At 33.5% G+C, this 144,179-nt stretch overlaps 1 long non-coding RNA gene across 1 annotated transcript; it reads left to right on the forward strand.

Annotated features, from left to right (window-relative positions):
- The first annotated feature begins 4,000 nt into the window (after positions 1-4,000).
- On the forward strand, positions 4,001-105,132 carry LOC129226640 (uncharacterized). The gene is made up of 3 exons (XR_008580810.1): positions 4,001-4,090; positions 76,372-76,440; positions 104,988-105,132. It is a non-coding gene; the product is annotated as an uncharacterized LOC129226640 (long non-coding RNA).
- Positions 105,133-144,179: the final 39,047 nt, after the last annotated feature.

The raw sequence follows: 144,179 nt of genomic DNA on the forward strand, positions 1-144,179 counted from the left end.
TAATAGCAGTAACTTCTACAACAACGTTAATAATACCGATAATATTAATGTTAAAGATAGTTATAATAATAAAAAATAGTTATCTTCAAAATAAATACATGAAAAATTAGGTAAAATTGAAGTTAGATTAAACAAGGGAGACCTTTAAGATGTCTCTTAAAATATTTAATTCAAAAATATAATTTAAACAAACGAAATAAAAAAAGAAGAAATTAAAATGAATATTTTGAAAGAAGTTTGCTGAAATCAAGGAATCTATCTTTTCTTTCCTAGTTAATACTTTAAATACATTTATACAATTTGAAAATATTATTGTTATTCAAGTTAATATAAAAAATATGCTCAGAAGGTTTTTGAAAGATAAGTTTTAGTGCACTTTGGCACAATTCTGAAAAAAAAAAAAAGATAACTTATGTATTATGCCTACAGAAAATATATTTGTTTCTAACTAAGACTAAGATTTGCTGCAAACTCTTACCGACATTTTTATGTTTATTATTCGTACAAAATATTTTTCTTCCTATTCTAATATGAACATCTTTTTAATACGTAAAATGATATGTTGATGGAAGTATAGGTTTTTTTTCCTAGGAAAATCTGTATCATTTGAATATGTATCATTTGAGTGTTCACAACGAATAAAATAAAAATCTACAAAACATTTATAAAATGTAAATTGTTTAAATATTTAATGTGCGGTTATTTATGATACAGTAAAACCTGTAAAGTTGACCACCCTTGTAAGCTGACCACCTGTCTATGTTGACCACTTTTGTCGGGAACGGAACTAGTCCTATATTATATAATAACGGAAAGCCTCTGTAACTTGACCACCTCTAATGTACACCAAATTTGGTTTGGAGTATTGTAAAAAAAACCTTTGTAAGTTGACCACTTGGTTAATTTTTTTAAACTTAATTAAGCAAATTATTTAAATTTTTTTATAGCTTTCCAAGAATAATTTTGATGCCAGACCAGCATTTTACCAACTAAATAAAACAGCAGCATATGCTGCTCTATTCTCCAAACGTGGTTTTCTTTTGTTGTTCTATTTGATATAGCCTTTACTGTTCAACGAAAACTGGTATCTGTAAAAAAGTGTAAAGTCTTTTCTTCCAGTTGGAATGTTATGTGGCAGCACTGGAATTGTGCTAAAGAGGAAAGTTACTTATTTCTGGTGCAAGACATTAAGAGACAGGATATTTTCATTTTCACCTGCCTTAATGAACTAGGAGAGTCCAGCTTGTTGCTATTTGTATTATAAGTTTTGCATAAAATGGCTTCAAAAAGAAAGTTAGTTGAACTTGAGATTGATAAAAAGTATGAAATATTAAAATTAATTAAAAAGGGAGAAAGCCAGAGAAAATTAGCTGGCACATATGGAATTTCTAAAACTAGTGTCTAATATATTAAATACAAGGAGGAAAAACAAAAATATTTAAATAACATTATTTATTATTATTATTTTAAAGAATTGTTAAACAATAAGGGTAAGTTAAACAGAGAGAGTAAGTGTCAATTAGTCAAAAAATGAAAACATGACGCAAGAAATGACAAAAAATTAAAAAAAAAATCGCTTCCATCCTTTATAAGTTGACCACCACAGAACTGCACCACAAGTGGTCAACTTACACAGGTTTCACTGTACGTGTAATAAAAGAATTAAAAATAGTCAAGCAGCATGTTTCTAAAATAATAATGTGTGGATTGACCCAAAATATCACATGTAGTCATTTTTCAATTTTTAAAAATCGTGGTACAGTAAATTACGCTTTAAAAGTTTTGATATTTTTACTGATTTGTGTATTTATTTATTAATTATATTTTTGTATAAAAATATTTTGCAATACTCGATGCAACTTTTTGATGATTTTCTTCAGATAACATTTCGTACCACTTTATTCAACATAAGCTCAAAATTTTGTTTAAAAATATTTTAGAAGCTTTTATAACAATTACCTTTCAAATATTACCGTTTAAAAACTATTCTTGTGTGTGTGTGAAACAGATTTGTAGCTTATCATGCCATTAGCTTCATTGGCCGTGCTATAAATTAAGCACTCTTCGTCGCTATTAGAAAGAATATTCCAAGAAATACAGAAGAAAAAAGAAACTTGTTCTACCAAAGAAATACTCATTTTTCACCTTTACAAACTGTTTTATGATAGCTTAGCATAATGGTTTTTGCCCGTAAAGTGTTTCGGAACTATTTTATAGGCCTACCATTAATAAAAAAAAAGAAAAAAAAAACTAATATTAAACGCGAATTTAAATGAACGCTGGTCTCTTTCACGGTCTATGAAATATATATCTTTCATAAAGCAAACACTGATTTGATATTTTTATGCTGTTATTGTGGTAGCGTGAATGCCAGTATCTATCTCGATTATAAAGTTTGTTTAAGGGAAAAAATTGTTTATCGTGCGCCGTGATCATCTTTATAGCAAACAATCATCTTTCACTACTGTTAATGCACATTTTTTTTCTCTTGCTTTTGGCTGCCTATTTACTTCAGTACCTTTACCAAAATGGCTACGAGGCGAAACATTAAGCTCTTCAAAAGCAGCAGGCGGGAAGATAGCACTTTTAAACCTGGCAACGCTGCCGCGAGTTATGCGAGCGCTACCTTTTGAGCACAAAAGGAAGTGTACTCTACGCTTCGGGCGTTAGTGCGTCGACTTTTCTTTTGCTTTCTTCCGAAACGAAAAAAAGAAAAAGAAAAGAGTGGAATGCGTGAGACAGTATTTTATTTCGTCGCTCTCCGAACTTTTAAATAGTCTTCAATGTACAATTTTAAACTTCCAAGTAGGGCATTAAATCGCTCTTAACTGCTCATAATCTTTAGCGATATGGAAATTAAAATACTGTTGCTCTCTTTAACGAAAGAGCGGTAAAAGGGGCACTAAAATGAAATTTAATTTCTTTTCGTTTCAAACAAAATGGAAGTATTGTTTCCTATTCAACACAAGGCATGAAACTCTTTTGTAATTGCATCGTTTTTAAAGTCGGAATGGAGCCGTTTCATCTTGGGGGCAATGTTTTTAAATGATGCAAGTCAACGTCTCTTAAATTATATAGAATATTATTTCTTTTTCATTGCAATTGGAAAATACATATATTTCTATCAAATGTTTTTGAAAACGCATGCTACTGGATACCGTAACACTTCTAAATAAAAAATTGCTAATTTGTATTATTTTTAAAGAAACTGGCAATATTTTTTTCCAATTAATACTATTAATTCACACGCTCCCTATGTATATTTAAATATCTTGTTCAAACATCAATCAATAATAAAATACCTTTTATTCATCTACTCACGTTCAAATACTTTTTTTCAAACTTGTAGTGGATGACCACTTGACGTTTTCAGTTCTTTCAAACATTAATTCAGTGTTTAAACTTAATTAATCAATCTCGGAATTTTATTAGTTATAGTAGAAAATAAAATAGTTGTAAATTAAAGATAATTTAAGGTAGGAATTGACTTCAAAAAAAAAAAAAAATTGTTTATTACTTGTAAGAGACTTGAAGGATTCAATCTATTTTAATTTTGTGGGACTTTTACACACACGTTTTCTTTATATTACTTAGTCAAGTAAAAATTTTCCTCATGAAGATACTTACACAAATAATGAAACTATTTTTTCCCCGTATTTCATGTTATTTTATATGCACAAATGATCTATAGTGATGAGAAGACTTCAATCATTATCCGAACGTTGAGACTAAAAGTTATCTCTTTTGAGAAATCTCTCGCTAAATTACTGTGAAGTGTAAAATAAAGTCAAGAAAATCACTTAAATCAGAATTTAAGAAAATCACTTCAATGAGCAATTCTTTTCTTTGTTACCTTTTTTTCTTTTTCGTTTTAATTTTTTGTAAGCTTTTTAATTACCTCTTATATTTTACAAATAATAGCTACAAAGGGTAAATATCAATGCCCTTTTCTATTGGTGAAAACGAAAATAGTTCATTTATTAATTAATTTATTTATTACAGACGGCTCGGAAATTCCTGTTTGTGATGTGTGTATGTGTCTCTTAGACCTTTTGAAAGGAAGAAAAAATCATGAAAGCAAAGTTTTTCGGTAAGCTTATTAAGTTTTTTTTACATATTTTGATTTCAATGATAAATAAAGCAATTTGCTCACACAAGAAGTCTGAATTTTATTCTTTGTACCCGTGCAGTGGAGTTTTATTTAATAATCAGGTATTTAATTCGAATAAATTTTAGTTTATTATTCCTTAACTTATTTATTTATTGTATATCAAAAATAAGCTTTGCACTTTATAGTTTTAAACTTATGCAATTAAAATACCTCAATAAAATTTTAATCGATGCAAACTTCGAAAAAGCAAATGATAACTAGTTTTATTTTTTAATTATGGTCATTTTTCTGCAATATCTTTCAGAAATCTATCAAACGTATGAAGTACTTGTTTCTCACAATTTAACCGCAGCTATAAACGCACAGGTTGAAACTTGAATGCTCTTACTTATCTGTTTGAAAGAAACAGATGGAATACACACACATACACTTGATGCTATTAAGTGTAAAACGCTTCGTGTGTGCTCTGGTGAAAGAGATTTCAATAACAAGTCGAAAGGAAAAAAAAAAGTCAGAGCAAGAAGATAAACTCTTATTATCTTCTGCCCACTTGATTGTAATAGCGAAATCCGTTCAGTTCCCTCTTGTTACTAGTACTCCATGAAGTTAAAGCAATAATGGTTTGTAATATACAGGGTTAGAATTAAAGAACATACCAGTTTTAAAAATGTATATTTCACAAACTATTACACTTAACACTATAAACGTTACATAAGATAAACTGCCCAATTTTTCTTTTTTTTTTACTCACAAATGTTCAACGTGTGCGCCTTTCGTTACGCGACACACACCTAATATACATTTTGGAGAGTTTCTTTTTTTTTTTTTGTGATGCTGCCAGGGTTGGCTTTCTGCCGGCAGAAAATAGTTTTTGCCGTGCCAGTGGCAGGAACTGGTTATAACCGGTAACAACCGGCAGGAACTGGCAAATACTTAAAAGTGTCTTTAATAACTCAAGTAATTAGTAAATGATATTTGTTTTAGTATACTAAAAAAATTAAACATCATTTCATCATTTAAAAAAATAAAATCCAATGCTAGTGCCCTTGATTTAGTTCAGAAAAGGAACTTTTCAATTGCAGAGGCTCGTAGTATTTGAAATAATTTACCAAAGGATGAAAAATCATACGGGAGTGCTTAGGAAAGAAGAGTGACATACAGAATGAAACAGGCATTACTGATTGTAATGTGCTCACTTATATGTTTCCTCTAAATTGTTTTTGATTGAAATTATCATGTCATGTGCTTCAAGAAGAAAGTGCCAGAATTTTACTTGCCTAGAATTTCGTACCTAATGTCACAGCTTTGCAAAACAAATTGGTCCCATTTCTCAAAACTTATTTTTCTAGTCAAATTCTTTACCACAACCCCAGTTACTACATGGTGGACCAGTTATACAAAGATGAAAGTTTCACGAACATTGCTTACTTCTTGATGCATTGTCTGCTAGCTTTTCTGTTTCAAGAATATTCTAAAATTTATCATTTGTGCGTATTAAATTGAGAACCCGTTAAGACTTTTAAAACCACTTTTTCGAAGAGGCAATTGCAGGGTTCCAACAATTCTGAATTGTGATAATTTTGTAATAAAATTAGAGTATTTTGGTTAACACTTAATTATTTTTTCCATGCATTTTCTGTTGTATATCAAGAATTAATATTTCATTTTGCGAGTTTTTGCCAGTTTCTGCCGCAAATGTGGCAGAAAGTGGTTTTTGCCATGCCGGTTTTAACCGGTTTCTACCAGTGGTTTTAACCGCCTCGGCAGAAACTTGCCAACCCTGGATGCTACACGTATACGATCCTTCAGTTCTTGCAATGTTGCACGCAATGGTGGTGTATATAAACTGTCTTAGCCGATACACCATAAAAAAAGAAATCACGTGGAGTTAGGTTTGGGGGTCTGGCTGACCAACGTATAAAGGGTAAATCATCATCACCTGCATCGCCAATCCAGCGATGCAGAGCATCAGTGGCAAAGCGAAGTGAGAGGGGGGGAGGGGTAAAAGCACACCCCAGAGGTTTTGGATTTAACATTGTTGCCATTCCTAATACAGTAGTTTATACGCGTGTAAAGACTTAAGACAGACCCCCCCCCCCCAGGAAAAAAAGGAATTTCTTTCAGCACTAGCGTGGAACGTGCTACGTACGTTCAAAAACACTTGAACAGTTTATTTTTAGTGCTAAGTTTATGAAATATAAATTTTAAAATTCTTTTATGCTAACTCTGCATAACATATTTTGGAAAAAAAAAAAAGGTGACTGAAATTTGACAACAAAGGAAGCTTTTAAAAATCGGGAAAAAAACACCTATAGATTTCTTGTTACTAAGTTGTCAGAACTCTCAATTTTGGGCAACTTTCGCAATTTTTAATGTAACATTTTAAAAGTTCACAAATGCCGTTATCACGGCTCATTGAATCTAAAGAGGGACAATTCCAAGGTAGCAAACGTTTCACTGTTGCACAAAACACCCATCAATGATTCCAAGTATGTTAGACTCTTTTTTTTATTGCATTAACATTTTGAAGAACGAAGACCGAACTTATATGTAATACAATACAATTTTGAGTTTCAAAATAGCAGATGGATCATTGATGCACAAAACACCCTTTAACGAAATCCAGATATGTCAAATTTTTGTTTCAATATATGAACGCTATGAAGAACATAGACCAGACTTCTATGTATTACAATAAAATTTTGAATATTTAAATAAAAATTATTTGAATAATTTCTTTTGTTCGGTAAAGGACGTATCTCATAAAATAGGAGCACAAATCTAACATATTCGGAGTCTTTTCAAGATGTATTGTGCAAAAAATGATAAAATTATTAAAATTTAATTGCCCAGAAAATATTCTTTCCTTAAAGTACCGTAAACACGGGCTAATTTGGCTCACACTTTTGAACTTTACTCCTGTTCAGTAAGTTACCGCCCATTAGCCAGGGCTAAAGCAGAAAAACATGAAATACACCGCCAGCTCAGTCATTTCCAGCCGAGGACTGCAGTTTCGTGCTTATTAACACTCATCAGCCCGGCATAGGAAAGTGACTGAGCTGGAGATGGAAAACCTCTTAAGGAAGCCAAGAGTGCCAAACAAACTGGTAGCTAATATAGAATTAGCTCAGACCAGACGAGTGGCCGAAACAATGGTTCGGTTCGACTCGAACATCGAAGGCCATCATGGTAAATTCAGTAAGTTACCGCCCATTAGCCAGGACTAAGGCAGAAATACATGAAATACAACGCCAGCTCAGTCATTTCCAGCCGAGAACTGCAGTTTCGTGGCTTCCTTAAGAGGTTTTTCCATCTCCAGCTCAGTCACTTTCCTATGCCGGGCTGATGAGTGCTAATAAGCACAAAATTGCTGTCCTCGGCTGGAATTGCCTGAGCTGGCGGTGTATTTCATGTATTTCTGCCTTAGCTCTGGCTATAGGGCGGTAACTTACTGAATATACCTGTCTTGCCTTCAATATTCGAGTTGAACCGAACCATTGCTTCGGTCAATCGTCTGATCAGTGCTAATTCTGTGTTAGCTACCTGTTTGTTTGGCACTCTGGGCTTCCTAAAGAGATTTTCCACCTCCAGCTCAGTCACTTTCCTATGCCGGGCTGATGAGTGCTAATAAGCTCGAAACTGCAGTCCTCGGCTGGAAATGACTGAGCTAGCAGTGTATTTCATGTATTTACTCCTGTTGTCTCAATAATTTTGTAACTACAGTTGGCTCTCTGTTCAACGGCTTTCAAGGGACCACAAAAAGTCGTCCTTAAGTAGAAAGTGCCCTTTAATAGAATACTTTTAACGCTATCGTGGACCATCTGGGACCGTGAAAAGCCGTCGTTAAATAGAGAAAGTCGTTAAATAGAGCGTCGTTAAACAGAAAGCCTACAGTATTCATATTTTCAAGCTATGGAAATCTTTCTGACCCATCTATAGAGTTCTCTAAATTTAATTTTTAAATACTGATAACTTTGTTTGAAAGTACATTGTTAAAAAAAATCCTGAAATTTTACAGTTAAAGTTACTGGCATCCATGTTGGCAGTACCTTTTACCGTAAAATCCTATTTTACTATAAACTCTTAAGGTAGAATAAACGAGAGTTTAAAAATGCAAAATGCAAGCTGCAGGTTCGATCTCGGGACCTTCGGATTGGCAGGCGGCTTTGCTGCCCCCATACGAGTTGGGACACGTCAAGTGAGGGGAAATACTGTGTTATTTGCTTTACACTGTAAGTAACGTGGTATATCAATTGGCGCTGCAATCGTTTATTTTTCTCGGTAAAATTTACTGTACTTTTTGATGTACTGTAAATACTCCATTTTACAGTAATAGTTACCATAAAAGTTTCCGAAATTTTCAACAGTGTATTGTTACCCTTTTTAATTTTTTTTATTTTGGACACCCTTGCGTTTAGGTTACTTTGGCCCAAAGTGGTTTTTGGTCCAAGAGAAAGCAGTGCGTTCATGAGAAAAACTTTATTTAAAAGAAAAATACATTTTACAAAAAGTTTGAGTCACACTTATTCTTTTAAAGAAAATTATTTTTTAAAAATGTATGTGCATACTTAGTGATTGTCTCAGAAATTACCGGCGTGAACCATCTATCTTTTTATTGGTGTTGGAGGTTGAATATTTTATTTAACAGAATACCATTCATAAATTTTCTAACTTTTCGGCTACTTCCAAAACGTGCTGGTGCGTTCCATGCTCGCAACATTAGCTTGCGGTGTGGTTGAATCTTCTCCTTCTTTCACATCAACAGATATCACTGGAAACCTGAGCTCGTTCCATTCTACTACAACAAAATTCCATAAACTTTCCATCACATTTAACAAAATTTGTAAGTAGCAGATGCATCTTGATCAACTTTTTCTGAACCTCCTGCAGCTTTCAGTTCTTCTCCATCTATCATAATAAAAGACATGTAACCGAGCCCCAATGACTTGAGTCTGTAATCGCTCTCATAATTCGTAGCATGCAATTACAGGATTTACGAGTATGTTAAATGCGCTATGTTCAATAGTTACTTTATCTCATTTTAACATGTATAAATCCAGGTAAGTTCCCTTCTTTATACCTTTTATTAGAGACTATGCGTGCTTCTATAAAATTGCCTCTATCAACCTTCTGAGGTGTGTTTTCAATATATTTTAGTGATGCTTTAATGAGCCATTTAATTCAAGAAAATAAATTTGCAACAAAGAAATATCTTAATGCTTAATTTATTAAAAGGCAGCATTTCTTGCTTTTGTCGTGATTGTTTGTAGTTCTCTCTAAGCCCCCATTGTCTTTTTCCTCAGTAAAATGATTGGACCGGAAGTCATACATTAAAGGTATGTCATCATTTGCATACCTTTAATGTATGACTTCCTAAAGTAGCTAATACACTTTTTTCCATTAAAAAAATTCTTTAACAGCTTTCAAAACGAAAAAATAATAATTAAAATTAATAAGTTCATTAAAATAAATACATCGTATCAAAAAAAAATCGTTTCTTTTTCCCCTGTTGCCAAAAATAATTTTTAAATGAATTAATGCACTTACCAAAATAAATAAAAACAATAAAATGTCAACTTAAAGAAATACTTTTCATTGTCAAAAAAAAAAAAAATAAATAAATAAATAAATAAAATAAAATAATCGTCTGCGCATATCTTTATGTAGAAACATAAGATACGTCAAGAGCTATTTCCAACAAAATTTGTTTGAAAAAAATCCGCCTTCAAGTACGGAATCTACATTGACTTTAAGTTTCCCCGTAGGCGCTAATGTTAAGGGATTTGAACTGTTCAAAATTGAACGGAAAATTCTTCAAATCAAAAAGATATTTTATATACAAGTTTTTCATCAAAAGCTTTTTCCTAGTTTGTTCGAATCGGACTTTTAATTTAAAAGTCATTAGGGGGGGGGGACAGACAGACAGACCGACAGACATTTTCCCCCATCTCAATACCCTACTTTCCAATTTTTAATTTTTCGATATTTATTTAATTATTTTATTTATTTTTGACTTTTTTTTTGTTTTTCGCGATATTTTTAAGATGCATTAAGCCTTCTTTCATGCTTTTTTCTCCTTTTTCTGACTTTTACTGGGAAAGTAGGCTAAAAAGGGGGGAAGGGGATGAGACGAAGTATAACTTTGTAAAAATAAGTATAACTTTGACCTTGAGCACCATTGAAAGATGATTTGATTTAAATTCCAGATGCATTTAGCACATTAAGGATCTATTTAAAAAGTATTTTCGAATTTATGAATCATTTTCACAAAAATGGTACAGCTAATGTGACAAATTTTGAAAATCAAATTTAGCAATTACCACCAATTAATCATATTTTTATGATTTTTTTTTATTGTCATTGAGTTGCATGTAATCAAATATCAATTGTTTGGGGGAAAGTAGTTTATTGAAGGGTTCAAAAATATTCTTTTAACCAAGAAGGAGAATATTCAAATCATTAGGAGTTAAAATAAAATTTAATATAGGCTGAAGTGCAACTAAATAAATTACCTACTTTATTATACCTTTTACATAAAACTAATAGCTTCCGTGACTAGTCAGCTACTTTGAAAGCCAACAAACTTGGTGAGTTTTTTTTTCTGACAGTTGATTTGAACTTTTTAATGTCCATTCTGTTGTATCAATAAGTTGGCATCATTTTTACCGACTTATTTTTGCGTCAAATGTCTCACAAAGTTTGGCAAGAATATATCTTCGCCTCAGAGTAACACAGAAAGATATATTAGTGTTATTACTGGGACTAGGTGTCTTACTGTTGCTCTGAGGTGACGATAGACTACTTCGCTTGAAATTGCAGGTAGAAAAGCAGTTTTAAAATATTTTTTCCATTTCATGCTCATTCTGTAACTGTAAATTTTCTTTAAGATTAGAACGATTTTTTAAAGCCTTATATTTGTCCACTATGTTGCACGAAGTGGTCAAACTATTTTAAAATCGTTTATAAATGACTTAATATTAGAATGATTTTTTAAAGCCTTATATTTGTCCACTATGTTGCACGAAGTGGTCAAAATATTTAAAGATCGTTCATAAATGACTTAAGATTAGAATGATTTTTTAAAGCCTCATATTTGTCCACTATGTTGCACGAAGTGGTCAAAATATTTTAAAATCGTTCATAAATGACTTAATATTAGAATGATTTTTTAAAGCCTTATATTTGTCCACTATGTTGCACGAAGTGGTCAAAATATTTAAAGATCGTTCATAAATGACTTATGTACTACCCTTAATACTTTAGTATACACATATACGTGGAGAGTTAAATAACTAAATTAATTAAAAGCATCGCATTTGGAATACATATGGGTTATTCTCATAAAAACCGTCATTTTCATGTCTTTGTTATAATTTACGAATTTTTTATGACTTATGCAAATTTTTAAGGGCATAAATACTTTTCAGAATAGAGTTTAACAACATAATTCAGGAAAAATTACTATATATTTTACTTTAAATGCCTTTAATGAAAGTCTAAAAAATCCCCAAGTGCTATTCCCACACTTGACCCCACTATTATTTTAAAAAAAAAAGCAAAACTTTTTCTTAGCAAACAAACAATAAGTACACATTTTTCTGTTTTTATTTCAAAATATTAAATAATTTATTTTAAAAATCATTAAAAATAAATTTTTATTAAAATTAGTTTACGTAATTGTTTTTAAATTTGTCCCCAGGGGGGGGGGGGCAGGTACACTGTTAGAAATTCAGGAAGATTTTCTGGTAATTGTTACTATAAGATGGCGGATTTAACGCATCGCTGATTTTTACTGTAATTTATACCGGAAAAATAAGCGAGCCCAGCTCCAATTGGCTGCTGTGACCTACCGAGAAAACCGTAAAATTTTACGGTAACATTCGATTTTTACGGTAATAGTTACTGGCAACATGGATGCCAGTAACAATTACCGTGAATTTTCCGGACAATTTTTAACAGTGTAGTGTTATTCCTTCACAACAGTCAATTTCCTTCCCAGAATCGCAGCGAAATAATTTTTTTTAGACAAATAGACTTCAAGCTGGTAGCCCCCCCCCCCCCCCCAAATATTGTGCCAGATATTTGCGTCTTTAATTGTTGGAAAGTTTTTCCTGAAATCTTTATAAAAGCGTAAAACCAGACGAGGTTTTTTGCGTCGTCATTCACCCACATCAGTTTTTAGTTAAATAAAATAAAATGTTACATGAAAACTGAATAATAGTAAGTTACTTCCTCGTTTGAGAATATTTGTATGAAAGTTATATTAAATACTAGCCGCCTGCGGCGACCAGCTGGTCCGCCTTTTTACGCCATTCGCCTTTTTACGCCAGGGGTGCCGCCTTCGGCGGCTGCTTAAACAATTTAGCGACGACATTAATCAATGTTTTTCTCTATAAATCAGTATCATTCGTTTTTTTATGCCAATGTTGCCGCCTTCGGCGGCTGCTTAAATAAATTTCGTGGCGGTGTCAATCAATCTCTATCTATCTATATCATTAATAATTTGAATAAAATATTTTCTAGCTCTGTCTCCAGTTTCGTCGTTTGGAATATTTTTAAAAGAGGGGGAGGGGAGACACAAACGACGTACTTTTCATGCAAATTTTGTCTAAAAATAACAAAAAGCACTTCCACTTTATGTGAAAGCATTGTTTTTCAAAGTCATGGTGTATGTGGGGGAGGGAGGGGGGCATTGACACCCAATGTGCAAGCACCCACCTACGGCGGCTGATTGGCTAACTTGTCATTTACCTTTTTACTTCAAGTTTGCCGCCTTCGGCGGTTGTTTAAATAAATTTGGCAGCAGTATTAATCAATCCATCTCTATCTTTTTTTTTTGTGCCATTCACATTTTTACGCCAAGATTGCCGCCTTCGGCGGCTATCCACCTTTACAATCTATCTCTACATTTTCTTATCCATCTCTATTTATTTTGACCTCCTCGCCCATTTCCTAATAAAAACAAAGAACACTCAAAAAACCGCTTTTTTTTTATTGAAGTAGAACAAAAAAAAAAAAAAAAAGCTCAAATTCCCCGTAGTGTGCAAAAAGTAGCGTTTGACAAAGATAAAAAAATCTCGCTGTTTTTATTGAATTAAATGCGCACAACTATGAAATGTAACGTAATATAGATACAGCGAAAGGTCCAGCTTGGGGGGGATGGAAAAAGAAATAAATGCAATCCCTTAATAAAACAAAAAAAAAGGAAAGAAAAAAAGCAAGCGCTGCCGAAAAAACACGTGGTCATCACGTCAGAAAATGTAGAAGTAAGCTATATAGTAAAAGAAAAAAAAAGATTAACATTGCTTGCGATTAAGATTCCATCGTAAATATCGAATCGAAACCCAAGTAGTGACGTCACAGGCATAAAAGATTGAAGAACGCTTTTTTCGACTGATGCGTGAAAGGACATGATGTGTTCAGCATTAAAAAAATTGTAAAAAAAAAAACTATTGCGTATTTTTAAGAACTTTTTTCTTTTGAAGAGGGCGAAATGTTTTTACTATTACCAACTTAAATTTCAGAAATGAGGCTTTGATACTTCTCGCAGGATGATATTAAAAAAAAGTAAAACCCAGGAAAACATGAAAATTAAAGGTTTTTTCAAAAATTCATAAAAAATACAAAAATTGCTCTATCTTCAAAATTTTTTTGTTCATCATATTTAAAATTAAATTTCCGACACTATAGTACCAAAAGTATTTGTCTGGCGCGATTGGTTCGGGGTCTGTGAGGTTAAAAGTACTAAAAAGTGCTAAAAATCACATAAAACATTAAATAGCTTTTTTTCTAATTAAAATATCAAAAATCGAAGCCCGAGGTGCACAACTTCAGCAAAAACTACGCCTGTATACCAAATTTCATCTTTCTAGGCCTTACCGTTTTCCCGGGATGCGCGCCACACACACACACACAAACATCTTATTTTATTATATGTATAGATTAGATAGGTGTCACTACTAGTATCAAGCACTAGCTACCCGCTTAATCGAATATCGTCGGTTCCATGAAATATTATTCGATTAAGCGGGGTATTTGATTGCGTGGGGAATTTTTTTATTCACCTTTCTAAATTGACAACATTTGTCTCAAAACACAATAGTAATAAATCAATAGCTTTTTTATGGAAATAACGAGTGGTACCCGCACGGCTTTGCCCGTATTTGAAAATAAAAAGGTCATTTGATTCGCCTGTATATTTACAAATAATGGGTGATGAACTTCTCGCCAATTCGTTACGTTCATTTGATCGCCATTGTTACGGTTCCACGTTATGATAATTTCGTAATTTACTCTTCCACGCTGTGATAATTTGCTCGGTAAAATTTTCTTAAAATTTGAATGGAAAAAGAACAAAATTGAATTTTCGAAAAATCGCTTCGGGGTGCACGCTCCCATGCTACAAACTAACTTTGTGCCAAATTTCATAAAAATCAGCCGAACTGTCTAGGCGCTATGCGCGTCACAGACATCCAGACATACAGACAGACGGAGATCCAGACAGACTTTCAACTTTATTATTAGTAAAGATTAATGTTATTGCAAAAGAGTTTTTGAAATAAGCTACATATAAACAAAATAGTTTAATCTATATACATATAATAAAATAAGATGTTTGTGTGTGTGTGTGTGGCGCGCATCCCGGGAAAACGGTAACCCCCAGAAAGATGAAATTTGGTATACAGGTGCAGTTTTTGCTGAAGATGTGCACCTCGGGCTTCGATTTTTGATATTTTGATTAGAAAAAAAGTTATTTAATGTTTTATGTGATTTTTAGCACTTTTTAGTACTTTTTACCTCACAGACCCCAAACCAATCGCACCACACAAATATTTTTTGTACTGTAGGGTAGGAAATTTAATTTTAAATATGATTAATGAAAAAAATTTGAAGACAGAGCAATTTTTGTATTTTTTACGAATTTTTGAAAAAACCTTTAATTTGCAGTTTTTCCTGGGTTTTATTTTTTTCTAATATCATCCTGCGAGAAGTATCAAAGCCTCATTTCTAAAATTTAAGTTGGTAATAGTAAAAACATCTCGCCCTCTTCAGAAGAAAAAAGTTCTTAAAAATACGCAATAGTTTTTTTTTACGATTTTTTTAATGCTGAACACATTATGTCTCCTTACGCATCGGTCGAAAAAAAGCGTTCTTCAATCTCTTATGCTTGTGACGTCACTACTTGGATTTCGATTCGATATTTACGATGGAATCTTAATCGCAAGCAATGTTAATCTTTTTTTTTTTTTTTTTTTACTATATAGCTTACTTCTACATTTTATGACGTGTGACCACGTGTTTTTCCAGCAGCGCTTGCTTTTTTTTCTTTCCCTTTTTGTTTTATTTAGGGATTGCATTTATTTCTTTTTCCATCCCCACCCCCCCACAAGCTGGACCTTTTGCTGTATCGATATTACGTTACATTTCATAGTTGTGCCCATTTAATTCAATAAAAACAGCGAGATTTTTTCATCTTTGTCAAAAGCTACTTTTTGCACACTACGGGGATTTTTTTTTTTTTTTTTTTGTTCTACTTAAATTAAAAAAAAATCGGTTTTTTGAGTGATGTTTGTTTTTATTAGGAAACTAGCCGCCTGCGGCGACCAGCTGGTCCGCCTTTTTACGCCATTCGCCTTTTTACGCCAGGGGTGCCGCCTTCGGCGGCTGCTTAAATAAATTTCGTGGCGCTGTCAATCAATCTATATCTATCGATATCACTAATAATTTGAATAAAATATTTTCTAGATCTGTCTCCAGTTTCGTCGTTTGGAATATTTTTAAAGGAGGGGGAGGGGAGACGCAAACGACGTACTCTTCATGCAAATTTGGTCGAAAAATAACAAAATGCACTTACACTTTTATGTGAAAGCATTGTTTTTTCAAAGTCATGGTGTATGTGGGGGAGGGAGGGGGCATTGACATCCAATGTGCAAGCAGCCACCTACGGCGGCTGTTTGGCTAACTTGTCATTTATCTTTTTACTTTAAGTTTGCCGCCTTCGGCGGTTGTTTAAATAAATTTGGCAGCAGTATTAATCAATCCATCTCTATCTTTTTTTTTTGTGCCATTCACATTTTTACGCCAAGATTGCCGCCTTCGGCGGCTATCTACCTTCACAATCTATCTCTACATTTTCTTATCCATCTCTATTTATTTTGAACTCCTCACCCATTTCCTAATAAAAACAAAGAACACTCAAAAAACCGCTTTTTTTTATTTAAGTAGAGCAAAAAAAAAAAAAAAAAGCTCAAATTCCCCGTAGTGTGCAAAAAGTAGCGTTTGACAAAGATTAAAAAAATCTCGCTGTTTTTATTGAATTAATGCGCACAACTATGAAATGCAACGTAATATAGATACAGCGAAAGGTCCAGCTTGGGGGGGGGGTGGAAAAAAAATAAATGCAATCCCTAAATAAAACAAAAAAAAGAGGAAATAAAAAAAGGAAGCGCTGCCGAAAAAATGCGTGGACATCACGTCAGAAAATGTAGAACTAAGCTATATAGTAAAAAAAAAGATTAACATTGCTTGCGATTAAGATTCATCGTAAATATCGAATCGAAACCCAAGTAGTGACGTCACAGGCATAAAAGATTGAAGAACGCTTTTTTCGACTGATGCGTGAAAGGACATGATGTGTTCAGCATTAAAAAAATTGTAAAAAAAAAAAACTATTGCGTATTTTTAAGAACTTTTTTCTTCTGAAGGAGGGCGAAATGTTTTTACTATTACCAACTTAAATTTCAGAAATGAGGCTTTGATACTTCTCGCAGGATGATATTAGAAAAAAATAAAACCCAGAAAAACATGCAAATTAAAGGTTTCTTCAAAAATTCATAAAAAATACAAAAATTGCTCTATCTTCGAAATTTTTTTGTTCATCATATTTAAAATTAAATTTCCGACACTATAGTACCAAAAATATTTGTCTGGCGCGATTGGTTCGGGGTCTGTGAGGTTAAAAGTACTAAAAAGTGCTAAAAATCTCATAAAACATTAAATAACTTTTTTTCTAATTAAAATATCAAAAATCGAAGCCCGAGGTGCACATTTCAGCAAAAACTACACCTGTATACCAAATTTAATCTTTCTAGGCCTTACCGTTTTCCCGGGATGCGCGCCACACACACACACACACAAACATCTTATTTTTTTATATGTATAGATGGCCGGGAGGTTAAAATAAGTAGGGGTGGATAAGAAAATTTAGAGATAGATCGTAAAGGTAGATAGCCGCCGAAGGCGGCAATCTTGGCGCAAAAATGTGAATGGCACAAAAAAAAAGATAGAGATGGATTGATTAATACTGCTGCTTAATGTATTTAAACAGCCGCCGAAGGCGGCAAACTTGAAGTAAAAAGGTAAATGACAAGTTAGCCAAACAGCCGACGTAGGTGGCTGCTTGCACAGAAAGGCGAATGGCGTAAGAAGGTGAACCAGCTGGTCGCCGCAGGCGGCTAGTAATTTAATAATTTGACAAATACTACATCTGAAAATTGTAAAAAGTAACTTATAACTTGAGTTATGAAATCTTTGTTTAAGCACTTTTTTTTTCAGAACATTATTTTTTTTTAATTCCGTAATAGGGTACTGCTTGCTCAAGGTCTTTAGGGAATAGTTTTCTGACTCTTTTTTCCCCTCCTCGTCTTCTGTATCTTATATTAATATTAATCAATTTATCATCGTCTAAAATGTGTATATTTATTTTTGTTATTTAACTTAATTATCTACTGCACTATTTTTTATATATTTTTTTTAATAACAAAGATAAAATAAATTTGATAAAAGAGTGGAAACTTTTTGATAGAATGTAAATGTTGTTTTTCTCGCCTATTGTCAGCGATAAATATTACTTAATATTTGTATGTCAGTAACTGTTCGTACTTAATTTCTTTGTTATTCATTCAAGAATATTCTCAACAAAAATATTTGCGAAAGCTGATTAATATTATTCGATTATCCGAGGAAATTATTCGATAGAGCGGGGATCTTTAACATTGCGTCTATGGGGAAATATTCGGTGCCGGGAGGTTTTATTCGTATAAGCGGGGTATTTGTTCATCCGTTTCCCGATTAAGCGGGGCTGACAGTATGAAACATGTCGTCGTTCCTCACTAGTGAGGGAATAATGATTAAGTCAGAGCATAATACTAACTACAGTGCTGGCCAAATTATTAGACAAAGACTTTTAAAAGTAAATTCTTTATTGATTGCATAACTATAGACACACTAACGAACAGTGAAATAATTACCTAATACTTAGTATGCATTCCCTTGTTCTTGATGAGCATTTCAAGTCTTTTTGGCATACTTTTCACAAGGTTTACACCATTTCTTAACTTTTTAAAAAAGGAGGTAAAAAATTGTTTATACTCACTATTATATATATTCACATACACATACTCACTAATTATTTAAAACTAACTTTAAATATATTAGAACAATAATAAAAAGAACTAGTGAACTGTTTAAGCTGATTGAGGTTATGTTCCTGGTAGGTAGATAAGCAAAGAACATAAACAAAGCAGACAGTGCTGCCACCTGCAAACATTAAATTATGCTAAAATAACGTAATAATCAGTGTACAGTATGTACTGTACTTTAACAGTGAAATAAATATTATTTTAGTGCAAATAGTGTACAAAAAATCAAAAAAAAAAAAAAACTCTTTAGTCTAACTATTTGGCCAGCACTGTATTAAAAAAAACATTTTTTTTCCTCTGGACCAATATTTTTTTATAAAGCCCTTACATTATATCTATCTCTATAAAAGATTTCATCTGGTTCCACCCACTTTAATTTTTCTGAACTTAAAAAACTTATGTTTTTATGAGAATGACTCATCTGAATTCATACTGACATGCTGCTTCTTTTATTCAAAATTACTTTGAGATTTAAATGTATTTATTGTGATTAGTTATTCAAATATTTCAGAGTTGAACACTAAAATTAATCAACTTTTCGAAAATAGTTGTAGCTTATATCTTATGGACCACACTGTAAAACAATTCCGAAATATTACTGGTTATTTCCGTGGAACATTTCGGGATTCCAGAGGGTTTCACCTATTTCCCCGTAAAATCAAGTATCTTCGCAAAAAAGGTTCCTGAATTGCTAAATGATGCACGAATGCGGACTTCTCACTGGTGTGAAAGACATTTTTTGCTACCAGTTTAAAGATTGACTGAGTGTGTTTATTAAGTGTATCTGCTTTAGCTTGATAACGGCCCGTCCAGAGTGACTAAGTTCCCAATGGGAGCAAATATGGCAGTGGATAGCTGCAGCGTTGCGAGGCAAGAAGTATGCTTGGTTCTTGCTTGCAATTTTCGTGTAGCTTTGGCCATGGTTGTGTTAATGCTTCTGGAGCTTTCTTCGTAAATCAGGAAGGTTTTAATCAAATACACATTAAATCTATTTAATGTTTCTTGAAGGTTCACGGCTAGCTTTAACAGGGAAGATTTCCCAATATTTCAGAAAGGTTACTGACTTTTATCGGAAAACGTTCCTGTTTTTTGTAAGATATGTTACTGGCAGAAATTGGGCACATCAGCTGCCTATTATGTTCCAGGAACGTTTCTGAATCGTTTTTACAGTGCATATATACACATGTTATCCACACATTTTCACAAAACGTGACATACACATTTTTTACTTCGCCATTTAACAGTTTTATGTAGAGTGAACTGCAATAATTGATCATTTAGAGGAAGTGTTTACAAGTTTTACTTTGCTTTGAGAACTAAACCACAGTGAAAAAATTTCAAAAAAAAAAAAAAAAAAATGTTCCAACAATAAGATAAAGAATTTTTTTTTATTAATTTAATCTTGAGTTTTACATTTTTGTGCTCCAGTAGCCAATTACTTGTAGTCAATTACTTGCAGATCACCCTAAACAAAGAATTTCTACTCTAACGAAAAGGTTATGGCGCTGACGTTGGGATTCTTTTAAAAAACCCAAGATTGGGCTGATATTATTCTCATGTTCGAGGGAAAAAACCCCAAGATCATGTGAATAGGAATTTTTATTCAAATTTTTGTGATTGCGACAATTGCAGTTAGTCAATTATTAGTTTTAGAAATGATAAAAAATGGTGATAATAGATGTGTTAAAATTGATTTCTCAATAGATATGTCTTCGGAATTTCATAAAAAAACAGCGGGAAAAGGGTCTATTGCAAAAAGACAAAAAAAAAAGTTTTTTTAATGCTCTGACTTTAAACAATTAGAGAACAAGGTAGGCAGGAAATGTGTACAACAGAAAAAGATAGGTAGGAAATTTGTACAACATAAAGAGAAAAATAATATCTAGGGAGAGAGGTTCAGAGAAGCTTTCTTTTTTTTTCTTTCTTTCTTTCTATTTTTTTTTTCTTTGACAAAAGCAACCTTTTTTTTAAATGTTAAGCATGTGTATTCTGCTTGCCCAGCCAAGAAAACTATATTTTAGTTAAAATATTACATTTTACTGGTAAAATATTTAATAAATGTATCTTTTTCACGAATAAACCCAAACCCCCAAGAATTTCAAGCAAAATCCCAAGGTCTATTTGAAAATTCAATATCTTGGGGACCTTGAGTTCTCTATTGAAAGCACAAGACTTGATAACCCTGGTCCTTAAAGTGACTTTGAACCAATCAAACACAAAATGATGAGATAGTCCATGCATCATTTTACCGTAGGAGGCAATCAGCAACTTTCTTCCAGATGGATGCACTTTGCTCTTTCCGTCTCACCATTGATCAACAAGTTCAAGACACTATGTTATTTTTGGTCTGATTGCCAAAATAACATTCAAAGCATAGTAGTTTCATATGAAATGTTGAAACTTAAAATATATATATTAGGCTACTCACCTAACAAGATCATTAACAAAACTTCAAAAATAAACGTGATAAAATCACACAGGAGGAAACAAACCATAAAAACACATTTAAAATCACAAAATTAAAATTCAAGAATTAAAAAAGTTTTTAAAAGTGAGATTTGTATTTAAAGAAGGTCTTGTGATTAGGACATGAGTTCCCTGGCTGTCACATGCAAAGCACATCAATTACCATTTTGTTATAATTTAGAACCCAGTCCTTGATAGATAAGTAAGTGAGATTTAACTCATTTTTCCAGTCTTTGCAAATAGAGCGTTTACTGGAGTTCAAAACTATGGCAAAATGTTCTGCCGATAGGTCATGCCCACTTCTCATTCTAAAGTTGGCCACATCATGTTTACGTGCTTTTTGACAGGGAAATTCTAGTCATCCCTGATCGCTTCCCAGAGCAGTCCCTAAAACGGGTCATATTGTACTTGATTTCAAAAAAAAAATGAATTTCTAAAATTAAATGAGGAAATTGGATCTAAAAGTACTAGATGCTGGATGAAAAAGTCGATTTCTTTATTAATTTAGAGGTTTTTTTTTTTTTTTTTTTAATTTTTACTTTGAATAGATTGATATCTTTTATTGTAAAAACAGGAGTGTTTTTTCTTTCTTTTTCTTTTCTTTTCTTTCTTTCTTTTTTTTTTTGAAGATATATTGGAGAAGTTCGAATTCCTAACTCTTATTGAACTCGACTGTTAATATTTTTGTTTCATGGACATTACTTCGTTTTATAACAACTCATTTCATAATAAATATTTTCTCAAAGCATCATTTGATTAGCATAATATTTAAGTTTTTCATATGAATATACTAGAAAATTACTGGTTTTCCGCCCGTAAACGACGTTACAAAGAACAAATAGAGTCACACGGTACAAGTCCTATTTTGGCTCTCCTTTTTAGCATAAAAAAGTAATAATCGACGTCGGTCCACCCAAAGAGATAGACATCATGTATGGACAAATAGAAAAATAGGTATGTATTCGAATTAATACTCTCTTTTTGTTACTTTGATCTTTGAAAAAAAAAGTTCTCTTTTACTCTAAAAGCCAGTTGATATTTTTAGAACTTTGTTCAAAGCGAATTTTTCAATTTTGCAGTTTGTGTATTACATTTACTAATTTATAACCTTATTCCAAGATTATCGTGCATTCATGCACTACGATGTTTGTTAACAGTATTTTTTCTTTAGCATAAACAATTTCCAACTCAGAAAGACCATAATGTATGAGATGCTCACAAAACTGTAACTATTCTGTTACAGTTTTGTGAGCAATTCTGTTCACAAAACTGTAACTATTCTGTAACGATCAAGTTATCTAAATTATATGATTTCTAAGTGTTTAAAATTTGAAAACTGTCTTTTGTCGTTAACAGTTAACAATTATTTCGTTTTAAAGAAGTAAACTTGGGAGCAAAGAAATAAGCCAATTGATCAACGAACAAACAGTTGTACATTTTCCAAAACCTAAGTTTCATATTACTTGATATGAAATCAAATTATCATTATATAGACTAACGCCTTCTTTTTTTTTTTTTTTTTTTTTTGCTATTTTGATGAGTGTTTTTGAAAAACATTAGGTCTAATTTAAGTTGGAAAAATAACGTTCTTCAAGAGCAAATTCAAACTACTTAAGTACTCTTCGATATACCTTTATGTCACTTAAAATATGTTTCTGCTTCCTAAAATAATTTAATATTTGTTTTTAATTTTTCGATAAAACCTTTCAAAAATATTAATTTGGAGAAACGCAGAATAGAAGATCTAATCAATTTAAACACCTTTTAATAAAGTTTCGTTTCGCAGTAAGAATCACATTTAGGTCCTCTAGATTTTCTTGTTACTGAATTTATTCATTTGTTATTAATTAGTTAATAAAATAATTTAAAATATTAAATTGCAAAAAATATGATAATTTAGTTTTTATTCCAAAGTTTTGACTCCTTGAAGTTATTAATTTATTTTCAGGGACGGACGAAATTTGTGATCTTAAGGTACCACACAAATTATTACTCGGTTTTTAGGAAAATTCTCCGGAATATGGCTTTAAAGCGATACTTGTTCTGAAAGATTTTGTCAGCATTTTTTTTAGTCACCCGAGAGACACGCGACCCAGTATTTGTCGGACTCAGCTTGTTATATTCATCAAATGATAACAATGAATTATGGTTTAATTCAAATAAAATCATAGCCACAATGGGGTTGTTTCCTTCAGTTAAAAGTAGTACTTTTAGTCACTGAAATTGATAGAATAAGCAAAAAAATAACATGGACCCAGAAAATTCTTTCATTTTCCCAACAGTTATTTTTTAACTAATTTTTTTAAATGTCCGATTTTTCAAACAAGGCGTGTTCTAGATGACGTCACAAATGATGCTTTTTGGCGCATCTTTGTACCGCGTTTCCACGTTATGATAATCAAGAAGCGAATTAAAATTGTGCTCAACGCTTGCTATCAACCATATCGTTGTCTATACACGGGAGTAAAGATGCGAATTAAATATTTTTCACTGTGAATGGCAACGCAGAATGGCATTTCATCATTTGTGATGTAATCGGCAAGAAATGTAAACAATGAAAGATCACCGATTTAAGTATATTATTTTAAAAATATTAAACTGAAACAAATTATTTGAAAAATGGTATGATCCTATGTTTTTAAGCATGTTCTTTCAGAAAAAAACTTTAAAAATAGTGGAAACGACCCCATTTTTAAAATAAGCGTAGCAGCGTATATTTGTACATGAATGAATGCACCCTCGCAGTAACTTTTACTATAATTCAGTATGTCATTTCTTTCAAAAGAATTCGAGATCAACTTTTCCACGTTTTTTTTTTTTTTTTTTTTTTTTTGAATGTTACTTGAAAGCTGGATACTTCTTGAATTGAAAAGTATGACTTCCACATACCTCATCTGGCCCCATACCAGGAAGAACTCCCTCTCAATGAGCAAACTGTTCCATCCCGGGCAGGAGGAAGTTCGTTCACCCTTGCCCCTTGATCGTGGGGCCCACCCCTTCTATCCCTCTCAGTTACCTCTTTGGGGCCCCTTCCAGTTCACCCCATCCGAGCAACTCTTTCAGACCTACATCCGCTTTTCTTCAGCTGCCTGGTTAGGGATTTTCCCCTCTAAACTAACCAACCCTTTTTTTTCAACGAAATTGTAAATTTTACCCTCTAACTGGGTTTTCCGTATGTATTGTGCTGAAAATGGAACGGGTTATGCTTTTACCCTTTTATTCCGGTTAGTATCTTCAAGGGCGAACGGTTGGCGAGCGAACTCCATTTGGGTCAGGGTCGTTGCTTACACCCAGTGACTCATTCTAAAAATTGACTTGAATTTAATCATATAAAGTAAACATAATCTCAAAATAGATATTTTAACTTAAGTTAGTATTGACGCGTATAATTTTCTATACGTTGGAATGCACTGTTGTATTAAAGATTTACCCACAGATAATTTTCCATTCAGTAAGAATGCAAACAGTATGAATGTACCTAATGCTGACAGTAAAACAAAAACTAAAATAACGAAATCGTTGAAATTGGGCAAATCATTTGATTAACGAATTGCCCAGTCAAATTACGTTTGAAGTAATACTCATATTTAGATGACCTTATAAACAAAATACAGCAAATGAATAAAATTCAAAACCAACCATTTCCATTTCATTTCGTACTACGTTAAATGAAGTCTAAACTAGAGTGCAACAACACAAATGTTCATGTAGAGAAATGTTTGCGATGTTTTAATTCTGCAGAAGAAAAGTGCATCTGAAACTACATTACTGTTTGATATGAATACAAAGCATGCATTCTTATGAGCATGAACTACGGGCTATAATGATTATAATCACGTCAGCTCTCCCTATAGCACTCGACCAGGGCCGAAAACTACAGAAGTCGAGAGATTTTTAGAGAGCTACAATTTTGATGACTGACATTTTAAAGAAAATAGTAATAATAAACTTCCTGCTCTTGCATCTCCCGCACTTGGTGCTGCTATAAAATGCAGATGTTTGAACGACATCATCAGATTACATTTTGATTAGAAACTTTTTAAAGTACAAAATGCAATAAACCTTTTTAACACGTCTCAAATTTAATATTGTTCATTAACATGTATCGAAGGAATAACTAACTAATCATGCAGTTAAAGTAAGTTAGTGCTGGTTTTTAATGTTTTCTTACGCTAAGACTTTTTTATACAACAATGCTTATGGTTTTCTATTTAAACATTATTTTAAATACAGAGACTCCTAAATTTCAGAAATGATCCGCTATCTTCAGGTGTAAATTTTTTGTGAAAAAATTACATTAGTTTACAACTTTTACAACAACGTCAAAACGAATGGAAATGGTCTGTACAATCTGCCGTAGAGAAATTTTGACTTGTATGTGACAGCTCTACAAATCATTTCAGAGCTTGTAATAAAGAAAAAGACTTTGACTAAAAATCATATATATGTATTAGTGGTTTATTAGGCAGAAATTTTTTGGTTATGTCATGTTTCAAATATCGTTATTGAAATAAAAAAGCTAATATATAGAGCAGCTAAATATATAGAGCTGGTATATGTAGGACAAAATGTGTCTTTCTGCGGAATGGCCCACTATTTCCAGCCTTCTGAAACCAACACGAAAAAAATATCAGGGAAGCAAAGTATATTATTATCAAATATCATTATTGAAATAAAAGAGCTAGTATATAGAGCTGTAATATGTAGGGCAAAATGTGTCTTTCTCTGGAATGGCCCACTATTTGCAACCTTTTGAAACCAATACTAAAAAAATATGTGGGAAGAAAAGTATATCATTATCAAATATCATTATTGAAATAAAAGAGCTAATATATAGAGCTGCACTGTAAAAAAATTCTGAAACGTTACTGGATATTTCCGTGTTACGTTTCGTGATTTCAATGGTTTTTATCCACTTCCTGGAAAAAACAAGTATCATTGTCAAAAAGTTTCCTGAATTGCTACAAGTCGCACGAATGCAGACTTAGTGAAAATATTTTTAGTTCCCAGTTTAAAGAATAACTGAACGTATTTATAAAGTGCATTGGCTTCAGTTCAGGCACGGCCCGTCCATGCTAACTAAGCTCCCACAGGGAGCGAATAAGTATGGACTACGTTGCTTTGCAAGAATTGCAGGCGAGTAAAATTTTCGTTACTTGCCAGCAATTCTTGCTAAGCTTTGGCCAAGTTTGCAATGATGCTCTTGGAACTTCCTTGATGAATCAGGAAGATGTCGAGCTATTATATTATACCTTCTTAAGTTTACTCGAATTTTTCAGAGACACGACTGGTTTTTAACGGGAATATTTCTAAATTGTTTAGGAAGTTTCTGGGATAATTTCAGGATGGTTACTGAATTTCAACGAAAAACATTCCTGGATTTTGCAAGATATGTTACTGTCAGAAATTGGGCGCATCAGCTGCCCATTATTTCCTAGGAACGTTCCTGAATCGTGTTTACAGTGTGTAATATGTCGTGCAAAATGTGTCTTTCTCTGGAATGGCCCACTTGAATGGCAACCTTTTGAAACCAATACTAAAAATAAAAAAAAATTAAAAAAAACTAGGAAGAAATGTATATCATTATTAAATATTATTATTGAAATAAAAGAGCTAATATAAATATATAGATTAGCTAAACATATAGAGCTGTCATATGTAAGACAAAACGTGTCTTTCTCTGGAATGGCCCACTATTTGAACCCTTTTGAAACCAACACTATCAGGGAAGCAAAGAATAAACATCGCAGCGATAGATTCGGAAGATATTCTGCTAAAATTGAGAAATTTAAATCTGATGTCCAAAAGTGTTTCTTGTATGTTACAGGTAAACTTGCTTTAAGAAATAACAATTTAAAAAGGTATTGTTGTTTTGTAAGGTAATTTTGTTACAATTAGTAACAAAAGTTCGAACAAATTTCAAAATATGAGCGAAATAATTTCTCTTTGAAAGTTTTTTTGCTAAATACGCTATTATTAAACCTACTTTTCAAGGTGTCAGCGCTTGAACGTCATTAAAACTTCCTGCAATAGTTTAAATTGAACTGAACTACGTGATACGTGAGATAAACATCGATTGATTTCCGTTTTCTTATAAGTGAAGAATCGTAGTTAAAGACGACACCTCAATTTTAATAAGAAATTATTCCTACATTTTCAAAAGCTTTAAATTACACACACACACACACACAGGCTCAGTATTAAATAATTATATTCTAATAATGATAATTATTATATTAATTATCACAGAAGTATTTTACTCAATTAAAAATCTAAAAACCCTATAAATTTTGAGCCAAGCCGTTCAGTTATAAAATTATGTTAAGTATTAAAACTTTTACATTTAGTTTCATTCAGCATATCACAGCAGATGTCTTTAAAAAAATCCTACTATGTAAAGTTATAAACCCACTTTTAATGCTTTAGTTTCTTATGCCTGATAAACTACAGGCATAAATAACGAGAAAATGTGTCACAAAATAGAATCATGGAATCAATCAGAATAATTCCTGGTTAAATTTATTTTTCTGTTCAAACAGCTTTTCTTCTTTTAGGTTCAATCCTGTAGTTGAATGAAGACTTGAATATTCTGAAAAATAAAATGAGTGATTAGATTTTTTTATTTTTGCGAAAGATAAAAAATTGAACATTTTTGAAAAACAATTATAGGGGTCATTCTCAGAGACTATTTATCTACTTATAACAATGCTCCATTGTTTTCAGATACATACTAACTGCTGGGATTTAAGATACTTCTAAGAAAAAAGTTGAACAAGGCTGTAAAAGTAAAATTTCAATGTTTTATTTTATTTATTTGTTTTTGTTTTTTTTTTTAACTAATTTCATACACTTTTTAAGTGTAACATATATGAAAGCATTTTCTCACTCACAAATAAGCAAAAAAATAACTAAATAAATAAATAAACCAAACAAACGATAATTCTCTTAATTGTGTTTTTCATGCCAGAATATTGAAAAATATATTACAAAAAAAAAATCATTTTACAATAAATTTATCTTTAAAAAAATTTCACACAACTATTTGAAGTTTGTTCACAGTGTTTTGTGTCATTCTGCCACAGTAAATTAGTCCCTCAGAATCATAATAATATTTTTAAAAAATAAGAAAAAGGTTTATTGTCATTCCATAGTGACTAACGTAACATTCGCAGCTGATTTTCTAACTATATTTACTTAAAACCAGCGCTAAAATGAGATTTATTTTGGTTTAATATGCAGATTTAAAACGTAAAAGGTGACAATTTTCAATTTCTACCAAGAATTTGAAGCAAATTAACCGCTGGCAGTTATATTTTCACCAAAAAAGTATTTTGACTAAAGTAACATTTTTGCAACCCTGAGAAACAATGGTTATGTTATGAACGAGGTACATTTTTTTAAAAGTTACGCTGGCATTTAAAATTGGCTGATATAATAGTAAAAGGTAAACAGTCTATTTAAAAATATATATTGCATATTTATTGCAACTGAATCTTTTTCGGCCCTTAAAGGTACTTTTACTAAAGACTGTGTGTAACTAACGTAACCATCGAATAACCAACAATGCATACATAAAGAAAACTTTTTGTAATTAATCTCTTGCTCTTACATTACTTTTACACTTTTTAAAAACCTTTTTTATATTGCATTATGGTTATTTTTTTACCTTTTTTTTTCTACATTAGTGTAAGAAATTAAATGGAATCATTCAGTTCAATTAACTCAGTTTGAATGTGCCCAAAAAAAAAAAAAAAAAAACTGCTTTTACTAATTGAATAACATTATTTTGGGCAAATTAAGTTAAATAAATAAGTTAAATAAATAAGTTAAATAAGTTAAGTTAAATAAATTTAAAGCAAATTAAGGATTAATTATTAATTAATTAATCCTAACTACCTCTCTTTTAAAAAGCTAACTTTATACAAGTTGATAGTTTCAACAAATTCTAGTGTTCTGCCAACATACTAGTTATCGTCATAAGAAACTCCGTGGTACTTTTCTATGACATATTATTCCTCAAGGTTTACTTATTCATCGAACGAATAGGGTTGTACATCCTGAATTAAAATGTAATATTGAAAGTAAAACATTTTTTCAGGATGCATTTTAATTCCAGGTATCACCACAAATTTTTAAATTTCTAAACGATCATTCATGCATTTTCTGTAATATGCTGCAGCAGCGTTTTGTTTTCACTGTATCATGTAACATCTTCAAATGTTTTCCAAGAGCTGCCGTTACTTCATTTCATTAATAGCTGGAGTTATTTTCTAAAAAAAATAGAAGCTTTCTCGTTTGTTAAGATTATCTTCTATTTTCTTAATTCTTTAGCATGAATTATCATGCTGAATGCATATTCAGCAGAGTACTCATCTTGTTTTACTCATTCCACTTCTAAAAATAATAACTTTCTTTAAATTGGAAGTACTTCTTTTTGAATAAGACCTTTTAAAATGCCTTTTTAAAAGTAGACAGAAGGTCTACATTGTTACATTACAGGTATTTTTCAAATTAAATATTTTAATCAATGTATAATGTCTACTTATTCCAAATTGTTCATGAATTGTACATTAAATTAAATAAGTTTTAAATATTCGCAGTCATTTTTAAAATATTACGTCAGTCACTTCTAAACTGTTACGTTAGTCACAGCTCAAATGTTACGTACAGCTCAACTATATACGGTAAATATTTGACACAAAGTATTCTCTAAAAAAAAGAAAAAGAAAAAAAAAAACCACCGTGGGAAAGTATTTTTAAAAATTGCGTAAATGTACATAGTCAGAAGATTTAAAAGTGTGCCGAGGCTTGCGCCATAGTAAAAATATAATAAGTATTCAGCTTTATAACATGTTTTATAGACAATAGAAAGCAAAGTTGTGCTGACTTAAAACACTCACTTCTCATGTCTGTAGATATCCTGTAAATTGCATAGAGATGTCTTTAACCCCTTCAGACCTGGTGTCCGGTATACCGGACATACACTTTAAACAGCTGCTAATCATTTAATAATTGATTTAATTAGTTGATTCTTTTTGTAGTTGACTCTTTACATTCTACTTATTATAATCTGTGAAATAATTTTTCGTTTTGGGATTGACAAAACTGACATATAAGGATTGAGAGGTAGAGAGTGACTCATTTTTCCAACCATGGATTTTCATCTGAAAAGCGAGTTTTTTTCCTGATTTTTTTTTAAATATATAATCTTTAATTAATCATTTCAAGCTCTTATATTATGTTTTATAATTGTTTGTAGAACATTTTATAATGCAGTTTGTTTGGTATTTTATCGTTTTTGTATGTGAAATATTGATTTCAAAAATATAAGTCCGGAATATTGGACGTGCCATAACTCTTTTAATTTTTTACCTACAAACTCAAAATTTTGTCTATAAGATACCCTTTACCATAGTACACTGTGTACCAAATATCAACATTTTTGGTCCAATATTTCATAATTCCGACTGAAGGAGTTAAACAATATTTGAAAAGAAATCTATGAATAGTTTGATATTCTGTACACTCTTTCCCCCAAAGCTTCGACAAAGTTCACAGAATTTTTGAAAAAGTAACTATTCTTGAAAACGTACGATAAAAATTATCATACTAAAATAGAAACAATAAAATACGACGTATTGTAAACTATATCATTAATTGTATCACAATGATGTACCATGACTTAATGACGCCATTATTATCCTTGCAAGTTTACTTATGGTAACATATAAGACGGGAAAATGAACAAAAATGTTTCACATAAAAAAATGCTGTCTTTTTGTGCATCATATATTAGTGGAGACCGGGTACAGTTGATGTTACAGAGAGAAAGTCACCAGAGTTACAACTTTAGCTGAGCAAATCGCTTAGATTTGCATTTCTTTCTAAATTTGAAACAGCATGACGAACTTAAATCACATGTATATATGCTATTTCACATTAAATCTGCATCAGTTCTGCAGAAAATAGGTTTTTTTTTTTTTTTTTTTTTTTTCATATTTTTGACTACAAACATTCGTATCATTACTATTTCCATTGAGCGCAATATTTTTTCTTAAAGTAGTAGACACGCCGCAATGAGAAAGAAACAATCGCACGGCTCTTAGCATGAAAATTACTGACTTATGATATAATTTTCAATTAAAAATCTGTTAATTTAAGCTCATCACTTATCCTTATTTCTTTCATCTTAAGACACCATTGTCCGATCCTTATTACAAAGTAATCGGGTAGAATAGGGTGAATACCTTTCACACTTTGGAGAACCCTTTGAGTTAATACTTTCCCTGATAGAACCTCTTGATCGAAGAGCAGATAAATGCGATATCAAAGCATAACCCTCTCAAATTTACAAAATTATTATTGAATCTTTTTTTTAATCACAATACAAACATCTTGACAAAATTGAGAATGATATGGTGGATAGTGGGTTTTTCCTGGTTTTCTGAGACATATTCTATAAATTATAAACAAAAGCAACTGCACAACATGCAAATCTGGTAAACTCACTCAACAAAACAAAAATACAAAAAAAAAAAAAAAACCCTCTTTAATCGCAAGGGTAAATTCGTTACTTTAACAGTACATTTTTAACATTCATTAATATTCATATATTTGAAATGTTTTAGACGTAAGCAGTCGTATTAGGCTCAAAACATTTTTTTTTTAATTCAAATAAAAAAATGTATATTTTAAAATTTTTGTGTGTATTGTGTACGCACTGATTTAGCAATCAATATTTTTTTTCGAAGATTAATAACTGCTAGTCCTTTCTTTAAACTCAAAATACATAAATAAATACTTTTAAAAAGTTCTTTAATTTTTCATTTTGTGCATTCTTGCTAAATAACCGCAATAATCACCTTTACAAGTCTGTGCACGAGCAGTCATCTGATTTTGGAACCACGCATTTAACGAAACTATAATTATGAATATTCGCTTAGAAAATAAACTATAATTCGGAGGGGGGGAAAGCAACATTAACGTTGCGCCTCCCAAGTACTTACCTTGGAAATACAGCTGAAAAATTTGTACAGACACGTAAGAGTAAGTATCACAGATAAGGCAGCAGACTCATTTCCCCTAGCAGGTTGTTTTCTTCGAAAATCAACCCGCTATATTACAAAAACTGTTTTACAAGAAAGGAAAAAGTGACTAACTATATAACATAATATAGATTTTTTTTTCTTTTGACGATTATACAAATAAATTTTGAATGACACATAATTGAATTCTTGCGAATGCTTATAAAACTTAAATTTAAAAAAAAAAAGTTAAATTCGAAGTTGTGCAAAACTTACGCAGTGGAATGTCTTTAAAAAATTCAAAAGAAAAAAAATAGGAAAACGAGTAACATGCTGATAATAGGCGTATTAAATTTAAATATCGTTCTCACAAATGTAAATCAACAAGAAAATTTTAAAAAATAATTAAATTGGGAAATTAATACTCATTTTTTATTGCAACTATTAAACACTAATCCGATTTTCTCCCGCGCTTCACACCGAATTCGATGCAATTTTCACCTGAAACGTGTAACATGCTGATTGTAGACGTATTAAGCTTAAATAATCGCTTTCACAAATACAAACCAATAAGAAAATTTTAAAAATAATTAAATTGAGAAAAAAATACTCATTTTTGTTGGAACTATTAAAAATTAATCCGATTTTCTCCCGCGCTTCACACCGAATTCGATGCAATTTTCACCTGAAACGATACCAGGTATTTTATTGATTCTCATTCTCTGACATTCAACGGCCCAATTAGCTCGTAATTGTTGTGGCGTGACCTTCAAAATAAACAAGCGGCATCCTCCCTCCTCCATCCCTCACTGCGCAGTCTCGGAACTCCCTTTTCTTCGTTTTAAATTGATTCCGAATGCACACGACAAGGGAAAAAATCCGATAAAAAATGTTTCTGCATTTTCTTGGAATATGCATAAGTATGGAGCAAGGCATGCATAAGTGCGTTGCCCAACCAATCCCGAGTCGCAGCGGGTCACGTGAACTCCTTGTTTCCATGGCGATGCTGCTGAGATATGTAAGACGACCGGTGAGGAATGATTTGAGGTAGGGGTACCTAACCCCTTTGGGCTGTCAAAGGGTGGTTCTTCATTCCCACCCCCTTTGGCTTGAAGTAGAGGGTTGCCATTTATTCAATTTCATTCGTCTTCTGGGAGAGATTCATTTTATTATTTTTTTTCCTTGGTGCAAATTAAGTCCGGTTATTTCTTGAAACAAACGGAATGTCTCTGGGTTAAGTGGAATTCAATGAAACGGTTATGCAAATGCGTTTTTCCTTTTTTTTCTCTCTCCTCTGTGGTGATTGTTTAATGATTGTCATTCCGACAAAACATTTGTCATCGAGATTAGGGTTAAACAACAGGCGATCGGAATTCAACAAATTATGATGTATTTGATAAAGAGATTTTTTTTTCTTCTAAGAAATATTTTTCTTTTTTCATCCTTGCTCTTTTTTTTTTTTTCAAACACTCTCAAACATTCAAAATCGGTAAAATTTAATTAATTACTAATTTATTTGTCTATTTCCGAATTAAAATTTTAGAGATTTTCATTTAGATTGTAAATTTTTTTTCTCCCTTAAGTGGCGATTGTTTTAATGATAACTAATCCAACGAAACATTTGTCATGGAGATTAGAGTGAAACAACAGGTGACTGGAATTCAACAAATTATGATGTGTTTGATAAAGAATTTTTTTTCTTCTATTTATCTTTTTTCTTCCTCTTTCTCCTTTTTTTTTTTTTTCAAGCAATCGCAAACAGACAATATCCGTAAAATTTAATTAATTAATAATTTATTAGTTTGAATTCTAATTACAATTTTAGAAATTTTCATTTAGATTGTAATATTTTTCTCTTCTTAGCATTGAATATTGTTTAATGTGATTACTGTTCAGAAAAATATTTGTCATCGAGACTAAAGTGAAACAACAGACGATCGAAATTCAACAAACTATGATGTGTTTAAAAAAGATTTTTTTCCTCTTGAGAAATAAATATTTTTGTTCCTCCCTCCCCCCCCCCCCTCCTTTCTCACACTCCATTCTCCAAGTACTTACGTTTAAAAAAACAAGGAGTTATTTATTTAATAAATACAGTAAAATTTAAGCCTCTAGGGACCGGCCAAAACGTTCGAGTTATTGGTAGTTCGAGTTTCCACAACGGTCTCAAGAGTTTGGGATCCAATGAAATAAATTGAAATTTCACTTTTAAACCGCCCCAAAGTGAAAAATACTAACTCATATGTGATAAAATTTGTAAATAAATGTAATAAAATAGGAAGTCGCATGATTTTATTTTCATTAAAAAAATTTATTAGAATTTTTAAAGTTTGGAATGCCGTTATGTGCTATATTAAGGAAAAATTATCCGAAAGCATTGGTTTGCAATATTTTCAAGCACAACTAAATGGAAATTGTTTGAGGGCTTAAGGGAAGACACAATAGCTTCTAAGTAGCTTACAGTAGAAGAAATAAGAAAGATGTTGGCGCACACATACACACGTTGTCAACTAGTAGCGAGTCGGTGAATATTTCTTTTCTCGCGAAAAATTCTGAAATAAAACAATTCCGTGGTTTTTTTTTGTTAACAAGTGTGATAACATTTGAACCAGTACTTATCCTTCTGTGATCCTTTCAATGTAAAGTTTAAACTATAAAATCCTCTCTACCTAGCTACACTGTAAAAAAAATTCGGAAACGTTTCTGAGTATATCGTGCAGCTGCGGTTCATGAAATTTTCAAAAACGTTTCTGAGTATTTCGGAATTCTCTTTCTGTAATGTCCGGAAACGTGTCTGAGTATTTCGGAATCCTCTTTCTGTAATGTCCGGAAACGTGTCTGAGTATTTCGGAATCCTCTTTCTATAATTTCCAGAAATGTTTCTGAGTATTTTGGAATCCTCTTTCTGTAATTTTCAGAAACGTTTCTGAGTATTTCGGAATCCTCTTTCCGTAATTTCCAGAAATGTTTCTGAGTATTCTGTGCAGCTGTGGTTCATGAAAGTTTCGAAAACGTTTCCGAGTATTTCGGAACTTTCCAAACAATTTTCAAAAACGTTTCTGAGAATTTCGGAATCCTTTTTCTGTGATTTTTTCTAAAAAATAATTCTTTTTTAATAGTATTGCATGCCATATCAGTTTCAATTCTTTCATATCTAAGAGCAATGAAACAAGCAATTTTAGAATCATTCGTGGATTTTTTTTTCTGAATTTCTAATGACAAATAGCATGGTTAACAGCATAACATATGCACAGTTATAAATTTTTGAAAATTTATGAAATAATATAGTAGTTTCATTCATAATCACAAAATCGTCGGGGGAGGGAAGGAAAGTACTTTCTCAGAAGTGGGATTGTTTGTTAAACAATATTAAACTTCAGTTTTTCTCTCAATATTTTCAAGACAAAATTATCAACATATTGTATTTTTAATGCAGAACTTAAAAACATATCTTGTATCAAACTTGATAGCTTTTATTTTCGGATAAAATTTGACAGAACTTACCTACACTTTTCGTTCCGAAATTCGTTCACGTCAAGTCAATTTTTTTGACGAACAAAGTGTACCGAAAAGTACCAACAGAGAAATTGATGAATTTAAATATGACACCAAAGTCCCCCTGCTGGAACCATTCGGGTTTATTCCTCTGTTCTTGCCCTTTTCCAGTTTATCACAAATATAGATACTTAATCAAAATAGGTTACTGATTTAGAGTGTGCGCAAAATGCATTATATATTTTATTTATTAAAACATTGAACTCTATTACATGCTTATTCCATTTCATATATACGAGAGTTCCCTCCCCCCCCCACACCATAAGAGTGATGGTGCACCCATAAAATGATATAAAGCGCCCCCCACCTTAAAAAAAGCAACCTCTTGAAAATGTCAATGGCACAGTCTGCGTGGTGAACGCCCCTCGTCTTCTCACCATATGTGCATTGCATATTAATAACATAGTATTTAAAAACTGATCACTTTTAAAACGATGACATGAAATAATATTACTTTTTATTTCAGCATGTAAATGCAGCTGTTCCATTTTTGCCACTGACTCATTCCTCCTGACTGTCCTACATTAAACTAGTATATCCACGAAGGAAATGTTATTTTCGGAACTAATGTCAAGGAATTTTTTAATTGTTAACCACATTTAACGAAATGAATAAGCAGATGAATTAATTTCATAACTACGTTCTTACTAATAGATAACATGGTCGTTTTCTAATGGTATAAATATTTTTAAATGAATGAATAAATTATAATAAAAAAAGATAAATTATACCGGCACATTTTTTGTGAAGCATATTACAATACTAGAAAATATTTGCATTACCATATTTCTAATGAATTAAACAATTGATTTTTTTTTCTTTTTGAACCAAAATGTATGTACATCCAAGTATTTCGAAATAACTTTTCTGTGATTGCTTCTCAAATATAAATCTTACTTCTTTTGCGTAATTAATCAGTTTCAGTTGGTTACAACAAATAGTACACCGCGCACATAGGTATGTAGGATAACTTTAAATTAATTTGATAAACCCAAAAACAGTTACAATTGGAGCCTCATCAAATGCAAATCAACAAAAATATAAATGTATGTACCAACATGTTTTAAAATATTCATTAATACTTACAAGTGAACATGAGCGGAAGAAAATCTAAGTACCTCCATTACAACTGAATAAGTAATCCAAAGGGTTTCGTTTCATTAAGTATAAACACGGGTGTTAAAACTATTCACGCTTGAACACACAATATATATCTAATTATGGTCGCATTGGAAATTGTAAAGAAGCAAATGGTTATTAACTAACTTAATAGCTGCGTACATCGTCTAAAAAATCAAGGGCAGTCCAAAATGCAAAGGCGTAAAATTAGTTTCGACACATTTTACTACTCTCTAGACATGAAATACCAAGCAATCCAATGCTACACAGTTGCTGACTGCAGCAACCATAGATAAGAAAAAAAGAAGTTCTCGTTATTTCCGACTCATTGGCGCCTGTGTTGGAAGGATGAAATAGGTTTCGAAGCGTTGCGTCATCACTTCCGCTTCTAGATATCTTGAAATAACAAAAAGCTTTCTGAATATTGAGGAGTTCGCTATTGGATGAAGGATTCCTACTATTTCGGAAACGTTTCCGATATATCTAGAAACGTTTCCGAAATTTGTTACAGTGTATACACGTACTTTTCGCAAATCTTCCCATTCTTTATATAAGAATAAAGTTTCGAATGAGTCTAACCATAAAACATTAGCCGTTAGAAATGAAAAAAAAAACTATCTCATACTTAATCTTGCAGTGAAATTAAATATTTTGCATCAGTTATTTTTGTTCACATCATCAATTATTTTCATTAAATTTTTATTTTCCACAACTTTGCAATTTTTACACATGATTTATTTTTTCCCTCACCATTAGTTTTACAAAAAAAAAAACAATTACTACAAAATTTTATGACGGTAAATTTTTCCCGCTATGTAACAGTAATAAAAAGGGTAAAAAAAAATGTAACGAAAAGAAAGTTAATTACATTTTCAAAAAAAAAAGCGACTTTTAGTAGATGCTTTTTTACAGAAACTAAAAGCAACAGCTTAATTTTCCTTCTTTTTAACAGAACAAAGTTGCTATAGGACAATGACTTTTACTTTTTATTTAGTATATATTAAATTCAAGCCATTATTATTTGAACTGACAGTTGTATCGTTCGTCTCGAAACAGTCCTATATTAGGTTTTTACAGGATCTTCGGTAGTCCCCGATTTTAAAGGACACTCAGATCTTCTATATAGGTATTAGGGCCTCGAATTTTCGAGAGAGATACCTGGTTATTCATGATTGTCGATCAGGAGCATACGTATGAAAATCTTCCAAAAAGGAAATTTGAAAAGAAAAAAGAAACATCATTATACGTATACGGTGTATAAGGGGAACTAACTCGAATAGCCAGACGCACCCATGAAATGTAATACCGTTTCCTGGGAAAATTTTCAACTTTGAAGCAATTTTAAAAGGATGAATAAATTGTTATACCGTTTACAATAGTAAGCAGCCCTTTTCCAAACCTTCAAAACAAGCGAGGTCTCTGGCTTATCGCATTTATTATTGAATGTGTTTCATCAAATGAATTGCTAATTGAAAATTTAAGAAAGGTTTAGGATTTTAAGAAATACTTAGTTCCTAAATAAGACGATTAATTTTAAAATTATCTTTTCATAATTAAAGTAGTTTTATTACATTTTAGTGAAGGAACAAACAGTACGTCCTGGAGGCTCGTTTCCTACTTATCGACATCGGTTTTATAAGATAACTAGAAGCCCGTCCCGACCTAGTTCGGGTTCTTTTAAAAAAATGTCTATCTTAAACTAATATTATAAAGGTACTTTTTAATTTGAAAATTTAAAGTAAGCAATATTTTTTTCTTTCGCTTTTATGAGGTTTGAAACAAATTGATTTATCTCATGTCCATACCAAAAGAAACCAACATATATAATTTACACTGAACAATACAATCTTCCAGTATGTAACGTTGCAGTACGTATCGCATAGTTGTACGTTTGATGATGGTGATTGAATAATAAATGTTCATTGGATATTGTAATCACTTAAATTGGAAAAGGAAATATACAGGGACCATGGGGCTGCAAGGAATATGGGCCAAATGATCTGCTGCTGGTGCTGAAGAACAATACTCGAAATCATATTATTCCTAAATGAATTTAATTGGGGTCCCATTCCATTGAATATATTAGACAAATTAATGTTGCGCAATAAAATTATTTGGATACCGCCTTTAATTTTAGAAGCATGAAGAGGAGTCCAGAGAAGTATCCTATTGAAGAAATTCTCCCAATTGCCAGTTTTTTCTTGTTAAGCATACAGAGTCTTTTTAGAGGATATATTCAAAGCAGTTTAGATGTAAAATGGTCAGTTTTTATATATCTAAGTAAAGTCCCTGCAGTTCCTGGTTTTCATGCACCGATCATGCTTTCATAGATTCTTTTCGTTGATTCTCTTCGGTGATGGCAAACATAAGTCCCCTGTTAAGTGTCAGCTTCATTCACAATTTTTTACCAATTTTTATTTAAATTTTTATATTGCTAGACATTGAACGACAATCATAGTATTTCGGCTGACGCTCTCCTTGCAATATGTCGTCAAAGAGATATTTGTTTAATGTTTGCCGTAAAGCAATAGGGCTTAAAAGTAAACAAACAATAAAAACATGGTACACAAAAGTGCACAATAATGTGATTCATCTCGCCATCTAGTAATGATAATATCAATTTGCAGTATTTCCGCTACTTTTTATTTAATGATATTTTATAAGTTCGTGCTTTTGAAGCCAAACTTCTGTATTTTGGGGGAAAAAATGTACATTTAAAATACGAGTAGATATTTAATAAGATAAATTGAAAAATCTTCAATCGGAACTATTTATTTATTTCAGCTAATACCGAAAATACCGGTATTTTACCTCAGCAAAACCGGTATTACGAAATTGTAAAATTTCTCTAAATACCGGTATTCGGTATACCGGTATACCGGTATTGCAATCCTTAATTGCAACTGAAAGGATATTAGAAGAATATAGCTGATACCTGAAAAAACAAAAGAAAAATGCTTTTAAATTTATTTTCAAAGATGACTCGCAAAAAATAACACGAACATTCAGAAAAAAAGCAGCTATTATATAAATCTGTCTACCGACACATTAGTATTGCAGTGGAGCAACGTTTATATGTTTCTCTTTTACACGTTTTTATCATTTATACATTTTTTTTTTTTTTTTTTAATTTTTCTCTGCAGATTCTAATACGTGTTGACGCATATACCTATTATAAGTTTTTTCATTTATACGCTTTTTTCATGCAGTCCCTTCAAAAAAGTATAAACGGCGACTCACTGTATTTTCCTTTTAGTTATATTTTCATGTTATTAAATGCATTACTTTGAAATTGAAATTTTCGTCTTAAAATTTTCAACGATTTCACTATTTGCTTTAATTGACTAGCCAGAAAAAGAGTAAGTGTTTTCAAATTACTTTACTTCATCCGGAGAAGAAAAAAAAAAAAAACAAGACAATACTCAAATTTATTAAGGAAAGTTGATTCCTTCATATAATTTGCCTTTTAAAACAAAAAAGAAAAGTGCGCCTGACAAGCTTGTTGACGTATCATTAATTTAGTGAAGTAAAATTGGAAAATGCATAGTATCGGGAAAGAATTGCAATTCAAATAAAGAAGGCACACTACCAATAAAATTGAGAAAAGTGGGAGCAAAAAGCCAAAATATTATTATGGGTATTTATTCGTCTTAAGAAGCCTAGGGAAAATTTGCTTGGCAGACAAAATATTGGAAACAAATTTGGGAGTAGCTAAAATATATTGGTAAAGTGCTATCTTGACAACAAGTTTCATCATTGCAGTTTTGTTTGTGATTTTGGTAGTGTGATTTATGACTGAATGTAGTTTGACATTTTCTATCGAAAAAGTTGAATGGAATGAATATAAAAAATATTTCATCACATTTTTCTTTGAATGGAGCATCTTTGCACTGTTTTCAATGCGTTTGGTGGGTGGATTTTCATGACAATTGCTATTAAAGGGTGTTTTTTTTAGAGGTATAGAACTTTAAGTTGGCAACACTGTTTGATATGTCGGCCATTTTGATAGCTGTCACTTGTTTTGTGTTCAGTTCGGTTTGCCATTTCATCATGAATAGACAACAAGGCGGTGCAACATGCCACACAGGGCCACAGGGCGTGTCACAGTTGATTTATTGAAAGAAACGTTCGGTGAACGAATAATTTCGCGTAATGGACCCGTGAATTGGCCTGCAAGATCATGCGATTTAACACCGCTGGACTACTTTTTGTGGGACTATGTGGAGTCTCTGTTCTGCACCGATAAGCCACAGACGATTGATGCCTTGGAAGAGAACATTCGCCACCTTATTACTGACATACGGCCTCTATTGCTGCAAAAAGTGAGAAAATTGGACTTTCCAATTGGACTTTCTCCGAGCCAGCCGAGGTGGCCATATGCCAGAAATCATATTTAAATTAAAATGGCAAAGAATCATCTTTCGAATAAAACAACATTCATGGCAATTAACAACATTTAACTGTGTTTTATTTGAACCTAAAGTTCTCTACCTCTAAAAAAAAAACCCTTTATTTGCAAAAAAAAAAAAAAAAAGAAAAATGCTTCAATAAACTGTAACAGGGATTTAATTGCAGCTTAATGCAAGGTCTTAAGTAAAAAAAATAGATTTCAATAATCATATGAAATCAGACAAAAGTAGCCAACTTATGTGGTGACTGCCCATTATTCTTTAAACTGTAACCCTACATGAATGTTTTTAACTAGAGCTCGAAAAATATTCGGTACAAATTCCTGAAAATTGGCACTAAAGTATCTAAAATATGCGCTAAAAACTAAGCAATATCCTCTAAAAACTGGAAGAAAAAAAAAACGCACTAATTTTCAAAATTTTCCAAGAAAGTTACCACGTCTGAATAAAAAATGCTTCTCCTTTTCCTTCATTTTGTTACAAGACGATAATTACATTTTGAAGCAATTATTTTCTACATAGAACGTAATCTGTCCATTAATTCATTTTAGTGCAATAATTTGCAATACATTCAAGGTTTTCTTTTCTTCCAGAGGTATTTTATTCATTTCATTCCACTGGTAAGCATGAAAATATCATTTCACTTCCTATAGAATCCCCTTAATTTTTTTTAAAGAGGGAAATCTTAGAAAAAGTAAAATCTGCAGTAAAATGTATTAATTTAAAAAAAGAAAAGTTTTTATTCATTTAGATGTATTAACGTCAAAAGAGGATAAAATGAGCTTTAGCACATGCACAGATGCATTTTCATTTAGTACGGGTTCTATTTATAACATATTCCCATATTATTATATGCAAGGTTTGTTATGTGACTTAAAAATGGATAGTTTAAGTAGTGATGGCACAAAGCGGGGTTCGGCCGAAGCGCTGAATGACGAAGCCTCTGCTTCGGCCGGCCAACTAATGACTACAATAAATATTGAGTTTTAGCATTAAACACACTATAAAATCTATATAATATCATACTATACTCTAATGATTCAATAAAGTTATAAAAGTTTCAAACATCATCTTCGGTTTCTGCGCACTTTTTTTTTTATTAATCTATATTGTTTATTAATATGCAGGTACTGTCAGCTCCGCTTAAACGAAAACCGTTAGTTCCAAGAAATATTATTCGATTAAGCGGGGAAATTTTATTTACTTTCCTGGTTGACAATGACGACTTTTGTCTTAAAACGTAATAATAAATCAATATCTAAGTAATAGAAGAAAAATGTTTTTGATTGAAAAGAGCTTCAAATAAGCTAAGTAATCAACAAAATAGTATAATAATTAAGTACATATAATACAAGTACGTATGAAAATTTATTTCTTATCAACTTTCAAGTTAAACATAAAGTATTATTAATGACGAAAATGTTTTAAGTAATGTTTTATTAATTTCTGTTAATTTTGAATTGATGTTTCATTTACTTAACTCATTCCGTTTAACGAACCTTGAAGCTGGATTACATTAGGTTTTCAATTATTGCTTCACTTATAAACCATAACCATTGACTGAAAACACTTTAAATTTAAAAAAAAAAAAAGAAAAATTAATTTGAATTTTGACATCTTGAATTCAAATTATATTCTTCGCAATCACGAGTGTGTGTATGTAGGCCTGTGTGTTTGTGTGTGGGGGTTATGCGTGTGTAGGGGCATTTGTATGTGTGTGTAGGCATGTGTGTTTGTGTCTGTGTGCTGGCATAAGTGTGTGGGTAGTTGTGTGTATGAATATGTGTGGGGGGTATGTGTATGTGTGTGTAGGCATATGTGTTTGTGTCTGTGTGCAGGCATGAGTGTGTGGGTAGTTGTGTGTATGTTTGTGTATGTTTTTGTGTGTGTATGTGTAGGTGTCTGTATGTATGTGTGTGTATGTGTTTGTGTGTGCATGTGTGCGTGTGTGTATGTGTGCGTGTGTGAATGTGTGCGTGTGTGAATGTGTGCGTGTGTGTGTATGTGTGTTTATGTGTGCGTGTGTGTGTAGGTGTGCGTGTGTGTATGTGTGCGTATGTATGCGTGTGTGTGTGTGTGTGTAGTTATGTATGGGTGCGTGTGTGTGTGTAGTTGTGTATGTATGCGCGTGTGTGTAAGACATGGATGCAACCTGAAGACGGCTTTCGCTATAGGAGCAGCATCGTGAGGAGCCGGTCGACGGTGATGGTGCGGAGGGTAGCGGTGGGAAAATAAAATGATAGGACGCCAAAAATAGCCAAATGAAAGCAATAAGCAATCGTGATTGCTCAAAACTTAAAAACCACAAGTAAATCAGCAGAATGGCGAAAATAAACATGTTGCAGAATGGCATTTAGCCAAACCAGAAAAAGACCCTTTCGCGACACCCGAATAGTTACAAATTAGTTGTTGTTGTTGTCGTGTGCCAGCTAGGCGGGCAATTAGGGGTGCACTGCTTCATTTTTCCAACTGTACCGCAATTTGGTGTGAAGTCCGACTTCCACAATCTTCCATGCCATAGGGACCCGTTTATAGGGTAAGCAACCATTCACAACAGCACATTCGCACAAAGGAAAGACAAGGACAGGAGAGAAAAAATACATCCATGCCCGAGCCGGGATTCGAGCCCGGGACCTCCCCATCGCCGGCAGACTCCTTTGGCCACAAGACAGGGTGGGTGGCACAAAACAGCCAATCAGTAAATGTAGATAGAATAGTGGTTCAATACAATTACAGGCAAAATAGCAATAAACTAATCGGGAAATGTTACATGAAATGAAAGTCAAATGAAAGTATAATGAAAAAAAAAACATATTAGTTTTAATTAAAAATAGTTTTTAAGTTAAAATAATATTTGAAAAGTCAGACTACAATAATACGATTAATTACTCTCAATTACAGAGTAGGTGTCTCAAAACCAAGCTGTTGCTATTTTTTATTAACCCACACTCCTGTTGAAGTTTTACATAAAAGTTCAAGTATTTAAACTAATAATCACAGCATATATTTTAAAATTTGCTTCTAAAACGAAAATTTTCCATTCAATAAGCATGTTTAAAAGACTTGAGCTTTTAAAAATTTTTTGTACATATATTTACTTTTTTACAAGAATTGATGGTTGAAGCAAAAGTAATTTTTAAGTTTACTTTTTTAAGTTTACTTTTAAAAATTTTTTGTACATATATTAACTTTTTAAGAATTGATGGTTGATGCAAAACTAATTTTTAAGTTTACCTTTTTAAGTTTACTTTTAAAATTTTTTTGTACATATATTAACTTTTTTACAAGAATTGATGTTTGATGCAAAAGTAATTTTTAAGTTTACTTTTTTCCATTTCATACACTGTAAAAACGATTCAGAAACGTTCCTGCAAAATAATGGGCAGCTGATGCGCGCAATTTCTTCCAGTAACATATCTTGGAAAAATCAGGAACGCTTTCCGCTAAAAGCCAGTAACCTTTCTGAAATTAACCTTGAAACTTTACGAAGACGTGCGAAATCTGCCCTGTTAAATCCAGCCATGTCTCTAGAACCTTCTGGAAAGATTAAGTAGGTTTAGTGTAATTGATTAGAACCTTCCTCATTTACCAAGAAGGCTGCATAAAAATCAGAGCGACCACGGTCAAAGCTATGCAAGAAGGAACCAAGCATATATCTTGCCTGCAAATCCTGCCTTGCAAAGCCGCAGCTATCCATTGACATTTTTGCGGTCATTGGAAGCTTAGTCAATCTGGACAGGCCGTAAGCAACCTTAGGCCGATACACTTAATAAACACGCTCATTAAATCTTTAAACTGGTTGCTAAAAATATTTTCCACAACAGTGAAAAGTCTGCACCCGTGCAACTTGTAGCGATTCAGGAAACTTTTTTTGTGCTGATACTTGTTTTTACAGGGAAATAGGTGAAAACGTGTGTAATCCCGAGACGTTCCACGGAAATAACTAGTAACGCTTCGGAATTTTTTTGCAGTGTACAAATAGTCATGCTTCATTTTTCAACATTTTCTTCACACCCACATTTTAGCTTAATACTTTAAGATTACCCAATCAATTTCATTTAAAAAAATGTGTTGAATAAAGTGATTACTAATAATGAAAAAAAGTGGCGACTAACTTAAAAGTGTTCACTAGCCTCTGCCTACTAACTAAAGCTTTAAGTTTTCCATTTAAATAAGAGGAAACTTTGTATGGATAGCAATATTCAAGTGATGATAAACCCTTGGGACAAAATCAAAACTAAGGGCAAAACATTGCACTGATAAAGAAAAAGGCTTAAAATAGTGAAATTTAGACCTTCACTAGTTTGGCATTTTCAAGAGGGTTTTCAGGGTTAAGTTGAAAAAAAATTGAAATTAATGATTTATTTTAAATAAATTTAATTACTTTGTGATTAAAATCACTGATTTAAAGCATCTGACCTAAGTTCATGACACCCTTGTTCTATGCTATAAAGCCAGTTTTGAAATTTAATTCACCTATAGTTTCATGCTCAAAGTATGACAGTAATTAATAGTGGGGACCAGAAGTTTTTCTTTCAGTAATTAATTATTTTTCTCGGTAGACTTCTTATGATACTTAAAAATCAACCAGTTTAAATTTTAAAATAAATAAGTTGCTGATTTGCTGCTTCTAAAATTTACAAAAAAATATTTATATAAAAATATTTTTTCAACTTTTAGCAAAGAATTAAAAAATACTCAGTAATTTTTCACAATTTCAGCTAATTCAAACTAAAAAATTTATAATGTGAATAATAAAAAAAAAAACAGGGGAAGAACAGGTACAATGAGATTTGAAAATGCAAGTCCTTTTTTTATGATACAAAACCACAGAAATCAATTTCTTTCAAATTGTACAATATTTGTCCCTGTAATAGGTGTTATAAAAGAGAATCGAGAAAAAACTACGATTAATGAAAAACGACAAAAAAAAAAAAAAAAAAAAAGAAAGAAAGGGGAAAAAAAAAAAAAAAACGAAATGCAGTTGTGTCTCACTGTTTCACTAGTATGTGGGAACAGTGAGGCACGTATTTTTTAAACTAGAATACTTTGAAAGAATCTAAATTTACTTGGAAAATTATGAATGATTGTTGACGTTTGGTTTTGGTATGAACTATTTATTACCTTTGGAAAAGTAAATTTCATGTCGTCTTGACACACATTACACTGTAAAAAAATTCCGAAACGTTACTGGTTATTTCCGTGGAACGTTTCGGGATTTCAGAGGTTTTTACCTATTTCCCCGCAAAATCAAGTATCTTCGAAAAAAAGTTTCCTGAATTGCTAAAAAGATGCACGAATGCAGACTTTTCACTGGTGTGAAAAATGTTTTTGCTACCAGTTTAAAGGTTGAATGAGCGTGTTTATTACGTGTATCGTCTTTAGTTTAGCTACGGCACGTCTGGATTGACTAAGTTCCCAATGGGAGCAAATAAGTCACTGGTTAGCTGCAGGAATTGCAGGCAAGGAATATGTTTGGATCCTGCTTGCAATTATTTTCGTAGCTTTGACCATGATTGCGCTAATGCTTCTGGAGCCTTCTTGGTAAACCAGGAAGGCTCTAATCCAATACATTAAACCTATTCAATTTTTCTAGAAAGTTCACGACTGGCTTTAACAGAGGAGATTTCCCAGTATTTCAGGAAGGTTACTGACTTTTATCAGAAAACGTTCCTGGTTTTTGTAAGATATGTTACTGGTTGAAATTGGGCACATCAGCTGCCCATTATTTTCCAGAAACGTTTCTGAATCGTTTTTACAGTGTAGTGACATCTACCGCGTATTTTTTTGTGATTGAGATAGAATGATTTAGGGGATTTTGGATTAGTAAATTGGTTTAAAGTGTCATGGCGTGATGTAGCATTTGATGAGGATGGAATCCTTTCACTGTAGCATTTGTCTATCACTAGTACAAAACAGGTTCTCTCCTGTTTGTTTCAAAAAAATCTCCCAATAAACTAATCTGATTTCCTTCTTTCTAAGCACGTTGAAGTTTTAAAATGTGGATCAATATTATTATATTTAGCATATTGCAATGAAACATATAAAAGAAGAATTTAAATAGAATAAGTACGAAATAAAACCATTTATGCGACATTATATAGCTACAAAAGTCATAATTTCATTCTGGAATCCTTATTTTGATGCAGGAATTTAAAACTTATTTTATTATTATTTACATCAACAGGCTAGTTGTAATTAAATATAATTCAGCACATAATTCCTCCACTTTTAGTATAAAAGTGTCATGGGAGCAGTGTGAAAAAAAATTAATGGTGTTTCACCATTCCCTCATCGCAAAGTATAAATTTAATAGCTGCCATTCTCAGACAAAGAAAATTAGCAACCCCAATCTACTGCTAAAACGAACGTTAATTAATAGAGCAATGTAAGATTAATAACACCAGTCTGTGAAGTTTATCTAACAGTTTAGAAGTAGTGCATCAAACAATGGAGATAACTCTACTTCAATTTTTTCAAACTATAATGACATATTCAGTAAATTACCGCCCAATTAGCCAGGGCTAACGTAAACAACCATGAAATACATCGCCAGCTCAGTCAATTCCAGCCGAGGACTGCAGTTTCGTGCTTATTAGCACTCATCAGCCCGGCATAGGATAGTGACTAAGCTGGAGATGGAAAACCTCTTGAGGAAGCCAAGAGTGCCAAACAAACTGGTAGCTAATACAGAATTAGCACAGACCAGACGAGTGACCAAAACAATGGTTCGGTTCAACTCGAAGATTGAAGGCAAGGCATGGTATATTCAGTAAGCTTCCATTAAGAGGTTTTCCATCTCCAGCTCAGTCACTCCTATGCCGAGCTGATGAGTGCTAATAAGCATGAAACAGTAGTGCTCGGCTGGAAATGACTGAGCTGGCGGTGTATTTCATGTATAATGACATAGTTATTTTTCTTACATGATACTTGAAAGCAAACTTTTTTTTATAATACTGTTCACAGTATGTCGAATAGACTTTTAAAAAGTTTTACCAGGCTGCAAATATGCAAACAGAAAATATAGTAATGTTGTCTCACTATTCCCCCTGTCTCAATGTACCCACTTCCCCCTACTCACAAGGCAAAGTACATTGACACACATTTTATACTTTCTTCACCAATATCCTTCATACAGAACATTTCCAACAGCAGGACTATTCCACAAAATAACCTCCTGCATTAAATTACAGAAACCAATCTTTCCTTTTGAGGCCAATTATGAAGATTTCTTGAGCTCGCACTATTTGAACTGCCCAATTATTCCGGATAATTACAGATTTAAACTTCATAATATTCCAGAAACAAAAGCATTCGTCTAAATTCTAAATAATGATTCCAAAAAGAAATGATTTGGAAAATCAATAACGGAATCCCAAATAATACTCTTTTAATTTTTCCGAGTCAATAATAAATTCTTTTAGAAGCATTAATCTTTTATCTGAAATCAATTATTCGTAAGTCTTCTCCAATTGCAAGAGCATTAGTTAATTTATTTTATTTTACTTGTTTTGCACTACATCAAGGCATAAAAAGTAAAAATACCTGAGACATAAAGGCTTGGCATTAAAATTCTAGGAAATGCAGCAATTAAGCTTGCTTTTTCTTTCTACTTAAAAAAAAATCTGAGTGACAGCAGCTTTTAAATGTCTGCAGTTCAATGCAGAAAACAAATAATTTAGTAAGGGTCTGTCCATAAATGATATCACACTTGTTTTAAAAAAATACAGATAATTTTGCAAACAAATTTAATATTACTTCAAATAACTTTATTTTAGAGATATTCTTATAAGAAAGCATGAAATCAAAGACCTAAATACAACTAAATTTAAAGTAATCTGGGATCTAGGGGAGGATGCTGTGTTATACCTATCACTTTCACAACATCAGACAGAGAAATACCACTGCGTCCTCAGGACAAGTCACTGTATATTAAATTCTAACTTGGGTTGCGGAGTCGGAGTCGGACTGATATTGCGGAAAAAGAATTGGAGTCGGGAGTCGGAGGTTTAAAATTTCAAGAGTCTGAGTCGGAGTTGGTCATTTTTCTTCAAAGTCCGAAACTCTGCCTGTGCTTGCACAGTTGGAGTCGGAGTCGGACTAATTTTGGGGTAAAGGGGTCGGATTCAAATGTTCTTGAAGTCGGAGTCAGAGTCTGTCAGTTTCCCTCCGACTCTGCACCCCTGATTGTAACTTGTGAAAACGCGCACCTCAGGTCACTTTTAATGCTTATCCTTGCGCAATATTTTGACTTGTTGTTGTCTTGTCCAGAAGGATAGTGCGTTGGAATCAAACTGATCTAAAAGTATCCAAAACTGAGCAGCAAAATTCGAAACCGACGATAACGTCAAAAATACTTGCTTCTGACCACAAAATTGGGGAAATTATAGTAACTTTTACTCTTTTACTATATTTTTGGAATACATTCAAGCCCCCCCCCCCTTGAAACACTTCTACGCCTCGAGGGGAGACCCCACCCCAGAATAAAAAAAACCCTGCTCTATGGCATCACTGTAAAAACGATTCAGAAACGTTCCTGTAAAATAATAGGCAGCTGATGTGCCCAATTTCTTCCAGTAACATATCTTGCAAAAACCAGGAACGTTTTCCGCTAAAAGTCAGTAACTTTTCTGAAATTAACCTTAAAACTTTACGAAGAAATGCGAAATATCCCCTGTTAAAGCCAATCATGTCTCTAGAAAAATTAAGTAGGTTTTGTGTTATTGATTAGAACCTTCCTGATTTACTAAGAAGGCTCCACAGAAATCAGAGCGCCCACGGCCAAAGCTATGCAAGAAGGAACCAGCCATATCTCTTGCCTTGCGAAGCTGTAGCCATCCATTGGACACCTGGACAAGCCGTAAGCAATCATAGGCCGGTACACTTAATAAACACGCTCATTCAATCTTTAAACTGGTTGCTAAAAATATTTTCCACAACATTGAAAAGTCTGCACGCGTGCAATTGTAGCGATTCAGGAAACTTTTTTGTGAATATACTAGTTTTTACGGGGAAATAGGTGAAAACGTGTGAAATACCGAGACGTTCCACGGAAATAACCAGTAACGTTTCGGAATTTTTTTACACTGTTGCTCAATATATCGACTTGCTGTTGTCTTGTCCAGTAGGATACTGCGGTGGAATCAAACTGATCTGAAAGTATCCAAAACAGTCTCAGCCGCATCAATAACTTCCGAGGAATATAGAGGAATTATTTTGACTTCTCGCCTGCTAATACTGCAAATACATCAGATTTACAGGGATGTATGGACAAAAACTGAACAGCAAAATTCGAAACCGGCGATAATGTCGAAAATACTTACTTCTGACCACAAAATTGAGTAAATTATAGTAAATTTTACTCTTTTACTGTATTTTTGGAATACATTCAAGCCCCCCCCCCCCTTGAAACACTTCTACGCCTAGAGGGGAGACCCCACCCCAGATTCAAAAAAAAATTAATTTGAATTTTGACATCTTGAATTCAAATTATGTTTTTCGCAATCCCGAGTGTGTGTATCCAGGCGTGTGTGTTTGTGTGTGGGTGGGGGGTATGTGTGTTTGTGGGTAGGGGGATGTGTATGTGAGTGTAGGCATGTGTGTTTGTGTCTGTGTGCAGGCATGAGTGTTGGTAGTTGTGTGTATGAGTATTTGTGCGTGTGGAAGCGGTGTATGGTGTGTGTAGGCATATGTTTTTGTGTCTGTGTGCAGGCATGAATGTGTGGGTAGTTGTGTGTATGTTTTTGTGTGTGTGTGTGTATGTGTAGGTATCTGTATGTATGCGAGTGTGTATGTGTTTGTGTGTGTAGGTGTATGTGTGTGTAGGTGTATGTGTTTGTGTGTGTGTGTGCGTGTGTGTGTGTAGTTGTGTATGTATGCGCGTGTGTGTAGGACATGGATGCAACCTGGAGACGGCTTTCGCTATAGGAGCAGCATCGCGAGGAGCCGGTAGACGGTGAAGGCGCGGAGGGTAGTGGTGGGAAAATAAAATGATAGCACGCCAAAAAAACAGTCAAATGAAAGCAATAAGCAATCGTGATTGCTCAAAAAAACCTGCTCTATGGCATCAATCAGGTAAGGTTTTCAAAAGTTTTCAAACATCCAACCCTTTTGTCCTTGATATGTACCTATATCCTTACACCATAATTTAGACAGCCTCTCTATAAATCCAACGATTCCCTCCAAACCTGAAAAACAGTCTCCCATGAATAAGATAGTTTGACCCGGGGCGATACAAGGTGCATGAGCTAAGATATTCGGTTCCAGCCTTATCGTTGTAAGGCAAGGTCAACTTACCACAACGTGTCCCTACCCATAATTAGAGTTATGTTATATCGTAATACTATGTTTCTGGCGGCCGCCTGTAATTATAAAATCCATCATACTTGACGTGGAGACTGAGTATCGATGTAAAAAGTGCGGTTAATGCTTCTTTCCTGGCGTATCTTAACGCAGTCTGATTTAATTGAGCAACTGGCGAGATGTTACCCCGACGCGTCTTTTTGGTTCGTAATTAGAAATGACGTTTGAAGATACATCTAAATCATTTCGAGATTTTATTTTATTATGGGGATGAATTTTCAGTTCATTGGGTTTTTTTTTTTACGAAGAGCTTGTATTTTCGCTATGATGTATAGTGAAATGTCACTTCATTTTCTTTTCTATAGAATGAATGCTAGTTGATGCTCTAATGGTATTTAAATTTTACTGACACATATTCAAGTATTTATACAAATGATTTAATCAGTACTGTATTTGAAAGTATATGACGGTATAGGTCGAATATCGTCTGGTTTGCTTCGGACACTACACACACCCTCTGAGTTTTAATAAATTCGATATTTTACACTTTTTTTCAACGCTTGTTTTTTTAATGAACGCAAAAATATTGCCGATCAAAATAAATCTTAAAAGCGTTCGATCATGGACATTAGCATCACGGAGTGAAGTGACTTTTCAGAAGAAAAAAAAATAATAATATTTACTTTTTACATTTTAATCTTATTTTTCTATCTCATTCCATTTTGTTTAAACTCTCTTATTTTTAAATTATTGAATAGAACACCTTCTGATACGGTTTCTACAACATAACTGGATTTAAGTACTTGAAATATTGTTATTAACTTGTTGATATACACCAAAAATTCAGCGAACAATGTTTTAAGTAACGAAATGGCAGTAAAATGTTATTAACATACACTGTAAAAAAAATTTTGAAACGTTACTGATTATTTCTGTGGAACGTCTCGGGATTTCACACGTTTTCACCTATTTCCCCGTAAAAACAAGTATCTTCACAAAAAAGTTTTCTGAATCGCTACAATTGCACGCGTGCAGACTTTTCACAGTTGTGGAAAATATTTTTAGCAACCAGTTTAAAGATTGAATGAGAGTGTTTATTAAGTGTATCGGTCTATGATTGCATACGGCTTGTCCAGGTTAAATAAGTATGTATTCATCGCTTGAGTTACAAGTAACTTCAACATGTTCACAACTAATTTTAGAAACTAATATATTAAATTTGAAAGGGAATATTTACCATATAGCAAATGTCGCAATTAGGAAGGACCTCCGACGACCATAGCGGCCCTAAATGGGATTCGAAAATGCTCATGATAAATGCTTTGATAAATGCTGTGGATAAAAGGTTCTCAGAAATGCAACGCGACGGGTCTCCAAACTTGTGATTCCGCCACTAAATAGTTTTAACATACGACAAGAGACAGCACCAGCTCAAAAGGAATTTGCTGGTTAAGACATGTTCATCATAATTTAAAAGAATCTTTTAGCAAAAAACAGCACCAACTCAGAAGGAATTTACTGGTTAAGACAAATCATAATTTGAAAGAATCTTGTAGAAAAAAAAAACAGAACTAGCTCAGAAGGAATCTGCTGGTTAAGACAAAGTTCTTCATAATTTGAAAGATTTTTTTAGCAAAAAACAGCACCAACTCAGAAGGAACTTGCTGGTTAAGACAAATCATAATTTAAAATAATCTAGTAGCAAAAAAACAGAACCAGCTCAGAAGAAATCTGCTGGTTAAGACAAAGTTTTTCATAATTTAAAAGATTTTTTTAGAAAAAAAAAACAGCACCGACTCGGAAGGAAATTGTTGGTTAAGACACGGTTTATCATAATTTAAAAGGATCTTTAAGCAAAAAAATAAATAAAAAAAATCATCAGCTCAGAAGGAATTTGCTGTTTAAGACAAAGTTATTAATTAAAAGTTATAATTTAAAAGAAAATTTTAGCAAAGTTATAATTTTAAAAAAAATTTTAGCAAAAAACAGCACCAACTCAGAAGAAATTTGCTGGTTAAGACAAATCATAATTTAAAAGAATCTTTTAGAGAAAAAAAAAAAAAAAAAACAGAACCAGCTCAGAAGGAATCTGCTGGTTAAGACAAAGTTTTTCATAATTTAAAAGTCTTTTTTAGCAAAAAACAGCACCAACTCGGAAGGAAATTGTTGGTTAAGACACGGTTTATCATAATTTAAAAAAATCTTTAAGCCAAAAAAAAAAAAAAATCATCAGCTCAGAAGGAGTTTGCTGGTTAAGACAAAGTTCATCATAATTTAAAAGAATCTTTTAACAAAAAACAGCACCAACTCAGAAGGAATTTGCTGGTTAAGACAAATTATAATTTAAGAGAATCTTGTAGCAAAAAAACAGAACCAGCTCAGAAGGAATCTCCTGGTTAAGATAAAGTTTTTCATAATTTAAAAGATTTTTTTAGCAAAAAACAGCACCAACTCAGAAGGAAATTGTTGGTTAAGACACGGTTTATCAAAATTTAAAAGGATATTTAAGCAAAAAAAATCATCAGCTCAGAAGGAAATTACTGGTTAAGACAAAGTTTATCATAATTGAAAACAAATTTTAGCAAAAAAAAAAAAAAAAAAAAACAGCACCAGCTCAAAAGGAATTTGCAGGTTAAGACCAAGTTTTTCATAGCTTAAAAAGAATTTTTTAGTAATTGAAGATCGTTTCTTGACATGTACGCTCAAAACGTATCTGCTAAAACATTCTAAAGTGACTGATTCAAAAAGACATTCTAAAGTGATAATGAAAGAAAGAAGTAACATTCGTGAGCTGGATCAACATAGATAATGAAATCGAGTTGTAGATTAAAAAAATTTGAAGTTCAATGAAATGTTTACTATCCAAAGAAATACTCACAACGTATCTTCCCCCCAAAAGAAGAAATGACTTGAAAGCTCAGTACCCAGCACTTTCAGCTAAAGAAAAGTCCAATGATTGTTTTGTGACTATTTCAAAAAATTTTTAAGCTGAGACATTTCCAGTAACGACAATTATGAAGTAGCTCCAATTAATGAAAGGTTTTGAGCTCTGGAAACTCCCCCATAAAGTGGTACAGAACAATTGACAATTAGTTTTATAAAAGATTAGCTTTGTTTTAAGTTTTGTGCACGATTTCAATACTCTCGTCAATATACTTTATGAAATATTCGAGAAAACTTTTTTTTCATGGAGAAAAAAATCATAAAATCGGGAAAAATGCAGTTTTTTCGAAACAAATTTTTTTTTCTTTATCTAAAAACCTAACTAAATTTTCAAAAACAATGTCTAGAGAATATATGGGTCCTTATTTATTTTTAGAAAAAATAATTATTCAAATAAGTTAAATACTTTTGAAATAGTTTCAAATGGAGTAGTTTGCTGTCTTTTTTCCAAAATGGTGGATTTTGTGCATAATTTTAATTGGCCGTAACTGAAGATATTTTTTTTTTCCTTGCAAAATCCTTTTGAGATATTTCATATGTCCCTTATTTGTAACTTCTGTAATTTTTTCAAAAAAATCGGTGATGGGCATATGACACTTTTCATACCTGCGTGCCTGATTTGAAATGGAATGATACTATACTTTATGAAGTATTAGAGAATTAGATTTTCATAATTTAAAATTATTTTTAGGATGGCAATTTTTTTATTAGGGCATTTAAGGTTGCACAAATAAAAGAATATTAAAATTCAACACTCATGTTTTTTTCGTTGCCCTTAAAGTTTGATGTAAAATCTTTCTAACGAGTGTAGGTTTCATTGAATGTATACGCGTTTAACTGAAGACGCTTACCGAATTTTAAATGATTCGCTCGAAATTTCTTTTTAATCACAATATTTTCGTCAATATCATTTGTGAAATATTTCCTGGTGAAAGTTTTTAAACATTGTTAACTCTTTATAGAACAGCAGTTCTTTTGTTTCTATAATCACGGTTAGGCAATTGGAAGCATATTCAAGTTCAAAACCCATGTTTTACTCATACACCTTTAAATAGGATGTAAAGCCTTTGTATCGAGTGTAGAGTTTATGGAAGTTCTGCACGTTTAATTTAACACGTTTGACGAAAGCTAAAGGGTGAGTCCACTACTTTCAAATTTGAATATTTAAATATTCTCATCAAATACAATTAGTCTCCTGACGAAAGTTTTAAATCTTTGGAAATTCCTTATAGAACGGTAACTATTTATTAGGAAAATTAAGGCTACGCAATTGAGAGAATATTACATTTCAAAACTCATGCTTTACTCAGTGTCTTCCACGTTAGATAGAAAACTCTTATATCGAGTGTAGACTTCATTGAAATTGAATACTATTACGTTTAATGAATTCTAAATGATTCGTTCACGATTTTTTTTAATTGAAATATTATCATCAATATCAGATGGTAAATACTTTTCTGACATAGGTTTTAAAACTTTGGAAATTCCTTATAGAACAGTAATACTTGGGATAAATTAAGGTCACGCTATTGGAAGTTCATTAAATTAAAAAAAAACAACCCAATGTATCGAATGTAGACTTCATTAACTGCAAAGATAAGTATGGCACATATTTGAAAAGAAAATTGTGCACAGACATTTCGTAGTTGCGGGAAACAACGTCTTTTTTAGACTGCAAAAAAAAAAAAAAAAAATCAGAAGCGTTCCAGAATATGTGAGGCAGTTTAGGTGCATGTAATTTCTGAAATCGTTTTCAGAGTTGTGCAATAAACTTTTTCTGTAATTTTTAAAAGCGTTTCTAAGCATTTTAAAAACTTTTTTCTACAATATTTAGAACATTTTTGGAGGATTTTAGAAATATTTCTGAAAGATAAAACTTCACTTTTTTTTTTCAATTTAATTAGAACTATAAAAATTGTGCTGGCATTTCTCTCAAAAAGTATTTTTTGTTTATTGTGAATAAATTTCTTTAAAATATACAAAAAAATTTAAAAAACAAACTGCAGAGAAACACGAAATAGTGGATAAATATTACTAATTATTATGTAAACAAAGTGAGAAAATTTTAGATTATATTGGGTTTTGGGGTACAAAACTTTAATAGGCTATGCCACGACCACGGGAAAATTTCAAGACCTCGTGTTAAATTCGAATACTAAATTTTGATTATTGCAATATAAGCTTAATATTTCATCAATACACTCATAATCTTAAATTTTTAGCAGTTCAACAAAAGTATCTTGTTGAATTTATATATTTTATCACATGAAACGTCTGGTTTCTATTCATATTCATAAAAAATTCTATATTGCAAAAATGTCAAGTACAGCAAAAAAGTCTGAGAATTAAGACTCAAATTTCAATTTTATTTGATGATCTAAATCAGTGACATAAGTACAATACAGTAAAAATAATTGCAAAGCGTACTGACGTGATAACGTGCATTGGAAGCTTTTTATTAAGGTTTTATAATAGTTTAAAAAATTTTGAAGAATCTAGTTTTTTATTTAAAATTTAAAAAGACACTACTAAAGCAGTTTAAAAAAAAAAAAAACTCGCATGCGGTGATAGTGTACAAGCTTAATTCTGTAATCTTGTGCAAGCTTCCTATTTTCCGACCCCCCCCCCCCCCAACAAAAAATCCCTTTTTTTTCTGGTTTAGACGATTTACAAATAATTGGAGATGTGTTGATTGACTTTTGAATGCATTTTTTTTAAATAATTTTTCTTAGATAACGAAATTATAGATTCATATTAATAAATAGCTTTAAAAAAAACTCTATAAAGCATTTCCCCAATTAATACTGTATACCAGTCACTAAATGTACTCCCCCCCCCCTAAAGGCAGTTCATTACATTATTTAACAAACATGTTGCATACAGTTTTCACATCATTTTTCGTTTTTAAAAGCTATTATGAATGATCTCAAAACCCCAGTAGGGGCTGACAGAGATCTGATTTCAAATTTGAAAAGCTGTTAAGTTTCAAATATGTAAGATTACTGTGTGAGACAAAATAAATGACTTTTTGCAAAGCTGAACGTCTGTAATATAAGAATATTTTATGATTGAAAATGCTTTGAAACAAAATTTGTCAGTTCCAAAATTTAAATTTAAGTTACTTCATAATTTTAGAAAAAATGCATTTTCTGCTAAAAATCAGCTTGCTGTTTTAAGCATCACTTTTTGAAGTTTACGATTAAATGATTTAACTGAGACGAATACTGTAATTCAATAACTTAATTTTTCTCTCAATGCTTATCAACACAACACATAGGTATGGAGCGGAGGCTAAATAAAAAAACTCACCCTGTATTGTACACAAAATAAAAGTTGAATTATAAACTAAAGTTTTTAATAGGAGAAGTATTACCTAAAATGACCATACAATAGTATAAAATAAAGAACGCTATATATTCGGTAAATATCGAATGCAAGATATCCCAATACAAGAAAATGAGGAACTTATTTCTAAAAACGTTTTTCTTGAAAATATTTTTTGGAATGACTTTTGGCAAGAAAACAATTGATGAAAGAAACTGCTTTGGAAAATGCAAAAAAATTTGGAAAAAATGTTCAATATTTTCCAATTTTTTCCCCCAAAAATAGCAAATGCAAATTTTTAACCTTGATCGAAACTATCATTGTTAAATAGGCTTTTATATGCTAAAAGTAAATGTTTGCATGCAGAATATTCTGCCATATATTTTTTGTACATTTTTGAACGACAAATAAGAAAATATAGGAAAACAAAATGCAAAAATGCAACGAATAGTTTTTTTCCCCAAGAAAAATTCCTAAGCTGAAAAAGTGTCTGGACAAACCTTAGGTCCAATTTTCCATTTGATTAATAATGGTGTGGACAAGGAGACAGCTTTCGATTTAACCGTTTATTGAGAACATAAAGTAAAAATTTCTGGTTTTTCTGAGTTGTATGCATTATTATCGTCATTGCAAATGAATAATGATACATTTAAATATTGTAAACCTGCGTAATAATAATTAAAGAAATCACGGACAAGTAAAGAGCTTTCTGCTTTATGGACACTATTTTTAAATTCGTTGCATTTGTACAAAGAATGTACAAATTTGAAAAAAATATATGCACAAAAAAGAATATTTGCACTCACAAACATCTATTTTAACATATAGATTGTAAAATACAGTCATTTAGGTTAACTTTGAGCATTGTCGGTTAACTTTGCGAGCCTTCATTTTTTTTTTTTTTTTTTTTTTTGCTATATTTGACTTTAAAAAAAAACCTAAAATTCAGAATGCTGTTTCCTTCTGACTAGGTTATGAAATAGATTTTCACTATTTATTTTAGATAATAAAGTTGGTGATATTGTACACAGTTTTTTACACCATTCAATAGTTCTAAAGTTACTGTTTGGAGGCTATTTCTGAAGTTGTTGAAAGTGTTCTAATTACATTGTATTATTCTATGAAATGTGTTAAATGATAGAAATCTTTAGATGTTATAAGTACAGAGGAAAATTTTTTGAACTGATAGAAAATTCCTTTTTCTACTGTAAAGTTGCATTACTTTCAAAAGAATATTTTATTTTGCATCAGATTTCTGACATTGATTGGGACCCAAAAATTCAGAAAATGCTTGAACCAAGTTACTAATTTTTTTAAATGGATTTAACCATTCTTAATTTTGGATAATTATACAATACTTTAGGAGTGCTTCCTCAGCTTTATATTAACAAACTAGAAAATCGCCCGTCATAGTATGACGGGTGAAAATTGCTTCTATATTTGAACGAAGCAATTAATTGCCTGTTTCGGGATATTTTGATAGTTGAAATCTTAACCCTAACTCCAGTGAATCAACCCTAAACTCCAGTAAATAGCGTTAATTTTCAACAACTTTTTTTATTCTTTTTCTAACCAGTAAAACAGTGAATTTACCGGGTCCAGTTCAGCCTTGTCAAAATAAAGCATTTCCGTGCATGTCAAACGTTATGAAAAAAAATCATATCAAATGTTCATGTCGTGGTGCGAATGTCGTGACGTCAGAAGCGTTACTCGATCATTCTCTATTATATATACGAGGATATAATCGAACTAATGAAATATGTGTGACGAAGCTTAAAATTGAGAAATCGTGACTCAAAATTACCCTTCATGACTGTAATTAAAATTTGATTTAAGTTAAAAATTTGCATTTGCTATTGTTTGCCAATGTATCAAATTGCCAATGTTAAGGATTAGGTGACATGAGGACAGAATGAAAAACAGTTAAAGCAATTTTTAAAATTGTCGTATAAATCATAGAACGGACGAAATAAACTCAATGTAATACAAAAATGTCCATATTTTGACTCTTGAAAATAAATAGATACAAATACAAATAGGCTCGTATAATGTCGAACATTAGCTGCATTAGCAAACACTGCATTTTTCAATTCTCTTAATTGCGCTTAACCAGTGAATAGTTTAACAGAACTCTTATTAGTTGCAATAACGAAATTGTTATTTTACTATACTATATTATCGAAACAAAAGTCGCTTTGAAAGTAAAGAAATAAAAGTACTTGTAAACTGTTTTTAAAAATGAATTATGTTTATATTTATTGAAATGATTATTTTTGTAGTTCGTAGGAGGAATTTGGAGTTTTTTTAACTCTTTAAAATTTAGCGAAAAACAAATGATTCGTAGCAATATATATATTAAATAACATCAGCAGAAATATGAATTGTAGATAGTAATTGAACAAAATGAAAAATTAGGCTTGTAAAGTTTCGAAGGAAGGTAAATTTTAATTTTCATAAACCCCAAAATTAGTTTAAATTTCTTTTGTTTTGTTGAAATTGAAGTTAATACACCATAATAAGCAAAACCACATACCTTAATAGCGGCTTTATTCCTTTCATGGAGGTTGAGAGCTGAACAGTAAATGTTCTGATTTGCCTATCGCAATATGTACTGGGCCGTGGGTTCTAGGGAAAGAAGGGGGTAGAACACGTGTCAAAAGGGTGGCGCAGGGGCCAAAAGGGGCACCTCTCGGTCAACGACCGGCCCATAGGTGACCTTACGTTTTGTAAAAGAGTCCTTACCGGGGCAATAGTTTGAGTAATGGTTTTCAAGGCTACGCGTTGCATTTTTGTTACGGGGAGGCCAGTATTAGGTAGTGGATTTGTGATCCTGGTGTCCTGATTTGTGTCTGAACATTTTCAGTGGATCTGTCTTTTTATGCTGATGAGTTGCTTATCAGTTTATTTCATTGCTATATTACAATACTTTCAAATCATAATTAGGATCCAAAAATACATTTTGAATTATTTTATGTTTTGTCTAAAAAAAAAACCGTTACACAAATATTGATGTTGTATTATCTTTCTCCGTTTCTTTAATTTCCAATCCTTTTCGGTTTCTTTCTGATTTCTCTTTTTTTTTCTTTCTAAAAATTGCTTTCTCTTAATTTTTTCAAATTTAAAAAATGATTAATGTCTTTCATCATAATTACTTTGACTCCCAACTAACGGGTTAAAATTCCGTTTTCTTGAAAAACTTCATTTAAAAAGTGAAGAAATTAAAACTCAATCAGTTATAAAATATTAATAACACTAACACTACAACTACAAATAATTCCACAAAACTTAAAACTTACTCTCGTTTTCTGTAAAAAAAAACTTTATTTTTCAGTACCAAAAGAAAAAGAAGATAAGAACATATGCAGGAATTGTTACACAAAACAATTTAAAACGTAAACCTATTCCTTTTATTTTCGTCAATAAATGTGTATACAATCTACCGCAAAGCCCAGTTAAAGTTTTTAAAGCTCTATTGATATTTTTGGGGAGTAATATTGCGGAATTGGATCTTCATGCATTTTTTAACTTTATTTTATAGTGCATATCCTTTTTGCGTTTTTTTCTTCTTCTTCTCTCTAATTCAGGGGTGATTGTGAGTTCATCAAAAAATACCTGAAAGTTTCAAAGCGATCCCGGGGGGGGGGGGGCTAATCTTTGACCCTTATTACTTAAGTGCACCTTTGCCATAGCATTAAATAGTTCTGAGTCAAAATATTGTGTGTACATGTGATTAAATTTTTAATGGGTTACAAAGTTACTTTTGAGCTGGTGTTATACAAATTATCTTGACATTTATTTGTCCATCTTAAGGCTCTTGCAGGTATATTTGATGAGTATTATATAATTTAAAAAAATTGCGGAGGTAGGGAAATAAAAGCATAATTTAAAAAAAAAAAAAACATAATTCCGGTATTTTCGGACATAAAAATACCGGAAATACGTCCGAAAATACCGGAAATTCGGTAAATACCGGAACACAATCACCCCTGCTCTAATTGCATAGATTTTAATGCGTAGCAATGTTTGGTTGAATAGGTTTCAAACTAATGTTACATATAAGGTTAAACTCATAGTAATAAGATATTTACTCCAAGAACTTGCATTATACTCTATCTAAGAGACATCACTTAATTGCACCAAGTATTGCCCAACCCCATCCGAGACAGCTCCCAAAAAGCAGAAGCCATTGATTGCAAGATGATGCATCTATATTGAGCCAGCCTTCAAAAAGAGGCCGGATTTCAGCATAAGGAGATGCAGATGACCCGAAAGAACTTAAACATATGCAATTTCTAAACAGAGGTGATTCCGTTGCTTAGCAACCGGTGCTCGAATTCGACTTTAAATTCTGTTCTTTTCTTAAGAAAGGCCTTTCGCGATTTGCATCTTGCGCCGCCTACTGGCACTATTTTATTTATTTATTTTTAGGATATATCTTTTGGATGTGGATCACTCTTGTCAAAATAATACAAACTGAGTCTCTTTTTTCTTCTGATAGTTAATTTCAGTTATCAAATGTTCATTATATTTCATTCGTATTAATGATCAAGGGGTCTAAGGACATTTAACCTTCAAAATTTTCGACTTTCCGGAAAAAATATATGCTATGCATATTTTAATTATGAACAATTAGATACCTTATTTATTACCATACACAAAAAACTTTTCAAGTTATCGTAAAAATGCGTAACCTCTCCCCGTAGAGATTTATGTTAACAGCAGCTCTTAAAGTGTCTTTTTCTCAGGTGCCGGTTTCTTCGTTTTTTTCGTTTTGCGCGCATATCTCAGAAAGTTTCTAATATATTTCTTTTAAACCTTTAATGTATGTTTATCTGGTTTATATTTATAACCTGAACCTAGATTTGTTTATTTTTTTTAAATTATTTACTTATTTTTTTTTGAAATTTTATAGGTCAATTTCAAAAATTTCCAAAATTTTGGGCAAAAAAAATATTTTTTTTTTAAATATTAACTTCTATTTTTAGTTAAAATTTGGTTCAGATCATAAATATATACCAGACAAACATGTACGAAAAGTTTTACGGAAATATAAAAGAAACTTTCTGAAGTATCATGCGCGCAAAACGAGAAAACCGAAGAAACCGACACCTGGGGAAAATCTCTAAATGGAAGGTTTGCGAATTTTTAAGATATAACTTGAAAAGTTTTTGGCGTATGGTAATAAATAAGGTATCAAATTGTTCAGAATTAAATTATGCATAACATACATTTTTTTCAGAAAATTGAAAATTTTGAAGGTTAAAGGTCCTTAGACGCCTTAAAAAAAAAAAAAAAAAAAAAAAAAAAAAAAAAACCGAAGAAATCTTGGCATTGCAAACAGAGCACGGCTCAGAATCACCGTTATATTTTAGGTTTGCTCCGTACACCCTTGTGCGAATTAATGGAATCGAGCCACTTTTTATAAAATCACATTTATTTGCATCATTTAATTATAAAATCAAAATCACCACTTAGTATGCCCCCTCCAACCCCCCCCCCCCCCTTTTTTTTTTGTCCAGCACCATTTCCACTCTTCTGGGCATAGAATCAACTAGTTTTTCAGTTTTCATTGAATTCTTGATCTCTCAACCATGTTTTTTAGCAAAGCAAAAAACAAATCATTTTTTCTTTTGCTATGCAATCAGATTTTCTCTCAATGTTACAATGGCCAGCCTCTTCCGTGGAAAAATATCCATGGCTAACAAAAAGATAAAAAGTGACTGTATTGAGAAAAAACAGCAAAAATACCTTGAAATTTATAACACTGAAACAAAACACAATATTTATGACAAAAACAACGTGAGGTTATAGCGCCTAATCAACTGGTAGACTAAACGGCTGTTGTAAACAAAGATTGAAGAACCTAAAAGATTCGAAAATTAAAAATTCTCAACTTGATGCCATTGATTCGCACAAGGGTGTACGCGTAAGTTTTCATTCTAATTATTTTTTTTAAACTGTCCACTAAAATATCAGTCCACTCTGTTTCAACCCATGTGTATCAGAGTTTTCAAAATAGTTTTAAACATTACATAAACTACTTATGTACAAATAATTAATACCTGATTGTACAAAATATAATAGAAGATCAAGAAAATATGGTTAATTATTAGTAATTTTTAAAATTAATAAAATAATACATGATTTGTACAATTTCCAGAGAATGATTCATGTTTGGTACAAAAACATTTGTGACTTTTATGCACGAAGTTTACGTTGCTAAAGTAAGGGGTTAGTTACTCTTTTAGGAACTAAAAAGAAATAAGGATCTTTATAGTATTTAAAAAAAACTCTTTTTGAATAATAATAATAATAACAATAATAGTAATAACAAAACTGTTGAAAGAAAACTAGCAAAAATATGTATGCATTGCTTTCACAAGAAAAATTGAAATTTATTGAAAGTAATTTACGTATTCTAAGAGCAAAAATTTATCTTAGTTTTTAATCCCTGTCAAAAAAACAGTAAACAAAATCAAAATCTGAATAAATCATTTCTGTACCTCTAAGCCAAAGTAGTGATCATCTGAGGAAATCACATTATCACTACTTTGCAGGACAGCGTAAAATGTTTTTCTGGTGCATACAAAGTTTGGACTTGGCGCTCTTATACCACCGGTAAATAATGGGGTCGTTTCCAAAATTTCAAAAGTATTTTTTTTCTGAAAAAGCATGCTTAAAAACATAGGATCTGACCATTTTTTAAATAATTTGTTCAAATTTAATATTTTTAAAACATTACTCAAATAGGTGAGCTTTCATTGTTTACATTTCATGACGATGACATCACAAATGATGAAATGCCATTCAGTGTTGCTATTCACAGAGCTAAATATTTAATGCGCATCTTTGCTCACATGTATTGGCAACGATATGGTTGATAGCAAGCGTAGAGTGCAATTTTAATTCGCTGCTTCATTATCATAACGTGGAAACGTAGTAGAACGGATTTTTTCTACAGAATTACGTTGCTATGCCTCAAATCGGAACAAAATTTTGCTTCCAATGCAGTAATAACCTGAAAGCTGCAATTTTTATACTTACGTTACTCTGGTCCTGAGGTTCAAATTTGTATCCTAAATGGCTTTCACCATTTTTCTTTCACGTTTTGAACACAATGTTATAAATTTCCACAACTATAATCATTCATTTAGTCCGTTAATTTTCAATATAATAGTCCAATAATAAAGGTACGGTTAAGTCTATTATTTAATTTATGTATTTATTGAATTACCTGTTTTTTACTTGTAGCAGTTTCTACCTTATAGAGCACAAGTTAGAATCCCTGAAGTCTTCGGTAAAGAAAAAATATCATTAGCAGTTTGTTGTATCAGCGGGTTTCAAATTTAAATTGAATAAGTACCTGTGTACCTTTGTGCTTGAAAAGTAAAAGAAAATAAAACAGCCTAAAAAGGCAAAAATTTTGCAGGAAAACAGAAAAATTTGTGCCGTTTTAAGCTGTTTTATTTTGCTTTAAATTTCAAATTTGCCTACAGACATGTTAGACACTAAAACTATTCAAAAAATATTTTTAAAATACTTAGATGATCAGGATTTTCGTAAATAAGTCAGTTTTCCAGCTCATTTCATTTTTCGACATTTAAATGGAAGATAAAAGAAACTTCGCGCATTGCTCACTTCATTTTTGAAAAAAGATTTATTTTCCGTTTGAAAAAACAAACAAACAAACAAACAAACAAAAACTGAACTTTGGAGGGAAAATGACGGATTCCGACTCTTAAAATTTCAAACTTTCGACTCCCGACTCCAAATCCGCAGCCCTGGCTTCAATACCTCCTTTTTGCAGCAAGCCTTAAAGTGCTGAAAATGAAGTTTTAGAAAATTATGGGGTTTTTTTACTTATCTGATTGTTTTTCTTAACAATACAGTGAAACCTGTCTCCATAAGGCTAATAGGTATAAAAATTGGTAGCTAAACAAATTGGTAGCTAGCTAGCTGGTCTGTGCTAATTCTATATTAGCTACCAATTTGTTTGGCACTCTTGGCTTCCTTAAGAGGTTTTCCATCTCCAGCTCAGTCACTTTCCTGTGCCGGGCTGATGAGTGCTAAAAAGCATGAAACTGCAGTCCTCGGCTGGAAATGACTGAGCTGGCGGTGTATGTAACGTACTTATTTATTTAATATTAGGCATTTTTTATTTTTATTGTAAAGTAATAGCTATTTGTAAAGTGCCTTGGTAATGGGAGGGGGAGGCAAAGTGAAATAATTTGTTATATTTATTTATTTTTTCATTCATTTATTAATTGATTTACTCATTTATTAAATCATTCTTAAACATTCATTTATTTATTCAATCACTTACTTATTCATCATTCGCTAGTTCATTTACTTTTATTTAATCATTCTTATAGTCACGTATTTGTTATTTATACGTTAACGATTTCATTTATTAATTGATTTAGCCGTTTATTGACTCGTTTTTTCAATATTTCAAAAAAAAAAAAATTAAAAAAAAAAAAAACAAACAAATAGAAAATACTCTAACTATCAATTTACCTCCATGCCATGGGACAAGTAATGAATTTCCAATTATATTTAGAGGTACCAATTTTTGTACTAAAAACGAAAATTAATGCTTAAATGTAAGTTTCATTATAAAACGTGACGCAGTGTGAAGCATAAGGATGTAAGTTTACTATTTAAAGTTTCGAGTAAATCGCGTTTAGAGTTCAGATCTTAGGTAAGCTTTCATTAATTTTTTTTCTTCTAAATCATGTTTACAGCAGTATCTACTAGGGCTACTAGTACTATCCCTTGCCCCAAGACGGAGGAGAGGTCCACCTACCATTTGTACTGGTTATCTCCCAATTTTTAATTTTGTCACTTGCATCCCTTTTTTTCTCGCTGCCTCATTTGTTCATTTTGAAGAAATGTAATTTGACTGAATGTGGGGTCGTTTCCAAAATTTTAAAAGTATTTTTTTCTGAAAGAGCATGCTTAAAAACATAGGATCTGACAATTTTTTAAATAATTTATTTAAGTTTAATATTTTAAAAAAATTACTTAAATCGGTGCGCTTTCATAGTTTGCACTTCTGCCGTGTGACATCACAAATGATGAAATGCCATTCAATGTTGCCATTCACAGAACGAAATATAAAATTCGCATCTTTACTCACGTGTATTGGCAACGATATAGTTGATAGAAAGCGTAGAGCGCAATTTTAATTCGCTACTTGATTAGCATAACGTGGAAACGTAGCAGAAAGATGCGCCAAATTGCATCATTTGTGACGTCATAAAGAAAACGCCTTGTTCGAAAAATCCGGACATTTTAAAAAAATTAATTTAAAAAAAAAAATGTTGGGAAAATGAAAGTATTTTCTGGGTCTATGTAGTTTTTTTTTTTTTTTTTTTTTTTTTTTGCACATTCTATCCATTTCAATGACTAAAAGTAGTTCTTTTGATTGAAGGAAACAACCCAATTTTATTAATTTGCCCCACATTCCCCTACTGGTTAGACTTTTCAACTATTATAAAAGCATTTAAATATTTTCTGATTTCTTTCTTGCTATTTCGGAAAAATCAACACATAAATGAAAATAAGTTTTCTATAAACTATTTTGCCAGCATGTTTATTTATTGCTTTTAAAAACTATTAACGCAAATAACCGTGTGCAGATATTTTTAATCTTATACATATAAAATCTGAGTATCTATCTATCTATCTATCTATCTATCTATGTCCAAGCTTCTTCTCCCGAACGACAGTGAACTGACCATCGAACCAGGTATCGATGGATTCGTAATCCTCCCGTCTTCATGTTTGGCTATTTAACATAATCCTCCGATAATAATTAGCGGAGATATCAATTAAAAACTTTTAATTATGACTCTTAGATTTCAAAATCAAATCCATATTTTTCGAAGGCTTTCCTCCATTCAAATTATTATTCAGTGCTTCAACTCAACTTTCCGGATGAACGCTTTTATTAAAATTTACAGCGTGAAGAAAATCATTGAGATGAAAGATCTGTTGCCATTTCTTTTTCTCGAATATGAACAGGTAAAATTCTTGTTTTTGTTTTGAGGCTTTTCCTGTAATCAGGGTGTTTAAGTTGTTTACTTTTCGATTATTTTGCCGTAATCTGCAGCAAAATTTTGCTGTTTTTTTTTTGTTCAAGCCTGATTGTTAAATACGCGTCACATGACATAACTTTCATTTTCGAGGAGGACCGTGCACGTCGTAAAGTAAATGAGTGATTTACAAGTTATTTGAGTTCTTTGAGGGTTTGTACCTGGAAAACGGATTGATGTAATTCTTGTACGACCATGTGGATAGAATCCATCCAAATATTTATCTGAGTGGTATGTTGCATTAATAAACACCCGGGCAACGCCGGGTAGTAGACTATTTTATGTAAAAAGCGGATTGTTATTGGGCATAAATATTTCCGATATAGTCTATCAGATGTAATTCAGTTTAACGTGAGTAAAGATTATAGTTGATAATGCATATATTTTCCCCTTTTGTGCTGACTGAAAATGTACTCATAACTTGTATCATTGATAACGATTATTAACGTTGATGAGGGGTTTTGGCAAAATTATGTTTTACTGGTGTTTTGCAAACCTTGCTTTACGCGCATTTATTTATTCCTTAACGCGTTAGAAACTAGTGTCAGTGTACTACAAAAGCATCAACTGGACTGCTCTTACATTTTTTAGGTAGCCCGTGCAACGCCGGGCACGCAGCTAGTACAACTATTATCTGCTGTAATGTTACAGAAACAATCGCCCAGAAACAAACTAATTTATCATCCACTAATTTTGTTGTCTCAAAACAAGAAGAAGTGCAGTCACTAATTAGGCCCAACAGCACTTACATGTGCATCTGCTGTTGTAGTGGATGTAGCAACAAACCCTCTTTTAGGGGCCTCGCCCTCATTCACTCGACCGCAGTTACATGCTTGCTGACGTCACTACGCGTAGGCTGCTCCTGACCTTGATCCCCCCTCCTCCCATTTTTATGACCGTTGAGTGTTAAAAAAAGGGTGAACGAACTTTGGGTCACACGCACATGGGAAAGGGTGCAAAAAATTGTATCGGGTTGAAAGTGGTACATCATGAACATAGTTTATAGTTGAGCATTTGAAAGAAAGATGCAAAATTAATGAATCCAATTACGGTCATTTAGGGTAACTTTGAACCTTGTGGGTTAATTTTCCACCATTTAATATATATATATATATATATATATATATATATATATATATATTTTAATATTAGACTTCAACAGAAACTGTAGAAGTCTTAATGTTATAATGAGATCGTTTCCAATATTTTAAAAGTTTTTTTTTTGAAAGAACATGCTTAGAAACATAGGATCTAACCATTTTTTAAATAATTTGTTTAAGTTTAATATTTTTAAATATTACTTAAATCGGTGATCTTTCATTGCTTATATTTGCCGATGACATCACAAATGATGAAATGTCATTCTCTGTTGCCATTTTCTCAGAGTAAAATATTTAATTCGCATCTTTACTCACGTGTATTGGAAACGATATGGCAAGCGTAGAGCGCAATGTTTAATTCGCTTCTTGATTATCATAACGTGCAAACGTGGAACAAAGATGCGCCATAAATTGTGATGTCATCTAGACTTCGACTTGTTTGAAAAATCGGACATTTAAAAAAATTTAATTAAAAATAACTGTTGGGAAAATAAAATGTTTTTTTTTTTTTTTTTTTGCTTATTCTGTCAATATCAGTGACTAAAAGTACTACTTTTGACTGAAGGAAAACCCCCATTCTGCTATCGTAATTTTACTTTTTATTTTTGAAAAAAATTTGGCAACATTGTGTGCATTGCATAGCTCATTGTATCGTCCAATCATTATGAAGGAGTTTGAAAACTACTCTTAAAGGCTGATTTGGTGTTGTCGAAGGCTCCAGTCTTACCCTGTAATATTCTATGCAACTAAACAAGTTACCTAACAATACTATATTAAACTAATAACTAGTCACGTGGGTCGGTCTTGTAAAACAGTTTTTGTAACATGGATGGTCGGTTTTCAGAGAAAACAACGTTACAGGGTATGATGCATCTGCATCTTGATTGGAATACATACTTTTACGCATGCTTATGAACTTTAAGGCAGTATTCCAAAGATGGCATGTTCTTTTTGCGAACTTCTCAGTTGTTACTTTGCCGCTTAATTGTAGCCTATTTTCTTTAAACAGCTTATTTTACTCAATTATAACTAATTTTCTTAGTTATAGCTTCTAATTCAAGTTTTTAAATTACAACCAATGCCATTCCAATTTTAGCTTGTAGTTGCTCTGTAGGATAATTTTGTGGTGAGATTAGAACTTTAAGGTGGGAGAAGGAAGAAGTATTGTACTTTAAAGAGTTTTACTAAGTGGATTTTTAAACGAAAATTATTTTCATAAGTTAGTAATTTTAACGCTAAGAGCAAGGCGATAGTTTTTTTGTCTTTTTTTTACATTGTAAAATGTCTAAAATTTCTGAAAAATATCCAGTATGCATAGTTCTACCAATAATAATGGTACTAATATTTGGGGAAAAAACGAAAAATTATAATTTATGGAGATTTTAGTACGAAATTTCACACATACTCTGAAAGCCTCAGAAACCTGTTATTTGAAAAGTTTCAAAAGCGGAAAATCCGCAATTGTTTGCTTGCTTAAGTTAAGCCTTGAAATTATTTATGTATTTTATTGACAATTACCTTTAAAATTCCATTTATGTTTTTGACAACAGCTACAAAGGAGATATGCGTAGTCTCTTCTGATTGGTCGCTTCGTGAATCTAAATGGTATCTCTTTTGGATTGGCTATGTATTATCTTTTAACCTTTATAAAGGCAATGGGGTCGTTTCCGAAATTTCCAAAGTATATCATTCAAGACTTCTTAAATGTCATAGTTTTGGCTAACATGCTTGAAAGAGACAAGCATGCTTTTTCAGACAAAGTATTTTTCTGAAAGAGCATGCTTAAAAACATAGGATATGACCATTTTTAAAATAATTTGACTAAAGTTTAATATTTAAAAAAAAAAACTTTAATCAGTGCGCTTTCATTGTTTACGCTTCTGCCGATGACATCACAAATGATGAAATGCCATTCATAGAGCACAATATTTAATTTGCTTCTTTACTTACATGTGTTGGCAATGATATGGTTGATAGCGAGCGTAGTGCGCAATATTTTATTCGCTTCTTGATTAACATAACGTGGAAACACGGTAGACAGATGCGCCGAAATAGTACATCATTTGTAACATCATATAAACCACGACTGAGTTTCAAAACCGCATATTAAAAAAAAAAATCATAATTAAAAATTAAGCGTTGAGAAAATTGAAATTTTTTCTCGCTCCATGTTTTTGAGCAATCACGATTGCTTATTGCTTTCATTTGACTGTTTTTGACGTTCCTATCATTTTTCCCACCGCCACCCTCCGCAGCATTACCGTCGACCGGGTCCTCACGATGCTGCACCTCTAGCGAAAACCGTCTCCAGGTTTCGTCAATATCCTACACTTACACGCATACATACACTCACCTACACACACATACATATATACACCTACATACACATACATACACCTACACACATACACACACAAACACACACACTCACATACACACACAAACACACACACTCACATACACACAACTACCCACACAATCATGTCTGCACACAGACACAAACACATATGCCTACACACACATACACATACCCCCACACACACATACACAAAACTACCCACTCATGCCTGCACACAGACACAAACACACATGCCTACACACACACATACCCCCCACACACAAACACACACGCTTACATATACACACACACTCGTGATTGCGAAAAACATAATTTGAATTCAAGATGACAAAATTCAAATTATTTTTCTTTTTTGCTTATTCTATCAGTTTCATTTACTAAAAGTAGTACTTTTGACTGAAGGTAACAACCCCATTATAATTCACTAAATTAGTTATAACGGCCAATCTTAGATTTACCTTATTCGTAATCTGTCTTCTGCTCAGAATCGTATCAACAATGATTGTAACTAACATATCTGTAATCATTCAGAATCAGGCTCGGGCCGTGCATACCCGGATAACAGTGACTGAAGAGTGTCAGGCCCGTATTCATATCTATGTCAGTAGGTGAGGCCGAGCACGATGACGTCAGGAATCATTTCATTGCTCTCTGATAGGGGCCGGACTCTACCAGACAAAAATCGAATGCAGAGAGGGGTGACCTTCGATTTTTTTTCCTCTCATCCCATCCAAGGGTGAAAAGGGTGAAAAAAGGGTGAACGAACTCGAGTCAGCCCGAAGGCCGCCCAGATGGTAGATGCGGGCCGCCGATTAACGGAGAGAGTAGATTTTCAAACCCATCCGATTCGATATTAAAGGCGGAAATCAATTTTTTGATAGCAATCGATTATAAAATTCAAGAAAACTATAGTGCACTTTTGAGTTTCGAAAGGCATAAAAGTATTTTGTTACTTTTCTTGTAAGTTTTCACTGTAAAAACGATTCAGAAACGTTACTGGAAAATAATAGGCAGCTGAAGTGCCCAATTTCTTCCAGTAACATATCTTGGAAAAATCAGGAACGTTCTCCGCTAAAACTCAGTAACCTCTCTGAAATTAACCTTGAAACTTTCTGAAGACGTGTGAAATCTCCACTGTTAAAGCCAGTCACGTCTCTAGAATCTTCTAGAAAAATTAAGTAGATTTAGTGTAATTGCTTAGAACCTTCTTGATTTACCAAGAATGCTCCATAGAAATCAGAGCGACCACGGCCATGCAAGAAGGAACCAAGCATATCTCTTGCCTGCAATTCCTGCCTTGCAAAGCTGTAGCTATCCATTGACTTTTTTCGCTCTCTTTGGGAGCTTAGTCAATCTGGACAGGTTGTAAGCAACCTTAGGCCGATACACTTAATAAACACGCTCATTCAATCTTTAAACTGGTTGCTAAAAATATTTTCCACAACAGTGAAAAGTCTACACGCGTGCAATTGTAGCGATTCAGGAAACTTTTTTGTGAAGATACTTGTTTTTACGGGGAAATAGGTGAAAACGTGTGAAATCGAGAAACGTTCCACGGAAATAACAAGTAACGTTTCGGAATTTTTTTACAGTGTTATACATTAAATAAAAACAGACATATCTGAATAAGAGTAAGTCAAATCTGAATAAATCTATTTAACTTTTGAAATATTTAACTGATTCCGGGAAATGCCATTTGAATGATGACACCAATTCCAAAACAGCATCAACACAGCATAGAAATCGTCATTAGAATAAAGACAACAATTACCAAAAAAAAAACAGAGACAACAGTCCCCAAAAGTCTAAATTAACATCACGATATTGGTGCCGAAAACCCCTTATTAGCATGAAAACAATTCCCCAAAAATCCGTTGGAGTGAGAAAAATGGTCCTTAAAAGTTCCTATTAGAGTGAGGACAGTGGTTTATAAATAATTTTAACGGCCCCGTTAAAAATTTCCACCAAAGCAAAGACAATAGTCTCTGAAAATCCCACATAACATGTATGTTTATTTTCAAATACCGTTAATTGCCCCTTTAAAAAATCTCTCCTGAGAATGAAAATAGTTCCGAAAAATCCATTTCAGAATAAGGAAAATTTTTAAACGTATCAGTAGTTTCTCTTAAGAGCATCACCAAAACAACATCCTCCACAAATCCCATTTTAAATAATGAAAATATTCCACGAAAGTGTCCTGTTAGAAGAAGGACATCAGTCCTTTGAAATACTCAGAGATAGTATTAGATATAAATACAATAGTTATAACAACTTTCATTATTAATTAAAAATAAAATCCTTATTATTCATCTGTGTAATTTCCCCATCATTGGCAATTTTAACATGATTCAATTGTTTATTCTCTAAATATCACCAACAGTGGTCAAATTGAAACCAAATTAAAAAAATAAAATAAATAAAAATAAAATTCGCCAAATTTGTTGCCAAGTTGGCGAAAAATCTTTGTCGACCGAAAGTCTGGCGATATATCGCCAGGTGTCCGACAAATTATAACACCACTTGAGTTAACATCTAAATTAACACTGATTTCCCTCCAAAAAGAGGCGAAAGACCCTTTCAGAAATATTCGAATGCTACCAAAAGAGAAGGTACACAACTAGGCCCTACTAGGAGTCTACGTACCAAATTTAAACTTTCTTGGACATACTGTTTTTGAGTTATGCGAGATAAATACGCACATACAACATACACACATACGCTTATACGCACATACATACGGACATACAGACGTCACGAGAAAATTCGTTGTTATTAACTCGGGAATCGTCATAATGGATATTTCGCGTGTCTATACACTCTTAGGCAACTATACACATGTGGTCGAGTCGAAGAAAAACTCAATATTCATTCGAGGGTGAGAAAAATCGAAATTAAGGCCTATTTTTGAGTGAAAATTTTTTCGCGAATACAATACTCCCTTTTTGTGTAAAAGGAAGTAAAAATTAAATTAAATGGATTTTGAGGCTCAGAAAATGAATTAAAAGGGGAAACTTTTGTATGCACCCCGTGTTCAATGCTTTTATATATAGCTCATGTCGACTGTATAGTTTCTGTCAATAATGCACTCAACGTAAAAACAATGTATTTATGTAACAAGTTTCAATCAAACAAATCCAATTCAACTGTAGAAATAAACAAACTGAAACACCACCCAACCAATCAACTGGTTAAAATAATCAAAAACAGTTTTTATAACATTGAGGCTCGTGTGCGCTCACGCACACTGCGAAAGCGCCCTCTGCTTTAATTTATGCAAGGGATTTAACACCCCGGTTATCGATAAAGTCTTCGTGGTAAGAAACAAATGTAAGAATTTTATTTTGTTCACCTTCAAGCAAAAATGATAAGAGATTACTTTACAGTGCTGGCCAAATTATTAGACTAAAGAGTTTTTTTTTAACACTATTTGTAGTAAAATACTATTTATTTTACTGGTAGAGTACAGTACATATTGTACACTGATTATTACGTTATTTTAGCATAATTTAATATTTGCAGGTGGCAGCACTGTCTGCTTTGTTTATGTTCTTTGTTTATCTACCAGGAACATAACCTCAATCAGCTTAAACAGTTCACTAGTTCTTTTTATTAGTGTGTTCTGTCATATTTAAAGTTAGTTTTAGGTAATTAGTGAGTGTGTGTATGTCGGTATATATAATAGTGAGTAATATCAATTTTTTACCTCCATTTTTTAAAAAGTTAAGAAATGGTGTAAACCTTGTGAAATGTATGCCAAAAAGACTTAAAATGCTCATCAAGAACAAGGGAATGCATACTAAATATTATATAATTAGTTCACTGTTCGTTAAGGTGTCTATAGTTATGTAATTAATAAAGAATTTGCTTTTAAAAGTCTTAGTCTAATAATTTGGCCAGCTTTGTATTCTGCTATTTCCTCAAACTTATTATCTCGCGCAGATAATCATAAAATTCAATTTTAAAATTATGAATTTCACTAACCTAAACCTACTTATAATTCCAGTTCCAGTTAATTAAGGCTCTTCGGTCTTCAAGACTTGGAGAACATTTCGATGGCATACATTTTACTGGCTTTCCAATGTTACCAGCAATTTTTTATTTGGTCCTAAAAGAAAAACAAAGAACAAATTGAGGTTTTTAAATTCTCTCTCTAGAAAAAAGAAGAAAAACTACCGTGTTAAGTTCCTGTTTCCTACATTTGGCAAAGATCCGAAAATACATACATATTGTTTATGTGTATTTTCGGATACACACAAACTGATTGTGTGTATTTCGGATTTATACATGTTGTTTGTGTGTATAGAAAGCATATACACGCAAACAACAGATAATTAAAGATTTTTTCACACGCCAGTCAAAAATCGATGTTTTAGGATTCATTGGTAACTTTGTAGGTGTGAAGAAATATAATAACAATATTTTTAATTGTACCTAGAACTATTAAAACTTTTCTACTCTGGCTCTTAGTAGAAAAGAATAAGAAACGTAGGAAGAAAAGAATTTTATCTATATTTCTTGAATCCCCTAAATGTTAAGGATATTTAAAAAATTTAGAACTGTACGTAACTCGGTGTTACCTTTGGAAATATTTTACTTCATTCCGTCAAAACCAAAGTAGCATAACTGTTCAGTGAAAATAGAAACATGCTTTGACCGTATTATATAATCGTCTGTTGTATTAAATCAAAATTATAACGAAATCTTTTTGCATTAATTTAAAGACAAGAAAGAAAAAAGAAACTGTACTATAACAAATCGAAACTGCGGTTGTTTCTTCGCACAAAGTCTTTTAGAATGAAAAAAGTATGAAATTCTACTTTAAGTTAAAAAATGCGAAATGAAATGAAAAAAAAAATCTCTTCATGCAGGATAGTTTAATTAGATTCATTTTTATGCACGATATTGGAAAAATAATGGAGCAATTTATTTACAAACTAAGTCACAAATATATTTCAAAGCGGTTTTCTTTTTCTTGATGTGTAATTTCTGTTTTATGCAAATTAATTCAGGAATAAGGAATTTGTTACTCAAAAATGCTTGAAGAAAATTACATCATCTTTGACGTTTTTTTTTTTTCAATCTGATCATTCGTATTTTTTCCCTTCTTTTCTTCTGTTATTAATTTCAATATTTTTGTTTTAGGACTGATGTGCAATGTATAAGTGTACGAAATGGAATACAAACGGGAGAATGGTTTCCTGGTGATTAAAGGTATAATATACAATCACATGTTGCCTCAAAATATGTCTTACAAAAAAAGATCTCGACAGCAACAGTTTAATTTTTTTTTAGGATAACGGCACCAGTAACAGAGAAGGGTCCAGCAACAGAGAGTCATAAGTTTGGATTTAAATAATAAGAATTTTAGGCTGGTAAAACTGAGGGGACATGATTCAGTTGTTCAAATTTATTAAAATAAAAGATGTTACGGGGTTGAAGCATTGAAAACAGGACAAGGGGTCATTGTTTTAAGCTATTTAAATCTCAGGCTAACATGGATATTAGGAAAAATTATTATTATAGCAGGGTAGTGGAACCTTGGAACAGCTTACCGAAAGAAGTGGTAAGGGAGTAGATAGTTTTAAGAGGGCCATTGATCTTCACTGGGGATTGTAAATTGACTAGGATCAGTCTAGCTGGGCCCAGAGCAGTGTTGCCAGATTGGGGGAAATTTCCCCATTTTGGGGAAATCTGGTGCTCTCTGGGGAAATTTTGGGGAAATTGGTTTTGAGGGGAATTCTTTGGGGAAAAAAATTTTCTTGGGAAAAACCTGGGGGAAAATAAACCCTCGGGGGGGGGGGGGGAGAGAGAATTTTTTTCGTGTTTAGATTTGCGTTAAGAAGTAGTAATTACATTGTTTGTATCAAACAGCGCTGATTTAGCTTTGCTCAACTTTATGGAATTCGCATTTCGCATTATGTGGAATATTATGCTACAGAATTCGCATTAATGTTCTGCGTGAATACCTAGTTGATACGTGAAATAGGTAAAAATAAGTGTGATGAAAAATGTTCTTGGATAAATATATACAAAAAATCATAGTTTAAATGTACATACAGAAACAGAGTAGTAAATGCAAGTAGAAAAAAAACCTTTTGGCTATTTCTTACCTTTCAATCAGGCACTTATGACTAGTGGCACCCGCACGGCTTTTCCCGTAGTAGAAAATTAAAAGGTCTTTTGGTTCCCCTGCATATTTACAAATAATGCATGATGAATTTCTCGCCAATTGGCTTGCCCACGTTACGGTTCCACGTTATGATAGCTTGGTAATTTATTTGTCCATCTTATAAAAATTTTGCTCTGGAAAATGGAATAGAAAAAGAACAAAATTGAGTTTTCGAAAAATCGCTTAAAGGTGCACCCCCCATGCTACAAAGTAATCCTTTGCCAAATTTCATGAAAATCGGTCGAACGATCTAGATGCTATATGCGTCACAGAGATCCTGACAGACAGAGAGAGAGACTTTCAGCTTTATTATAGCGAAAATGGGAAGAAAAAAAAATTGTGGAATTTTATAAGAAAATTTGGCTATTTGGGGAAAAATTTTATTTTCAAGAGACAAAAATATTAGAGGAAGTCGATTCATTTTATGAAAATATTAGTGGAAAAATAATTTTTGAATTTGGGGAATTTTGATAGAAAACATGGCTTTTTGGGGAAAAGTTGGAAGGGAATTGGGGAAATCTGGATTTGACCATCTGGCAACACTGGCCCAGAGCCTGTTGCTGGTAGTCACTTTTGTATTTGTATTTGGATTTGCTGTGACCCATGAACACGGTGCCACCATCTCGTGTTATCAGAGTGAATTTTATGAGCCAGTTGGTATTTACAAGGCGGTGGTGGAAGGTGATGAACAGCCACCATGAGGTCTGCCGGTGTTTCTTGTTCATTTGAATTTAATAAGGTTTTAGATCTAAAAATAAAGAACTTTTGCACATTTTTAGAGAAAAGAGGAACTTCGTCAGACAATCAGAGGATAGGAAACAACAAACAACAACACTTTTTTTATTAAAAATTAAGTCTGGGATCCGAATCCAATCATTATTGACAGAAAAAAATCACGTTCTATTAAGAGATGCAGTCGAAAAAAGTATGTGTCTACAGGAGGCAGTTTCGTTAGGCCCTCCCCCCCCCTCCCAAAAAAAAAATGTCAATCTCTCTCGTATCCTCTCCAGCACTTGTTTGCTGTTGCTGTCTTATTTATATTTTAACTAGTGGTACCCGCACGGCTTTGCCCGTAGTAGAAAATTAAAAGGTCATTTGGTTCGCCTGTATATTTACAAATAACAGATGATGAATTTCTCCCCAATTTGCTATATTCATTTGCATACCCATGTTACAGTTCCACGTTATGATATCTTTGTAATTTATTCGTCCACGTTGTGATAATTTGCTTTTAAAATTTTCTTAAAACTAGAATAGAAAAAAAAACAAAATCGAATTTTTGAAAAATCGCTTCGAGGTGCACACCCCCATGCTACAAACTAATTTTGTAGCAAATTTCATGAAAATCGTCCGAACGGTCTAGGTTTTATGTCCGTCACAGATTTCCTGACAGAGAGAGATCCAGACAGACTTTCAGCTTTATTATTAACAAAAGTCAAGCATCTTTCCACAAATTAGTTCTAAAATGCTCCAATTTGGCGTATTTGTCGCCGAGATAGAAATCACTGATTTACAGCGTGTGCAGGATAGACTGAATACTAAGTGGACACGTCAGCGAAATTTCATTTTAGAACTTTGTAACACCGCTAAAACTAGCATTTCGAACACAACATTTAAAAACTTCTTTTATTTAAGTGTCTCATAGTTAAAAAGGAAAAAATAATAATAAAAGAAAGAAAGAGAGAGAGCTTATATAAGTTTTTTTCTTGGATCGAAGTTAAAAAAAAATTTAAAAAAAAGTATAGCAATTCCCAGTCAATGAATTCGTCTAACCAGAGGACAGTTACTAATTTTCGTTAGTCTTTTTCTTTCTAGAACTGCAGAGAAGGAGAGTAAATGTTGCCAGCTTGTCTAAGAAAAACTTTCAACCAGAACTAAACAAACAAACTCTCCCAAAAATCAACATAATTTCTGTATTAATTGTAATCACAAGCAGTGTCGGTTTTTTTTTCTTTCCTTTTTTTGAGCAATCACATTGCTTCTTCTTCTCACTTGACTGTTTTTGGCGTTCCCATGATTTTATTTCCCTCCGTCTCCCTCTGCAGCACCACCGTCGCCCGGCTCCTCACGATGCTGCTCCTATAGCGAAAACCGTCTCCAGATTGCGTCCATATCCTGAATGCACGCGCATTAATACACACCTACACACGCATATATACATACACTTTCACACACACATACCAACACACTCATGCCTGCACACAGACACAAACACACACGCCAACACACATATAAATAAACACACGCCTACACACACACGCATATATACATACACTTTCACACACGCACATACCAACACACTCATGCCTGCACAGAGACACAAACGCACACGCCTACACACATATAAATACACACACACATACATACACACACGCATACACACATACATACACGCCTACACACACATACATACACACATATGTACACACATACCCACACACACATACATACACACACGCCTACACACATATGCACACATACATACCCACACAAACACACACACACATACCAACACACATTCATTTATATATATAGAGATTTACTTTATATTTTGTTTGGCAACAGGGGAAAAAAGACTTTTTTTTCCCCCTTTGATATAATGTATGTTCAAAATGAGTTTATTATTTTCAATTATTTTCTTCCTTTTTGAAAGCGATTTAAGATTTTTTTCAATAGAAAAAAATATTAGCGGATTTGTTTAAAAGATGCTACTGCTTTATTTACTGTTCGCACCTATTTTATTTTTATGCATTTATTTCTTCAGATGAACGGAGAATATTTTAATTCTAGACATCAACTTAAAACGTTGAAAAGTTGTGTTTGGAATAATTTGCGATTTGAGCTAATTAAGAGAATATTGATCAAATACTAGAAAGTCGATATTTGTATGCGGGAAAGTAAGCCGTTTAATTCTGGATGGAACTGCTTGTTAATATTTCATAAACGACGTTGTAGAATGTTTCTAAAGCTTTTAAAAGTAACAGATTCAGGTCTCGATAATCATTTTTAGCCAAAGGGAAACCGTTTGAGATCGTTTTCCTTTTGCGTAAAATTTAAAGTTTTAGAAAGATGAAGATTGGCCTACTTTAAAAACAAAATCACCTTACTGATTACCTATACAGAAGCAAACAAAAGTATTACAGAACATGAAGTTATTTAAAACTTTTCTGTAAATAGGTAGTATTTGAAATTATTACAAACAACATTTTCTTTTCGCTTTTTTTTGGGGGGGGAAGGGGGGCGTATGGAAGGTAGTGAGGGGGAAGGGGGGCGTATGGAAGGTAGTGACTGCTGCCAATTCATACAAGGGAAAAACGAAAACCTTAATAATAATTTTTAAAAAAATGTTTACTCACTAGGGTATGCCCGTTCACTGGTCAGACTCTACTTAAAACCAGATAATTCAGACTGGCGAAATTTTCTGCAATGGGAAATTTTACCTGAAAAGCGAAAAAAACGCGAACTTCATTCAAACATTGTAACCATTCTTGGAGTAAATTTTTTAAAAAATAATAATTTCAGGCAATTTTCTTTGATTTTCTGGCAGAAGTATTTTTCTCTTGCGAAAAAGATCTTTTTTACTGAAGTCTTTTCTGACTATTCATGTTAGAAAATAAATCTCATAAAGTTATATAAATCTTATAAATCTCCCCCTCCCCTCCATTTTTCTCTAAAAGGATTCCAACCAGAATTGGAAGCGGATTCCAACTTCAAACTGTAATCATTTTTGCTCGTAAGAACTTTCGGCATTATTTCTCCAAAATGAATATATTACTACGGCACTGCTGGAATGAGTTCTGACATTGTAAAAACTGCAGTCATCACAGGTTTGAAACGCGAAGAGAAAAAAAAAAACGTCTTAAAACCATTTTCTTTCTTATTCTGCGTGCGCGCTCGAAGAGAATTCAAAAACATTGTAAAATATCTCCCCCCCCCCCTCTTTTTTCTTTCAGTTTTTGAAATCCCTGATATCATAGAATTGTGCATAACAAAAATGTAAAATAGTGATGTCACTTAGTTTTGGAGAAGCTGAGGCCGAAGCGGAAGTTGCCAGATCTCAGAAGCGTTTCTTATTCTTCGTTAGAGAGAAAAATCACAGGGTTGGCAGAAATTCAAGCTCGCCAAGTTAGAAAAGTTTTATTTTAGATTTGGCTTTCTTGGACAATACGAATGTACCCGTGGGGACTTTTACACAGGAGAAATTTCACCTTTAAAGCAAGGCTGTGGAGCAGGCCTGACGAGAGGCTATGTCAGCCTATTCGGAGACTAGGGACACGGGGCTTCGGGGGGGGGGGGGGGCGGCGACACTGAAGCAAAAAAAAAAGATAAATTAATTTGAATTTTGACCTCTTGAATTCAAATTATGTTTTTCGCAATCACGTGTTTTTTTGCGTGTGTTCAGGCATGTGTGTGTATGTGTGTGAGTGTGTGTGTTTGTGTGCAGGCGCGTGTGTGTGTGTGTGTAGACGTGTGTTTGTGTCTGTGTGCAGGCATGAGTGTGTGGGTATGTGTGTATGTGTGTGTGAGTGTGTAGCCATGCGTGTGTGTATGTATGCGTGTAGGATATGGACGCTGGAGACGGTTTTCGCTAGAGGAGTAGCATCGTGAGGCCGGTCGTCGTGTGGTGCTGGCAGAGGGAGGAGTGGGGGGGGGGGAATAAAATCATAGCAAGCCAAAAAGTCAAATGAGAACAATAAGCAATCGTGATTGCTCAAAAAAAAGAAAGGAAAAAAAGGGGGGAACACCGAATAAGAGAAAACTTAAAGATTAAGTAAAATTTACTCTTTTGGTAATTACTGTTGTGGCACTTAAAATAGAGTTAATTATTTTCTAATAAGCAGTTCTGATTTTTTTCTTCTTTTCTCCCCTTTTTTTTCTTCTTTTCTCTCTTTTCTTTTCTTTCTTCTTTTTTTTGGGGCGGGAGGGGCAAGGCGACATAACTGAAAAAGGACCCGTCTTATCTCTCTGCGGTCCTGCTGTGGAGTCGGATGGACAAGGACCGGCTCCGACTCCGACCCCAAGAATTTCAGAGCCATCGACTCCGACTTCCAAAGCATTTGTAGAATGACGGACGTTGAGTGAAAATGACCAACTCCGACTCCGACTCTTGGAGTTTTAAACTTTCGACTCCGACTCCTTTTCTGAAAAATCAGCCCAACTCCGATTCCATCGCCTGTTTTGAAGTTGAAAGCAATGCTCTAAAACTACAGATTTCTCATTAAAAAATTATTTTTACGGGATAATTGTTAGGAAGTAATTTAAATGCATAACCAGGGTCCGACAAAACCAGGGCGACTGAAAAATACCTCGGCGACTAATTCTTTCAAAACAAGAATCTTTCAGAAGCCATGCCAACTTTACTTTCCTTACACTCGAAGAAATAATTTGCGGTTAACTTTTTTTTCGGCTCCTCTAAGATTTTACAATCTCTGCGCATAACTAATATACTTTAGAAGAAACTGCGCTATTGTTTAGTTTTGTTGGTTACTTTATTTTTGAGAAAATTTTAAGTTTACTATAACCAAAATTTACACGAAAGGAATTTATAAAACTTATTTTTTTGTAATTATGAATTCATGAATGTGAGAAAATTAATTCAAAAAAGGTCTCGAAGTAAAATAGGGCAGCACGATAAAGGAATCAATATGCCCAAGTGAATGAACAGTGATTTTCGTTTTGTTTTTTAAAAACAGGGTTTTAAGCGTTTTTCTTAACAAAAATTGGCTACAGTAACTTATTTCAGCACATTGGGGTTGTTTCCTTCAGTCAAAAGTAGTACTTTTATCACTGAAATTGATAGAATAAGCAAAAAAAAAAAAAAAACATGGACCCAGAAAATTCTTTAATTTTCTCAACAGTTATTTTTTAATTCATTTTTTAAAACATCCAATTTTTCAAAAAAAGGCGTGGTCTTGATGACGTCACAAATATGCTATTTGGCGCATCTTTCTTCCGCGTTTCCACATTATGATAATCAAGAAGCGAATTAAAATTGCGCTCTACGCTTGCTATCAACCATATCGTTGCCAATACACGTGAGTAAAGATGCGAATTAAATATTTTGCACGGTGAATGGCAGCATTGAATGGCATTTCATCATTGGGATGTCATCAGCGGAAGCGTAAAATACGAAAGCACGCCGATTTAAGTATTTTTTTAAAAATATTAAACTTAAGCAAATTATTTAAAAAATGGTCAGATCCTATGTTTTTTAGCATGCTCTTTCAGAAAAAAATACTTTTCAAATTTTAGAAACGACCCTATTCTGGTGTCGACAAATGATGTCCCGCTTTGGAGGAGGAAGGGGGTTCGTGAAATTGTGACAAAGGGGAGGGAGGGGGTGAAAAGAAATGTGACATCGCTTATTTTTTATAACAATATGTTTATGAGAAATAGCATGACGTATGACAAAGGGTGTGTGGTGAAAGTGTGACACTTTGTGACAAAGACGAGAGGGGAGGAGTCAAAAAAGGTGAAAAAAAGTGTAACATCATTTATGGACAGGTCCGAAGTAAATAAAAAGAAAATTTTGTGTTTGTCCACTGATTAGCAGGATTGCCAAAACTTGTCTTTTCCCCTCATGATCTCGATGAAAAAGATGCATTTCAGGTGCGGATCCAGAGGGGGGGTCATTAACACCCCCCCCCCCCACCCTTTAAGTGAGCAAAGTTAGTCCAAAGTTGCGTTTTGGGGACTTACATTTCGAAAAGCTTGACCCAGGACCCCTCTTTATGCCCAAAAATGACACAATCCCTTCTTCCGGAAATGACCCCCTCCAAAACCAGAAACTGGATCCGCCCTCGATACACTTGTTCAGCATTTTGAGTTGAAACAAAGTATTTTCACTAAAATGTACCACTTTGGCTAAGCAATCTGGAATGGAGAGTTGAGGGGGGAAAAAACTGAAAGAAAGAAAAAGAAATTCTTTCCTATCCTACCACCTTCATGAATTTTAAGATTAATAATCGACCAACTACAAAAGTAGCACTTGCGAGGTGGTAAAAGGATTTTTAAAATTGTTAGTTACATGATCTAGGGTTTTCTTGCCCTGGGCGGTCGTTTCAAGCTCGTCAGCTTGCGAGATCGAGATTCTCGCTGACGTGATCGGTTGTGACGCAGAAATGACGCAAAGTAGCATTCTAATCTACTCGAACTTATCTTGCTGCTAGGTTCGAGTAGATTAGAATGTTACTTTGTGACATTTCTACGTCACAACCGATCACGTGAGCGAAAATCTCGATCTCGCAAGCTGACGAGCTTGGAATGACCACCCTCAGATCTGAGAATTTTATATCCTCAATCTTGGGTTTTGCGAAAATTCAAACTAACAGCTCTGCTTCATTTACTGGGTTGCTTTTATTTAAACTAGAAATAAAATCGTGAAAATTCTCAGTTTTTTTGAGCAATCAGGATTGCTAATTGTTTTCATTTGACTGTCCTTGATGTTTGGTTCCTTTTTCAACCCCCACCATCCTCTGCAGGCGCTGCTCCTCCCGGTAGCCGCTGCTCCTGGTCGGTGGCGTCCACGTCCTACACACACGCACGCTCATACACACTCACACACATCCACACACGCGCTTTTACATACATGCCAACGTGCATACACACAGGTCTACGCACATACACAAGCCTACACATACACAACTGTGCACACGTAACTGCCCAAGAGGGGGGGACAGGAACCGTTTCTAGAAACAAGCGAGTGTGGTAGTAACCAATGTGTAGGGTCCTGTCGCAACTCGTGATTGCGAAAAACATAATCTGAATTCAAAATTTCAGAATTCAAATTAATTATAAACTTAATTTTTTATTTTTCTTCTCAGAGCAAGTACGAGTTGCTTACTAAGCTCACTTGGAAGTAGATACGTTTCTTTGATTTTTCAGATTACCATGACAACAAGAATAAATCTAGCCCGTTGTTTCTAAAACTTATTTTTAAACTGATTTTCTTCGTCATGGTTTCAAATCGTCAGCGGTTTTTCGTTCATCCGTTTTTATTCCAAGGCTTAACTTGAAAAGATTTTTCATTAAAAACGCTGTTTTTGGCTAAAATGGTGTTTTTTTTTTTTCAGAACAGACACCTATATTGAAGAACTTAAACAGCAAAATTTCATCTAAACATAAAATTTTCAGATTAATAATTCCCATCATTTAAGATTGGTAAGAAATAAAAACATTGTAACGGTCTACTGTAAATATTATCTTTATGGTTAGTGTGCGGGTGCAAACTGGCTGTAATAACTGTATCTTTATTAATACATCTTAATTAATATTTATTTTTGTTAGGGATATGCCTCGCATTACCTAATCTGGAAAAGCATCAGTCATAATATGACGGGTACGAATTTCTTCTAAATTTCCATTCCATTCCATCTGTAGAAACAACCCCACGAGTCGGGTCCTATCGCAACTCGTGATTGCGAAAAACATAACAATGGAAAATAACACATTATCTGAATTATCATTTCGCGAAATTTATAATTCCATTCGTCAAAATTATCATCATTCGGCGGAATGTGGAGCTCCGTTCGGCAAAATTATCCTCATCCGGCACAATGGGGTGGTTTCCTTCAGTCAAAAGTACTACTTTCAGTCATTGAAATGGATAGAATGAGCAAAAAAAAAACATGGACCCAGAAAATACTTTCATACTCCCAACAGTTCTTTTTTAATTAATTTTTTTAAATATCCAATTTTTCAAACAAGGCGTGGTCTTGATGACGTCACAAATGATGCACAATGCCGCATCTTTCTACTACGTTTCCACGTTATGATAATCAAGCAGCGAATTAAAATTGCACTGTACGCTTGCTATCAACCCTATCGTTGCCAATACACGTGAGTAAAGATGCGAATTAAATATTTTGTTCTGTGAATGGCAACACTGAATGGCATTTCATCATTTGTGATGTCAAACGACAGAAGTGTAAACAATGAAAGCGCACTCATTTAAGTATTTTTTTAAAAAATATTAAACTTAAATAAATTATTTAAAACATGGTCATATTCTATGTTTTTAAGCATGCTCTTTCAGAAAAAAATACTTTTAAAGTTTTGGAAACGACCCCATTTTGAGTAACATTTCCACCCTCCGCAAAATTTAAGTCCGGGGGCGCCCCTGATTTTATTACAAGAACATCCCACAGCGATGCACCGCCAAATCTGGCAAGCCACGACGCGTGATTACGTTGCCATAGCAACACTGGCGCGCTTTCTTCTCATTCCTCTGGATTCGTATGAGCGCCGTAGATTCACGATAGAGGAAAAGAATATAGATTGAGGCGAAGGGAGCATGAAAGCAATGATTCGTTTCAAGGATTTAAACCTTTTCCTTTCTTGAAAATCATTGTTTCATACGGAGAGCGCAAAATTTGTTCTCTACTGTCTCAATCGATAAAAATTTTTGTCTAGCTGGAATCTGTATTTTTAGAATGTGTTGCAGGTGCAGTTTTTTAGGCAACGGATTGCCTTTAATGCTTTTCTTTGTTATTTTGACTTTTTTCCTGGAAAAAGTTGGAGAAGTTTTACGTTATTGTTAGAGAGACCACATAGCTTAAAATGAAGGTAGATGTATTACCGTGTTCTAGGAACGCCAAAAAGTGGTATATAACTTTAGATTCCTTTTTTGCTCTCGAAAAATAGAATGCTTATTCAAAAAAAAAAAAAAAAAGTTTGCTCCTTTCTTTGAAATAAATGATCCGGAAAGAAAGCAAATACAGGCCCAGATTTAAGGTTTAAATGTAGTTGGGAATCTTTTTAGTTTCATTTTAGGCGGCGTGTTTTTGCAAAGTTTAGAGCTAAAATTAGGTAATAACACGCAAATTTTAATGACATTGTCTAAATTTATTGAACGATTATATAGATATCAGAGTGCACTAAAATAAAACAATCTTAGCTGGCTGGTAAACTACTCGCTGTAACTGTAGCATGTGCCGTGAAAATTACAACCTAAAAAATGACGATATGAATTATAGCAAGGAAAACCATTGTTCTAAAGAAAAATTATGAACGCCTTTTAAGTGAGGCTCAAAATAATGGGATCGTTTCCAAAATTTTAAAAGTATGTTTTTCTGAAAGAGCATGCTTAAAAACATAGGATCTGACCATTTTTTAAATTATTTGACAAAGTTTAATATTTTCAAAAAAAAAATCTTAAATCGGTGCGCTTTCATTGTTTGCGTTTCTGTCGTGTGACATCACAAATGATGAAGTACGATTCAGTGTTGCCATTCACAGAGAAAAATATTTAATTCGCATCTTCTTCTCACGTGTATTGGCAACGATATGGTTGATAGCAAGCGTAGAGCGCAATATTTAATTCGCTTCTTGATTATCATAACGTGGGAACGCGAAAGAAAGATGCGCCATAGTGCATCATTTGTGACGTCATAAAGATCACGCCTTGTTTTCAAAATCGGACATTTTAAAATTAATTAAAAAATAACTGCTGGAAAAATGAAAGTATTTTCTGGGTCCATGTTATTTTTTTACTCATTCTATCAATTTCAGTGACTAAAAGTATTACTTTTGACTGAAGGAAACAACCCCATTGAGGAAAAAAAACTGAATGAAAAAGGACTATGGAAAAACTCAGGAGAAATCATAAGTTAATAAAAGCTGAAATAATAAAATTTTGAAGAAAAAAAAGAAAAAAGACCACAGGAGACTGCCAAGCTAACGATTCGTCTGAAGACCAGACCTGTTTCTTATACGGGGTAGAATTGTGTCCATTCATTTATAGGCATGCCTTTGCCACGGGTGCTCACGAGGAGGCCTCATGGCGCAGGCTACGCCATTAAAACTTTTACGGGGTGAATTTAAGGGGAGTTTTGGCCTCATTTTGGCTCATTATTGGAAAGTGCTCCGTAGTATTTGAGGGGGTTACCTCATTGCCATTTCTTACCTCCAAGTCATCCAATAGTTCTGTATAATTTCGTTTCGTTCCGTTGTATCGGTCGGAGTTCGCTTCGCTCACTGATCGGCTGGATTACAAGAACTTGGTGGCTTGGCGACCTTGGCCATAACAATACAGTTGCGTGATTATGTTTACTACTGTTAATGTAATTTATTGTATCTTTTGTTCATTTGGTGAAATATTTTAAATTGCAAAGAATTGTTTTTGGTTTTTAAAGAGTGTTTAGTCTGTTTAATTCAAGAAAGTGTTTATTTTACTTCGGGAGGGGAGTGATTTTCGCTTATTCAGGGAACTGTTTTTACATTTATCATTTTTTAAACGATATCCATCCGATTGTTTGATTCTTTTTCATATGGGGGACGTTGCAGTGGGATTTCCCGTTTTTACTAGATGGGAAAGTTATTTTTTTATACTTAATATCCGAGGATGATTTTTATCCTTTGAGTATGGCTAAAGGAACAAATCATACAATCTCTGAAGATCTTTGAAGTACGCGAGAAAAAATAGTGGATAAAACAACTGCAAAGTGGGCACTAGATAAATCAAGTTGTAATAAATGTACGCATTCTGACACCAAGTAGCTTAAAACATTTTCTATTTACTTATTTTTTTCAACAAAACGGTTGGAACACTTGATAGTTTATTGAAATTTTTCAACTTTTCAATTGACAAAGTTTGAACAGAACAGCGTCTGTCGGGGTCCTCTAGTTTTTCTATAACTTCCTTTTCTTTGAATCAAAATCAAGAATTTTGTATTTTATTTTCTCATGTACGCAATTTCCTTTTTATTTAGTGCATGCTTTACTTCAACATTCCCAGCCTATTTTTTTTAAAAAATAATATTGCTCATGAAAAAAAAAAAAGACCATGTGTCCAGTAGATGTTACGGAAAATTAATTCTTGTGGATGATCAATGTACATGTCTTTATGAAAAGTTCTTTTCTTGTCTGCAATTTCCTTGAAGCTCGTTTGCAAAAACGTCACATTAAGTAAATGTGGAAAATATATCCAGTCGCTTGAATTACTTAAAAGTGAGTGAAACGCCCAGACGTCTGCAATTTTGTTTTCGAAAAGCAAAAATATTGATGCGTGTACCTACTTCCTTGCAAGTTCTTGCGCACACGTTAACTAGAATTTTCTTACTTGTTCTGCACATACTAGTTGATTCTATAAAAGTGAATAAAGTTCATGTTCCATTCCACACTGATATTTTGATTTTGTTTAAAAAACTTCATTCTGGATTCTTTTATGCTTCTTTAGCACTGCAATTCAAATATTCGGCTTTATCAAAATTTAAATATTTTTTCCATTAAAAATATTTTATTTAGGGAAATGTCATTAGCATGCACAAAAGTGTTGCCTTTTGCAGTATATCTTTCCATCCATGCGGTCACTTATTTTGCATTGAAAAGGGGATTCATTTCAACCCCGAAACACGTGGATGTAGTATTTGCAATTCTGTGCCAAAAAAAAAGAACGTTTTTTCTATTTTTTTTTTTTTTTTTTTAAGCACAAAGGTACCTATTTATTCAATTTCAACAAATGTTGATATTCAGTGGTGTATTTCGGGACATCAAAGTTTGCTTGACAATACGAATTATCTTTTTTTTACGAGTTATAAAAACCTCTCATTTTATAATGAACTTGAAAATCGAGAATGAAGAGTATTTATCTTTATCAAGCATTTAACTGCATTTACAATATTATTACAAGCTACATATTACAAGCTAATGCCAAAAAATAAAGCAACAAATAAAATAATTAAGATAATATTTTAATTCTTTCTTTATTTATTTATCAGTGGTACCCGCACGGCTTTGCCCATAGTTGAAAAATTAAAAGGTCATTTGGTTCGCCTGTATATTTACAATATATTTACAAATAATGGATGACGAATTTCTCGCCAATTGTATATGTTCATTCGCTCTCCCATGCCAAGTCAGGATAATTTCGTAATTTACTCGTCCATCTTATGATAATTTTGCTTCGGAAATTTTCTTAAAATTGAAATAGAAAAAGAATAAAATCGAATTTTCGAAAAATCGCTTCGAGATGCACACCCCCATGCTACAAACTAACTTTGTACCAAATTTCAAACAATCGGCCGAACGGTATAGGCGCTATGCGCGTCACAGACATCCAGACAGAGAGACTTTACGTTTTATTATTAGTAAAAATTTAATGGAGTACATATTTTTCATTAAATTTGCAAATGCGAGTTGCGATTTTTTAATAAAATTTTTTTATTCAAAGTCATTTTCTTCAAAATGGGAAGATCTTTTTTTTTTTTCATTTTATTTTCAAAAATGTTTAGACCGTCTTTGATCTAGCCCTGTTTTTTACAGATCTTATTTACATTGTAAGCTATTCTTTTCCATAGTTTATAATAAATGCCTACATCTTTAAGATCTTCAAAAATGCAAAAGTCATCCGAGAAAAGCTTTCTCGGATGACTTTTCATCCAAAAGCTCACACTTCTTTGCATTGAAAAAGGTGTTCCTTGTAACACCGAAACACGTGTCTGCAATCATTTGCAAGTTTTGTGCTTAATAACGTTGGATTACTGACATTTTAATTTTTCAGCACAAAGGTATTTATTCTTTATTTATTTAATCAGTACATTATTAAAGGAAAAGATAATGGAATTTAAAGACGAAACAAATTTTATTTTTGTCCAGATAAATTACAACGGGGTAGTTCTGTACACAAAAGATCAGGGCAGTGGAAGATCGGGGAAATTTCGATAGTTGGGAATCTGGCGCGGTCGTCTCATTTTTGGCGTTAATAACTTTATTTTGATAACCCTGCTGATTTATAGAAGTCGTAAATAGATGTTTCCGTTCTCTTCTTTTAGCTTTGCAACGATAAATACCTCTCGCGCAGGCGCTGTAGCCAAAAATTGAAGCCAATGAAAAAAGATCGCCAGATTCCCAATTATAGAAATATCCACAGAAGACCTTTAACTTTGGTGGAAAGAACAAATTAGGCAATATATGAAGTTTTAAAAGTTTTCGTTCAAAAGATAGGACTGCTAATCGGTCGGAGTTGGCTTCGCTCACTTATCGGTTGGATTACAGTAACGTGGTGGCTTGGCGACTTTGGCTAGAAGAAATAGAGTTGCATGATTATTTGTTTACATTTTAAAGCTACTGTTAATGTAATTTATTGTATTTTTGTTTATTTGGCGAAATATTTGAAATTGCAAAAAATTGCTTTTCGTTTTATAAAGGTTTTTAGTCATTTTATTGAAGAATTTGTTTATTTTACAACGGCAGGGGGGGAGGGATGAGTGATTTTCGCTTATTAAGAGAACTATTTTTACCTTTATCATTTTTTTTACACGATATACTTTCGATTGTTTTATTCTTTTTCATCTGGGGGATGTTGCAGCGAGATTTCCCGTTTGTTCTAGATGGGTAGTTAGTTTTTTACACTTAATATTTGAGGACGTTTTCCATCGTTTGAGTATGGCTGAAGGAACAAACCATCAAGTACGGGGGAAAAATAGTTAATAAAACAACTGCTCAGTGGGCATTAGATAAATCAAGCTGTAATAAATGTACGCATTCTGACACCAAGCAGCTTAAAACATTTTCTTTTTACTTATTTTTTCCAAAAAAAAACCAGTTCAAACACTTGATATTTGATTGAAATTTTTTAACTTTTCAATTTACAAAGTTTGAACAGAACAACGTCTGTCGGGTCCTCTAGTATCGACTAATTTTCTACAACTTCTGGGTAATTTATCTTTATTAATTAATTTTATTCCAACTACTGCGAAATTTCTTACATTTTCATGAACATTTTTATGAAATTAGTTCGACAACTGTTATTTCCTCGGTACTGTTTGTACAGTTTTGAATAACAGCTTTTATTTTGAAATTTGTAATTTCTCTGCATGGAAGTTTTAAAATAAATCAACTACGTTTAAATTACATTTTGAGAGATTATTTCCCTTGAAATTAAAATAATAATGACAGTTAGCTCTCATGATGATACCCGTTACATTAAAATTTGTGTTTGAAATGAGATCCTTGTAGCTAACCGTCTTTTTTTTTTTTTTTTTTTTTTTTCATTCCTCGACCGACCGTTGGAATTCCAGGCATTTGTCCTTGGATTAGAGGCTCGTACAGGCAGAGAGTCACGATAATTAACCGACTCTCTTATCTTTTTCTTTTCCTTCAATGAAGGTCCTTGGAACCATTTTCTTTTTAATTTTCCGTTTTGTTTATCTTTTTACTTCTTCTCTCCAACGGTCGACTCAATCATCTGAAGTGCAGCAGATCCGATTCAAGGTTTAGGGCAGGAATGCTTCCGTTGGAAAAGAAGCGTTAGTGATACTGGAATTCGTCCTGCATGTCTTTTCGTTTAAGATTCCTAATGAATATAAAGGGTGTCCCAAAATTAACGCAAGATTTGAATTTGCTACCATTTTTTCCATAAATTGTTGGCAGCCATGAAAAAAGAACAATTTGACAGTTGAGAGTTTAGGGTTAGTAAAAATGGGGTGTTATTGTACCATACAGCTAGAGAGAGTGAAACATTTCAATTACTGCATAAGGCATTTCCTAGTCGCGTACTCTCTCATTTCGGTGGTCAGAATTGGCACCCTAGATCGCGTGATTTAACATTTTTAAATTTCTTCTTATGGGGTTATTTGAATTCAAAAGTCTATGTCAACAAGCCCACAACCACCCGGGCATTACCGTGTTGCGATACCGAGCGCCAATAACAGTAACTGCTTGACCAGCCTCAACTTTCATTATTTTTGAAACAATTGTTCAATAATGAAAGCGCGTTATTGTATCGTATAACGCTCCATTTTTGATTACCCTAAACTCTCAGCTGTCAAATTGTTCTTTTTTCGGGGTTGCCAACCATTTATTGCAAAAATGGCGGCAAATTCAAATCTTGCATTAATTTTGGGACACCCTTTATTTTCTTTTCGTCTCAAAAATCAAAATCTAATGAGCTCCATCGAAATTTCAACGTAGTATTTTTAATTTTCTCCTACCTATATTAAATATCTAGATTTTGAAAGCTTTTTGGTCGCCAACGGTAAGAAAGAGCAAATTTATCTGTCGTCATCTCTACTTTTCTAGTCGCCACACTTCTTGTAAACCGAAAAAAAAAGAGTACCCAAACACACAATTGTTACAAAGGCAAAAAAACAAAGTATCGGTTTAAATGAAGGTTAACATAACCAATTAGTAAAATTTAAATTATTTAATTAAATAATTGTTAATTATGCGAGCGAGATGTAATTTTTAAGAGGAATGTTTCCTGAAAACTAAAAAATGTAATAAGGGATAAGGGAGAGTGGTGACCAGGTGACGAAAGATAAAAATATTTCTAGTTTCCTTTTTTTTAGTTAGTCGCCATTTGAGAAGTGGCGATCGCTGCAATTTATTGTCACAATTGAAATAGAACCAATAAATTATAGTTTTTAGCCTACTTTTCGTTGGAGTAAAAAAAAAACACAAACGAAGGCTTACAGAAATACCACTAAAAGCAAAACAGTCAAAATGAAATCAAACACAAACGAAGGCTTACAGAAATACCACTAAAAGCAAAACAGTCAAATGAAATCAAACACAAACGAAGGCTTACAGAAATACCACTAAAAGCAAAACAGTCAAAATGAAATCAAACACAAACGAAGGCTTACAGAAATACCACTAAAAGCAAAACAGTCAAAATGAAATCAAACATAAACGAAGGCTTACAGAAATACCACTAAAAGCAAAACAGTCAAAATGAAATCAAACATAAACGAAGGCTTACAGAAATACCACTAAAAGCAAAACAGTCAAAATGAAATCAAACGCAAACGAAGGCGAACAGAAATACCACTAAAAGCAAAGCAGTCAAAATGAAATCAAATAGAATAAGGATTGCAAAAAAATCGGGAGTATAATTTTTAATAGGGTTTGTTCGGAAGACCTTGGCATTCCCATCAGTTTCCCATTTTGATTATTCTTAATCTGAACAAATTTTGTTCAATTTTGAATAATTCCGGAAAACTTAACATTAGCGATGGGAGGGGGGATTTAAAATAAATACAAATCCAGAATCAAAACGCTAATTTGCTTCATATTTTGTGGGGGCTCACATGTGCAAAAAGAAAGCAAAGAAAACTTAATTTGGTTTGTGTAAGGGTATTTTTTAAATATCGCTAAAACTTTTAGCATTATCGCTCGTTGGAGAATGTCTAACCTTTTTATTCCCAAAATCAACATTATAGAGAGAATTTCACCATCAGACAAAAGAAAAACAGTTTCTACACATTGTAAATATGACCTTTAATTCCTGTTTCAAAGAATAGAAAAAAGTTATTAATCAAAATCAAAATGCCATTTCTCGCATACTTAAAATCGGTGAAAATTAGAGATTGACTGAAAGCTGCAGACGATTTTATTTTATATAAATGATTATTATTGATGTTTAAACTTATTTTCACAGTAAATTTTTAAATTGTGCTTATTAATTCGCAACTCCAACGAACTATAGGGGGCACTGAAGTCACTGTCTAATGGCGGACTTAAAAACTAAAACAAACGCACATGGTAACGAAGAAAATGCTAAAAGTGTTGTGATTTTTGTTCGTACGTATGATTTTTTCGCTTTATTCTTTTTAAATTAATTTTCAAAGTCTTGTGGATATTCTGACCCACGTAGAAAGAAATGAGAATTCAAGAAGCATTACTAAACGTCAAAGCTTAATGCAAACTACGTAGTTCGTAGTTCTAAGCAGCTATTTCCACGATGTTGAATTCGATATTTATTAATTCTTGATAAAACTAAATAATAATTGTGGCCTGACAAGAATAACAATTAATGCTAGAAAATTCAATATGACATTGCAAATTGTTATCGAAAGAAGATGATACTTCTTTGCCTTGCTTGGCTAGCGCTTATTGTTTTCCATTTGTAGCTGAGTTATTTCACTCGAATTCCCGAATCGGTTAATTTAAAAATTTTCTGTTTCGATTTTTCTAATTTCTGAGTTACGATTTAATTGTGTCATGTTATGCAAATGGTAGAATTACGGTAACCGGGTCGCGCTGGCGTATTTTTTGAAAAACTGCCAAATTTGGCACCTACGACTCAATGTAAACAAAGGAAATCTTCCAATGAGAGTTGACCTAAAGGAAAGGGGCGGAGCTTCGGATTGCTCAAACTATCACCTTAGTAACTACAACTGTTTATTAACCTTTTTCTTTCCCTGATCGACACCGTAAAGAAAAAAAAAGCATTAAAATTCTTTTTTCCTTTTTAAAATATTGCAAAATATGGAAAGAAACAAATGATTAAGCGTATTTTTTTTTAATAGAACTATTATTATTTTTCTTACTTTGAAATTAAGTTTGCAGGAAAGAGAAATGAGAGGTAACTTTTTCAAGATGTTAACATAACGTGGGAAGATAAAGCGCAGTATCTACAGAGATGAATATTTGAGATATTAAAAGAAGCGTGTTTTCGATTCGAAACAATAGCGGAATGATGGAATTTGACCCTTTTATTTTTCAGTGGAAAGCAAATAAGCAAGCTTGTACAAGAAAGCTAAAGTACAACGCATGACAAAAATGCAAAAAAAAAAATAAATAAATAAATAAAAATTTAAATAAAAATTTGCCGATACTGCTCTTTACGTTCCCATTGCAGTAATAATGAACTCATTTTTTCCTTTACTTTGTTGAATTTTTTAAATTAAAAAAAATATATATTTAGAAGCGGAGGTGTAGGAAAAGAAATAAAATATCATGATTAATGTGAACGAAAAGGTTCATGACGTATATGGTGTTACACTTTTTATCAACATGTTTAATTTCCAAAGTTTGTAATGTTTAATTTCCTTAAAATGAAACATAAATTTCTACCGAAATTTAACAACAGTAAAAGTTCGATAGAACACGACATTAGTCTGAAATAATCTGAGAAAAAGTCATTAAAAATACTAACTGTTTAATTAAGACTTAAAACGATCTACTAAATAAGTTAAATCACATCAAAAGATCCATTCAGAGAACGTTATCATAACTAAAATTATAATTTTAACTTACTGAATAAGTTATTACGATAATTAATAAATTTTAAATTTAAGATAGAACAATAACACCTGAAGGAAATACCTTATTGCGAACACATTCCAAAAAAGTATCCGAAAGATATGACTAAATAATTTTTAAATCTATAACTTAAAAAAGTTAAAAGTGACAAACATTTCGCGATGTAAAATTTCACAAAATGTTTCGAAGATCTAAAAATTGAAAAAACACAATGTGATGCCAATTTTCAGAAAAAAAATCACTTTTGAGAAAATTGAAACTATTATTCTATGGAATTAAAAAAAAAAAAAGATTTATTCGACAATTAAATTACAATTTTGTGAAGGTGAATTCTAAAATGGTTGATTGGCCAAACGAATAGCAAATCAGCTTTGGTGTAAGGTTACCAAAATTGCTCCGTCGCCAAGGTAATGTTAGCGGGTTGCCAGAATGAAATATTTATCGCCGCGACCCGGTTACCGTAATTCTACCATGCAAATCATCAACAAAATTCTCACGGATATATGGTGGTAGTTTTCTTTTCAGTTGATTGACCATTATTTCTTTTCACTTATCGAATTCTGTAATCTTACTACCATTTTATTCCACTCATGATAAAAATTAAAAATGGTTTAACTAAAAACGCGAAATCTCGCCAAGGCTACTTTGCTCGCACTATACTAAAACTATAACCCTAAACAAATTTGGCGAAACCTTTCAGCTGAGAATAAAGGGAATAAAGTAAATTCTTTCTCGGTTGTTCATTTTGTTCTACGATAATATATTCAAGAAAATATTTTGCATACTGTCCATTCCAACTAAATGCTGCTGTAAAATATGGTAAGTTTAATTAATTTAAGATTAAAAAAAAAACCCATATTCTTACAAATTCATACAAAACAATAAAAAATTTTACCTTGTATAACGTTATCCAAGTTTGTTAATCCAAAATTTTCGCTTTCACCAATTATTAAGGAAATAATGAAAACTAACATTATTTTGAGAAACTCGAGAATACTACTAAGGGACGAATTAATTTCTGTAGCTGAAAGCAAACTAAGACACATCGATTGCGTTAATAAATACTCAGAACAAACTGTCTGTGTTTACGTCAACAAACACACGTGGAACGCAACGTGGCAATGTTTTAGTTTCATTTGCAGTTTTGTAAATCACCGCAAGGTAGCGTATTCGGGCGCTGGAGTTCCGAATTTTCATTTTTCGCAACTTCTGAAATCAAAAGCGATTTTTTTTTTCTTTTTTTTTTTTTGAAAGAAAGTATTGGATTCGTGCAAATTTTCGAATTTCGAATTTTGGCGGATTCGAACGTTTTGAGGTGTGCTGAGTCCATTTCGACTATTTTTGGAAAATGTCTGTGTGTGTGTGTGTGTGTGTGTGTGTCACGTCTGTGTGTGACCAGTTTTTTGTGGCCGCTCTACAGCTAAAACTACCGTATGAAATCGAACGAAATTTGGTACACATATGTGCCCCTATGTGAACTTGTGCCCATTGGTTTTTGGCGCGAATTCCTCCAATGGCGGTGGAGCAATGGGACGTTTTTGAGTTACGCGTGATTGCAATTCCTCAGGAAGCAACAGGTGAAATCAAAAACAATTTGGTCCATATGTTGCCAGTGGAACAGGTGCTGATTCAATTTTGGTGTCAATAACTCAAACGGGGGTTGAGCTATAGAACGTTTTTTGTCGTCAATTGTGACTGTTGTATCTCAAGAAATAATGAACGGAATGAAAGAAAAATTTATCGGCAAGTAGCCCTTAGTGGGTATAAAAGCTGATTTTATTTTGGTGTCAACAGCTAAAAAGGGGGGGTAGCGTAATCGCCCGTTCTTTTTTCCATTGTGAGTGCCCTATCTCAAGAAGTAATACTACGTTCTGGTTGAAATTTGGAATATATGTGGATCCATATGTAAACAGGCTTTGGTTCAATTTTGACACCAATCGCTCCAAGGTGTGTGTGTGTGTGTTTTCTTTCTTTCTTTCTTTTTTTTTTTTGCGAATAAAAATAGCTTTATTAATGCAACAATAAGAAAGATAAATCGTAATAAATTGTCGTCTGCGTATTTCTCGTGATTTTAATTGTGTGGAAATTATCGGAAATATTATCTCAATGATTTAAAATTTTTAACTGTTGCCATCTTATGTTTGTTAACAAATAAAATATTTGTAAGTAATTCAAGCAAGGCTTTTAAAATAACTTTCAATTTTCGCTCTTTGCTTTGCTTTTGCAATAATTCAGACATTGGGATGGTTGTCAAGTTTTTGCATGTGTAATTTTGTTTTTGTTGGGAATATTGCTTCCTCGTCAAGCATGGGGAGGGATCAGAAAAAAAAGAAAATGATTGTTATTGATGTTCAACCTTATTGTCACAGTAAATTTTAAAATTGTGCTTATTAATTTTCATTTTTCGCAACTTCTGAAATCAAAAGACGATTTATTTTTTTGAATTAAATTCTTTGACTTTAGTTGTATACGGTCTGCAGAGTTTCGTTTGACAAGTTCCCTATCAATTTAGCCTATTTTCAATAGCGTCGAAGAATTCCTTATGCATAAGCTTGCCAGATTTCTGAAATGTTCAACCGCCCACCCCCCACCTCGCGTCGCGAGTATTCCAAAGGGTATGAATTTATGATTACTAATTAAGAGTCTAAACCAGAGGTACTAATAAATAACACAATCAGATAACATTTTACTTCTTACATATTTAAATATTTATCAGCTACTTTTCTAAATATAAACACTTTGAATCTTTACTAATAATAAAGCTGAAAGTACCTCTGTCTGTCAGGATCTCTGTCTGGAGCTCTGTCTGTCAGGATCTCTGTGACGCGCATAGCGCCTAGACCGTTCGGCCCATTTTCATGAAATTCGGCACAAAGTTAGTTTGTAGCATGGTGGTGTGCACCTCGAAGCGATTTTTTGAAAATTCGATGTGTTTTTTTTTTTCTATTCCAGTTTTAAGAACAAAACTATCATAAGATGGACGAGTAAATTACGAAATTATCATAACGTGGAACCGTAACATGGGCACAAGCCAATTGGCGAGATACGAAATTATCATATCGTGGAACCGTAACATGAGTACACGCCAATTGGCGAGAAAATTCACCATACATTATTTGTAAATATACAGGCGAACCAAAAGACCTCTTAATTTTTCTATTATGGGCAAAGCCGTGCGGGTACCACTAGTGAGAAATAAAAGTTGAACAATATTTAAATGTTTGACTAATACAGCTAGGACTTTTTTAGAATTAATCTTATTTTGGTCAAATCTAATTGTAAAAATCCTGATAAGCTAATCCAATACTGATTTTACAAGTCAATGTTTCAAATGACAAATTAATTGTCCAAAATAATCGTTCATAGTTAATTATCTTCAGACTTTTATGGGCATCTGTTATTAAATTTATCGTCTTACCGGGACACCGGGATTTTGGCTGAAAATCGGGACTGTCTTGGTCAAACCGGGACGTTTGGCAAACATATTTCTGCGTACGTCAAATTCTTGTCTTGCCTCTACTTCTTGTGGAATAACATAAGTTTTTCATCGTTTTAAAAGTTAATACGCGAGCTTTTCGCCGTAGTGTTTTCAAAATGCTACCACCAGTCTCACACGACTATTTTCAAAAGATTCAACAATCGTTTTGCAATCTACTAATCGTAACAAATTATTTTTCTGTGGTTCTGGTATGCACATACGTGCAACAAGAAAGAAATAGGAAAAAAATAATTGGAGGTTTTATATTTTCTGCTTGAAATCAAGGGTCTTTTTATTTATTGTAGAAAATGTTTTGCTTGTTTTCCAATACATATTTAGTTTTAAAGGATTATAATGTTATTTCTTCGAGAAATGTATGTTATGTTAAGCTTTTCCTTTTTCCAACAAATTCCAAAAACTGTGCACGATAGCAAGGTTTTAAAATTAAGCTATTAAATACATTGATGAATAGAAATTACCGAAATAGAATTCCTAGCAGTTTTCGTTTCTAAAGGGTGTTTTTTTTTAGAGGTATAGAACTTTAAGTTGGCAACACTGTTTGAATGTGTGCCATTTTGATAGCTGTCACTTGTTTTGTGTTCAGTTCGGTTTGCCATTTCATCATGAATAGACAACAATGCGGTGCAACATGCCACACAGCGCGTGTCACAAATGATTTATTGAAAGAAACGTTCGGTGAACGAATAATTTCGCGTAATGGACCAGTGAATTGGCCTGCAAGATCATGCGATTTAACACCGCTGGACTACTTTTTGTGGGGCTATGTGGAGTCTCTGGTCTGCACCGATAAGCCACAGACGATTTACGCCTTAGAAGAGAACATTCGCCACCTTATTACTGACATACGGCCTCTATTGCTGCAAAAAGTGAGAAAATTGGACTTTCCAATCGGACTTTCTCCGAGCCAGCCGAGGTGGCCATATGCCAGAAATCATATTTAAATTGAAATGGCAAAGAATCATCTTTCGAATAAAGCAACATTCGTGGCAATTAACAACATTTAACTGTGTTTTATTTGAACCTCAAGTTCTCTACCTCTAAACAAAACACCCTTTATTAAAGAAGATTTATATTGGTTTGAATATTCACTGTTTTTACAACCGTAAAAAGCCCATATGAGAAACAATTTACCTATTCAAGAAAGAGAGATAGTTAGTAGTGCAAATTCAATATTATTTACATGGGATTGTAGGCTTGTTTAGTTATGGATGAACTTCTTCCATTTCTGACTGAAAGTTATTCTAAAAAGTGAAGTTTCTATTTTCTAAGGAAAAGGTTTTATAAGATCGCCGAACTTTTATTTTCTAATTTTACCGTTTGAAATTACTAATAAATAGATTTTTGTTTTAATTTTTGAAAATTTTTTAAATTTTACAAAATATGAAATATTTTTATTAGTTTATTTTAATAATTCATTTTAAAATAAGAGCGACTGAAAAAAAAAGAGAGATTCAACTATTTTCTGTTCTTTCGTAAAAGCGAAGAAAATTTATTCCAAAAGTTTTAGTTTTATTAATAACGCCTTGGACAATAATTTTCACTACAAAGAAAGAAAATAGTCCATTAAAAGTTTTTTAGAAACCGTCAGGTTTTTTTTCCGTCCTTCACACGTACGGTAATAAAATTTGATAGAAAAATTTAAAGCATGGAAGCATTAAGAACCGACAAACGGGAATTCTTTTTCATGACGAAAGCCGTGAAAATAAATTCAAATAAATATCGAAAGCTCTTTTAAAAATCAAAACTAAATTTGCAGACTTAATTACAATTCAGGCACACAAATCAAGTGGGAAAAAATGAAATCGGAAAATCTGGGCAATTCTTCCTTTCTTAATGAAATTTTAGCATGAAAAAAAAAGAAAACCTGTAACCGTGATGGAATGGGGTTGTAAGAATATTAAATTACTGTCGCAAGCATAAAAAGATTTTTTTTAGGTAAGTGTCTTTTCTAAAGCAATTCTTCAAATTCTAGTTTTAATGAAGTTATTTTTGGATATTTTAATAAAATTATTTCCCAACTTCATGCTTAAAATTGCTCTGAAGAATTTTAGCCTAATTATGCATGCTTGTTTTCTTCGTTTCCGATCAATCATTTCAGTTTAAGAGCAAATACTGCAAATATATTTTCAGGGAGAACTTTGATAAAATGCAAAATGAATCAGAAAAGAAATACAGTTGAACCTTGATATCTCGAACCTCCTTATCTCGAAACCCTTGATGTCTCGAAAAAAACATTTTCCTCCTGCATTTTCTATAAAAACCCATATGTGAAAACGGAAAATGCGTTCCTCGTTTTCATCATTCTGCTTTTTTAACTCCTACAAAATGGCTGCTGAAAACTTTTTTGAATGTGGGGAGCTACTAGTTGAAGATAAGAATTTTTAAAATTTTAAGTGAAAAACCAAGTTGAAATTGTTGTTCATTTCAAAATCTCTTCCTGTGCAATTTTTGACAATTATAAAATTTTTAAATCTAGTAAAATATTGAAGACTACTTTATTGATCGTAATTTCAAAGTGGTCTAATAGTACATATACGAATGCATATAGCGTACGTGTGTGTAATTGTGAGAGTTTCTAGGGTATTTTTTTTAAACCTTGATAACTCAGAAACTCGATATCTCGAATTTTTTTCCTGCCCCGAGAGATTTGAGATATCGAAGTTGTACTGTAAAATACTTTAACAGCCACAAATGGATTTAATGTCGATCCACAGATTTTATAATATTAACTTAGTGACTGTTCATAAATGATGTCACGCTTTTTCATCAAGTTTGACCCACTTCACCCCCTCTCCCACAAAGTGTCACACATCACCTTCCCCCTCCTCTCCCCTTGTCACTTGTCGCGCTGTTTGTTATTTGAAAAAATGTGATGTCACACTTCTTATTACCCCCCCCCCTCTCCCTAGTCACAAAGTATTACAATCCTCCAATCACGAGCCCCCTCCCTTTTTTAAGCGTGAAATAATTTGTGAACGGCCCCTTATTTATTACATTTCCCTAGTGTGGCCGCAATTTGCTTTCTGGGAAAAGGGGCATAACAAATTATCCCTGTAAATATACTAGCATATTAGGATTGGCAATATATGTTAAAGCCAAGAATTATGGTGGGTTGACACCAGGGTCAGACTGACCCGCCGGCCCGCGGGCGCCCTCCCGCCTATGCTCCCTTGCGCCCTCAAGTCTGAACACCTTTTTTTGATTTAAAAAAAGTGTTTATTTATTTATTTTTTAAATATTTTGATGCAATTTCCTTTTTTTTTTCGCTCACGAACCTCTGCGACTTCCCTTCGCTCCCCCCCCCCCTTTTTTTAAACTCATAAACCTGTGTACCATCCCTTCTTTCCTCTTTTTTTTTTTTTTTGCACCCTTTTTTGCGCATTTTGGAGGGCAAGGTTAACGTCCTCTTGTGCGTCCCTGTTTGACCCCCTCCCCTCTAACTGCGTCCTGCGTGCCTCCTCTCACCACCGAGAAAATTTCGCTACTTTCAAATTCAATTTGTGTGCAAGAGTCTGTGGGTATGTCCATCCATAATTCCTATTCAATATCCTATTCATAAAAATATTATTTTTTCTTAAAGCCTTGTCGTATTGACTTTTAAACAACTATAATTGCAAAAATTTATTAAAATCAGTGCTAATAAATTTTTGTTAGCTTAAAACGCTTTGCTTTTAGGGTCTCCTTACGGCACCCATACATTTTCAAAAAATAGATTATTTTCTTAAAATAAAATTTATATATTTCCTATTCTTTAATCTTTACTTATAATAAAGCTGGAAGTCTCTCTTTCCGGATCTCTCTCTGTCTGTCAGGATCTCTCTCTCTCTGTCCGGATCTCTGTCTGTCAGGATCTCTGTGACTCGCATAGCGCCTAGACCGTTCGGCCGATTTTCATGAAATTTGACACAGAATTGGTTTGTAGCATGGGGGTGTGCACCTTGAAGCGATTTTTCGAAAATTCGATGTCGTTCTTTTTCTATTCCAATTTTAAGAACAAAATGATGAACGAGTAAATTACGAAATTATCATAACGTGGAACCGTACCATGGGCGCAAGCCAATTGGTGAGAAATTCACCATACATTATTTCTAAATATACAAGCGAACCAGAAGACCTTTTAATTTTTCTACTACGGGTACCGCTAGTTTTAAATAAAGCAATGTCTTTTCACAAAGGCTTAAAATTTTGCATTTGACTGATTTTGTTAGTGAGAGAAAGATCAATTTGCAGTCTCAATCAGTTGTCAATTAAAATTATATTTTTCATCAAGTCACTTTAAGGTCACGATGTAACGTCTCCTCGAAGTTACATAGTGACCGGTCACAATTCAGTTGTTACAGCGACGTTGTAGTAAAGTCGCACGAAAAATGTCGCAAATGTGTAACAATGCAACTTCCGTGTATCGTCACAATTCAGTCACTTTTTGCCTGTGACGCCTGTGACTCACAGAGGAGTCATTATTGATTAGCCGTAACGCGTTGTGCTATTAGGGTGCTGTTTCCACAAGAAAGTGATTGCCAAAAATATGACATTCTGAACCGCAACAAGAATATCCGAAGAGTAAAATATGTCCTTTTAATTTTAATATTTCAGTATTTTATATAATTGTGAAAATATGCATGTTTTCACTCAGTTTTACAGTCTAAGATTTTTCTCTTCAAACACTGGTTTTATGTATATTTTACTTTTCCTGTACCTACATTTTTTTTTCTTTTTTGAGAAACGAGCTTATTTCTTTCATGATGTTTTTGTCCTTCCTTTTGATGAAATAAATTTTATATTTGATTGATCAAATTTTTTCATGCGTGAAAGTTTCATGCATTACAGTTGTTTATAGAAATCTCAAAAAAAAAAAAAAAAACAATTCACAAAACCAACAAAATCACTCATCTTTGTATATTAAGTTAAAATCATAAAACCAACAAAGACTCTTAAGAAATGCTTACTTTCTTAATATATTGTACTTACAATCCCCCCCCCCCCTAGGTTGGAAAAGCGTTTTTGCTCTATTGTGCTAAAAGTTTTTTTTTTCTTTTTCTTGTTTTTTCACAGGTTGGAAAAGCGTTCTTACTATATTGTACTTACAGCTTTTTTCTCTTTTTACAGGTTGGAAATGCGTTACCGCCCCAAAAATGAAAATGACTAATCTTGAAGAAACTACTCGTAGCATGTTTACATGTGTGACATTTTCTGCTGTAAATACTCTTCTTAGTTTTTCCTTAAAAACCAATAAAGTATTTTTTTCATGAAATTTGTGTTTTTATGTAATTGATGTTCGATGACTTTCCTCCTCACATTCATCTTCCCCATTGAGTGTGCGAAAAAAATTGCGTTTTTATTGTAATGTACCATCAGATTAGCTTTGTATCAAGCAAGCTAAAAGTGGGGGGGGGGGGGGGGATTGTAGCAAAAAAATTCAAAAATAGAAATATTGTTCCAAATTTGAACTAATAATTACTATACAATTTATGCAATCTGATTGGGTAAAAATAACCCATAAAAGCACAGAATTCGAACGGAAAACTACATAGGCTTTTTAGAGATAAAAAATCTCTGTAAAAATAATCAAGAAAGAATACGGGAATTTTTTTTGAAATTATTAAAATACATAAATATATTTTAATTGAAACGAGATAATGTGTGCACCACATGACTTCCTTTTACCCCAATTTAATGTCATTTCCCCATCACTGACAATTTTGATGTGATTCAATAGTTTACTCTCTAAATATCACCAACAGTGGCCAAATTGAAATCAGATTTAAAAAAAAAAAAAAAAAAAATTCGCCAAATTTGTCGCCAAGTTGGTGACAAAACTTGGCGACCAAAAGACTGGCGATATATCGCCAAGTGTCCGCCAAATTATAACACCACTTGAGTTTACATCGAAATTAACAATGATTTATCCTCAAAAAGGGTCAAAAGATTCGGATCCCCCTTTGGAGCATCCGAATGCAACCAAAAAGGGAGGTGCACAACTAGACCCCACTAGGAGTCTACGTACCAAATTTCAACTGTCTAGGACATTCCGTTCTTGAGTTATGCGACATACATACACACATATGCATATACGCACATACATACGTACATACAGACGTCACGAGAAAACTCGTTGTAATTAACTCGGGGATCATCAAAATGGATATTTCGGGTGTCTGTACGTTCCTAGGCACATATCCACGTGTGGTCCTGTTGGGGGAAAAAAACTCAACATTCATTTGGGGGTGAGCAAAATGGAAATTAAGGCCGATTTTTCGATGAAAATTTTTTCGCGAATGCAATACTTCCTTTTTTTGTAAAAGGATGTTAAAACAGAGTACAATTAGTATTGAGATACATATGATTGCATCTAAACAATGATAACACTTATTTATATCATCCTAGTAATAATAAAATTTTCATAAAAATATATAATCGAAAATTTTGTATCAGTGAATATGAGATTTTAACTCTAAGTAAAGTATTTGTTATTGTCCAGCGCTCCAAGAATTTTCACTCATTTATAATAAGCAGGATAAAGGTCAAATAAAGTTTTTGGGAGAAATAGTTAATGTTTATTGGAAGAAGCAGAGCCTATATTTTAGGCAATTCCTTTATTTTATGATTTATAAATAGAAACTTAAGCCTTCCTTTTGCAGAAGAAACACTCAAATCAGAAATCAACTATACATGTTGACTTCCACCTAAATGAAATTTAATGGACCTCTAGATTGTATGGGAAACATTTGAACAACTTTCACAGATTAATTTTTCTGTTGTCAAAATTATTTCCCCCTCTCTTGTCCATGGGACACTTTGTACTTCTCTGTTGCGTAACCTCCCGCAGTGCATCCCCCACCCCCTCCTACTAGCGTCTGATGAAGTTGGCGGGGTGTCAATTAGAAAGGACACTGATATCGGAAGAGAAACTCAGAAATACATATTCAGGGGGTTGAGTACATATTTACGTAACTTTACGCAGAAAGTTTTTATTTGTCGATGCAGAGATACAATAAAACGAATACAAAAGACATTGTTGTTTATTCATTTTATAGCCAGAACTTCAAATATTCAATTTATATAATTGATTTGTTCAATTACAATAATTTTCACTCAAGAAAGCCAGATTAAAAAAAAAAAGTTATTTAGCTTCAAATATAATCGAGGGTACTTGAGTTTCAGCTTTAATATCCAAATAAGTAGGGAAATAAAGGTGAGGCGAAGTGAAATGGTAAAGATGACTGAGTTTTTTTCAAAATGAACAAATTGGAAATTGGTTTTGAAAATTACAGTACACTAAGAAAGAACAGTGTATTTTATAATTAAACTTGCGTTGAAACACTTTTTTTTATTTTTGGCAATAAATTTGAGTCTTCAAAAAAAAAAGAATTTTTCACGTTTTTTTTTTTTTTTTTATGGAGCAAAGTGAAAAATAAAATATTATTCTACTGAAATATTTTCTATTCGAGTATAAAACATATTTTTAATCAAAAGAATCAGTAAATAAAAGGTTGAATCAATAAATGAAAATATAATGAAAAATAAAAGAGCAATTAAATTAATAAATCAATTAACATATGAAGATAAATAAATGAGCAAGTAACAGAATGAATGAATTAGAAAATAAGTGAATGAATGAATAAATAAGTGAATTACTAAATGAAGGAATGTAAATAAATTAATTAATAAATGAAAACATAAGTGATTTATATTAAATGATTGAGTAAGTAAATAAAACAAACTATTTCGCTTTGCCCCGCACGTACTAGACTAATTGTACAATTTATTTTAAATACAAATAAGCTTAATATTAACTAAATTAATCCTTCATTGAATGTTAGGAGGTCTCAATTAATACTTAAAATTTTAATAACAAGAACGTTATCATTTTATAGTGACTGTCTGCGCCAATATGCAAATGCGCTGTCCGCAGAGGGCAGCACTGGTGACTGTAGACATAAAACGGCTAAGCTCCATGAGAAGAAAAGGTTCCTACCTGATGCATCTTAACCACATTTGGACACGCGTCCATTACACTGCATGTTGCAGTATTTTCATGAAACCAAGAACGGTTTCAATTTTATTTATAATGTGTTTTTATTTTCATTTACTGTACATACGCTAAGTTAAATATAATACTTTTAAGTAAATCCTAGTTTTCTTGACTACAATCATTACAAGAGCAAACATTTGGAGGCACCAGGCGAGATCATATGGATTCTACTCGAGGATTCAACATTTAAAGAATTCAAAGATGAGTATATCTTTTCAATCAAATAGTTTGACTTTGGTTACCATTCGTCATTCAAAATGACCGGTAATAGTGCTGAAGATAAAACTTCACAAATGCAACACGGCACTGATGAAAAAGCCGTTAAAATGCTTCGTGGACGGGCCAAAGCGGCTCTAACTAGAATAACTAACTTCATTAATGTCGAAGGACAAATATTTGATAAATTTGATTTAAGAAGCAAACTTGAAAGATTAGAAACTATATTTATTGAATTTAACAAAGCTGATTCGGAATTGCCGGAAGAACTTTCGGAAATAGAACAGTTCGAAGAAACATATTATGCAACCAAAGTCAAGCTACTAAAAGCTCTTGAAAATTTGTCTGTGAATTTAAATCAAGTGCAAATTCAAAATAATGATTGTATGCCTATAGGTAATTCAATAAGTAATAATTTTAAGTTACCCAAGTTAAACATTGAATCTTTTACTGGTCAATATCAAGACTGGCCTTCATTCAAAGATTTGTATCTTTCATTAGTGCATAAAAATAATAGGCTTTCAAACATTCAAAAATTTCAATATCTTAAAGGGCTTTTGTGTTTTGAACCAGCAAGTATAATCAAGCATATTCCTATATCGGAAACTGGTTATACTGAAGCTTGGGATAAACTGTTAGCTCGCTATGATAATAAGAAACAAATAATTTCTTCTTTAATTAAAACCTTCATGGATCAACCAGATATTGTTAACGCTAACTGTGCTAATTTGCGCAATCTCACTGATACTTCTGACGAAGTTATCAGAGGTCTAAAATCTATAGATTCTAAAGCAGATTCTAGAGATATTTGGCTAATTTATATTTTATTACAAAAATTGGATAGCAAGACACGGGAAGAATGGGCGAAACATACAACTAAGGAAGAATTTCCTACATTTGAAATGTTTCTGGAGTTTCTAAATAATAAATGTGTATCTTTAGAATTATGCAATTCAACCGAATGCAATGAAATTAGAAATTCATCCAGAAGTAATAAAAATAGTGCATCTAATAGATGTATAAAATGTAAAGACACTTCTCATTATTTGTCAAAATGTCCGAAATTTAAAGAAATGAATGTAAAAGAACGCAAGCAATTCGTGAATAAATTCAAATTGTGCTTTAATTGTTTATCTAACAAGCATTCGGATATTCAATCATGCAATTCTTCTTATTCATGTCATTTTTGCAAACGTAAACATCATTCACTTCTGCATGAAAGTTATGAGCAAAAGAATGTTTTCTCGAATGCATTTTATTCGAAAGGTTCAAGTCAAAACTTTCCGCAAATAAACTCTAGTGTACAACAAACTGATATCCCAACACGAAACGAAAAAAGCGTATCTGTGAATGCCGTTAGAGCTGCATTTGCGTTATTACCTACAGCTTGTGTTTTTGTCAAAGATGCTAGCGGGGAATCGAGAACCTTAAGAATTTTGTGTGACTCGGGAAGCATGACTACGCTCCTATCCAACTCCTGTTTAAATTCTTTGGGATTAAAAAGAAAAAATGCACGTTTCCCTATCACTGGTCTTTCAGGTTCTAAAATTGGTTTAACTAAAGGCTGTGTTGAAGTCAATTTAAGTTCCAGATTCAACCCTGTTGTGAAGTTACCGTTTTTGAAGTCGAAAGCTGAGTTAGGCGATTCAAAATCCGCGGCTATTTCGCGACTTTATGCCATGGAACGAAAATTCAAATTCAATCCGGAATTCGAAAAACATTATAAAGAATTTATGCTCAACTACGAAGATTCAGGTCACATGTCGCCTTTAACAAAGAATTCAGATATTCTTCTAAAAAATGAACAGTGTTTTTTGCCTCATCACGCTGTTTTCAAGCCATCTAGTACCACTACAAAATTACGCGTAGTTTTTGACGCATCTTGTAAAACTTCAAACGGAACTTCGCTAAATTCAATTTTAGGAGTGGGTCCCAAATTACAACGAGATATTTTTGAAATATTGCTAAACTTCAGATTTCCAAAAATAGTTTTCACTGCGGACATTGAGAAAATGTACCGTCAAATTTTAGTATCGGACGAAGATCAACCTTATCAACAAATTGTTTGGCGATACAATGCCGAAGATAAAATACAAACGTACAGGTTAAAAACTGTAACGTACGGTTTAGCTTCCGCATCATTCCTAGCTACCAGATGTATCAAACAAATTGCTCTTGATACACCTAATCCTAAAATATCACGCATTTTACAAGAAGACGTATATATGGATGATCTTTTGTCAGGTTCGAGTAATTTTTCAGACGCAATTTCAATTTGCAAAAATATTGCGTCAATTTTACAATCCTACGGATTTAACTTAAGGAAATGGAATTCAAATTCTTCCAAATTCCTTGAAGAATTTCCCGAGCAATGTTCCTCGGAAACAAGCTTTGAAATCAATCGTGATGCACACGTTAGTTCTAAAGTGTTAGGTTTATTTTGGAATTCAACAAATGATACATTTGCATTCAAGGTTAATTTATCACTTTCACCACCCTACACTAAAAGACGGATTCTATCGGAGTCTGCACGTATTTTCGATCCTTTGGGATTACTTGCACCTTGTGTAGTTACAATCAAAATATTCTATCAAAAGTTGTGGCTTATCAAGGGGGATTGGGATTCACCCATTCCGAAGTTAATGGAAACCGAATGGTTAAAGTTTCAGGCATCATTCAACGAAATAAATGATATCACTATTCCTAGAAGTGTCACCATTGATTCAGAATGCGAAATTGAATTACATGGTTTTGCAGACGCGTCATCACTAGCATACGCGGCTGTGATTTACTGTCGTCAAACTGTCGACGGGTCCACAACAGTTTCACTGTTGGTTGCTAAAACTAAGGTTGCTCCACTCAAGCAAATCTCCATTCCTAGACTGGAATTATGTGCCGCGCACTTGTTATCAAAATTATTTCTCACTGTTCTCAACTCGTTGAAGAATTTCAATCTTCGCGTTTTCGCATGGACAGATTCAAAGGTAGTTCTTTCATGGCTATCTTCTCATCCACGTAAGTGGAAGACTTTTGTCGCAAATAGAATTTCTGAAACAATAGAAGTTCTACCCCCAGCTCACTGGAATTTCGTATCCTCCAGAGAGAACCCTTCAGACATCGCTTCACGTGGTATCGACCCTAAATGTCTACCAAATTGCGATCTGTGGTGGCATGGCCCGCAGTGGCTACATTCAAATCAAATGCATTGGCCTACGGCTGAATTACATTCTACAGACGTTGTTAGCGCAGTTAAAGCTGAGGAAAAATCAAATCCAATGTTTAACTTTCATGCTAGTTCAACAAATGACCTATTCGTTCGTCTAGTCGAAAAATATTCATCATTATCGAAAATTATTCGCATCTTGGCATATTGCTACAGATTTATTAATCTTTGTAAAAAAAGAATCGGATTCAATATTGCTTCTTGCAATACCCTCGGTTCACTCACTTCTGCAGAAACAAGGGCTGCAGAAGAAAAACTAATTCACTGGGTTCAAGACACACATTTTTCTGAAGAGAAAAAATGCATTCGGCTTCAAAAGCCACTGAAAAGACGCAGTCCTTTGCGGTCACTTTTCCCATTCATAGACGGAAACGGTCTCTTACGGGTGGGAGGTCGGTTACAGAACGCCGACTTACCCATGAACAGGAAACATCCTATCATTATCCCATCACAACACAGATTTTGTGAACTGTTAATTCGCGAAAAACACGTAGCTTATTTGCATGCTGGTCCTACCTTATTATCTCATATATTAAGGCAATCCTATTGGATAATAGGAGGAAAAAGATTGATCAACAAATGTGTTAATCAATGCATAAAATGTCATAGATTCAAAACTAGTAACAGTTCACAACTCATGGGCAATCTGCCTAAACCACGAGTGACTTTAGAAAGAGCTTTCTTTCATTCTGGAATAGATTACTCCGGACCTGTTTCTATAAAATTTAGTAAAGGTCGAGGTGCTAAAGTTACGAAAGGTTACATTGCACTTTTCATTTGCCTGTCCACTAAGGCAGTACACATCGAAGTAGTAAGCGATCTGACAACAGAAGCTTTCATCGCTGCTTTGCGACGCTTTAGTGCTCGCCGTGGCACCCCTCGCCACATATACAGCGACAACGCCACTAATTTTCATGGAGCTCATCGAAAATTGAATGAGATAGAACAATCCTGGCTCAACGCTCTTAGCTCGGATCCTGTCGTTGATTACTTGACACAGTTCTCAATTGAATGGCATTTCATTCCTCCTTCTGCCCCTCATTTTGGAGGAATTTGGGAAGCAGGAATTCGATCTGTAAAGTTTCACCTCAAACGAGTTATAGGAGAAACAGCTCTAACCTTCGAAGAGCTAACTACATTAACTACTCAAATTGAAGCACTTCTGAATTCACGTCCAATCGCATGTGTTGACGTCAATGATACCGACTCTATAAATGCTTTGACTCCTTCGCATTTCCTTACAGGTGATGTGATAAGTTCAATTCCGGATCCAGCAAACCTGAACGAGCATAGCTTCAAAGGAAAGTGGGAACTTATCCAGAATCTCCGCAAAGGCTTCTGGAAGCAGTAGTCAAAGGAGTACCTCTCATCTCTGCAGAGTCGTCAAAAGTGGACCACCCCTCATGCCAACATTCAAGTCAACGATATTGTGTTAGTGAAAGAAGCCTCATCACCTGGTTTGTGGCCCTTGGCTAGGGTTCTTGAAGTTCACCCGGGAGCGGACGACCTGGTCCGCGTTGCAACAGTAAAGACAGCTAAAGGGATCTTCCAGAGACCGATCTGCAAACTATCTCCTATTCCTATGTATCAGGATTCAAGTCCCTATCAGGACTCAATTCCTGATAGGGTGGGAGTATGTCTGCGCCAATATGCAAATGCGCTGTCCGCAGAGGGCAGCACAGGTGACTGTAGACATAAAACGGCTAAGCTCCATGAGAAGAAAAGGTTCCTACCTGATGCATCTTAACCACATTTGGACACGCGTCCATTACACTGCATGTTGCCGTATTTTCATGAAACCAAGAACGGTTTCAATTTTATTTATAATGTTATTTTATTTTCATTTACTGTACATACGCTAAGTTAAATATAATACTTTTAAGTAAATCCTAGTTTTCTTGACTACAATCATTACAAGAGCAAACAGTGACAAAAATTATTTTTGACTTGCAACAAAATATTACACCATTAGTACCAATTTTTTTTAATTGCTTATATTACCAAATGCTTTTCTCTTCGGTAATATTTCTTTCCTGACTGGAATAGACTGCATATGGTACTATATAGTTAAAATAATGCCTAATAGGTGGAGCTAAAAGCAGAGTGAATATTTCACCATTTCACTTTGACCCGCTATTTCACTTTGCCCCATACTCCCCTACGTTTATCTCAAAAGTGATAACATTGGACTAAACAAATATATAATTTTCAAATGCTTCTCTACTTCAAAAAATTTAAAAAGATAATAATAATAACGTCATCACATGTCAGGATTTCTGACTTAACAGTCACTATCGGATGGCTTCGGAATGTTGAAAGAATTTTTCCAAGAAAGCATGAGCTGTGTTGGAAGTCGACAGAAAATTTATGAAAATCGATAATATTTAGCTCGTTTCAAGCGGGGTTTGTTCGTTAAAAGCGAGACATAGATTTAAAATTATAATGCCCTTTTTTAACTGCATAATTCCTGATGGACCTTTTCTTTGGTAATTTTTTAGTAAAGTATGTTGGAAGATTGGGGAAAATTGTCGGAATTGCCTCATTTTTCAAAAAAGGTTTTTCCCCAAGGAATCAAAACTTCCTCACCATTTATAATATGCTTAAAATGCGTTTCAATAAAATGTTTCTCGAAATGCAGAGCACAAATTGAGCAATATTTATCAAAAACTTTATCTAACCTGGGAATTAACGAATTCCGCTTTAGTTTTTCTTCATCTGCTGGAGCTTTAAAAAGCGTAACTTTTTCATTGATTGTTTTGTATCCACTTTTGCACCCTGGTACGAAACAAGATAAAGCTTTATTTCTTCTAATGTTCAACTTTGATGCCTCCATTAAAAGCCTTAAACGCTGTTTCATGAAATATTCACGAAATAAAGGTAAAAAAGAGGAACGCGGAACTAAATTGTAACAAAATCCCGCGTCTACTAATGTAAACACCGCGAAATTGAACGTGCACCTCGACTGCACTGCCCTCTAGTGGTTTTCATACAATTTGTCTTCAAGAATCGCAGGGAAAAAAGCGCCGGTCGGCACACTACTCTTTCTAGGCACTATACTTAAAATTTCACCAACAAAGCATACCTGATTTCTTCGCTAAATCCAGGCTCTCGCCAGGTTCGTTATAAGTGGGCTCGATGGGATTATAATTTCGAAACAATAATGTGCTTTTTTTGACATTGACATTTTGTCTCTTGACGTACTGTTGTTGTTTTTCTTTGTCAACACACCCAAACAAGCAACTGAAGGCAAAAGGTTCACTTGGGGAAAAAAGGTACGTGTACACTGAAATCCCGTGAAAACGAAATAAATTTTCAGTTTCGATTTCATTTCCAACAAATTGCTTGAATTCCTTTGCGACGAAATTTTCGTTACAACGAATAACATTTGCGGTCACTTGAAGTTCGTTGTAACGAGATTTCTCTCTAGTTAGCACAAACCTAACCTGACAACGTTGTGAAGGCTACGCAGACCTTAATCACAGCATTATCACTCTGACAAGTTTAGTTTAACCCAACTACAGTCTTAGCCAGTGGTTGGAAAACAACATTTTTTTGTAGCGAACTACAACCACAATTACTTTATTACAAATATAGTTAACTACGACTACAATTAAATTTTGTTTTTAATGTAGCGACTACAAACTATTTTTGAAATGCAGTTGCTACTTCGCTACTTTTTTAACCCCTTCCGTCGGAGTTATGAAATATTGGACCAAAAATGTTGATATTTGGTACACAGTGTACTATGGTAAAGGGTATTTTATGGACAAAATTTTGAGTTTGTAGGAGAAAAATTAAAAGAGTTATGGCACGTCCAATATTCTGGACTTATATTTTTGAAATCAATATTTCATATACAAAAACGATAAAATACCGAACAAACTTCATTATAAAATGTTCTTCAAACAATTATAAAACATAATATAAGCGTTTGAAACGATTAATTAAAGATTATATATTTTTAAAAAAATCAGGAAAAAAACCTCGCTTTTCAGATGAAATTCCATGGTTGGAAAAATGAGGCACTCTCTACCTCTCAATCCTTATTGTCAGTGTTGTCAATCCCAAAACGAAAAATTATTTCACAGATTATAATAAGTAGAATGTAAAGTGTCAACTACAAAAAATATCAACTAATTAAATCAATTATTAAATGATTAGCAGCTGTTTAAAGTGCATGTCCGGTATACCGGACACCAGGTCTGAAGGGGTTAAAAAATTTAAAAAAATGAAAGCACATCGTTTGAAGATTGAACGAAAAATTTCGAAAAGTTTCTCAAATTAATAAATTAGCTCATTTGAACATGGAATATTACTTAGAATTATCGTTTCTTTCTTTCTTTTCTTTTTAAACCATTTTTACGAATATTCCTTACAAGAAAGAATTTAAATGTTGAAAGATCCAAATTTTAACAATTCGGTTGTTTGAAAAATGTAAATAGAAGCAAGCCATAATTTGATTTAAATTTTATATCGTCATACATAAACATAAAATTGATTACATAAGAAAAACATCTTTTAAACAGAGGAGAAAAATTTTATTTTCCTATATTGGAATTAATTCTACAGAAACTTACATTATGTAGGATCTCATTAATTAACTTTGAACTTCAAGCTAGGGGTCTGGATCTGGACATCATCGCCTTTCTTACGCTATTGATTTTTTTTTCTTTTTAACTTGATTAAAAGTAGTTTCTAGAAATCGCTACAAACTACTATAGAAGCAATCCCTATAATTTGATTTAAATTTTATATCGTCATACATAGACATAAAATTGATTAGATAAGGGAAACATCATTTAAACAGAGGAGAAAACTTAAATTTTATGTATTGGAATTAATTTTATAGGAACAATTGTGTAGGATCTTATTAATTAACTTTGAAATTCAAGCTAGAGGTCTGGATCGGGACATCATCGCCTTTCTTACGCTATTGATTTTGTTTTCTTTTTAACTTGATTAAAAGTAGTTTCTAGAAATCGCTACAAACTACTATAGAAGCAATCCCTATAATTTGATTTAAATTTTATATCGTCATACATAGACATAAAATTGATTAGATAAGGGAAACATCATTTAAACAGAGGAGAAAACTTAAATTTTATGTATTGGAATTAATTTTATAGGAACAATTGTGTAGGATCTTATTAATTAACTTTGAAATTCAAGCTAGAGGTCTGCATCGGGACACCATCGCCTTTCTTACGCTATTGTTTTTTTTTTTTTTTTTTGAGCAATCACGATTGCTTATTGCTTTCATTTGACTGTTTTTGGCGTCCTATCATTTTATTTTCCCACTGCCACCCTCCGCACCATCACCGTCGACCGGGTCCTCACGATGCTGCTCCTATAGCGAAAGCCGTCTCCAGGTTGCATCCATGTCCTACACACACACACGCATACATACACAACTACACACACACACGCACACACACACATACACACACACAAACACGTACACACATACATCTACACACATACACACACGCATATATACAGACACCTACACACACACAAAAACATACACACACATACACACCCCACACATTCATGCCTGCACACACATACACATTCCAATCCCCCCCCCACACACACACATTCATACATACAACTACCCACACACTTATGCCAGCACACAGACACAAACACACATGCCTACACACACATACACATACCCCCTACACACAAACACACATACCCGCCACACACAAAAACACACGCCTACATACACACACTCGTGATTGCGAAAAACATAATTTGAATTCAAGATGTCAAAATTCAAATTAATTTTTAATTTTTTAATTTTTTTTTTTCATTTTAATTAAAAGAAGTTTCTAGAAAACGTTACAAACTACTATTTTTTGTATCGAACTACTCGCTACTCCATTTTTTTAAAAGTAGGGTGCTACACTGCAAACTACTAAAAATGTAGCTACTACAGTATCGTCGCTACTTGTAGCGCGCTACTTTCGACCACTGGTCTTATCGCTATACGTACAAGCTAGTAAAGTAGAAAACGAGTGCAATGGCGATATGTCCCCCAACCAGCCCCGGAGTGATGGATTAACTGAGTCCAGTATGGCAATTTCGCCCTAGTCTTTTGACTGATGAGGCTGGGTACTTCCACTCGGGGGTCTAGGGACGGGGACTGCAAAAGGGTTTAGATATTTTTGATGTGATTTTAATAGTCAACAATGCAATCGCCTCGTAGATCAAAGTCAGGCGCTTCGTATGCAAATAAGACCAAAGCGACCACAAAGCAATTTTTGATTCCTCATGAAGTTTTCAAGCCATGATGGAGACGGTTGATTGCTTCAGCCGAAATGTCTAAAAGATGGGAGAAGGGTTTTGGTTCTGAATTCATCGCGAGATTGTGAGCTAAAGGGTGAGCGTTTAAATTGAAATCATCATCCACTTCGGCGGTTTTCAATTTCGTCTCCAGAATTGGATTATGCGGATGATATTTACTCGGAAAAATTGCTTTTACCATGTACCCATAATTTCAAAGCTCATGTTCAAAAATGTCACATGTTCTCACATTATGTGTTTCAGAGTAAACTAGAGGCTTCCCGATGGGAGGTCACGGGAAGTCACCGTGACTTCCGAAAGAAGTTGCTTTTTCGGCAAACTTTGTCAGACGATTTTGCCAATGTGGAGACATCAACAGGGGCGTGCATGGGGGGGGGACACCTGTTGGCAAGGGCCCGAGCCTGAAGGAGGATCAATATTTTTAAAATTAAGCTTGAAATGTAGGAGTAAACAACATGGAGGGGGCCCGGAGAAGTTATTTGATGGGCACCCAAAATTTCTGTGCGCGCCCTTAGACACCAATGCAAAAAAGCGTTTAAAAAATCTCTTGCTCTTATATTAATTGTTTCATAGTAAACCAGGGGCTTCGCTGATGGGATGTTACGAGAAGACAGCGTGACTTCGCAAAAAAATCCTTGTTCGGAAAATTCTCTCAGGCGATTTTGCCTATTTGGAGACTAATGCAAAATAACATTAAAAAATCCCCTGCTCTCATATTATGTGTTTCAGAGTAAACCAAGGGTTTCCCGATGGGAGATCACGGGAAGTCACTGCGACTTCCCAAAAAAACCCCCTTATTCTGCAAATTTTGTCACGCAATTTTGCCTATTTGGAAACAGCGATGATAAATAGCATTAAAATAATAATAATAATGAAGCTCTCATTAGCTGAATTCTCATTAGGTGCAGGGATATGTGCATGTTCGTGTTGTATAATTTGGCAAAATTTGAAGTTTCATTTGGCAAAACGACAATTTCCAACCCATCAAAATTCGGAGCTTTAATTCAGTGCAAATAAAGAAATGGTATGGAGAAATAGCTGCAACTGATTTACTAAATAGCAAATATATAGCCAGGTTTTTATTTATTTATGTTTTCTTTCTTTTTTTTTCCAATGTGTGAAAGTACTCCAAATTTTTAGAGGAGTGAAGTTCTCTTTCGAGGAGTGAAATATAAAGAAAGAAGAAAGGGAAAACCATAATACAGTCCAACCACTGATTTTATGGAATTGGCAAACGTCCAGTTAAGACGAGTCTATATAAGTGAGAGGGGAAAAGTAAAAATTTGATGCGCGGGTTCTGCTCATTTGAATGAGATGAAGCTTAATTTGATACTAACATCCCGAAAAACTAATTGATGCGCCCATTTCCGCCTGTAAACCGGATGTTTGCCTTTCCATACAATCCGTGGTCAGACAGTAGTTGTTATTTCCATAAAAATACTAATTTTCTAAGGACAAAATGGAAGCCAGCAGGAAAAAAAAAGAAATTTGCACGATTTTGTATTTTTGAGAACTGTAACGTATTAGAAAGATCTGAAACATAAACTTCAACAAGAAATTCTGTCTAGAACTAGACGAGCCTATTTTTCCGTATACATATACTACTTTCTAGTACCTGATCAATATTCTCAAAAATAGCTCCAATCGCAAATTTTTTTCAAACATATTTTTAAAATACTTTAAGCTGATTTCTAGGAATAAAATATTCCTCATTCATCTAAAAAAATTAGATGCGTAAAAAAAAGAAAAAAAAACGAACAAATAAAATAGCAGCAACTTTTAAACAAAGCAGCTAATACACTTTTTTCCATTAAAAAAAATCTGCTTTAAAAAAATCGTCTGCGCATATCTTTATGTAGAAACATAAATGACTTCGAGTTTATTCGCCAAAAACTGAGTACCTAAATTGAAACTTTAACATAAAAATAAAAACTAGTATGTTGTGGCCATCACGAAACTTTCTTCTATATTTTTCCTTTTTCTGATCCCTCCCCATGCTTGACGAGGAAGCAATATTCCTAACAAGAACAAAATTACACATGCAAAAACTTGACGATCATCCCAATGTCTGAATTATTGTAAAAACAAAACAAAGAGCGAAAATTGAAAGTTACTTTAAAAGCCTTACTTGAATTAATTACAAATATTTTATTTATTAACAAACATAAGACGGCAACAGTTAAAAATTTTAAATCATTGAGATAATATTTCTGATCATTTCCATACAATTAAAATCACGAGAAATACGCAGACGACAATCTATTACGATTTATCTTTCTTATTGTTGCATTAATAAAACTATTTTTATTCGCAAAAAAAAAAAAAAAAAATTAACACCTCTTGGAGCGATTGGCGTCAAAATTGAACCAAAGCCTGTTTACATATGGATTCACATATATTCCAAATTTCAACCAGAACGTAGCATTACTTCTTGAGATAGGGCACTCAAAATGGAAAAAAAGAACGGGTGATTGCGCTACCCCCCTTTTTAGCTGTTGACACAAAAATAAAATCAGTTCTTATACCCACTAAGGGCTACTTCCCGATAAATTTTTCTTTCATTCCGTTCATTATTTCTTGAGATACAGCAGTCACAATTGACGACAAAAAACGTTCTATAGCTCAACCCCCGTTTGAGTTGTTGACACCAAAATTGAATCAGCACCTGTTCCTGTTAATACCAACATATGGACCAAATTTTGTTTGATTCCGCCAGTTACTTCCTGAGGAATAGCAAGCACGCGTAACTCGAAAAACGTCCCATTGCTCCACCCCCCTTGGAGGAATTCGCGCCAAAAACTAATGGGCACAAGTTCACATAGGGGCACATACGTGTACTAAATTTCGTTCGATTTCATGCGGTAGTTTTTTTTGTAGAGCGGCCACAAAAAACTGGTCACACACAGACGTGACACACATACACACACACACACACACACATACACACACACATACAGACAGACAGACATTTTCCAAAAATGGTCGAAATGGACTCAGCACACCTCAAAACGTTCGAATCCGTCAAAATTCGAAATTCGAAAATTTGCACGAATCCAATACTTTCTTCTATATATTAGATATAGAAGAAAGTAACAAGTCATATCAACAATAATTATTTCACAGTTAAAACCATAGCTGCGGAGTCGGAGTCAATCTCATTTTGAGATAAAGGAATCGGAGTCGAATATTTAAGAATCGGAGTCAGTCATTTGTCCTCCGTGTATAAATTTTTGCCAAAACTACGAAATCAGAGTCGAAGTCTGGGAGTCGGAGTCCAATTAATTGTCGGGCACAGGAGTCGGAGTCAAGTGCCCCTAAATTCTCGAAGTCGAATTATGGAGTTTGTGGCGTCAAGAGTTATTTCAGACAAAATTTGTTTGAAGTAAATCCGCCTTCAAGTACGGAACCTACATTGACTTTCAGTTTCCCCGTAGGCGCTATTGTTAAGGAATTTGAACTGTTCAAAATTGAACGGAAAATTGTTCAAATCAAAAAAATATTTTATATACAAGTTTTTCATCAAAATCTTTTTCCTACAAAGTTTGTTTGAAGCAAATTCGCCTCACAGTTCGGAATTGCCTTGAATTTCCCCGTAGGCGCTAATGTTAAGTTTTTTGAACTTTTCAAAATTAAACAAAAAATAGTTCAAATCAAAAAGTGAAATATGGGAATGAGGTGCCCTCGCCGAGATCTTTCAAACAAAAAAAAGTTTTTTCGAATCGAACTATTCATTCAAAAGTTATTAGGGGGAGACAGACCGACAGACAGACTGACAACATTTTCCCCCATCTCAATACCCCACTTTCCCATTTTTAATTTTTCAATATTTATCTTACTATTTTATTTATTTTTGACTTTTTTTTGTTTTTTGGGATATTTTTAAGATGCATTAAGCCTTCTTTCATGCTTTTTTCTTCTTTCTTTGACTTTTACTGAGAAAGTAGGCTAAAAATGGCATGTTTTTATCGTGTTCCTTTTTTTTTTCGTTCAAAAAAGTGTTGTGTGAGACGTTAAAGCACAGTGCGACATAAATTACGTTCTGAAACTTCAAAATGAAACATTTTCCATTTTTAATAAATTGGCATTGGAATATTCCCATATTTTGCTAACTACTGCAAAGTAATTACGTTTTAATACAACCATAAAAAGTTTCACGTTGCATAATTTCCCTACACAGAAGCTGTATCCTTAAGTATTCTACGACAGGTGGTTTTTATGAAATGCGGAAGCAGCGAAGGTTACAGAGACCTTGCTTCAAGTTCGAAATTACGTAACATTCTAAAACCTAAGAGCCACCTTCAGCAGTTTATGACCAAGAGAAAGGAATGGAGGCTAGAATTCTTGTCCCACTTCCGCGTGGTTGGAATAAACATGACGTTGGAATCAATTTACTTTTTCCACCTTGAATTTTGAATTTTTTCTCGTTTACTATCAAGTAGGTAGGTTCATAGTGATTTCAGAAGGTAATGCTATGTAGGACTTGCTTCAAGGTTTCAAAGCAATTACGAAGTATTTTTCTTTACTCGTAGGTTTAGAAGTAGTTTGCAATGTTTTTGCAAACATAAATACTGCTTGATGTGTCTTTTGACGCGGCGAAGGTGATGGCAATGAAAATTCCAGACAGTTGAATAATGTAAAAGGCAATTTAACAACGTTATAATGGCAGAAAACTTGAAAAAAAAACAAAAAAAACGAGCTGATGTGTGAACATGACTTCCTTTTACTCCAATTTAATGTCATTTTCTCATTATTGGCAGTTTTAATATGATTCAATAGTTTACTCTCTAATTATCACCAACAGTGGCCAAATTGAAACCAGATTTTAAAAAATTTTTTAAAAAAACGCCAAATTTGTCGCCAAGTTGGCGGCAAAACTAAGCGACCAAAAGACTGGCGATATATCGCCAAGTGTCCGCCAAATTATAACACCACGTGATTTTACATTAAAATTAACAATGATTTCCCCTTAAAAAGGGGCAAAAGACCCCTTTCGAAGCATACAAATGCAACCAAAAAAGAAGGTGCACAACTACACCCCACTAAGAGTCTACGTACCAAATTTTAACTTTCTAGGATATTCCGTTCTTGAGTTATGCGATATACATACACACATACACACATACATACGTACATACAGACGTCACGAGAAAACTCGTTGTAATTAACTCGGGGATGGTCAAAATGGATATTTCGGGTGTCTTTATGTTCCTAGGCACATATCCACGTGTGGTCGGGTTGAAAAAAAAAAAAATCAACATTCATTTGGGGGTGAGCAAAATGGAAATTAAGGCCAATATTTGGGTGAAAATTTTTTCGCGAATACAATACTTCCTTTTTTGTAAAAGGAAGTAAAAAATGAAGACACGTGTTTTGGGCTAAAAAGCAGGGCTGCGGAGTCGGAATCGGACTGAGTTTGAGGTGAAGAAGTCGAAGGCTCTAAAATTCTAGGAGTCACTTCCTCTCCGACTCCGCAGCCAATAGTTACAGGGAGCCACTCTGCAAATTAATGTGAGCTCGTGGATGTCAAGACAACTAACTGAAGCTCGGAATTTGATTTTCCTTTTGACAATAAAACAAAACTGTTTTTTTTTTTGAGCAATCACGATTGCTTATTGTTCTCATTTGACTGTTTTGATGTCCTTTGATTTTATTTTCCCACCGCCACCCTCCGCACCATCACCGTCGACGGGCTCCTCACGATGCTGCTCCTATAGCGAAAGCCGTCTCCAGGTTGCATCCATGTCCTACACATACGCGAATACATACACAACTACACACATACAAGCACACACACACAAACACATACACACACATATACCTACACACATCTAACACACATACACAAACACATACACACACGAATACATACAGACACCCACACATACACACACAAAAACATACACACACACATACACACAACTACCCACACATTCATGCCTGCACACAGACACAAACACATATGCCTACATACACATACCCCCCCCCCCCCCGCCACACACACACACATTCATACACGCAACTACCCACATACTTATGCCAGCACACAGACACAAACACACATGCCTACACACACATACACATAACCCGTACACACAAACACATACCCCACACACAAACACACACGCCTACATACACACACTCGTTATTGCGAAAAACATAATTTAAATTCAAGATGTCAAAATTCAATTTTTTTTTTTTTTTTTTTTTTTTTTTTTTTTTTTTTGACGTTTTGACAAATTTTGCAAAATGATGGTAAAAGTTCAAAAGTGTTTCATTTCAATAAGAGTAGTTCACTTTTCATTATACTGCACTGAGAAGGTAAACGACAATATCGGCAGGATTGAGTTTTCGAAATACATATTTAAAGAAACGCGTTTTGAATTTCATACTAACAATGGGGAAATGTTGATACTAGACGTTTTTCCGCGCTTTATTTTTCAGTAGAAACCAAATAATAAAGCTTGTACAATAAAGCTAACCTACCATAGATGACTTTTTGTCATGCAAAAAAAAAGGGAGAGGGGAAATGAAAAATTCGAAGTTACCATCCTTTACCTGCCCTCGAAAGTGTAGTACACCGATTTTTTTTTTTGATATATATAAGTATCAAAATAAGGATAATTCTTTGCGAAAGGGACAAAATAATGAAATATTAAGCGTATATTGTAGTAGGTTACCGCCCTAAGCCAAGACTAAGGCAAAAATACTTAAAATACACCACCAAGCTCAGATATTCCATACGAGGACTGCAGTTTCTTGCTTTTTAGCACTCACCAGCCCGGAATAGGATTCACATGAGCTGGAGTCGAAAAACCTCTTAAGGGAGCCAAGAGAGCCAAACAAACTGGTAGCTAATGTAGAATTAGCACATCACCTGATGAGTGACCGCCGGATGGAATAACTGAGCTGGTGGTGTATTTTAAGTATTTTCTGCCTTAGCCCTGGCTTAGGACGGTAACTTACGACAAAATATCATGCTTTGCTTTCAATCTTTTGTGTTGAACCGCACCATTGCTGCGCTCACTCATCTGGTGTGCTAATTCTACATTAGTTACCAGTTTGTTTGGCTCTCTATGCTCCCTTAAGAGGTTTTTCGCCTCCAGATCATGTGATTCCTATGCCGGGATGATGAGTGCTAAAAAGCACGAAACTGCAGTCTTCGGGTGGAATAACTGAGCTGGTAGTGTATTTTAAGTATTAAACGTATTATTTCAATTTAAATAGAATAATAATTAAGAGTCAAAATTTGAGTTTCGAGGTGCAACATCTATTTTTCTACTTATTTGTGTGATCTGCGTGTAGGGGGTCAAAGCAGACGATAATCAGCCTAGTGAAAAACTAGGACTCCAGCTTAGAATCGGAGTAGTTTTTATTTTTATTTTATTTTAAACCAATGATACCTTCGTACCTGCCATTTCTAGCTTAACCGGTGAAGGGTACCATGGTGGTTGAGGGGGAGGGAAAGAAACTGAAGGGAAAACTCTTGAAATACATATACATATCGTACATACGCACATACCCATACACACATACATATATATATACACATATACACACACATACATATACATACACATATACATACATATATACATATATATACACACATACACACATATACATACATACACATATATACATATGCACATATACATAGAAAAAAAACCATATATATATATATATATATATATATATATATATATATATATATATATATATATATATATATATATATATATATATATATAAGGGGGGAAAGGCTTGAAAAAGTTAGTAGGCTCGAGGTGCTATATTTGAGCCGAGTTACTAGGAATTAATGAGAGAGAATGCTGTTACATATATATCCTCCTATAACATAAAAATATTAACAAAAAAGTAAATATACAAAAATACTTTTAGTGAAAAGACTCTTGGTTAAAAGGTTGTGTACATCCAAGTTGAAATGCCTGGTAACAGCCCACTGTAAACATCCCCAGTAACAACATTTTTCAAAAAAGAGGGAGAAACAGCTTAGTGAATCCTAATACGCGTATCTGTTTCTTCCTCCGATGTTTACAGAAGAGGATGAGAAGAAGGGCCAAAAATCGGCTTTCATTTTGGAAATTAAGTTATGTAAAACAGGAATCTTTACTAATAATAAAGCTGAAAGTCTCTCTGTCCGGAGGATGCTTGGATGTCTGGATGTCTGTAGGCTGTCTGTGACGCGCATAGCGCCTAAACCGTTCGGCCGATCTTCATGAAATTTGGCACAAAGTTAGTATGTAGCATGGGGGTGTGCACCTCCAAGCGATTTTTCGAAAATTCGATGTGGTTCTTTTTCTATTCCAATTTTAAGAAAAAAAATATCGTAAGATGGACGAGTAAATTACGAAATTATCATAACGTGGAACCGTAACATGGGCACAAGCCAATTGGCGAGATACGAAAATATCATAGCGTGGAACCGTAAGATGGGTACAAGAGAACTGGCGAGAAAATTCAATATACATTATTTGTAAATATACAGGCGAACCAAAAGACCTTTTGATTTTTCTATTACGGGCAAAGCCGTGCGGGTACCACTAGTAATATAATATAATAGTGACGAAAAAGTTACATTAAAAGGCATATTATGTAAAAAGAGCAAACCGGATAAGTTTCATGGCGGGAGTGGTGCTTGGCGATCAAACTGACACAGCACGCCTGCTTGGTGCTCGCGGCCCTAGAGTGTGTGCACGTATTTAAATTTAAAATTATCAGGAGATTGTCATACTTAAATGCTTCGCACCCTGTGTCCCCCATACCTGCCATAGACAGAGTTTTATCAGTTGTATGGGGCTTAAAGTCCTCAGGCTTGAACTGCTCAGTATTTTTTATACTTACCAGGAGATGAACAACTAGTGATCTATTGCCCCCAGAGGAACTGATACGAATCGCTATTCAAAGGACTTCGTGACCCTGACAGGTCAAAAGTGCACCTGTCACCACTAGCGTGCGCAGAGAATCCTCGACCTCTGACCAGAAGAGCTGGTACCAAAACCTCAATCCTTGCTTACGTTCGACGAGCACAACCGGTAGCGACCGGTTGGTTGATCACGTGACAGCAATGACGTCAGCGATTACTAACCGTTGTTTGCGAACCATTGCTTCATTGAACGCTTTTGGTTGACCACCGGTTACTTGCGCAGACATGACACAGACGAATAACACGCTGGTGAAAAATACATATAATTGGTCAAAAATGTCACGTGATTCCATCAACCAATCAACCAGCTAGAGTTGCGGTCGACCGGTAGATCAACCAGCGAGGCTCAAAAAACGACATCGGAAGCAACCAGTTAACCGGTAGCTTTCAAGAACGCTGTGGTTAGCAACTGGTTACTCACCGGTCGACCGGTGCGGTTCGTCGAACGCAAGAGTTGTGTCGCGAGCCTAGCGCCTTACCGATCAGGCTCCTTCGGTTCAATACGTCAATGCTGCTAATGAACTGAAACAAAGAATGGGAGAACCAATTAACCGACTATATCGTCGCCTCAAAGCAAAAGTAGGAAATTTTACTATTATTCCCATAGACTAATAATAAGAGTAGACCGAGCTATGACAACCCTTTTGCTGCTCATAAACCAAACCATGTGACTGGTGGATATCCTAGCAACAACGATCAACGCGAGCGAGAAATAAAATAAATAGAATTGATGGAACACGGAAGAATGATCTTTTATGGAGTCCCGATTTGTAAATTTGTTATTCTAAGTTGTAAATATTTTGTTAATATAGTGAGTTTTTCGTTTAGATAGTATTGTGCATTTTCTTTATTCAATTTCAATAATTCTCTAAGCAAATGAAGATGCAAGCGCCCAAAAAAGTCGGCAAATGGTAAGATTTTTACCTACAATTTCAATTTAAGATACCGATTAGTACATTTTTGCGTTAACGCAAAAAGTTTACGCCATTACGTTTACGAAAACGCTGACGTGTAGTTCGGAATGAAATAAAAGTTACTGAAAACTGTGATCGAAATCTAATTACTAATGTCAAAAGAATACATAACTGAAAGAAAAACAGTTCAGTCTCTGCACCTGGAAAAAAAATTATAATAAAAACACATTACGTCGTAAAATACATGTCGAGTGCCGAACTATAGATAATCCTGCCATCCAGCAACCATGCTGCAAATTTTTCGCCAAAAGTAGGAAATTTAATTCCTGGGATTAGTTGCCTTACTTTTGCTCTGGAGTGACGATATACAGCTATACCGCATTGCCAAAACTATCCCAAAGTTTAACGAAAAAATGTTGGCAAAATATGCAAATTTTGGAAAACAGATAACTTGTTTGATCTTACGGTGTTTCAGTGGCGGCGATTTGTCCCCCCCCCCCCTCTCATTTTATGGTTTATTTACTTCTTTTATTTTCCAATTTAGAAACCAAATCTAGAATTTATAAAAAAAAAAAAAAAAAAGCAGAAATGTCAAAATTTTCAGAATCTTTGTCCAATTGAATTCTTTTTTTCTGGATTTACTGTATCTCAGAGAAAGCTCTTGGCCTTTTCTGGCATTCCTATTGGTTCCTTATCGGTTCATAATTTTCTCATTGGTGTTTGGCTAATCCGCTATTTTTATCTTTTAAGCTGCATGCTTATCTGCTCTTGGCTTTAGTCGGATGTCTTTTCATCCATAAGATCATTACTTTTTCATTGAAAAAGGCGTCCCCTGTATCGAAACACGTGTCTGCTGTAACTGGCAATTTGTGCTTTTTCGACGTTGTTTTTTCTTACTTTACTGTTCAGCACAAGGGTATTTATTTATCATAATTATTTGCTTTACTTTGTATATCTGTTTGCAAAACATTACTTAGCGCAAGCTGTAACTTTTAGTTTATGTATTCATTGTTTAGACATAAGTCAGTGTTGCCAGATTGGGGGGGAATTTCCCCACTTTGGGGAAATCTGGTGCTCTCTGGGGAAATTTTCGGGAAATGGGTTTTGGGGGGGAATTCTTTGGGGAAAATTTTTTTTCTTGGGGAAAAAAATTTTGGGAAAAAACATTGTGATTAAATTTGCCTCTTGACATCTGGTAGTTACATTATTTGTATGAAACAGCGTTGGTTTAGCTTTGCTCAACTTTATGGAATTCGCATTAATAGTTCTGCGTGAGTTATTAGTTGATACGATAAACAGGCAAAAAGAAGTGTGATGAAGAATGTTCTTGGATAAAATATATACAAAAATCATGGTTTAAATATACATACAGAAGCAGAGTAGTAAATGCGAGTAGAAAAAAAAATATTTGGCTATTTCTTACCTCTCGGTCAGGCACTTGTACTTATGACTAGTGGCACCCGCACTGCTTTGTCCGTAGTAGAAAATTAAAAGGTATTTTGGTTCCCCTGTATATTTACAAATAATGCATGATGAATTTCTCGCCAATTGGCTTGCCCACGTTACGGTTCCACATTATGATAACTTGGTAATTTAGTCGCCCATTTTATGATAATTTTGCTCGGGAAAATGTTCTTAAAATTGGAATAGAAAAAGAACAAAATTAAAATTCGAAAAATCGCTTAAAGGTGCACACCCCCATGCTACAAACTGATTCTTTGCTAAATTTCATGAAAATCAGTCGAACGGTCTAGGTGCTATGCGCGTCACAGAGATCCTGACAGAGAGAGAGATTCGGAAGGAGAGACTTTCAGCTTTATTATTAGTTAGTGAAGATAAAAATAGATAAAGACAAAAAAAAAAAAAATAATTTGAATTTTGACATATTGAATTCAAATTAGGTTTTTCGCAATCACGAGTGTGTGTATGTAGGCGTGTGTTTGTGTGTGTGTGGGGGGGGGGTATGTGTGTTTGTGTGTAGGGGTAATGTGTAAGTGCGTGTAGGCATATGTGTTTGTGTCTGTGTGCAGGCATGAATGTGTGGGTTGTTGTGTGTATGAATGTGTGTGCATGGGGGCGGGGTATGTGTATGTGTGTATAGGCATATGTGTTTGTGTCTGTGTGCAGGCATGAATGTGTGAGTAGTTGTGTGTATGTTTTTTTGTGTGTGTGTGTATGTGTAGGTGTCTGTATGCATGCGTGTGTGTATGTGCTTGTGTGTGTGTTTGTGTATGTGTGTAGGTGTGTGTGTGTAGGTGTGTGTGTGTAGGTGTGTGTGTGTAGGTGTGTGTGTGTAGTTGTATGTGTATGTGTGTGTGTATGTGTGCGTGCGTAGTTGTGTATGTATGCGCGTGTGTGTAGGACATGGATGCAACCTGGAGACGGCTTTCGCTATAGGAGCAGCATCGTGAGGAGCCGGTCGACGGTGATAGTGCGGAGGGTGGCGGTGGGAAAATAAAATGATAGGACATCAAAATAGTCAAATGAAAGCAATAAGCAATCGTGATTGCTCAAAAAGCGGAAAACGGGAAGAAAAAAAAAAGTTGGGGAATTTTATAAGAAAATTAGGCTATTTAGGGGGAAAAATTTATTCAAGAGATAAAAATATCAGAGGAAGAAAATATTAGTGAAAAAATAATTTTTGAATTTGGGGAATTTTGATAGAAAGCATCGCTTTTTGGGGAAAAGTTGGAAGGGAATTGGGGAAATCTGGATTTGACCATCTGGCAACACTGACATAAGTAAATCAATTGTTTTACGTAAACAAGTCAAAATTGTTTAATGAAATTATTACCACTTTTTTTTTTTTTTTTTTTTTTTTTGCTGCCGCTAAAAGTCCTGTGTGGCTTTTAGTAGTCGTTTTTTTGTTTGATTGTTTATTTTTTTCTCCCCCCTCCCCCCCACTTTTCAGTCCCAACCGCCATCTTTGTGACGTTTACATATCCAGGGCCCCATAGACTAATAATAAGAATAGACCGAGCTATGGCAACCCTTTTGCTGCTCATAAACCAAACCATGTGACTGGTGGATATCCTAGCAACAACGGGCGTTGATCATAGCAGACGATCAACGCTCGCGAGAAATAAAATAAATAGAATTGATGGAACACGGAAGAATGATCTTTTATGGAGTCCGATTTGTAAATTTGTTATTCTAAGTTGTAAATATTTTGTTAATGTAGTAAGTTTTTTGTTTAGATAGTACTGTGCATTTTCTTTAGTCAATTTCAATAACTCTCTAAGCAATTAAAGATGCAAGCGCCCAAAAAAGAATCGACAAACGGTAAGATTTTTACCTACAATTTCAATTCAAGATACGGATTTGTACATTTTTGCGTTAACGCAAAACGTTTAAGCCATTACGTTCACGCCAACGCTGACATAGCAGTTCCGAATGAAATAAAAGTTACTGAAAACTGTGATCAAAAACTAACTACTAATGTCAAAATAATGCATAACTAAAAGAAAAAGTTTAATCTCTGCACCTGGGAAAAAAAATTATCATGAAAACACATTGTCTTAAAATACATGTCGAGTGCCAAACTATAGATAATGTTGCCATCTAGCAACCATGCTGCCAAAGTTTTCGCCAAGCCTTCCACCAGTCACATGATGTATCCATGAACCAATTTTTTCATCAGCAAGTCTGGGAAAGCTCGGTCTACTCTTATTACTAGTCTATGCAGGGCCCGGTTTAGAAAGTTTAGGACAGCATGTCAGACACATCTTAAGGGGCTTTCTTGAACAGTACAATTAATGAAAGTGCTGCTGCAACCGTCTATCTTCTATGTTATTACATATGCTACAATTAGGTACATCAACTACCTAAACGAAATACTAGATGGCGAAAATTGGCTATTTGAATACTAAAGGGTGTTTTTTCTTAGAGGTATAAAACTTCAGATTCAAATAAAACACCGTTAAATGATATAAATAGCCATGAATTTGGCTTTATTCGAAAGATGATTCTTTGCCATTTTTATTTAAATGTGATTTCTGGTATATGGCCACTTCGGCTGGTTTGGAGATCGTCTAATCGGGAAGTCTAATTTTCTGTCACTTTTTGCAGCAATGGGGGGCGTATGTGAGTGATATGTGGCGAATGTTCTTGTCCAAGGGGTCAATTGTCTGTGGCTTATCGGTGTATACCTGAGACTTCACACAGCCCCACAAAAAATAGTCCAGCGTAGTTAAATTGCATGATCTCGCAGGCCAATTCACGGGTCCATTACGCGAAATTATTCATTCAAACGTTTATTTCAATAAATCAATTGTGACACTCGCTGTGTAGCATGCTGCACCGTCCTGTTGTCTATTCATGATGAAATGGCAAATCAAACTAAACACAAAACAAGTGACAACTATCAAAATGGCCCATAGATCAAACAGTGTTCCCGACTTAAAGTTCCATACCTCTAAAAAAAACACCCATTATAAATCATATCGTTACACACTTTATAACACCATTCTTGATTTTAAACATCATTTGAAACAAATTAAAATCATATTTCGCATTTTTCTGTATGACCTATAATTTTGGCAAAAAATAAGAAAGGCCCTTGGCCAGGAAATATTTGTAAATCAGACTATCAGACTGTGGTCCCATCCTCATTTTTAAAAAAATCACAAAATAATGCTTTTAAAAAACGTTTAATTATGCGTTAAATGTGGACAAAGGAACGTTTTTTTTATTTATTTATTTTATTTATTTATTTATTTATTCTTTTTTTTTTATTTTTAGCATGAATTCCAACACGAGTTTAAATGAAGCAAAACCAAAGAATCTAAAACCACAAGTGCCCGAAACTGCAATAACACCTTTCTTTCTCAAAATATTTACCATGTTCTGAACATGTGCAGAAATCAACCTCCATCAAAAAAGAAATAAAAGTAAAAGCTGCGTGAGTTTTTTCCGCATAGCAGACAATGTAGGTCAAGAAGCGAGGAAGCTTTACTTCAAAAAGTGGGAAGGTCAAATAAAGAACTCGTCGAGGGTTGATTTGGAATACGCTTTTGGACTTATTTTTAAATGTTCCGTTTATTTTTATTTCTACTGGAGAATTTACATCAACTAATTATTTTTTCCTGTTTAAAAAATTATGAATTTAGATGTATTTTGGGATGTGTCAAGTACTGCAATTACTTCCTTGACAACATGAATTTATCGTGACTAACACATTTCTCAAGTAAAGAAACAAAAGAGACTGGTTGCGGAGTTGGAGAGAAAATGACTGACTCCGATTCCGACTACTGGAATTATAGATAATTCAAACTCGATTCCTTCATCCCAAAATCAGTCCGTCTCTGACTCTGATTCAGTGTTCCTGGCAGAGTTGTGGATTCGGAGGGAAAATGAACGACTCCGACTCTTGGAATGGGCACACCTCTGGCTATAGATGTTGTAACGTTAAGCTTTCTCCCAAATTCAACTAAAATGAAATACTCAAAGGGTCTCGATACATTGTATGACAATCCACTCGTGCCCGTTATAAAGATGTTCGGGGATGTTTGTTTGTCTTTTTTTTTCAATTACTTATTCATACCTTTAAAAAAACTGATTTTACTTATTGGTGAATTCCAGCAGTCACGGAAGGTCGGTTTTTACAAAAAAAAAAAATCGATGGATTTCTGTTTGTGAGCATAGCAAAATACATTTTTTACAAAAACTGATGCATAGGCTTTTATACACATCATAGTAATACGTGAAATACACGCCAGCTCAGTCATTTCCAGCCGAGGACTGCAGTTTTGCGCTCATCTGCTCGGCATAGGAAAGTGACTGAGCTGGAGATGGAAAACCTCTTAAGGAAGCCAAGAGTGCGAAACAAACTGATAGCTAACATAGAATTAGCAGACCAGACGAGTGACCGAAGCAATGGTTCGGTTCAACTCGAAGATTGAACGCGAGGCAAGGTATATTCAGTGAATTACCGCCCATTAGCCAGGGCTAAAGCAGAAATACGTGAAATACACGTATTACGAAACTGCAGTCCTCGGCTGGAAATGACTGAGCTGGCGGTGTATTTCACGTATTTCTGCTTTAGGCCTGGCTAATGGGCGGTAATTTACTGAACACATCATAGTAAGTTGTTAAAATAGCCATAGCCAAGAATTTTTCGTTCATAACGCTTTATTTAAATCAAATTGAACGGGCTGATGTGTGCATCACATGACTTCTTTTTACAACAATTTAATGCTATTTCCCCATTATTGGAAATTTTAATGTAATTCAATAGTTAACCCTCTAAATATCACTAACAGTGGAGAAATTAAAACCAGTTTTTTTAAAAAATCCGCCAAATTTGTGACCAAGTTGGTGACGAAACTTGGCGACCAAAAGACTGGCGATATATCGCCAAGTGTCCGCCAAATTATAACACCATTTTAGTTTCCATCGAAATTAACAATGATTTCCCCCCAAAAAGGTGCAAAAGACCACTTTAAGAACGCAAGAATGCAACCAAAAGGGGAGGTGCACAACTGGACCCCACTAGGAATCTACATACCAAGCTTCAACTTTCTAGGACATACCGTTCTTGAGTTATGTGACATATATAAGCACATACACACATACGCACATAAGCACATACGTATATACGCACATACATACATACATACATACAGACGTCACGAGAAAACTCGTTGCAATTAGCTCGGGAATCATCAAAATGAATATTTCGTGCGTCTATACGTTCTTAGGTATATATGCACGTGTGATCGGGACGAAAAAAAACTCAACATTCATTCGGGGTGAGAAAAATGGAAATTAAGGTCGATTTTTGGGTGAAATTTTTTTCGCGAATACAATACTTCCTCTTTTTGTAAAAGGAAGTAAAAAAGGTTCCGGAAGGAAATTTTTGCGACATGATTTTCACACTAGCATGTTCTCCCAAAAAGTTCAGTTAAACTATAAAAAGAAAAACTCTATAAAAATTAGTGCACATACGGGAGTGTTCAATCATTACAATTTCACCTCTAGTTTTAAAAAATAATTATTTTAAGCATATACATTATGCATTTGTTAAGGGTAATGGAAGGACAGTAGCAGAAGAACGAGTCGAAAGCAATTAAACCTGGTAAATTTCAACTTAAAAATATTTATTCAGATAATACAGCAGTCTGAAACAATGATATCTGATGCCTGAGTCATCTGTTACAATTCTGAATTCGTTAAATACTCAATAATGTTGTCAGAATCCATAGAACATTTATCTTCTTTCTTAGGAAACACAAAGATCATTCACACATTATTATGTATTCTCAAACAAGCTATTTCTATTCCTTTATATTCTATATGAGGTGCCTGTCCAATAATGATCTTTGTTAATTTCCTTTCCTTCCACCCAACTAAAAAATCTTGTCCGATTTAATGAATCAGTTGGCATATTCTTATGATTTGGTGTTTTTGATTCAGCTGTATCTTAATTTTTAACATTATTTATAACTGTCCTCAGTCTGTAGACTTTGAAGTGAAATCTCTTTCGATTTGTTGAAGTACTTACTATATTCAATAACATAACTTGTTACAGGGTTCAAATAATGCATGTTTTGTGTGTCAGGATAAGAATGGATCCATCTTTTTGAAAGTTGATCTTTGAATTTATTGATCTCTTCGTAGTACGTTTAACAGTTAAACCAATGCTCTCAACAGTCATTTTCTTGACTTGTGGCAACAAATCTAAAAGCAGTTTCAGTACTGTATTGTTCCAATATAAATTTCAAGTTTGTAAGCAAGTGTTTCTGCTTGAATTGTCTTGTCATATTACAAATATATCATACCAAAATGATTTTTACATGCTTAGGAATTTTTAAGTGCAGTTTTCATGATTTTCATCGCATACAATAGAAGAAATAAAATCACGAAACATTTTTCAAAAAAGTTAAATAAAAGTTTGTTTTTTAAATAAAAGCTCTTATAATTTTTGTGCAAATATTACTTTTATATGTTTTAAATGTGACTACTAACTTTAAACAAGTTTGTTTTCTAATAGCATTTTTAAATATTACCGTGTATGGACTTCTGCCCTTCTTATGGATAAATGTCCTTCTGTCACCATTAAAAATCATATAAATTAAATATCTATTAAAATTTTAACTATGCCTCCTTGACAAGGGACAAAATTCTGCTTTGCATTAAAAAAAAAAGTGATTTGAATTTTTGGCATCTTGAAATCAAATTATGTTTTTCGCAATCACGAGTGTGTGTTTGTGTGTGTGGGGGGGGATATGTGTTTGTGTGTAGGGGTTATGTGTATGTGTGTAGGCATGTGTGTTTGTGTCTGTGTGCTGGCATAAGTGTGTGGGTAATTGTGTGTATGAATGTGTGTGTGGGGGGTATGTGTATGTGTGTGTAGGCATATGTGTTTGTGTCTGTGTGCAGGCATGAATATGTGGGTAGTTGTGTGTATGTGTGTGTATGTTTTGTGTGTGTATGTGTGGGTGTCTGTATGTATGCGTGTGTGTATGTGTTTGTATGTGTGTATGTGTTTGTATGTGTGTATATGTTTCTGTATGTGTGTGTATGTGTTTGTATGTGTGTATGTGTGTATGTGTGTGTGTGCGTGTGTGCGTGTGTGTGTGTAGTTGTGTATGTGTGTGTGCAGTTGTGTATGTGTGTGTGTGTGTGTGCGTGTGTGTGTGTAGTTGTGTATGTATGCGCGTGTGTGTAGGACATGGATGCAACCTGGAGACGGCTTTCGCTAGAGGTGCAGCATCGTGAGGAGCCCGTCGACGGTGATGCTGCGGAGAGTGGCGATGAGAAAAATCAAAAGACGCCAAAATCAGTCAAGTGAGAACAATAAGCAATCGTGATTGCTCAAAAAAAAAAACATTACTTTCTATATAGGTTCTTGGTGAACTTATTGAGATGAAGTATTTCTGTAACGGAAGGACATCACATTGTCACCTTAGTAATGGTCCTATTTCATGGTTGAAATAAAAGAAATTTAAAATTCCTTTCCAAAAAGTTTAACTAGAAATTCAAAAGATAAAAGTTAACCTAAATATTTTTTGCTTATAATAAGTTTATTCAAATTACAGTATGTAACGAGACAGAGATTTTTTGCTCAGTAAAAACATAAAGAGAACCTTGATTTGCATTTGATTTTCTGAAAGTCATTAAACTATTTGGGAAAAACAGGTTAAGATTCAAGAAATGCATTTATTTCTGAAGAGAATGGTATGTGACAAGTGGCAGTAGCGGATTTTAGTGGTGGTCAGGGGGCCCGTCCCCCCTAAAAGGATGAATTAATTTTACTATTTTAATTTATTACTTTTTAATTGACCTTTCTTGTACATTCTTTTTACGTTGTTAATTAAAAAGAACACAAAACACACACAGCATATTTTGAATAAAAGCATTTTTGTTTGCTAAAGAAGTATTACTGGAGTCAGAGGCTCAGAGTTGCAGAATACATTTAACTCACTGGTTTCGAGTTCAAGGGACCGTATTGTCACGGTTTGTCCACTAATTCTTCTTTGATGGAATCAATAATTTACTTTTTTTTTTTTTTAATGTGTAGGCACACCTAAAAGAGTCATTTTGATCCAAGAACCTATTTGCGAAATAATAGATTTCTTTTTCAGCTTATCAAAAATGTAAACTGAAAGAAATCATATCGTAGTTTCTTGGAAAAACCATGATTTTTAATGGAAACGGCATGTAGTTATCTCAATTGTATAATTGCTTTAAAAACAAATCAGCAACTGCTTTGATATTCACACAGAAATAATTTATGAATTCTTCAGTAAAACTTATATGTTATGAAGTTATGATTTTCTTTATAAATTAATTTAAAAAACTCAATTGAGGCATGGGTTTATTAAATAACCTTGCACTCTTGTTATAATCATTATGACAATGTTCTTAAGTAAAGCCGCTCATTGTCTAGCATCTCGGGGACATTATATTGGGTTTAGAAATTAAATGACTTGAAACCTTAAAGTTGCTTTCCGTCCACATTCAAAGTATATTAGTGAATAATATTCATGTACTAATAATAGATTCATTGACCTGAAGGAATCCTGAAAATACATATAAAATAAAAAGAACACACATTTAAAAATAAAGTCATTAAAACTTTGTTATGAAGCATCGAAGACGGTGGGTGGGTGGGGGGTTATTAAATTTTCCGTGCCCATTCCAAAAGATTTTTCCGTATCCGCCCCTGACAAATGGCAGAATATTAATTTTTAAAGTTCAAGTGTCATGTCTCATTTTTCCCGAATTCACCTATTAACATTAAAGATCATCAGTTGAACCGAAAAAAATGGAGGGAGAGGAGGCATTAGAGAAAATATGTTAGAAGATTTCTCAAACTTCCGCATCAGGCATTGCCAGTTAAAAGTGAATCAATCACGGGGCTTGGTAAGGGCAAGGTGTTTCGAAACTGGAAGAGTTGCATCGCTGGAATCTAAGGTCTGACCTAGATTTTTCCCCTGGCCTACTAACCTTGGAATTTCGTTAAAAGCACCTGCCTAACACTCTCACGTTCTCACGCTTTTTCTCCTTTTTTTTTCACTCTGAAAAAAGTATCTGTTATATATCTTCAAGATTTTTTTTGAGTTAAATTTTATACCGAAACGAAGGAAAAGTTTTCAAAATCTTTACTAATAATCAAGCTGAAAGTCTCTCTGTCTGTCAAGATCTCTGTGACGCGCATAGCGCCTAGACCGTTCGGCTGATTTTCATGAAATTTGGCACAAAGTTAGTTTGTAGCATGGGGGTGTGCACCTCGAAGTGATTTTCGAAAATTCGATGCGGTTCTTTTTCTATTCCAATTTTAAGGACAAAATTATCATAAGATGGACGAGTAAATTACGAAATTATCATAACGTGGAACCGCAACATGGGCACAAGCCAATTGGCGAGAAAATTCACCATACATTATTTGTAAATATACAGGCGAACCGAAAGACCTTTTAATTTTTCTTTTACGGGCAAAACCGTGCGGGTACCACTAGTCAGGAACATAAAATTGAAAGCTGCTGTAGTGATACCTCTCTGAGCGGCCACCCCTACGTTCCGCAAAATTTAGGCCGTTGAGAGGGGTTGGCTACTATAAAGGGGTTTTGTTACATTTGCAATATAATTCTATAATACAGTGAAATCTGTGTATTGTACAGTTAAATCTGTGTATATCGATACCGTCTATAACGATAACCTGTCTATAACAATATTTTTTTTGGCCCCAGCAAAATGTCAGCATGAATAATCAAACTGTCTATAACGATAACCTCTCTATTACGATATTCCTTTTAGGTTCCAATAGTATCGTTTTAGACAGGTTTTACTGTATAAGCAAGTCTAATACGTAGAATGAAGTATGAGTCCGTTCTAAAAGGAAAATAGTATATTATTTAATTTTTGTTCGCGTATTTCGAAGAAATGATCCAATTTGTGACTTAAGTTTTTCATCTTCTCCTACAATCATTTTTAAACTCGTATTCAAAATGTTGCTTGTTGCAATTCAAAATGTTTTTCAAATCAAAATGATAAATAACTTGCTCTAACCAATTTATTTGTCATTGCATCTGAGTTTCTGATGACTCTATATATTATCCCCAAAATCAACTCAGTTGAAAGTTTAGTTTGCTCATGATTAAAAAACGCAAATTGGTTTCAGAGGCCAAATTAGTGCCTGAAAGGCAAGGGCCGATCCAAGGGGGAGTTAAGGAGCTGCAGCTCCCCCCTTTGGGTTCAAAGTTACATTTAATTTTTAGCTGTGTAGAATTTTTTTTTTCAAAATATCCCAAATTTGTTTTTTTTCCCCTTTAGCTCCAAATAGCCAAAAAATAAACTTGCTGTCATAAATACCCTCAATTCCCCCTCCCCCCACCCCCACCTCATTCCAGAGACTGCAATAGTTTGCCTTCTGGGTACAATGGGTGATTAGTCTTCTTTGTGGTAACGCTTTTGTAAATTTTGCAAGATAGTGGTTTCAGAATCGTTGAAATAATATATGGGGTAAACGATGTTTTTAAATTTTCTATTCTAGTTCCCCCCTTGGGAAGGGTCTAGATCCACCACTGCTGATTGGCATCAAAAATTGATCTATTTAAAAGACGTTAGTTACACACAGCGAACTGATTAGTTTAAACCAATCCCAAACATTAGATTTGATTGAAAACGTTTATTTTCACTGACTTGTTAACCAGAAAATGTTTCTCTTAGTCTTCAGTACAATTAACAAAGCTTTCCATTACCGTTTCGTGCTGGAAATAATTCGAAATCGTATTCTATTAATTCTCTCTCCGATTTTCCGCATTCATATTGCTCAGAATTTCAATACGAAGTTCGAAATTCATAAAATGATCTCCAACAGTGTTGTTTGCCACCCAGATTAACGTACACACTGACCAACTGATAAAAATAAACATGAGTGACATTTTTACTCCAAAATTATCGGTATTCGTTTAAGGTCAATAAGAATTCTCTTCTTTAAACTGAAAAGCTGCAAATTAGAAACAGAAAGCGAATAGATTTTCCTGAAAAATGGAATGGACGCATCCACTCGGCGGCTTTTCAGAAGGGTTGGGTGGCCGTTGATAGGGGTGTTTTCAACATTAAGTCTAAAAAATCCGAGCAGCAAAAAAGTTGCCGCTTAAGACAGATGGCCGATCAGAGAGGTTTAATTGTAGCTAAAAGTTATTTACTTTTGGAGGCATTTTTAACGTTGTATCCCATGCATTAAAAATTGGAAGTACGTCTCTAACATTTAACCAAGTGTGTTTTAAGCTTTTTATTTTAAATGAAATTTAGCATCGTGTTGCTAGTAGGGGAATTGCAAAATTTGAGCGGACGGTCACGTACAAATTATTATTTTTCAAGTGTTTTTTTTTTACAAAGTTGAATTTTATGTTATAATGCATGATGCTTCCTTATATTTGAACATGTAACAATTAAAAGCCAAAATTTTAAATTAAAGGAATGAAGTTCAATCATATACAGGAAAGTGTCTCATCTATGCAAATGTGATTATTGGCAATTTTAATGTGATTCAATAGTTTACTCTCTAAATATCACCACCAGTGGCTGTCGCCAACTTGGCGACAAATTTGGCGGTTTTTTTAAAATCTGTTTCAATTTGGCCACTGTTGGTGATATTTAGAGAGTAAGCTATTGAACCACATTATAATTGCCAGTAATGGGGAAATGGCATTAGATTGAAGTAAAAGGAAGTCATGTGATGCACACATCAGAAAGTTTTAGGTTATCAAATCACAAAAAAAATGACGGTACACAATGACATTCTTATTCTTGAATTCGTCAACTACATACATTTAGCTTCAACTCAAGTGCAGTATAGTGTAATTTGTTGAAGAACTAAAAAATGAAATCTACAGAAACCTTATTTTAATATTTAACTCCATTAATTGTAACCATAATCGTCGCGATGTGATCTTTGTAATTGTATCATCCTCAGGAGCAAACTGGCCTGCCGGCCCATCGGCCCGCGGGGGCCATTGAGGTGTTATTAACATTTTAAACGTTAATTGAGACCTTCTAATATTCGGGGAAGTATTTATTTAGTTAATTTTAGGCTTATTTGTATTTTGAATATTTTGTACAGTTAGTCAAGTGCATGCGTGGCGAAGTGAAATAGTTAATTTTGTTTATTTATTCAATCATTTGTTAAATCACACACATATTCACTTATTTATTCATTCGTTTGCTTGCATTCTTTCATTTAATAATTCACTTGTTTATTCATTAGTTTATTTATTTTCTCATTCACTATTTTATTCACACATACTTTTTTCTCATTCATTTATTTATTTATTCGTTTATTGTTTCATTATCTATTCGTTTACTCATTCATTCTTTGATTGATTGATTTATTTATTTTTTGTTTAAAAAATACTCTAAATTTAAACTTCCCTTCAAATGTGCAAATTCACTGTCAAAACTAAAAAATAATGCTTCAAAGCAAGTTTTATTATGAAACACATTTTTCTTTCTTATGTACTGTAGTTCTAAAAACAAATTTCCAATTTATGCATTTTGAAAAAGGTAAGTTATCCTAACTATTCCACTTTGCCCCACATTCCCTTGCCCCTTGCAATACAGGTTTGAAGCATCTACTTTTTTCAATTAATTAGTTTCTTTTTATTGGCCATTTTTGTTTGAACTCCTAAAAATCAAAAGAGTCCTCAACGTATGAAGCATGCAATGACCTAGATGCCTCGAGTTTTTTCTTTTTGTTTTCCTAACCACCGGCACGAAGTACAAGACAAATATTTTGAAAATAATGAAAATAAATAATTTTAAAAAAATCGAAATTCAATAAAAATTTCGAAATAAGAACCGAAATTTAAAATTTTCCTGTTTTGTGAGAATGGTCTGTATTTGCACACTCAATTTTTATGAAGTCTGGTATAATTAAATGATCTGGAATTCTCGAGCGTTTAGCTTTTTCAGAATTTGACGCTTTTTGCATTTAAAGAACATTCCTGATTTTACTGCACCTCTTTGGGCAATTGTATATAGATTGCTAAACATAACGGAAGTATAACTCATATAGTGGAAGAGATTCAGTAAAGGAAAATGCAGCAGAAAAGAGAGTTGGTTTTTTGACGGAATCGGAGTTTTAAAAATTTCAGTTTTAGCTTCTTCGGAGTTGTTATTTCTGATTTTTAAGCGTTGTTATGTGTTTTTTTTTTTTTTTTGTTGTTGTTGTTTACTTGTTTATTTATTTTATTTATTAATTTTTACCCCTCCTACCTTTTCCCATTTGTGATTCAATACAATAGTTCAATACATTCAGCTTAATTTGATAAATATTTCATCCACAATATTCCAGAAAACAATTGAATCAATACAGCAAGTGATTATTTCAATTTTGAGAACGAAGAAATAAATAATCAATATCCAAAAATATTGATTTTGAAGGACGTGCCTTGCGTTAAGTGAAATAAGCGCCTGGGAACTACAAAATATTTATCTTATCTCTTAAGATTGCTCGCCCCTTAATAACGGTCCATTCGCTATTGTACCTTTATGGGGGAAAAAAATCTTCTGAGGTGGGGTTCTACAAGGCACCTAACAGGGTCTCCTGACCTTGAATGGAAGCTTATAGCGTTTTTCCCCCCTTTTAAGAATAATACCTAGTGGAGAAAATGCGAAGGAATACTTCCTGCTCCCACCTTACCTGGGATCCCCCTCCCCATTCTTATACACAAGAGAAAGTAAAAGTCAAGACGGTCTGACCTAGATTTCCGTCACTCGGTTAGTGGGACATATTTCTCAAATTTCAAGGCTGTGAGAAAGTTCCGTAATTGCTTTCTTTGGGTTTTTTTTTTTTTTTTTTTTTTTTTTTTTTTTTTTTTTTTTGTGAAGCGATTGTATCTAAGGGGGTGGCGTTTAAAAATACCTTATAGAGTTTTTTTCACGGCCAAATATGAATTCATGGTCATATTGAAGGGCAATCAGTGGCGCACACAAGGAAGGGGTCCAGAGGGTCCGGACCCCTCCTATAGCTCTAACTTTTTTTTCCCGATTAATTATGATTTTATACATTTTCTATGTAAAATAATTCCAAACCAAGGTAACAATAATTTCAGTTCTAATAAGTGAATGAATAAAATCCTCTTCTTAAAATATTTATAAAAAAAAAATGTGAACTTTTCCTCTAACGAATTGCACAAGCGGGAGATTTTTCCCGAAATTGAAAAGACTAAAAAACATACTAAAGCAGTATTGTGTATAACTGAAGTTTAATGACTTCTTGCACTGCTGAATTCAAGCAATGTCACCATCACACACTGAGGAAGATGCTAGAAAACTGGATGTTATTCTACAATATTTTGTTAGCCTATAGAGGCAGACTGGTGATTGAAATGAATACACTAATAATGTTGTTTTTAGTTTTTTATAACTACAGATTAAAATGAGATTTTTCTTACTCTTCAGACTTGGTGCTTCTTATACCTGAATTTCTTTTTGCTGTTTTCATTTTTGAATTATGAAAAAAGTCAAATGCATAAATTCTTGTGCTTCTGATAATTTAATTAAGTATCTGTTATATATATATATATATATATATATATATATATATATATATATATTTCATTAATTAAAGCTGCTTATTTTTTCCGAATTTATTTTTTACTGTTTTTGTTCTCGAGAATCGATAAAATCGAGTGATTATATTTGACGGCATATTGGGGTATGATATGAAAATGGGGCTTTTAACTCTGGACCCTCCCCTTGCGAAATTCCTGCGTGCGCCACTGGGGGCAATGGATAATAAACTGAGAACGGTTGCTGAAAAAATGTACTTGTACATGTTACCAGGGTTAGAGAATCGGAGGCAAGATGACCTTTTCCTACTCTATAGGTGTTAAAACCTTCGACTCCGACTCCTTTACCCTTAAATAAGTCCGACTCTGACTCCACGTGCAATGGACGAGTTGCGAATTTAGAGGAAAAATGACCGACTCCGACTCTGGCTCTTGGAATTTTAAAACTTTGACTCCTGATTCCGACTCCTTAACCTTACGATCAGTCCGTCTGCGATTCAGCAAGCACTGGCAGAATTTCGGACTTCGAAGGTAAACGATCGACTCTGAGACTTGGAACTTTAAATCTTCGATTCCTGACTCCGACTCCGACTTCTTTACTCCTCAATCAGTCCGTCTCCGACTCAGCAAGCACTGGTAGA

Source organism: Uloborus diversus, chromosome 7 (genome assembly GCF_026930045.1).
Source record: "Uloborus diversus isolate 005 chromosome 7, Udiv.v.3.1, whole genome shotgun sequence".
In the NCBI taxonomy this organism is placed as follows: Eukaryota; Metazoa; Arthropoda; class Arachnida; order Araneae; family Uloboridae; genus Uloborus; species Uloborus diversus.